Genomic DNA, 118,916 nt, shown 5'->3' on the forward strand with positions numbered 1-118,916 from the left:
TATTTTATTATTATATACTATCCTATATATATTTTTTTAATCCTATAATACCTATTCGCGCTCTTCCTCTTAATTTCTAATTTAGCGTCCTTTCTTTTTCCTTCCATTCTTTTCGGCGATTCGTTTTCCCCGGGTAATCGGACCTCCTCTTTTGGCGCGCTTCGTCTTTTCGGCTGGACATCGCGTATTTTCATTTGATCGGACCTTTTTCTTTTTATTCCATCCTCCACTTTCCCCCCTTTCGTCACCTCTTTTCGATTGTTCCTCCGTACGATTACGTTCAATCCGATTCTCTTGAATTTTTCTTCCGTGCAATTACTTTCAATCTCTCTTCGATTTTTCTTCTCCCCGTTTATGTTTGTTCTGATTTTCTCTTTTGACTATATCCTTCTCTTCGGTTTGTTCTCCCTCCCCGTCATCCGGTCCCCACGTCACCTTTCTTCCGTCGATTTAGCCTGGAATTTCTTTCTCCGCCGGTCATCTTGCCTCTCCTTCTCTCTTCCTTCGAACTCTCCCCTCTCTCGCTTTCGCGACCTCGTTCCGCGGAACTCCTATCCCCGGGACATTTGGGTTGCGCGCGCAAGGTCAGGCCGAGGAGGAATGCAGCGTGCGAGGTCGCACGGAGCCCTCTCTCTCACCCTCGGAGCATTCCTCCGGTATCGCCGTACGAGCTAACGGAGCTGCGCACCTCCAATGCGCATGCGCGCGACGGAGGAGAAGAGAGAAAAACGGAACGGGGAGAAAATCGTAAGAGAAGACCTTTTTAATAGAAAATTGCGACTTCAAGAAAGACACTAGAAAGTAAACTTGTTTTCATCCCCCGGGATTTGTTAGCTTCCCTCTCGTTTCCACTACCGGGACTTGTTGTCCTCTCTCTCGCTCCCACCCCCAGGGCTCGTTATCCTCCTTCTCGCTCTTTTTCTCGAGACTTGCTATCCTCCCTCTCGCTTTCATCCCCCGGGATTTGTTATCCTCCCTCTCGCTTTCACCTCCGGGACTCGCTATCCACCCTCTCGCTCCCACCCCCGGGACTCGCTATCCTCCCTCTCGCTTTCTCCCCCGAATTTCATTATCCACCCTCTCGCTTTCACCTCCGGGACTCGCTATCCTCCCTCTCGCTCTCTACCCTGGGACTCGCTATCCTCCCTCTCGCTTTCACCCCCCGGGATTTGTTATCCTCCCTCTCGCTCCCACCTCTGGGACTTATCCTTCCTCTCGCTCCCACCTCCCGGAACTCGCTATCCTCCCTCTCGCTCCTACCCCCAGGACTCGCTATCCGCCCTCTTGCTTTCTCCCCCGAATTTCGTTATCCACCCTCTCGCTTCCACCCCCGGGACCCACAATCCACCCTCTCGCTCCCCCCCCCCGGAACTCGCTATCCTTCCTCTCGCTCTTACTCCCTGGACTCGCTATCCGCCCTCTCGCTCCCACCGCCGGGGACTTATTATCCTCCCTTTCGCTCACACCCCCAAGACTTGCTATCCTCCCTCTCGCTCCCATCCCAGGGACTCGCGGTCCTCCCTCTCAGTCATCTGCGGGCCGTGCGAGCGCCAGGTGTTAGGTTCGCTGCGGTCGTGGGAGAAGCGGGAGACGCGTGGGAACTTCCGGATGGGCCTCGGGCCCCCTTCCGGCCCCGCCATTATCCCGCCGGCTCTATTATATTTATACGATATGTATGTATATATATTTTTATATACGCATATGTATATACATTTGAGCTGTTCCATAAATTCACGGATAAATGTTCTTTTGCCCTGCACTTTCTTTGGAGGTAATTGAATTGTTAAGGTGTCACGAGAGGGGCGTTCTGTCAATCTATTTGACATATCTATCATACGATATCTATATGCTATATATAATCTCTTATATACGTACATGTACGTACATTTAGGGCTTCCATAATCGCGGGTTATTATTAATATAATCCGATCGATTATATTCTATAATTCGATAATTCGGTGCACACAATTTGAAGTTATATAAATATTTTGACATTATATATAAATTTTTTTTTCAAGGTTTTATCGTACCATTTTTCTCAGACGAGAAATCGAATCGGCTAGGGTTTAACTTGTTAAGATAAATGATTTTATTGATTAGGAGCTATGGGTAAATATTTAAATTATGTACATGCATTTGTATATATATATATATTTTTTCTTCTTTTCGCGTGTATAATACGAAGGTGCCTCTCCGCCGCCATCTTGGAGTCGCGCCTCTTCCTTCTCTCTTTTCGACGCTTTCTCCACTCGGAGCTTCATACTCTCTCTTCCTCTCTCTCGTTTCTTCGCGGCCTCTCCCTCTCCCCCTCGTTGGTTTATTCGGTGTCCTCCGCGTTCATTCATTCGCACGGCCAGGCCATCCGTTCCTTCATTCATTCGCGTCGTGTTTGTAAAAGTCATTCATGCCCGGATCTGGGTCAGCTGCGCATGCGCGCCGCCCGAGTTTACGCTGTCTTTACGCGCGGCGTACGAAAGCTCGCGCGCGCGCAAAAAAAAAAAATGAATTCATAGTTCTAGAAAGAAGTGTCACAATGCAAGGAGAGTGAATGCTTGAAAATGGGCCAGAAACATTTTTCGGTAAAATGGCAACGAAGAAAGGAACAATTGCTTAAGGCGATATGAAAGTGTGATATATATATATACGTACCAAAGAGAAAATATTTATAAAATGGCAACGAAAAAGAAACAATTGCTTAAGGCGATATGAAAGTGTGATATATATATACGTACCAAAAAGTGGAAATATTTATAAAACTTTTCGCCAAACTGGGTGCACCGAATTATCTAAAACTTTAACACGTGGTTATGGGAGGCTCTAGGGAAGAACGCGCTGCCCGTGAAATTTCGTTTTTCGAGAAAAAAAAATATGAGAAATATAAAAAAAAACAGTTTTTGTCGAGAAAAGAAATTTCATGTGCACCGCGCTGTTCCTGAAGGACTCCATAATCACGGGTTAAAGGTTAGGATAATTCGGTGCACCCAGTTTGGAGAAAAGTTTTAAAGATATTTTCACCTTTTCTTATGTATATATCACACTTTCAAATCACCTTAAGGTGATGTGAAACACGTCGAGGAACTTGATCGACGTCGATAAAGAAGATTCTTCTAAGTATCTACGCTGCCGACGTTCGTTTTTATATTGACAGCTGTGTCGAATTAGATTGGGTATTGTACTAAATGACATACTCCACCTGTCGTTTTCGTACAATAATTATAAATAAATTGAAGTAAAACTCCGGAAATCCTCAAGGTTCATGGTTTTTGATGCCCTAATTGACTGCAGACTGCCACCCTGCGCCATGTGTGATTTCAGTGTTAACTAAATGTTCTCTCCGAGACCTCGTCTTACTTTTGTTTTTCTATCAATTTTTGTTCGAGAATACAAATTATGAAAGTGTCGGGATAATTCTTAGTTGATCACGAGTCATGTGTCAACGCTTTGGACAGTTCGGTTCCAATGCCCTTAAAAAAAAAAATAAAAAAAAATGAAAAGCGTCTTATTTGAGTGGACTGATTTGAGGGGGGATTTCACTTCGCCTTAAATCGCGTAATTAACATAACTCGTGCGTCATTTCTCCAGGGTCCGAGCCAAATATGGCCCCCGTACGTTCTCGACCTAACCCAAACACACGGCCGGATTTACATACTGGTGTAAACACACGTGTACGGGCCGGTTACACGTCCGTCCGTCTTCCAACGAGTTTAATCTTCGTCCCTTCCTTTTCTAACCTCTTTCTCGTCGTCGAGTCCCTTCCGCGGCTCCGAAATCTCGTGGGTACTTTTCCAAAAATAAAAAACGAGGAAAATACTTTTTTCTTTCAATCAACTCATATATTGTATATCGAGATCAAAGTTCTTTACGAACGTTCAGGATGAAAGCTGAATATGAACTGTCGACGTGAAGGCTCGCGAGGGAAGCTCAATATGAATGTTCAGGATGAAAGCTCAGTATGAACTCTCAAGATGAATGCTCGATATGAATTTTCAATGTGAAAGCTTGAGATGAATTTTCGGGGTGAAAGTTCGATATGAACTGTCGATATGAACTCTCGAAATGAAAGCTTTATATGAACTCTCGAAACGAAAGCTCGGTATGAACTCTCGAAGTTAATGCTTGGTATGAACTCTCGACGTGAAAGTTCAAGATGAACTTTCGATGTGAAAGCTCGAGATGAACTTTCGATGTGAAGGCTGGAGATGAATTTTCGAGATGAACGCTCGATACGAACTCTCGAAATAAATTCTCGAAATGAAAGTTCAATATGAACTCTTGAAATGAAAGCTTTATATGAACTCTTGAAATGAAAGCTCGATATGAATCTTCGAAATGAAGGCTTTATATGAACTCTCGAAACGAAAGCTCGATATGAACTCTCGGAATGAATGCTTGCTATGAAATCTCGAGGTGAAAGCTTGATATGAACTCTCGAAGTAAAAGTTCAAGATGAACTCTCGATGTGAAAGCTCGAGATGAACTCTCGATGTGAAGGCTGGAGACGAATTTTCGTGATGAACTGTCGAGATGAACGCTCGATACGAACTCTCGAAATGAATTCTCGAAATGAAAGCTTAATATAAACTCTTGAAATGAAAGCTTTATATGAACTCTCGAAACGAAGGCTCGATATGAACTCTCGAGATGAATGCTTGGTATGAACTCTCGAAGTGAAAGCTCAAGATGAACTCTCGATGTGAAAGCTCGAGATGAACTCTCAATGTGAAAGCTCGAGATGATCTCTCGATGTGGAAGCTCGGGGTGAAAGCTCGAGATAAACTCACGGGATGAACTCTCTCGATGAAAGCTCAAGAGGGAAGATCGAGGGCTTGTTGTCTTGGGTCGGACGCATTAGGTAGCCGGAGCGCAGCCTAGCTGGACAGGACGTGCGTGATTGCCTCATTGACCGGATGACTACCTCTGAATGGAGCTGTCACGAGGTGGGGACTGTTCTTTTGCTCGGAGGCTCTCCTCGAGAGCTCTCGAAGCCGTCCTTAATTGCGAAACATCTCCTGCCTCTTCCTTCCTCCCTTCCTCCCTCCATTTTCCACCGACCATGGATCCGTAAAAGTCGTCCTCACCTTTCCCTACCTTCCTTCAACGCGTACATACGTAAAATAAGAAATTTGTGCTTCCAGCAAGGTACAACATTGCTCATCAATTTTTTCCTCTCACTGTAGGAATCAATCGCATCGATTGCAAAAGCTTTTGCAATTATTTCGAACGTAGATGCAACTGTAGAAAAATGCTTTCTAAATTAGCCTTTGAATTTGCAGCTAGGGCCGAAAAAAATATTGTCGTCCCTCCTCGAACAAATAACGATTTACGATTTTTGTTGTCGCTGCTAGGAAAGGAAATTGCGACCGTGAAGAAAATTGGTCTTGCCCCTGTAAAATAATCGTCTTTTTTCTTTTTTTTTTATTCTCGATGTAACAAAAATGTTTATGAATAACCATTCGGCTGGTTCGTTTTCGAGGGTTCACGTTTCGTCGAAGAGGGTAATATTTCTTGAAATTTCTTGAAATTATCGTGAATTCTTTATTTCAAATAACGGATATAAGTAGCAGGAATCGGGAGCTCTCTCTTTCTCTTTTTCTAAGCTCTTGCAAATGCGGAGAAATCGGAATAAGGCCCAAAGTTCTGCAAGGGTGTCGCGGAAGTCGGACCGGAAACGCCGTTTCCTGCATTTCCGGCGTCCCTTTCCTCCCCTGTGGGAGGAAAAAGTCCCTTTCCCGGATTTGGGCCCCCACGAGCCATAAGTCCCAGGTCTTAGAAAGCCATAAAAAGGCCCTCGGGCGAATTAGTCCCCGCCGTCGGTGAAATAATGCCTGAATGGGCCTGCTCCCTTAAGAAATGCCGGAAGTCTCCCTTAGAATTAACCGGAAGGCCCCACTCCATTCACCACAATAACCGCCACCACGTGGTCCGGGTCTGGTGCCTTCGAATCAAAACATCCTTCGCCCTCCTCCTCCTCCTTCTTCTCCTTCTTCTCCTCCTTTTTCTTTCATCGCGAGACTCGGACCTTCTCTTTTACCTGTGCCCAGTGCTTTGCCAATTCCTACGTTTAAAGTCTCTCAGGCTGGTGGGGATTTTTCCTTCGGCTTCTACGAAACGGCCATTTTTTTTCCCCCTATTTTCCATCCGTCTGTCTTTCGACGATCTTTCGCCGTTTTCGTTGAATTTCATTTTTCTTGGCGATATGACCATTTTTGCATTTCTTCCCTTTCATGGGCGCCGATGATTTCTCATCATTTCCGTCGAAATGATTCCTTTTTTGGCGAATCTTTTTTGGCGAATTCGTCGATAGAAATTTATTTTTCGGGGCGAAAGGACCATTTTCTTGTCCTATTTCCCACGCATACGTGTTCTGACGATTTTTCATTGTTATTGTAGACATTTCATTTTTATGAGTGATACGGCCATTTTTGGTTTTCCCCCCTATTTTCCATCCGTATGTCTTTCGACGATCTTTCGCCGTTTTCGTTGAATTTCATTTTTCTTGGTGATATGACCATTTTTGCTTTTCTTCCCTTTCATGGGCGCCGATGATTTCTCATCATTTCCGTCGAAATGATTCCTCTTTTGCCGAATTCGTCGATATAAAAGGTTGTAATACAATTATAAATTTGTTCTCTTAAATGTGAATTAGCATACATTCGTTACAAAATTATTATCTTTTTTTTTGACAATTTTTCTATATACGAATGTCCTGAAATTATGATACATAAATCATAAAATTACTAATATCCTTCATAATTTGATTCCACGCGTGTGTGCTAAATTAATAATACGTGTTACATACTTCATTTGAAACTGTTAAAAAATTCACACCATTTTTTTATTAACAATGTAGGGCTGTCTTTAATATCGTCCTCGAACGTGCCTGGAACAAGTGCAAATTTGTTTGTTCGTAGAAAAACATGACATATTCAATTTACAAGCACTGACCGACACCAATTCATAACATATATTATTAATTTACCACACATATGTACTCAATTTATAATATACGTTATACATTTATATTAGAAAATGTTTTTTAAAATTAGTATGAATGTCTGAACGAGACTTCTAACAAAAATGTTATAAAATTATGATATATTTTTTTTGTTTTTTAAGTGTATTTTTATCTCCTTTCTCACCGGCTCTCTCGCTCTTTCTCTCTCTCTCTCTCCATCGGGGGCGAGCGAATGTCGGTTTCGCAATTCGCGCCCACCGCGAAATTCTCCAGGAGAGAATTACACGTACTCGAGTTTCGAAAGTGCGCGCTCGTTATCGAGGCGACCCGCTCGCACGCGATACCTCGCAATTGTGCTCGGAATCGATTAAATCGCCCCCCCCCTTCCCCCCAGCGGTGCAGTAATTTAACAATTACTAATTTTGTTTAATTCGTCGTCGGTTAAGGAGCAGTGGATGGGGAACTACGTAATCATTATCTTTTCTTCTTCTTCTTTGAAACCGTCTCTCTCGTTCTGCAACCTTTTTTAACAGGAAAAGTTAATCTTTCGTAATCTGAGATTAGTTAACATTTTTTAACTTGTTCCTTCATCCTGTAATTTCTTTTTTTTTCCCCTCTCATGAGAAAAATTAATATTTCATAATTTGAGGTTAGGTCGAAATGGTTTAATTCGTTTTCTCGCCCTGTGATTTTCTTTTTAACACTAACCGTACCGACACTTCACATATACCTAACCATACCGTAACCGGTCAAATGACGATATGGTTAGGTACGGTACGGATGGACGGATAGGACCCAAAAGGATGGATAATATCCAAAAGGAAGGGTAGGGCCCAAATGGACGGATAGGACCCAAAAGGATGGATAGGGCCCACAAGGGAGGATAGGACCAAACGGATGGATAAGGCCCAAAAGGACGAATAAGACCCAAAAGGACGAATAGGACCCAAAAGGACGAATAGGACCCAAAAGGGACGAATAGGACCCAAAAGGATGCATAGGGCCCAGGTATCTCGAGATACCGCGGAACAGATCCGGCATTTCCGGGGATGCCCCGTAGAATGCCCATTTGGGTGAGCCGTGACTTTCGGATATCTGGCCACTTCCGGTTTACATGGCGAATCCCGAGGGACCCCTAAGAAAAGATTAAAATCGTTTCCCGGTACAAACCCCGATAATGTTCCCTCCACAATCGTTTCCTGGCGAGATTGTTCTCGTCTCCCCTTCGAAACATCGGAAGAACGAAATCATGAGAATGCCCCATTACAAAAAAAAAAAAAAATAAATAAAAATGTCTGATGTCCATTTCGTCTCGTCGGAAAACATCCGTGAACTTGTCCGAGACGCCATTGTTTCTTGATCGACGGGAGAGAAAGACGAGCATTGGATCATCTATTAGCTCATCACCGAGCGTTACGATTCGTCATCTCGATCGAGTCATCGAGGTCACTCGGATCGCTCTCCGGATCGATAGGGATCTACACCGGCCGCGAGATCGATCCCACCAGCAATGTCGAGCGATTCGAAGGGAAGGCCGCCGCGCGCCCCGCGTGGGCTCTTTGCCTCTCTCTCGCGCCCACTGGTCGGACACTCGCCTCCTCTCTTTCTTTCTCCACTCGCGCGGGCACCTATGCGGGCGCTCGGCGGGGAGTGCGCGCGCACCCTGCGCCGCGAGTGAGCGCGCCTGCATATATACGGGAGCGCAGGCCGCGGGTGTTCACTTTCCCGCGGGGCGGAGTACGGGTAAGTCGTGCGTAAGTATGCGCTGGCCTTTACGTGGGTACCCTACGTTGGCCAACGAGCTATCCGACGGCATTCTGTGCATTCCTCCGTGCTCTCGCGAACGAAGAAAGAGGAGGACAAGGGAAAGAGGGAAAAAAATGAACAAAGAGGAAAGGCACCTCGTATCCGGGACTGGGCAAACCTGGGGAAAGTAAGGCGAATGACTCGTTTCAGTCGTTTACTTTTCTCTTCTTTTCTGGCTTTCTTTCTTTTTCTTTTCTTCGACGGTTTACTTATGTTTCTGGATTGATGATATAACCTAATTTTAGGTTATGTTCGTCATTTTTGAGCCACGGTGGTATTAAATGTGTTCCACCTTTTAATGCGTGAATACGCACGGTGGGACTATTTGAGTCCCACACTATAAGAACACACTTAATTGAATTATTATTATTTTCCTATGTCTTTATTTTCTGCTATTTCTTTATTAACAAGAATAAACCTACCGTGTTCAATTTAAAAAGGAATAAAATTTCTGTGCAACGTCGGCCTTTCTATTTTTTTATAATTCCGTGCCTCAAAGGGTTAAACCGAGCCTGAAAAATGCCAGCAATGTCGGTTGTTGGGTTTCACCGTGGGACAGGACGAGCTCGGGAAGTGTGGGTGACACCTTGAAAAAAAAAAATTAATAAAGAAAATCCTGAGGGATTTCTGGGGCTTCGAGGTCGATCGAGGGTCCTGGGACCCGATTATCGAGTTCATACGGATTTTTTCGCAGACGAATAGATTCACATGAAAAATTTCGCACGCGAATAGATTTACTATTGTTTCTTTTTCTCAATATGGACCTTTCGAAGACTTAAATTTACATTGAATTTTTAGGAAGACTTCAGTTAGTCATCTTTAACATAATGAAATATAGATAAATAAATAAATATACATATATACTATTATAGTAAACATGATTGTTTACTGCTGATGAGGTTAAGAAACACGGCAAAGTTTCGCGCCAAGTACACGTGGACGGCTTACATATATTTATATACTTGTCAAATCCCATTTATGTCTAATAGTGCTCCTTTTAAATAGCCATGGAAAAAGCGGATCTTGGGGATGATCATCTGGGGGAAAGGAGCTAGGAATCGCGGCAATTTCAATTAAATTTCCTGGTTCAATTTGCGTTAATCACTAAAGTGATAAAAAAAGGTAAACATTGACTTTCGCTTTGGACTAATAAAATTAAAATGTCCGGTAGAGATCCGCGCCAAATACATAGACGGCTTACGCGTATTTCTCTATTTGTTAAATCCCGTTTACGCGAAAAGAAATCCGGTAGGGTTTTGCGCCAAGTACACGTGGACAGCTTACGTATATCTATATATTTGTCAAATCCCGTTTGCGTCTAATAGTGCCCCTTTTAAATAGCCATGGAATAAGCGAATCTGGGGGAAAGGAACTAGGAATCGCGGCAATTTCAATTAGTCAGACGGATGTTGGGCCCCCGAGGTTAGCTTGCTTGAAATACGGATCCTCCCGTTGCGGATTGAAAAGCCGCCGTGAGATACTTCCCATTTCCCCGTCCGAAGTGGCACTTACCTCGGCAGTGCTCTTATTTACCTCCCTGTAAATCCTCTAAAGAGACGTCGCGCCGTGTTACGATATCCTCGCGTTTAAGTGCGGTAAAGTCGGGCGCTTAAGGCGAGCGTAACGATCGTTCCGGAGGATCGTAAATCCCTTGATGGGGTTACCGGGACGTTTTAATGCCGGACATTGCCGGACTTTACGTCGACGGGAGTGTGTCCGGACACGGTGCCAGGCCCTCGAAATTCCCCCATAAAAGTCCGGCCCAAGAGAGAACGAGAGAGGGGGGAAGAGGCGCGAGAAAAAATGCACTCCCTTCTCGACCGCGATGCACTTCGCATTACTTTTTCTCTCTGTCTCTCTCTTTTTTTTCCTTTTATCCATTTAAACGGAAATATCGCCGCTCGGAGGGTGGAACGAATTTTAGGAGTATTATTTATTAGACGGGGTTGTTAGATAATTATGTTAAGTCATTCTTGAACTCGATACGTGTTTTAAATATTCATGTTAAATAAGGATGATTTGAAGAAAACGTGTTATGCATTTCGCATTAATTTTTCTGTCTTTTTTTTTTTAAATAAAAATATCGCCGCATGGAGAATGGAACGAATTTTAGGAGTATTATTTATTAGATGGTGTTGTTAGAAAATTATGTTAAATCATTCCTGAACTCGATAGGTGTTTTAAATATTCATGTTAAATAGGGATGATTTAAGGAAAACGTGTTATGCACTTCGCATTACTTTTTCTCTCTCCTTTTTTTTTTTTTTTTTAATAAAAATATCACCGCATGGAGAATGGACAGAATTTTAAGAGTATTATTTATTAGACGGTGTTGTTAGATAATTATGTTAAGTCATTCTTGAACTCGATAGTTGTTTTAAATATTCATGTTAAATAGGGATGATTTGAGGGAAACGTGTTATGCACTTCGCATTACTTTTTTTCTCCTTCTTTTTTCTTCTTATCCACTTAACTCTTTGAGGCATGGAATTTTAGAAAATAAATAGAGCCATGTTGCGCAGAAATTTTTTTTTCTTTTTAAATTGAACAAAGTTGGTTTATTTTTATTANTTTTGAAAAAAATGAAGAAAAAAAAATGTAAGTTTGTAGTTTCTTTATTCTGAAGTAATAATAAAAAGTGTTTCTTTTCTTCTTTCAGGACAGCGAGGAGGAACTGCCGGAGTGCTCCGACAGGAGCGAAGTGTGCAGCAAGGTGGACCTTTACGGAGCGCCCTGGGTCGAGAGGCAGTGCCGGTGTCCTGGGGGTCGCACTTGCCCCAGCAGCCTCCACGCTGATGACGGGCACACGATCGTCGACAAGACGCGCCAGTACAAACTCTGCGAGCCCGTTAAACGACTACCGATCTGCCGGTACTTCAAGTGAGTTTACGATTTTTTGCCTCAATTCAAAACCCGTAGAATCTGAATTCTGGCGGCACGATCTAATATCCTTAAGGTGATATGAAAGCGTGATATGTACATCACCTTAAGGTGATATGAAAGCGTGATATGTACATCACCTTAAGGTGATATGAAAGCGTGATATATACATCACCTTAACGTGATATGAAAGCGTGATATATACATCACCTTAAGGTAATATGAAATTTATATATACATCACCTTAAGGTGATATGAAATTGATATATACATCACCTTAAGGTGATATGAAACTGATATATACATCACCTTAAGGCGATATGAAAGCGTGATATATACATCACCTTAAGGTGATATGAAAGCGTGATATATACATCACCTTAAGGTGATATGAAATTGATATATACATCATCTTAACGTGATATGAAAGCGCGATACATACATCACCTTAAGGTGATATGAAAGTGTGATATATACAATACCATAAAGTCCAAATATTTATTAAACTTTCCTTCAAATAGGGTGCATCGAATTATCTAAAACTTTAACACGTGATTATGGAGGCGCTAAGAAGGAACGTGCTGCTTGTGAAATTTCATTTTTCCACAAAAATGTTGCATTTATCTCGGACGAAAGCCAAAGAATTGATATTTTTTTTCGAAAAATGAAATTCCACGGGCAGCGCGTTATTCCTTAGGGCCTCCATAATCACGTGTATGTATATATCACACTTTCATATCACCTTAAGAGGATATGAAAGTGTGATATATACATAACAAAAAGTCCAAATATTGATAAAACTTTCCTTCAAATTGGGTGCACCGAATTATCTGAAACTTTAACACGTGATTATGGAGGCGCTAAGAAAGAACGTGCTGCTTGTGAAATTTCATTTTTCCACAAAAATGTTGCATTTATCTCGCACGAGAGTAAAAAAATTGATATTTTTGTTCGAGATATGAAATTGTGTGTGTGCATGTATATATCACACTTTCATATCACCTTAATTCCACCTATCGAAGAAATAATGTCTAATTGGCGCGTTTTCAGGGACGTCACGTGGACGCTGGCGCCCGGAGGTGGGCCGGCCAATGCAACTGTGCAGCGGGTGCACTGCAGGTGCAGGCCAGGTAGCGTGCCGTACCTGGTGCGCAGACAACCCCATCGTTCGCCCGAGGGGAATCCCGGTTTCGTTTATGCTTTCGCCTGTTCACCCCAGAGCGTAAGTGTCCATTGTTAATGTAGCGATATCCTTCCTGTTGGCGAGGGTGACAATAGACTTTCCAGAAGGTCCCCCAGGGAATCCCTAATGCCCTAATTGTACTTACCGTTTATTACTTTACATCCTCGAGCCTTAAGAGGATATGAAAGAGTCAGCCTATATATATATCTGAGAAGTCAAATCGTTGGGGAAAGTATTCCCCGAATTGGGTGTACCGATTCGTTTGAAATTTTCCCACGGAAATATGGAGGCCCTAAAGTAGGTCCTGAAACACATGAAATTTCGTTTTTCATCAAAATTTTCATTTAATTTTATCGGACTTATTTCTTTTTCTCTTGACCTCGTCGCCCTGGTTTCACTTATTCTTTTCTTTCGTCGAATTTCATTATTTTATTTCCTTCCGTTGCGTCGCATTTCAATATTTCATTTTTTTTTCATTTGATCGCATTTCTTTATTTTATTTACTTCCAATTCATCGCATTTCTTCATTTTATTTACTTCCATTTGATCGCATTTCTTTATTTTATTTTCTTTCGTTTCGTCGCATTTCTTTATTTTATTTTCTTCCATTCCGTCGCATTTCAATATTTCATTTTTTTTTTCATTTAATCGCATTTCTTAATTTTATTCTCTTCCATTTCGTCGCATTTCAATATTTCATTTTTTTTCTTTCATTTGATCGCATTTCTTTATTTTATTCTCTTCCATTTCGTCGAATTTTTTTCTTCTATTTACATCCATTCCGTCGCATTTCTTTATATTATTTTCTTCCATTTCGTCGCATTTGTAACATTCATTTAATTAATATATGGAATTATCAAATTAACAGAGGCTACGGTGTCAGCACAAGGAGCCCTGCCGACTGTTCACGGTGCGGAAGAGGCGCAGCTCGCAGCTGGAGGAGGTGAACGCCTCGCCGCTTTGCCAGTGCCCGAAGGGCCACCGATGCCCCAGGAGGCACACGGACCCCGGCTCCTTGCCGGCGAGGTCCTACTCCGGGGTCCTGGAGATCAAGACCTACAGCGGCTACTGCGTGCCCGCCCACCACCCCGAGCCCGTCTACACGCTCTGAGGCTCTGTGTGCTGCGAAGGGGCGACAAAGTTGCGCCGACCACGAGGAGGTGAAGTTGCACCGACCACGAAGAGGCGATGTTGCACCGACCACGAAGAGACAACGAAATTTCGCCGACCACGAGAAGACTATAAAGTTGCGCCTACCGCGAAAAGCCGACAAAGTTGCGCCGACCACGAAAAGGTGGAAAATTGCGCCGACCACGAAAAGGTGGAAAATTGCGCCGACCGCGAAAAGGTAGAAAATTGCGCCGACCACAAAGAGGCGACAAAGTTGCGCCGACCACGAAGAGGCGATGATGCACCCACCACGAAGAGGCGATGTTGCACCGACCACGAAGAGACAACGAAATTTCGCCGACCACGAGAAGACTATAAAGTTGCGCCGACCACGAAAAGCCAATAAAGTTGCGCCGACCACAAAGAGGCGACAAAGTTGCGCCGACCAGGAAGAGGCGATGTTGTACCGACCATGAAGAGACAACGAAATTTCGCCGACCACGAGAAGACTATAAAGTTGGGCCGACCACGAAAAGCCGACAAAGTTGCGCTGACCACGAAAAGGTGGAAAATTGCGCCGACCGCGAAAAGGTAGAACATTGCGCCGACCACGAAGAGGCGATAAAGTTGCGCCGACTAAGAAGAGGCAATGTTGCACCGACCAAGAAGAGGCGACAAAGTTGCGCCGACAACGAAAAGGCGACAAAGTTGCGTCGACCACGAAGAGGCGATAAAGTTGCACCGACCACGAAGAGACGACGAAGTTGCGTCGACCACGAAGAGGCGATAAAGTTGCGCCGATCAGGAAGAAGCGACAAAGTTGCGCCGACCACGAGAAGGCGAAAAAATTGCGCGGATCACGAAAAGACAACGAAATTGCACCGACCATAAAGAGGTGAAGAAATTGCGTCGACCACGAAAAGGCGGAAAAGATGTGCCGACCAAAAAGAATGGCTGAAGTTGCACCGACCACAAAGAAGCGGAGAAGTTGCACCAACCACAAACAGGCGAAGAAGTTGCACCGACCACGAGGAGTCGAAGAAGTTGCGCAAACCCCTAGAGGGCGTAAAAATTGCGCCGACCAAGAACTCTTCGGACCGGAAGTGTTTCCACCTTGCGACCCCTTAAAAACTCAACGTGTAACTCCCAAAGGACCTTTGTGACGACCGAAAAATCCCTCCCTAGGTGTACGACCACCTTCTAGGACCTTGCAATCCCATTATTCCTCCGAAACTGCAAAAAAGTACACAGTAATTTGTGCGGTTAGGACGCCGATCGTCGATTTACGACGAGAGGTTAGGACGCGAGTCGCAGTCGTTGCGACCTCGAGTAACTCTATCCATCGCCACGTGGAGGCGCTGAGATCGAGCTCTAGAGATAGGTTAACGTGTCTTCTAACTTTTCTCCATTTTTCTATTAACGAGGACGGAAGTTTTAGCGAGGTTGCGTCAACCTCCCGATAGATGGCGTCGGGGTGGACGAACCTTAAGGGGGCGCATTCGCGTTTTTTATGGACTAGAGTCATTTTAGACTCGCCTTGTTAATAAATTCCCATCGAAGGGCCTTATAACGTTGTAATTCCTGATTTCTGGAAGAACTCTGTCTGATCGACCTCGAGCAGGACGAACTGGGTATACCTTGAAGAGCTCTATGTTACCGACCTCGCTGGTCTGTACGGTAGAGGTCTCCACCTTCCCTCGATGCGCGTTCAGACATTTACCGACATTAACGATTCGTTATTTTTTCCTTCGGTCCTCAGTTCATGTCTCGGGTTTATTAAATAACCTTAAAATTGTGTTAATCAGATCAATTTGTGCCGAAATATTGACCGAACCTTCTAGGTTAGGGAACATCTCCTTGGAAGAGGAAAACAGATTTAAATAATTATTTAAACGAATTAAAGTTAAATGAATCTCTGGCGATATTGGATCTTGGTCGAAGACGAAAGACCCACCGACATGAGTTGAGGGTTAAGGCGATGTGAAAAAGTCTTTGAGATAATTTAAGGTCCTTTAAGGTGATATGAAAGTGTCATATCATACCAAAAAATTGTAATATTAATAAAACTTTTCTTCAAACTGGATGCACCGAATCATGTGAAACTTCATCACGAGATTATGGAGGCCCTAAGGAAGAACACAATGCTCGTGAAGTTTCATTTTTCGAAAAGAAAAAAATGTGTATTTATCAAACAAGAACCAAAAAAGGCTTTATTTTTCTAAAAATGAAATTTCACGAAAATCGCGTTCTTCTTTAGGGCCTCCATAATCACGTGTTAAAGTTTCAGACAATTCAATGCACCCACGTGGAAGAAAAGTTTCGTAAACGAGACATCTTTGAGGCAACTTTAAGGTGATATGAAAGTGTCATATCATACCAAAAATTGTAATATTAATAAAACTTTTCTTCAAACTGGATGCACCGAATCATTTGAAACTTCATCACGAGATTATGGCGACCCTAAGGAAGAATGCGATGCTCGTGAAGTTTCATTTTTCGAAAAAAAAAAAAATGTGTATTTATCAAACAAAAACCAAAAAAGGCTTTATTTGTCTAAAAATGAAATTTTACGAAAATCGCGTTCTTCCTTAGGGCCTCCATAACGACGTGTTAAAGTTTCAGACAATTCAATGCACCCAGTTTGGAGAAAAGTTTAATAAATATTTTCATTTACATATATATATATATATATATACGTGCCCATAATTATGAAAGTGGTCTAAGTCAAAATTAAAAAAGAAAAGAGTTTATCAGTTATTTCACGCCATATTATTTCAAACGAAATTAATTCAATGTAATTTCGAAAGAAAAAATATATGACTTAGACCACTTTCATAATTATGGGCACATATATATATATTCATATCACCTTAACATCATCTTAATGTACGGAAAAATTTTCCTGAAACCCTTTCCCACTCGCTAAGGAAACGGGATTCCGGAAGTTGCGCTAATGGCGACGCGTGGATATTCTTTTCCGTGGGGCCGAAGAGGTCTGGCCCAAAATCGGGGTCCGCACAGGTGGCAGGGGTGGCTTTCCGTTTTCGACAGGTGAAAGGGCCCCGGGGGATGAAAAGTGGGAGGAAAGCCCTCCCAGACGCACCGCGGACCGGATGTGCCCATTGTCGGGGCCTCATCCTTCCGTTCCGGGGCCTTCCTTTGAATGGGCCCCACGGGATCGTTATACTTGCGAGAAAGGCCCACGGGATCGTTATACTTGCGAGAAAGGCCCACGGGATCGTTATACTTGCGAGAAAGAAAAGGGGGTTGGGGGGGGGGGTGTCCCTTAAGCCGAGGATGGAAGCCAGCAGGAAGAAACGCCTTACCTCGCCAGCAGGACACACAAAAGCTTTAAACGATGAGGAACGCCCTTAAGGCGATATGAAAGTGTGATATATATGCAATACCACAACGTGTAAATATTTATAAAACTTTTCGACAAATAGGGTGCACCGAATTATCTAAAACATTAACACGTGATTATGGAGACAACGAGGAAGAACGCGCTGCCAGTGAAATTTAATTTTTCGAGAAGAAAAATATGATTTTGTGGTTCTTGTCTGAGAATAAGTTTTATAAACAAAACCTCTTTGACGCCACTTTCACATCACCTTAAGCGTGTATGAAAGTGGCATCCGAAAGCTCAATCGTTCATTAAACTTTTCTACGGACTGAATGTCTCAAATCGTTTCATACTTTAAAACGTGAATGTGGAGGTCCTAAGGTAGGTCCTGAACCTCGAGAAATTACATTTTTTATTACCTATTTTTAAAAAACCAATAAACAAATTTGAAAAGAATTGAAATTCCATGAGTTTCAGGACCTTCCTTATAGTCTCCCCATTCACGTTGCAAAGTTTCAAACTATTCGGTAAACCGAGTTGGGAGAAAAGTTTTATAAACAAAACCTCTTCGACGCCACTTTCACATCACCTTAATTGCATAAATTTTACTGTAGATATTTATTTTAAGAAGCGCGCCGTGTAAACAGCATTCCTTCAGGCTATATTTATAAATATATGTATATGAACATGTAGGTAGAGATTGATACATGTATCGATTATCGATGAAATCCGCGTGCGCTATCGATGTTAGGTTTTTTTTTTAAGATTATTTTTTTTAACACTACGGCGCCGGAAGTAGTGCTTTTTTTTTTTTTTTTAATCGTCGGGACGTCTTTTTCCGAGTCTATTGTCTTGTCTTCGAAAGACGGGCCTCCCTGTAAAATACGGAATAGAAATTCTTGTCCTCTCGTTTACGTAAAAATTCGACGTTAATAATTACCGTCTACTGACTGCTATTAAGGTGAAGTGAATCCCCTTTTATTTCGCCCGACGAAAATTGATTTTAGTGAAATAATTCTTCTGCGGATTTGCGAAATATTTCTTTGGTTCAATGACATTGGTTTTTATTCTCGGTGTAGATTTGACGTCTTGCCATGTTATTATTTTTTACATTATTATTAATCACGATTATTACTGGGTTACCGAGTTACGCGCCACTGTTCTCTCTGTACATATTTACGCGATTTAGTTATCTGTACGCGCGATTAGTCTCTATCATTACAGCGTCAGTATCACTGTTATATTATTATAATATATCGACATTATTATTAATAATGTAATACGGTGGTTTGCGGCCTCACGTCGGTGACCGCGTCGGTTTGACGGCGACACGTCGCCTGTGTTTTGTATAATTTTTCTTCCTTAATTTAAATAAAGTATATCAAGATACTGTTGATAAAAAAAGACCCACGAGCTGTCTGATCTTCCGTTCTCGCTTTTGCATGCGTTTACCCACCTGGGGTCGATAAGGAAGATCGCTTCGAGGCGGGTCAATGAAGTTACAGGCGAACGCCGCGAGATGACGCCACGCGAACTCTAAGCCAACTCAATTTTACGGAACCCTGTAATATCTGTCATTACCGGCTTTTCGGTTACTGAGAGGGAAATTCATGAAGATTTCAAACAATTTTAAATGTTATTTAATGAAATCATTCGTGATTGATGAATTTGAAAATTCAGTCAATGAATTTTCATTGTCTAAATCATTATCACGTGATTATGGAGGCTCTAAGCAAGAACGCGCAGTCCGTGAAATTTCATTTTTCGAGAATAAAAAATCTTTTTTTCGTTCTTGTTCGCGACAAGTAGATTTTTTTTCAAAAAATGAAATTTCATGGGCAGCGCGTTCTTCCTTAGAGCCTACATAATCACGTGTTAATGTTTTGGATAATTTGGTGCACCCAGTTTGGAGAAAAGTTTTATAAATATTTTGACTTTTTAGTATGTATATATCATACTTCAATATCACCATAAGTACGGACGTGAGAGGGAGGAAATAATCCTTTTCTCGTTTTTTCACGATTGGAAAAAGTGAAAGAGGGACGAGGAAAAGAGAGAGGAGGGTACAAAGTCAGGAGGAATAAATGTGGAAATGAAAATCTCGCCGGGAAATGGAAAGGTCGGGGAAGAAATGGAAATTGTCGGGCGGCTTCTCCTGCCGACCTGTCGAGCCTCATAAAAAGTGCTCCGGCTTCTTAGCTTGCATCGAGGTACTTGCACCTCAGGTTGCACCCGTACTTGCAAGCGAGCTTTCGTAGAGTCTCTTTACGGCTCGCGTTGCCCGATCGCGAATTCCTGCGGGGTCGGGAAACAATTATCGCCTCGTTCAACCGAGTCAACCGAAGGATCTGGAACACGAGCAAAAGACGTACTCGAAGAGGCTCAGCAAGGAGAAATGCAGCCTGACCTCTAAATCGCGAATCTTCACTTTGAATATTGATCTCCAAATATCGAAACCGAACTTTGGATTCTCAAATCCTGACTTTGAATATTCACCTCTATATTTTATATCATGACTTTGAATATTGACCTCCTAATATAGAATACTAACTTTTAAATCCCAAATCATAACTTTGAATACTGACTTCTAAATTTTGAATCCTGACTTTCAATGCTGACCTCTAAACCGCAAATCTTGACTTCGAATATTGACCTCTAAATATCGAATCCTAACTTTTAAATCTCAAATCCTGACTTTGAATATTCACCTATAAATTTTAAATCATGACTTTGAATACTGACCTCTAAATTTTCAATCCTGACTTTGAATATTCACTTCTAAATTTGAAATCATGACTTTGAATACTGACCTCTAAATCTCGAATTTTTACTTTGAATATTGACCTGCAAAATATCGAATTCTGACTTTTTAATCTCAGTCAAAGTACACCAAAAAAAGAAAGGATTCTTTGAGACAAAGAAATATTTCTTTGGTTTAATGAGCGTTTTTTCTCAGTACAGTAACATGTTGAGTTTTACGATTAATATTTTTTAGTTCGTATCAAAACTCTTCCGGGTTTGAAATTTTGACAAAGTACAAAAAAAAAAAATAGTATTCATTGAGGCGAAGAAATATTTCTCTGGTTTAATGAGTCATTTTTCTCAGTTGAGTTTCACGATTAAGATTTTTTAGTTCGTATCAAAACGCTTCTTGGTTTGAAATTTTGACAAAGTACACCAGAAAAAAAATAGTATTCATTGAGGCAAAGAAATATTTCTCTGGTGTAATGAGTCATTTTTCTCAGTTGAGTTTCACGATTAAGATTTTTTACTTCGTATCAAAACTCTTCCGGGTTTGAAATTTTGATAAAGTAGGAAGTGACGTTTGTCGGATTGACGCGAGCAATACCGCCGGGAGAAAAATGTCCAGCTGAGCGAACTTTTTTTTCCCCCTTTCCCGGTTTTTTTTTGTCCGGTTATTAACTATCGGGGGAATCGCGGACTAATATCCTGCTATCCAATGCAGCGGCGGGGTATAAAGTGACAGAGGGATAATGAGTTATCGGATACATGACGAAGGAGGATAGCGGCAAGGATCGCGAAGGTGATGGACCGCGACGTTCCCATAGACAACTCTATACCATCCCGCGTAGCTTCCTTCCTTACCGACCCAAGAGGAGACCGCATATACGGGGTGTTCCGAAAAGTCTGCATAAATGGTCCGAAATTGCAGAATAATTTACAAACACTATATACAATTTAATTTATACATACGAAGGGTGTCCGAAAATGCACGCAAGATTTGAATTTTGCGCCATTTGTGCGGTAGTGTTACCAATGAAAAAGAGACGAAAGATTTTTAGGGAATACTTTTTTTGTTCCGGAATTTTTCACGGGTGAAAAGGAGGGAAATATGTTTTTTAAAAATTTCTTAATAATTTGCAAGCTCACTGCGATGTTGAATTGGCGTTTATCTATAAAAAGGTACAGGTGTAAAAGCCAAAAAACCAATTTCAGGATCTCGCCCTAATCATTTCGGGAGTGAAAAATGGGTAAAATGTGTTTTCACAAATTTCTTAATATCTCTTAGGGAATACTTTTTTTTTACCCGAATTTTTCACGGGTGAAAAGGCGTGAAATATGTTTTTTAAAAATTTCTTAATAATTTCCAAGCCCACTGCGATATTGATTTGGCTTTTATCTATAAAAAGATACAAGTGTAAAAGCCAAAAAACCAATTTCAGGATTTCGCCCTAATCATTCCGGGAGTGAAAAAGGGGTAAAACGTGTTTTCACAAATTTCCTAACATCTCTTAGGAAAAACTTTCTTCGTTTCCGAATTTTTTCGGATCATTATTTAGCGAGGGAATTTTCTAAAGTGAAATAAGAGTCTCGAATTTTTAAGTTTTCCAGTTTTTAAGAGGGGTGGTTTTCGGGTTAGGATCATTTATCAATTAAGGACACTCTTATTTTCCATCCGAATTTTTCACGGTTCTCCGGAAGATCGGATCATCATTCCCCGACGGAACTCTGTTGAGTAAGGTCAGAAAGTGACATATTTAATTTTTTTTAGAGAAATGGGGGAAAGGAATGAAGCCTGTTACCGGAGTTAAAAGTCTTACGCGGATTTCATCCTGACCGCTTCGAGGGCGATCTATAGATCGATCGATCCGAGCGATCCATTGGCCCGTCCGTCGAGGCTGGATCCAGTGATTTAAGGAAGACAGGAAATCACGTCCCTACAAATTGTGTAATGCATTTCCTCCTCGAGCTGGGGTCAACTTGCACGCGTGGGAGTCCATTCCTCCCACGTGGGCAACCATTGATCTTACTCGGTGATAATTCCGGCTTACCTCCTTTTCAGATAAAGGAGAGCCTAATTTTCTCTTCGACACTGACTTTCACAGAATTTCTTTTTTCGATAAATTTGGATTTGTTATCCATATCTATTTTACCTAACCTAACCTAACCTAACCTAACCTAACCTAACCTAACCTAACCTAACCTAACCTAACCTAACCTAACCTAACCTAACCTAACCTACTTTTTTCTTCGGCACTGACTTTAATACAATTTCTTTTCGAGAAATTAGATTTTTTTTATCTATATCCGTTTCATTGATACTTAATCGATAGCGGTAAGCATTGATCTTCCTCGGTGATGATACCGACTTATCTCATTTTCCGGTTTATTGATACATAATCGATAATTGTAAGTATTGATCTTACTCGGTGATAATCCCGGCTTACCTCCTTTCCAAATAAAGGAGAGCCTAATTTTCTCTTCGACACTGACTTTCACAGAATTTCTTTTTTCGATAAATTTGGATTTGTTATCCATACCTATTTGACCTGACCTAACCTAACCTACCCTACTTTTCTCTTCGACACTGAGTAGCATAGAATTTCTTATCGAAAAATTAGATTTTTTATCCATATCCGTTTATCCGTTTCATTGATACAGAATCGATAATTGTAAGTATTGATCTTCCTCGGTGATAATTCCGGCTTACCTCCTTTTCAGATAAATGGGAAAAGTATTTCTCTTCGACACTGAGTTTCAGACAATTTTTTTTCGATAAACTTGGATTTATTTATCCAGTCGAAATTGGGGGTAATCGTAGTTAAGCGGTCAAAATTTTCAACCATTTTGGAAAAGCTTTGCAATTAGGGACCTCGGTCGAGGGCACTTCAGGTCGACCTCCTGAAGCACAATCGACATGTCTAATAGTAACGAGCCCTTGAGTCCTCTTCGAGATCTCGACTCGATCGCGTCGAGATTTGATCGATGGACGTTCGATGACCGACTTCGTTACCTTCATTGAGCAACGCGATGCCATTCAATTTTTATTCAATTCACTATTACAGAGTCTGTGTATACCGAAATTTCCCATTCAAAATTTCATTTTATAGTTCGATCTATGTTTCAGATTGCACTGGATGCACCTGGTCTACCTGGTTCAGAGGAATCCTCTGACTCCGTTCCGATACATCCAAATTTTCCATTCATAATTTTATTTTTTGGTTCGATCGATGTTCCAGATTGCACTGGATGCACCTGATGCACCTGGTCTACCTGGTTCAGAGGAATCATCTGTCTTCGTACCGATGTACCCAAATTTTCCACTGAAAAATTCATTTTCCAGTTTCATCGATGCTCCAGATTGCACTGGATGCACCTGATGCACCTGGTCTAGAGGAATACCCCGACTTTCTATCGGTATACCCAAATTTTCCATTAAGAATTTCATTTTTTTTATTCGATCGATGTTTCAGATTGCACTGGATGCACCTGATGCACCCGGTCTACCTGATTCAGAGGAATCATCCGACTTCGTACCGATGTACCCAAATTTTCCACTGAAAAATTCATTTTCCAGTTTCATCGATGTTCCAGATTGCACTGGATGCACCTGATGCACCTGGTCTAGAGGAATCCCTCGATTCCGTTCCGATATACCAAAATTTTCCATTAAAAATTTCATTTTCCAGTTCCATCGATGTTCCAGATTGCACTGGATGCACCTGATGAACCGGGTCTAAAAAATTCCCCGACTTCGTTTCGATGTACAACAATTTTCTATTAAAAATTCCATTTTTTTTGGTTCGATCGATGTTTCAGGTTGTATTGGATGAGCCTGATGCATCTGATGCACCTGATGCACCGGGTCCAGAGGAATCCCTCGACTCCGTTCCGCGGTCATCGTCGTCGGGTGCATTCGAAGCAGCTGCTCGCGCCGAGAGGGATAGAGAGGTCAGGATAGGCTGCGGAGGCTTGCGAGCAAGAAAAACGGAAGGATGTTTTGCAGTTTGTCAATCAGCGTTTTTATATGCCGAGAGAATTCCTCGCGTTCGCCACGCGTTCCCTGCTGAGGTCGAGGCGAGAGCGCTGCAGATCCGCAAAGTGCATCTTCGAGTCCTTCCAAGGACGTGATCTTCGTCTTTTTATTTCCATTTTCCTGCATTGTTATTCGTGGTTATTTCATAATTTAAGGTTAGTTTTTAGAAGGGGTATTGAATATTTTTTAGGAGGTCGAGGAGTTGCAGATCCGCAAAGTGCATCTTCGAGTCCTTTCAAGGACGTGATCTTCGTCTTTTTATTTCCATTTTCCTGCATTGTTTTCCGCGATCATTTGTTAATTTAAGATTAGATTTTAAAAGGGTATTGAATATTTTTTAGAAGGTCGAGAGACCGCAAATCCGCAAAGTGCATCTTCGAGTCCTTCCAAGGACTCTTCGTCTTTTTATTTCCAATTTTCTGCATTGTTATTCGCGGTTATTTCATAATTTAAGGTTAGTTTTTAGAAGGGGTATTTTATATTGTTTAGAAGATCCAGAGACCGCAAATCCGCAAACTGAATCTTCGAGTCCTTCAAAGGACTCTTCGTCTTTTTATTTCAATTTTCCTGCACTGTTATTCCCGGTTATTTCATAATTTAAGGTTAGTTTTTAGAAGCGGAATTGAATATTGTTTAGGAGGTCGCGAGACCGCCGACATTTGTCGATCAATAGTGGATATATAATTTTTATCTACAATAGACATAGATATTTATATACATCCTTTAGATTTTTTTTAGGCGGATAGACGATATACAGTTGCTATACCTATAGACCTAATTTGGACGATTAATTTACGTATATTCCACTTCATGGGTTGCCTGGGTATCTACGGTTAAGGGAAGCACGAGTTTTTACATTTTCCCGAGATCGTTCCACGGGTGGAAAAGGGAAGAAAAACGGTTCCGGAGAGAGGCGGAAAACTAACCGTCGAGGCAAATTCTTGGCGGCGTAAGTAGGTGCGCTCCTAGGAGGCTCTCGGTGCACCGGCAGGCTTGCAATTTCACATGCAGTTTCTCTCCCGGGGGATTTTTTTTGCACCTGCGCATAGACGACCGGCGAGAAAGCAATCTTCGGTTCTTTTCGTCCTGGCCGGTTAAGTCTTCCGTGGAAAGCATCCTCGTAAGGATCCTTGCCGGCTGCGAGCCCATTAAGGCCCGGAAAAAAAAAAAATAAATAAAAAAAACTTTAGGAAGAAGAGCGAGCGCGTTTCGCTCGGCGGAAAGAGAGAGACGGAAACCGCCCGGGACTCCGAAAGGAATCCACGATTTGGAGGATTTTGCATTTGGATATAAATACTTCTTTTTTTTTTCTTCTTTTTACTATTTTATCCCATCTGCCTGAATGTTTTCATTCGCTCTATTATTCCCTTTCTTGTATTTTTTTTTAATTATTTTTATTATGATAATTTCCAACGGAAATTTTTCGTTGGAAATATAAATAAAGAAGCAAAATCATTTAGATCTCCATAGAAATCCGCGATTTGAGAGACTGCATTTCGATCTCCTCTTTTTTTTTTTTATATGATTTCATCCCACCTGTCTGAATAATATTTTTATTCACTCAATTATTCCCTTTGTCTTTTTTTATTGTAATAATTTTCAATGGAAATTTTCCGAGGAATTTGTGCATACTTTTACAGGAGCAGAATCCTTCAAATTCTTTATTATAATAATTTTCAGTGGAAATATTCCAAGGAATTTATGCATACTTTTACAGGAGCAGAATCCTTCAAATTCTTTATTATAATAATTTTCAGTGGAAATATTCCAAGGAATTTATGCATACTTTTGCAAGGAGCAGAATCCTTCAGATCTTCTGAAGAATCCGCAATTTGGGAACTCCGCATTTCGGTCTTCTCTTCTTTTCCAAAACGCTCTTCTCTCGCTTGTTTAAACACATGTTTATATCGACCTAATTATCTCTTTTCTCGTTTTTTAATATCACAATATTTTATGGAAATTCTCGGAGTTATTTATGGAAACTTTTGCAGGGGCAAAATTGCCCGGAACTATTCTGGAATTCGCGATTTTTGACTTTTGCATTTTTATCTCTTATTTTCCAAATGTTCTTCTCCCATATCCTTGATTTACACTTTTATTGACTGAATTACTTCTTTTCTCGTCCTTTGTTGTACTACAATTTTCGATGGAAATTTACCAGTGAATTTATACATACTTTCGCAGGTGCAGGACTTCCGGGAGGCTGCGGTCCAGGACTCCTCAGGAATCCGCGATTTGTCGATCTCCTCTTTTTTCCAAAACGCACTTCTCCCATCTGCCTGATTCATACTTTTATTGGCTCAATTATGTCTTTTCTTATCTTTTATTAGAATAGTTATCAATGGAAATTTGCGGAGGAATTTATCCATATTTTGCAGGAGCGAAACCGCTTTAAAGATCCTTTGAAGTCCATATTTGATGAATTTTGCATTTTGATCTCTTCTTTTTTCCAAAGCGTTTCCCTCGTCCCAGCCCAAGTAATATTTTTATTTACTCAATTATTTGTTTATCCATTTTGTATTATAATAACTTTCGATGGAAATTTGTTGAAGAATTTATACAATTCTTTTGCAGGAACAAAACCGCCTTGAAGAAACTTTGAAGTGAACTATTTGATGAATTTTGCATTTTGATTTCCTCCTTTTTCCAAAATGTTTTTCTCTTTTCAGTCTGATTAATATTTTTATTGACTCAATTACTTGTTTATCCATTTTTTTATTATAACAACATTCGATGGAAATTTACCATGAATTTATACACTACTTTTGCAAATGCAGGATCGGCTGCGGTGAATATTAATTTCATGATCGGATGAATAAATAATATCGAGTCCGGAAGGGAGATTACGGAGATTAATAACGTTAAAATATTCAGGAAATTGATGGCTGTCCTGTTAAATGAAAATAGGGATTTTAATCCACCAGGGATTTATGGAGATCGGTTGAGAATGATATTGCACCGAACCAGATTGTTTGTAAAAATTACGAGTAACGTTATATATAACGGAGTTAAAAAACGAAGGGCCGGAATTTGAGAGGAAAAATGAATAAATTTATAAAAAGAGAGAGAGAGAGAAGAGTTNTAGGGATCATGATTCATCTGGATCAATATTTTTTACTATAAATACAGGTTAAAGATAATTTCCTGGGAAAAATGAGGAAGGCTGTGGCTGGAAATTTTTCGGAAGAAAATAAATCAATTTAGAGAGAGGGTAGAGTCATCGAGGGTATCGATAGCTCATCGATGGTATCGGCATCGATCGATCGACGATGAAAAAGCGAGTCTATCGAGGAGGATAACGGTTAGAGCTCGCTTTCGATCAGAGCATCGAAGAAATTGATTGATTTCGAGTGACTTTTATTGACAGATTCCATTTCATAACACCTTAATAGTGATTTTAATCTAATCGTTTAAATAAATTGAATCTTGATTGATGCACTGATAATGTTTAACAAAAATTGGAATTCCATCCAATGATCGCATAATTCACGGGTTAAGATATCTGAGGAGGGCGTTTCATATATATAGAATGATCATTTCATATCACCTTAATAGTGATTTTAATCTAATCGATTAATTAAACTGAATCCTGATTGGCGCATTGATAGTGTTTAAAAAAAAAAGTAAATTCCATCCAATCGATCGCATAATTCACGGGGTAAGACATTTGAGGAGGGCGTTTCATATATATATAGAATGACTATTTCATATCACCTTAATAATGATTTTAAACGAATTGTTGAAATTACCTGCATTATAATTGGCGCAATGATGCTACTTGACAAAAATGTAAATTCCATCCAATGATCGCATAATTCACGGGGTAAGACATTTGAGGAGGACGTTTCATATATATATAGAATGACTATTTCATATCACCTTAATAATGATTTTAAACGAATTGTTGAAATCAGCTACATTATGATTGGCGCAATGATGCTACTTGACAAAAATGTAAATTCGATCCAATGATCGCATAATTCACGGGGTAAGACATTTGAGGAGGACGTTTCATATATATAGAATGACTATTTCATATCACCATAATAATGATTTTAAACGAATTGTTGAAATCAGCTGGATTATGATTGGCGCAATGATGCTACTTGACAAAAATGTAAATTCCATCCAATGATCGCATAATTCACGGCATAAGACATCTGTTTTATATATACAAAACGACCATTTCATATCACCTTAATAGTGATTTTAATCTAATCGATTAATTAAACTGAATCCTGATTGGCGCAGTGATAGTGTTTAAAAAAAAAAAAAAGTAAATTCCATCCATTGATCGCATAATTCACGAGTTAAGATATCTGAGGTGGACGTTTCATATATATAGAATGACTATTTCATATCACCTTAATAATGGTTTTAAACTAATTGTTAAAATCAGCTGGATTATGATTGGCGCAGTGATGCTACTTGAAAAAAAATTGCAATTCCATCCAATGCTCGCATAATTCACTAGTTGAGACATCTGAAGAAGACACGCCGAGATTCGCGCTTTTACTTTAGTTCTTCCTTTGCGGGCAAAATTTCTCTCGTGGAGAGAAATTCTCCTGGGAATATTATGGACGCCCACAGGACAATTTGGGTCACTAGGAAAGTGCGTTGCAGCCGGACGGTCGCGGTTCATAAGTCAATTGGTGGGCTCGATAAATCGTGCGAGATCGGATGGGACCTAGGGTGACACTTTCTTCGGGATAGAAACTTCCACTTTGGGAATTTTTTCATTTTTTTCAGCCAGCGCGTGATGGATAGGGTTAATTGGAGAATGCTCGCTGGTGGACGTTCAAGGTTCACAAGTCAAGGTTCACATCAATGTGCTCGATTGGGGGCTAATTGGAAAGTACAAACACCGGGATGTACAGAAATTACAAGCAATTATTAGGGTCTAATGACGCGAGCTTAAGTTGGTGTTCTTAAAAAAACCTCGAAACCCTGTCTCGATTGTTTCGATCACCTAAAAAATGAACGTAATTATGTCGACAAGGTGAATAAACGCCAATTAATCGATACGCTGGAATTGATTATCCGTAGAAAATCAAAGGAGTGTTTCAACAAATACATTAGTCAAAAAATGTTTCGCGTATAAAGAAATTCGTTAAAAAACATTATAAATACCGACACGGCGTCTAAATCGATAGAAAGTCCTTCAGCTGGACATTACGGGTCAATTGACAAGTTGAATAAATTACCCGAGTAAACGTGATGCATGTTCCCCCGAGTGGCATGTCAATATGGACATCGTGACAATAGACCCGAGACACGTCCTTTAAGTAATATTTATTAACAATTACGTGACACTTAATACGTCCTTTTCAAATATGGCTCCTGTGCTTCCTCGTTAATTTTATAATATACTGCCTTGACATGCCTCTCGTGACATTAATTGACGTTGACTTTTATCGGCATAAACGAAACATCAATCTCGACATGCCATTAGAAAGTCAAGATCGAGATGCATCGTTGATCCTATTAGGCGGGTTGTGGTGACTTAATGTATCGTAGGTTGTGTTAGGTTAAGTGAAACTTGACATAACGATAACATTAATTAACGTAATTTAAGATATCCTGAGGTCGAGGAAGTACTTAAATGTACCTTAACGTACCCTAGGATTTCCTAGGCGGGTTATGGTAACTTAGTGTATCCTAGGTTATGTTAGGTTAAGTGAATCTCGGCATAACGTTAAAATTCATTAACGTACCTTAAGATATCCTGAGGTCGAGGAAGTACTTAAGTGTGCCTTAATGTACCCTAGGATTCCCTAGGCGGGTTATGGTAACTTAATGTATCGTAGGTTATGTTAGGTTATGTTAGGTTAAATGGACCTTGGCATAACGTTACCATACCTTAACGTACTTTAAGATATCCTCAAGTCGAGGAAGTACTTAAATGTGCCTTAAAAAGTACCCTAGGATTCCCTAAAAGTGAGAATGAAAAGGTTATGATAATATATATGTTATGATACCTTAAGGTGATATGAAAGTGACATCACTTCCACCAAACACACTCTGTTACAGTTACATAACACTGGAATAACATGACATATAACGTTATGTTATATTTCAAACTTTCGATTCTCGAAACGAATTCTTTTGACTTAGCTCAGACCAGAAGCAAAATGGCATCGAGCTCTTGTGTTTCGATCGATATACAATAATTGAAGTTTCTGATGTCAACGTGTCAGGACAATTGTACAACAATTTAGAACACTCCAGTAATGAAGAAACTCGCATTTTAACGGGATAAAGGCAAAAAAAAGTGTCTTATGCGCTTCTGTGCCAAAACGATGGTAATACGGGGTCTCGGAGTGAAAGTTTAGTTGACCTGGAAATCACAGATGGCGCAGGGCGTCCCTCTGCAGTCAATTAGGGCCTCAGAAATCATGAATCCAGAGGATTTCTGAAGTTTAACTTGGATTTCTTTATAATTATTGTAGGGAAACGACTGGTGGAGAATGCCATTTGGTACAATACCCAATATAATTCGACACAGCTGTCAATATAAAAACCAACGTCGGCAACGTAGGTATTTAGAAAAATCATTTTTATCAACGTCGACCATGTTCCTCGACGTGTTTCACTTCACCTTAAAGGACCTTAAATTATCTCAAAGTCCGGAACAAAAAAGTCCTTCGGGACGAGTCGAGGATGCTCTTCGTGGAAGTCGAACCGGATGACTTATTTACTTAATTGGGTCTTGCGGGCTAATTAGGATACGAAGAGTAGGTGGGCGGCAGATAATAGCAGATAGTCGCTAATAGTGGTTAATAGTAATGTATACCGACGTATAATGGCGGATAGTAATGGCGGTCATCTTGGACCGGATGCTGGACTTTACTTTCTTGTTCTTACACCCTACTGATACATATTTATTGCATATGAGTTCTATATATTCCCACGTAATGTCGCTCACAAAATTAACCATGGCGTGTTAAACTACATACGAAGCCGTTATACGACTACTTTTCGAGTTGACCTATAATCTGGGAATTTTTTTTTAATCACCCTCTGACGTCAAGAAAAGGAAATCCAAGCTATTACGACTTCCGGTCTGACTCGATCTCGAGACTGGAAGGTTGAATTTAGAAACTTGGTAGAGTTTCGAGCCAAGTACATTTGTGCGAGGAACTTGTAGCGGAGAGAGATCTGGGTTAATTTCCGGTATTTGATACGAGAAGATATCAGAATTAATTATTAATAAATAATATTTTTCACGGATTATATTATCCCATGGCACGTCTAATTTCAGTCGAAGTCGTTATACGACTATTTTTCGAGACGACATAAAATCTCCAATTTTTCTTTGACAAACCTCTGACGTCAGAGAAAGAAATCGAAATATTTCCAGCTTCCAGTCTGGCTGAACAGGATCTCAACCCTGGAATGCGGAATCTAGGTTAATCTCTGGAATTTCATATGCGAAGCTTTCGAGGGATTCACTTTTGAAAAATTTTCATACGGGAAATGTTCCTAGAATATAGGTAAAGAATTCCTGTGGAGCTTTCATTTCGCTGACAAATATTTCCAACTACACCAAGACTAAATAAATGTCAACATTGAGATAAGACCGATATCTTACTTATTAAGTTAATGTAAAAATAAATTTTTTCCAGATAAATTCCTGACGTCAAGGAGTGGAAATCGAAGAGTTCCCAACTTCCCGTCTGACTCGATCTCGAGACTGGAATGTAAAATCTGGGTTAATATCTGGAATTTAATACAAGATACGGCAATTGTTTTTTTAAATTTGTCTCAAGTGGTTCATACACTGATACGGGATTTTCCAGCGCTTTTCTCGTTAATAAAACGGCTGAATCGAAGGTGATAAATATTTCAAAATGGCCGACGATCGTAAGAGGTCTTGATCCTCCACCAAACTTTCGTGGTGGAGGCGATCGAGAATTGCAGACACTAAGGTACATATTCATATCTTACTTTTAGCGTTGAAAGACGGGAATTGTTTTTTAAAATTTGTCTCAAGTAGTTCATACACTGATACGGGATTTTCCAGCGCTTTTCTCGTTAATAAAACGGCTGAATAAAAATTTCAAAATGGCCGGCGATCGTAAGAGGTCTTGAAACTCCACCAAACTTCCGTAGTGGAGGCAATCGAGAATTGCAGACACTAGTTGTAAGGCCCTAACTCATATCTCACTTTTAGCATTAAAAGATTAGGTATTTAGAAAAATCTTTATCGACGTCGATCAAGTTCCTCGACGTGTTTCACTTCACCTTAAAAACGGAACGACTGTGCGCGATCAGTGATAGAAGTGCGTGTGCGATCAGACATTACGCGGTCTGAAAGAATCAGGCGGAAGACAGACGCTTTGATCTAACAGAGATTATTTATTTAATTTAATAGATATTTTGAAAAATGAGAAATATCGAAGAAGTTCGATTAACCACGGCCGATATGTAGATCATTGTTTCCACCGTGGTTTAATTTAATAAATACCTTCAATTTACTTTAATTTAATGGAGACTCTTGATTTAATTAAATAGGGATCTTTCGATTCGATAGTAATTCTTGGTTTAATTTAATACATACTTTTTATTTACTTTGATCTAACAGAGATTCTTGATTTAGTTTAATAGATATTTCGAAAAATGAGAAATATCGAGGAAGTTCGATTAACCACGGTGGGTCGATAAAACAGGGCGAACGTAATGTCGAGTCGCGGCGTTACCGACATTCTCTGCGTGCTCCTTATTACCGACGAAGAACAGTGTTACCGATTCGACGGCGATCGCGTTTCTTGTTGGGGAAATTCCTCTCGCCTTTCAAGAATCCCCGACGAGTAATTTCGATCGGTCGATTACGGAGTCCATCACGAGTCGCGTGTACTCGTTACGGATTCAATTACGCTGAGCCGAGATGCCGATCGAAGGCGATCGGTTAAAGATCGAAACGACTCCCTTAGGCCAAGCGATCTTTCAGGATCGGGATCGGGATCGCGATCGCGTCTTGTAGCGAGGGCGGCTCTAAAGGCCTAATCGACGATCGATTTTGAGATTGCCGATCGATTTTGAAATCGGCGATCGATATCGATCGGCAGCCCTTAACAGGACGCCCCCTTCTATAACCCTTTCAGTGCAGGACAACGATATATCGTCGACGTATAATCGCTAACGATTTCAATCGGCACTAAAAGGGTTAAGGTACTATAGATACCTGCACTACCGATTTCTTGGGTGAATAAATTAATCAGTGCGGTTAATAAATTAATTCTCTGGATAGTATGGATACTGGACAATTGTGAGGTAGAGTTTTGAACATTCATTGGTAGTCGCCTTGTTTTTCCCGACATAATAAACACACTATGGATTTTTGGATAAGTTAATCGGTGCAGTTGATAAATTAATTCTCTTGGCATGACATATAGTTGAAACTTAGGGAGTTGAAAAAATTGCAACATTTCTCTTTCTTTCGGTAAGTGCAGCAGGTTTGGCAGGATGCACTTATGACAACAAACACAAATTAACCAGCGTGGTTAATAAATTAATTCTCTTGTCATGATACATACTTGAAACTTAGTGAGCTAAAAAAATTGCAACATGTCTGCCTGGTTTAGTAAGTGCAGCAGGTTTCACAGGATGCACTTATGACAAAAAACACAAATTAATCGGGGTGATTAATAAATTAATTCTCTTGACATGATGCATAGTTGAAACTTAGTGAGCTAAAAAAATTGCAACATGTCTGCCTGGTTTAGTAAGTGCAGCAGGTTTCACAGGATGCACTTATGACAACAAACACAAAGTAACCAGCGTGGTTAATAAATTAATTCTCTTGTCATGATACATACTTGAAACTTAGTGAGCTAAAAAAATTGCAACATGTCTGCCTGGTTTAGTAAGTGCAGCAGGTTTCACAGGATGCACTTATGACAACAAACACAAATTAACCGGGGTGATTAATAAATTAATTCTCTTGGCATGACATATACTTGAAATATAGTGAGTGGAATAAATTTCAACATGTCTCCCAGGTGCAGTAAGTGCAGCAGGTTTCGCAGGATCGGCAGGTTTGGCGGGATGCACTTATGACAACAAACACGTATCCAGGAGGAAAAAATCGGGCATCCGTTCGGTGGCCGAGATTTCCTCCGCGAGAAAGTGCATTTATTGGAATTAATGAGACTCCGGAAGAAAGGAAGGAAAAAAGGAAATAGCGGTCGCCTTGAATTTATGATAACCGGCAAAGGTCGCGCGTGCCGCGATCGGCGGCAACCATGGTATAGTTGTAACGGTGGTATGGCGACAGTCATGGTGTACCGGTTGCAATTAGGACTCTCCTCCCAGTCGAGTCTCGGTGCAATCCTTTCCTCACAAGGAGGGGGCATTACTGGAGCGCGACAAAAGCGCATCTCGAATGTCGGGACCCAGAGGTCAAAGGAAAAGATTGGGCCTTGGAGTTTATATGTAGAAAATTTGGATCAAGGAGTTTGAGGGAAATTGGGACCATGGATAGCGAAAAAAATTGGAGTTATAGAATTGAAGGAAAATTGGGCCCGGAGAGTACAAATGAAATTGGGCCCATAGAGTGTCGAAAAAATCGGGATTATAGAATTGAAGGAAAATTGGGTCCATAGTACGCAAATAAAAGTAGGTTCATGGAGTGCGAATAAAATTGGGTCCTTGGAACGAGAAAAAAAAAATGGGCCCGGAGGCAATAAGAAGCAGCGATGAAGTTTGAGTCCACAGGGCCCAAAGAACATCCATACCGCATCGGAAAAATTGGGTCCACGGAGCATTGAGAAAAAAATCGGGGTTATAGAATCGAAAGAAAATTGGGTCCATAGTCCGCAAATAAAAGTAGGTTCATGGAGTGCGAATAAAATTGGGTCCTCGGAATGAGAAAAAAAATGGGTCCGGAGACAACCACGAAAATTGGGACTGTGGAGATCAGAGATCAGGTGGACCCAAAAGATCGAAAGAAAATCCAGCACCTACAGAAGAAGAAGCGATGAAGTTTGAGTCCACAGGGCCCAAAGAACATCCACCCTGCATCGTAAAAATTGGGCCCACGGAGCACTGAGAAAATCGAGCCGGTAAATTGAAAGAAAATTGTATCCACAGAGAATGAAGAAAATCGGGCCCCTAGAACGCGAAGGAAAATGAGCTGACAGAGAACCGTGAAAATTGGGCCCAGAAGAAAGGAAAGAAAGCAGGGCTCGTACGGCAGGAAGAAAACCAGGGCCCGTGTCGAACTTTCCTGCCGGTTTTATCCGGGACTTTTTTCAACCTTTTCCCTTCGCCGAGGAGAGAAACGCGACGGAGGATCGAGATCGAGGAGGCCACGTAGGATCCAACGATCGCGGGTAAAATTTCATCAACGGACACAGGTGGGATGATCAAGGAGCGCGGAGGAAAGTAAAGGCCAGGGCCTTAGTGGAACTCTCGTCGGGAAGAGGCGCCGACGTTTCCCTTTTTTCCGTCCGGCCCCGCGGCGGCGCTGCAGCGCCGCGCAGGAAGAGAAGGGAGGGGAGGGCAAGGGAAAGGTAAGGAAGAGAGAGGGAGGATTGGCGAGATGCTGACTAGGATTCCACGGTAGTCGCGGTTTCTGGTTGGTCGGTAAGTGGGACTAGCGGGGACTCATAGGCAGGACCCCTCCTACGAGAGCTCGCAGTCGCACGAGAGACCCGGGCCCATCGCGAGTTTACTCGAGCTTACTCGTGCTTACTCGCGCCAACTCGCGTCTACTCGCGTCTACTCGCGTCTACTCGCGTCAACTCGCGCCAACTCGCGCCAACTCGCGCCAACTCGCTTCTACTCGCGCCAACTAGCGCCAACTCGCGCCAACTCGCGTCTACTCGCGTCTACTCGCGTCTACTCGCGTCTACTCGCGTCTACTCGCGTCCACTCTCGTCCTCGCGCGCGACCGAGACCTCGGCCGACGAGAGCGAATCGCTCGAGGATAAAAAGCGAGATAACAGTTCGGTCGCAACTATATCGCGACTGGTAGATCGCAATTCAACCAGCCGGTCGATATAAGTGGTGAACGAGTCATCGAGGGAGGCGCGAGCTGCGAGCACAGGTACGTGAACAACGATTATTAACGCAGTTATTACCGCAATTATACTTGCGACCATACGCGTTAATGTATAGTTGTATGCTTCGTTATCAGTACGAGGGTACGGGCTATTAAATTCGCTGTACCGGAAAAAAAGTGTCATTAAACAAAGGAAATATTGGTAATGATGTATGAAAAGGTGATCCTTTTCGATTTTCATATAACTTTTATATATTATAGACGAACAGCGATTATTAACGCGATTATTAACGCAGTTATTACCGCAATTATATTTGCGATCGTAGGCGTTGATGTATAGTTGTATGCCCCGTTATCAGTACGAGAGTATGCGGTATTAAATTCACTACATTGAAGAAAAAAAGTGTCAGTAAACTGAGAAATATTGGTAATAATGAATAATGAGGTAATCCTCTCTGATTTTCGAATTACTTTTATATATTATAGATGAACAATGCTTATTAATACAGTTATTACCGCAATTATACTTGCGATCATACGCGTTAATGTATAGTTCTATGCTTCGTTGTCAGTATGAGGGTACGGGCTATTAAATTCGCTGTACCGGAAAAAAAGTGTCATTAAACAAAGGAAATATTGGTAATGATGTATGAAAAGGTGATCCTCTCCGATTTTCATATAACTTTTATATATTATAGACGAACAACGATTATTAACGCGATTATTAACGTAGTTATTACCGCAATTATATTTGCGATCATACGCCTTGATGTATAGTTGTATGCTTCATTATCAATACGAAGGTACGCGCTATTAAATTCGCAATACCGAAAAAAAAAGTGTCATTAAACAAAGGAAATATTGGTAATGATGTATAATAAGGTGATCCTCTCCGATTTTCATATTACTTTTATATATTATAGACGTATTTTATATTTTATAGACGAACAATGATTATTAACGCAGTTATTATCGCAATTATACTTGCGGCCATACGCGTTAATGTATAGTTGTATATTTCGTTATCGGTGCGAGGGTACGCGCTATTAAATTCGCTATATTGAAAAAAAAAGTGTCATTAAACAAAGGAAATATTGGTAATGATGTATAATAAGGTGATCCTCTCCGATTTTCATATTACTTTTATATATTATAGACGTATTTTATATTTTATAGACGAACAATGATTATTAACGCAGTTATTATCGCAATTATACTTGCGGCCATACGCGTTAATGTATAGTTGTATATTTCGTTATCGGTGCGAGGGTACGCGCTATTAAATTCGCTATATTGAAAAAATAATGTTATTAAACAAAAGAAATATTGGTAATGATGCATGAAAAGGTGATCCTTTCCGATTTTCGTATAAATTTTATATATTACAGACGTCGTCCCGAGTATATATGTATATTTAATGGTCGGACATGAATATTTTCGGAGCGACAATGAAAAGAAGAAAACAAAAGGTGCTACGTACTCGGCTACTTTAATAGTTCCATCGCTTTGTTTACATTCGGACCTCACATTCTTTCTTATCTTTCTGAATGTTTATTATCACGTAGTCTACTGTTCATTGCTCGGAGGACATCGAAAATCGAAAATGAAATTATGGGAATTTCTTATCAATTGTCGGAATCTGGATCTACTTCTTGGCTTTTTAATCTAACCTAAGCTATTATTGAAATTGAATAGATTAGGTTAGGTTAGGTTGTATTTTAGGGTTATATTTAGGTTATATATGTTACATTTGTTTAATAACTCCGAAAATACTCATGTCCGACCCTTAAATATATATGCAATTATGCGTAAAGGGTGATCCTCTCGTAATTATACCACGCGATTATTAACGCAGTTATTACCGCGATCATACACGCTAATAGTTGTATACACCATTATCAGTACGAGTGTACGCGCTATTAAATTCGCTACACTGAATAAAAAAGTGTCATTAAATAAAAGATATATTTTGTTAATTCAAAGAGTTATTCGACTCAAATGAAATTCGAATAAATTGAATGGAACGTTTCCTCGGAATTATAACAATTTATTTGAGTTTATTTGAGTCTAATTACTCTTTGAATTAACAATGTGTTTCTTTGATTCAATGAATTTTCTTTTTTTTTTGTCACTGTATTATTAGCGAATTAGCCCGATTATACGCGTTATTGCCCGCGCCATTGTTCGTGAGTCTATTGTGTGATTCCACGGTAATTATACGTGCCATTGTTGGCCTACTATACACGCTACTGTTTACCTTATTGTTTAAATCTCTATTGGTTCGAGTTTATACGTTACTATCCTGTGATAAAAATTTCATTGAAACGAAGAAATATTTCTTTGAGTAACATTAAGAAGATAATTTCTTCATTAGAAGAATAATTGTTTAACATTCGGAATCGTGACAATTTGTTTTTTTTTTCAGTTTATTCCAGTCAAAGAATTATTCTTTGAATTCGGTTTTTCAATTTGAATTATTCGTTAGTCCAATGAACTTTTTTCTCAGTGTATATGTGCCAGTATTAAATTAAATTCATAGTTATACTATAAGGTTATAGTCAAAGGAGCACGATGTTTATACTTTTAACAGTGTAGTTCAACTATACGCGTTGCCGCACCCTCCGCTATTCATGTGATTTTATTGTTCGTTATTATACGAACCACTATTAGCACGATTATATGCGTTACTATATGCGGCACTAATAGTGCGACGCGCCCGGGAATGAGAACGCCATACTCTTACCATTAAAGCGATTCGCTGCGAAATGGGAATGCTACTGTACGCGCGATTACGACAGACGTGACGAGGAAGAGAGGCCACGACTACATTCGACGTTGCAGGAGAAAAATTAGTTCAACTATCCCGGAAACACGTGAGAAACTAATTTACCGGTGTTTTAACAATCGGCGCGAAGCTCCCGGAGAAATGCTCTCGGAAGGACGTGCGTGACGAGAAATTAAGTCCCGAAGGATTCGTAACTATACGTGACAGTGTTCACGGGAGTTTTAAAATGACAAATCCTGGGAAAAGTTAAAAAAAAGTTACGTGTGCATTGAAAAATGATTAACATTCGGACAAGTGTACAAAAGCGAGGGAAGAAAATCGCGGGAAAGAAGGAAACGGCGACGTGACATTCTGTTTATAGGAATATTGACATCGAACGAAAATACGAAAATATGAAAATTCGAAAATACGAAAATACGAAAATGCGAAAATACGAAAATACGAAAATGCGAAAATACGAAAATACGAAAAGTCGAAAATGCGAAAATGCGAAAATACGAAAATTCGGAAAGGTGAAAATACGAAAATGCGAAGAAGTGAAAATTCGAAAATATGAAAAACGAAAAATGTTGAAACGGTAGAACCGCAAACGCTTTACAGCGACGTCAAAATGAATTTCCCGGGAAATGGTAGCCGGAGCGCGTTAAACCCACGTTCCGCGCCGTAAACGACCGCGAAAGTCTCCGGACGGCGAGGAGTCCGCGTTGGGAGATAATTTCCACTTTTTACGCTTCTCTCGGAGTTCACGCTCGACTGGCCGGGCGTTCGCACGATAGACATCAGGGTTCAAGAGCACTACGTAATAGCGCGGCTGAACGCGAGTCCGTAATACCACGGGTGCTGCGCGCCCGCCGGATTTAGGTGACCTCCTTGGGAAACTGTCTCTCTTGCGGCAACCAACGTGGAAATCCTCCCATGGCCTCGAGGAGGCCTCCGGACGCGGCCCTCTTCGCTCTAGGAAAACGGGAAATGCGACCTCCCCGGGAGAAAAATCGGAAATGGTAAGGGGGGGATATGGGCTAGGGGCCGCCATTTTGTTATCCATTAACGCGTTAACACGAAGGAGCTCCCAAGGAACTTGCAGAGATCCTCGGTGTAAACGTAATGGCGTCCGCCATGTTGGATTTCGCGCCCTCATATTTCTTCGTTTATCGTCGCGTTTTTCTTATTTCTATTTCTTTTTTTTCTTTTTCCCACGCCTTTCGTGTTTCTCCCTTCGCTAATCTTCGCGTGAGTTCCTTTCGTCTTTGTTGGGGTTTCTTTCGAAGCCTTTTGCGCTTCTCTTTTCAGCAATCTCGGAGTTATTTGCTTCGTTTCTTATCGCGTTTGTTTCTTTTTTTTTCCCAACTATTTGCGTTTCTTCCTTCGTTAATCCTCGCGTGATTTCCTTTCCTCTTTGTTGCGTTTTCTTACATACTCATTTGCGCTTCTTTTTTACATGTATCTTCGCGCGATTTTTCTTATTAATCTTCGCGTGATTTCCTTTGCTCTTTATTGCGTTTTCTTACAAGCCCATTTGCGCTTCTTTTTTTCACGTATCTTCGCGCAATTTTCCTTATTAGTCTTCGCTCGACTTTTCTTCGTTCCTTATCGCATTTTTGTACCACCTTTTCGTTTATTCTTCATCAATCTTCGCGTTATGTTCTTCGTTCCTTATTGCCTTATTTCATCCCTTGCGCGTTTCTTTCTTTAATAATCTTCACGTGATTTTCTTCGTTCATTCATGTATCACTTCGTTCTACAATATATTCCATTTTTTATTTCGTTTTCCATCTCTCTCTTCGCCCCTCTTCGCGGTTCTCTCGCTCTTCACGTTTGTACTTCGGCATTAACAGTAGATTACAATTAGCACATTCGAGTTCGCTGGGATCCCCAGAATTCCCCAGAATCCCCCCGAATTTCCTCGAATTCCCCAGAATTTTCCCGAAATCCCTAGGATCTTCCTGAAACCCCCAGGATTTTTTTTAACTCCCCTAGACGTGCCGCGGCGGATAATCTTCCAATTCCGCCGGCGGAAATCGCGCCGGCACAGGAGTGGAAATTTTACGGGGATTCCCAGGAAGGAACGCGAATTCCTTGGTTATGGTGGAGGGAATGAGTGGAACTATGAAGGAGGAAGAAGGAAAGCAGGAGAGGGGATGAGGCACCGTTTATACAGAACCCAGGCAAACCATGAAGTAGAATATACGTAAATTAGTCGTCCAAATTAGGTCTATAGGTATAGCAAATGTATATCGTCTATCATCCACCTAAAACAATATCTAAAGGATATATATAAATATCCATGGGTTGTATTCGAATCGACTGATTCGGGGGGGGGGGGGGGGACTTCACTTCACCTTAACGATCTAGCGTATGCTCGTCATAACGATGAGGCATGCGCGGCCAATTAGCGATTAAGCGAAAGAATAATTTATGCCCTATCTATCGCGGCGAACCGGAAGGGTGTCGGGCCAGAAGAAATTTGCATACGCAAGATTGCGCGGTTAGGTGATTGACTGTGGGAAAATCGGGTCGTTAAAATTGCTGGATAGGTACACTGGGAGACATCAATGCCCTCCCATCCTGCACAGGCGATGCCGTATCTGCAGGGGAGGCATTTATGTCCGCCATTGTACACTGGGAGACATCAATGCCCTCCCATCCTGCACAGGCGATGCCGTATCTGCAGGGGAGGCATTCATGCCCGCCATTGTACTTTTCTTTTTCTTTCCCTTTTTTTTTTGCAATTACGGCGGATATGGAGTCCTGGGAAAAATTTGGAGGTTAGAACGCGGATGGGAAAAGTACTTGCTCTCGCGGGCATAAAAGCATTTGCATCGATAACAGGATTGTTGGTTCATATATAGAATTATTTATGGCTATATATGAACAACCACGTGTTTGGATGATATTAATACACATCTCCCTCAATTTATGCGGAAGTATCCGTTCCGCGCCGATTTGTTTAATGCGAATGGAAATTTTTGTAAATACAGTATGGCGGTATAAAGGAGAGAATATTGGTAATTAATGCTAGGACGTATATATTTTAGACATACGTGTTTATTTCACTGATCAGTTAATATTATTAAAATTGCTGGATAGGTACACTGGGAGACATCAATGCCCTCCCATCCTGCACAGGCGATGCCGTATCTGTAGGGGAGGCATTCATGTCCGCCATTGTACTTTTCTTTCCCTTTTTTTTTCCAATTACGGCGGATATGGAGTCCTGGGAAAAATTTGGAGGTTAGAACGCGGATGGGAAGAGTCCTTGCCCTCGCGTGCATAAAAATATTTGCATCGATAATAGGTTTGTTGGTTCATGTATAGAATTACTGATGGCAGTATATTAACAACCACGTGTTTGGATGATATTAATACACATCTCCCTCAATTTATGCGGAAGTATCCATTCTACGCGGATTTGTTTAATGCGAATGGAAATTTTTGTAAATACAGTATGGCGGTATAAAGGAGAGAATATTGGTAATTAATGCTAGGACGTATATATTTTAGACATACGTGTTTATTTCACTGGTCAGTTAAGAGGATATGAAAGGCGCTGAAGAATTTAATCGACGTCTATAAAGTAATATTCATCGGTGCCCTTTTTGGTGGTAATGACGTTTTGAATGCTCAAGTGGTAACATAAGCTGCCGCGTCCCGTTACCGACATTTATGTTTATGTCGAAGTCTTTTACAGTCTACGTTGAGAATTATACGAAATGCAGCGTTTCATATGTCATTTCGGTAAAGTAATGATAAAGAGATCGATGTAAAACTGCCGAAATCCCGTGAATTCATTATTCTAACTTGCAATTAATGGTGAATATATTTCTCATATTTTCCCATATGACTGTAATATTCCATTTCTACGGTATTCCAAATTGTTCGAGCTAGGTCCTGAAACTCTTCATTTTCGATTCTAAGCCTCCAGGAAGCGTAAAACATCGAAAGCGTGCCCGGACCCCGCCATGTTGGTTCTAGTCCACGATAAGTAAATAATTTTTTTTTTATGAGAAATGTAATTTCGCGAGTTTCAGGACTTACCTTAGGGTCTCCATATTCACGTTTTAAAGTATGAAACGATTTGACACACCCAGTTCTATGAAAAGTTTTATGAACGATCGAGCTTTCGGATGCCACTTTCACATCCCCTTAATTTGATGTAATTATATTATATTTTACTCACTGGTCTTCCCTGAGGGGCGTCTGCGACTTACCTGGAACAGAAGGAGAAATTCATGAGAAACTCGAGGGGGGATAAAAATCGGTATCTTTTAACGATCGATAAGTAATGAGAACGATAAGGGGAAGGATAAAGAGCGGCTCCGCCGGGGAATTCCTGCAGATCCCTGGCAGGCTTCGCATCGGCCTGAAATCGGTAAAGTCGGGATCGTTAGTGGTCGGTAATAGAGGGGTGCGCACAGGGGAGAGAAAACCGTCCAGGACCGCGCAGGACTTAATGGCTCCTCGGCCAGAAAGTAATAAATCCGGGAACGATGCACTATTTGAACACCCCTTAGGCCCATCCATTATACGAACACCTCGCTCGTTTGTCCAGTTTTCCCACGGGGATGTTTTATTCACGGAAAAAGTGGGGATAATGAAACGAAAAAGGATTTAATGTGCGACCATGGATCGGCCTAATTATCGTTCCACGTTGCATAAATATTTATTTCTTCCGGAGTTGACAGTCCCGTTAGGCGTTTCTTTTAAGTTACTGCACGGCCAACGTGGAATATACGTATATTAATCGTATATTAATGTTTATTGAACGTATGGAAGATATGTATAGATATCTATAAACTCTATTTTTGATATACTCAAAGGCTAGATGGTATGGATATGGTACGTAGTATATACATATATCGTAGATATCTACAATAGATGGTCTATAGATATTCGTATGCATTTGTAAAAAAATTTAATTCGTAACACTTTTTGAACAGAGTCTGCTTGAAAACTTGTTCGGTACAGCTGTGCAGACAAATCCTGCTGGTTTTGACACGGGAAATGTACATTTTGTATGCGTCATTAAAAAAGGAGATATTTGTAGAGCAATGGTGGATATATCATTTTCATCTACAATATATATCCTTTAAATATTTTTTTATGCGGATGATGGATGATGTACATTTGCTATATCTATAGACCTAATTTGGACAATTAATTTACGTACATTCCATTTCATGAGCTGCATGGGCTGTGATGTCACTGCAAAATCCATCCACCCATAAAATCTAACACTTTTCATTTGAAAAACTCAATTTTTAAAAAATAAGTCCATCCTGACGTCACTTCAAAATCCATCCACAAAAATGAACAAAATTTTTCGGAGCAGCTTAAGGTACAACCGAAGTCATTCGATTCGGAGATTTCGATGCGCGAAGGTGGATCTTCCAAGTAATACTCAGGGAGCCTAAAATCTAATAACACTTTTCATTCGAAAAAATTAACTTTTTCAAAAATAAGGTCCATCGTGACGTCACTTCAAATCTATAAAAAAAAAATTGAATAAAAATTTTTCGGAGCATCCTAAGGTCCAACCGCAGTCATTCGAGTCGGAGATTTCGATGCGCGAACGAAGGCGAAACTTCCAAGCAATACTCAAGGAGCCTAAAATCTAATAACACTTTTCATTCGAAAAAAAATGAACATTTTAATAATAAGGTCCATCGTGACGTCATTTGAAAATCCACCCATAAAAATGAATGAAGTTTTTCGGAGCATCCTAAGGCTCAACCGCAGTCATTCGAGTCGGAGAATTCGATGCGCGAACGAAGGTGAAACTTCCAAGCAATACTCAGGGAGCATAAAATCGGTTCGACTCGGTGATCCCCTTAAACCCCTCGGGGAAGGTCTCCGGCAGTTTCTCGAGCTCGGGGCGCGAAAAGTAAGAAATCGCCAGAGCTTGAGGGAAAATCTCGCCGCGGCGATCGCGCGGAAAGATGGCGGCCAAGGAATCGGTGAACGAGCCAGGGTTCGACGAACGAACCACCTCGAGAGCCCATCTTTGCCGGGTTCCAGAGGTTCGCCGTTCTTTCGCTTACTCTAATAACAGACGATTGCACCTACCGCCACGCTTCTTGCCTCCCTTGCCTTCCTGGAGCCTCCGACGCCATTTTCTTCCCCGCCATCTTTTATTTCCTCTCGGGAACGCGGATCGATTTTGCGAAGCCGCTCCATTTCGGCCAATTCTGAACTTTCAACGTCTCTCTCTCTCTCCTTCTTTCTCACATTTAAGGTGATATGAAAGGCGCTGAGAAATTTAATCGACCTCGGTAGATTTATATTCATCTATACCCTTTTTGGGGTTACGCCATTTTGTCACGTTACCGAGATTTATGTTTATGTTCAAGTCTTTTACAGTCTACGTTGAGAATTATGCGAACTGAAGCATTCCATTACGTCATTTCGATAAAGTATTGATAAAGAGATCGACGTAAAACTGTGGAAAATCCCGTGAATTCAGGACTTTTGATCCTCTAATGTACCGACAGCGCCATCTGTGACGTTTAGCTGCAACTAAATTTTTTCTCTAAAAACAAACGTTGCCCACAGAACGAGCCAGCATTCTCTTGCAATTGTTTGCGAAAGTATTTTCCATATTTTCCCATATGACTCTGTAATATTCCATTTCTACGGTATTCTATATTGTTCGAGCTAGGTCCTGAAACTCTTCATTTTCGATTCTCACCCTCCAAGAAGCGTAAAACATCGAAAACGTGCCCAGACCACGCCATGTTGGTTCTGGTCCGTCATAAATAAATAAATTTTTGATGAAAAATGAAATTTCATGAGTCTCAGGATTTACTTTAGGGCCTTTATATCCACGTGGTCCAATCTGAAACGAATCGGTACACCCAATTCGGAGAATACTTATATGAACGATTTGACATATATATATANTATATGTGCCCATAATTATGAAAGTGGTCTAAGTCAAAATTAAAAAAAAATGAATTTATCAGTTATTTCACGCCATATTATTTCAAACGAGATTAATTCAATGTAATTTCGAAACAAAAAATATATGACTTAGACCACTTTCATAATTATGAGCACATATCACCTTAATATGATATAAAAGGCGCAGAGAAATTCAATCGACGTCGATAAAATAAAATTCATCTAATACTTTCCCGAACGATTTGACCTCTCAAATGCATCTAGGCTGATTCTTTCATATCACAGAGAGAAAAAGTGCATTTCCAATTAATCCGTTTGCTGTATTTATTTAATTTATTTTATCGCTGGAATTCTCCACTTTTTCCGACCTCGAGGTATATCTTGAACTCGGACTTAATTACAAGTACCGAGGATTCCCGTCACGTATCGTTTGCACTTGCTACTTCTCGTACGTTTCTCTGACAAGTGGATAATGAGTTTCACCGACCCGCCCCTTATTATTATTATCGGTATGTATATATACGTGTACGCATATGGAGCGCTCCTCGACTTGAGAAGATTCCGAGACGAGGGAAAAAAGAAAAAGAAAAAGGAAAAGACTTCCGCGGATTGTGAACGCCGGGATTTATAATTGCCTGTTAAAAATTACAAATTATGGGGAGAATTTTTTTATCGCTAATTAATAAATGGGAGGTAATAAGTAAGGAATATGTAGAGGTCCTCGGGGTACAGTTACCTCTCCCATGTTGGTGCACGTAACTGTTGTTACAGTGCCGATTACATATCAATGTCGCTGTTAATTAATATAGGTGTGAAGATTGTATGTTCGTTCCCTGTTAAAAGTGTTCATTAAATTTGGGGACTCTTAGAACTTATGACTATAGCAAAAGAATAAATTTCATATCAGGGTTGATGAATATTATTTCTTTGAAAAAAATTAAATATCACGATTAAAATCACGATTTTTTGTTTGTAATCACGTATAAAAGTTTGTTAAAATCACGATTAAAATAACGAATTTGTTTAAATTGTAATAAAAATTACGATCAAAATAACGAATTTTGTTAAATATCTTAATTATTTAAATAAACTTCTCATTTATGAGATCAGGGTAAAATCGACATTAATCAAAACTTGTCATAATTTGTTAGGTTAAATAAATTGTAATAATTGTGAAGGAATGTTGCATCCAATTATAATCGAGTTTATTTGCGTTAAATAATTATCCTTTTGAGTCAACAAAATATTCCTTCAGTACTATTAAAGAAATGTTTAATTTGTTTAAATCGTGATTAAAATCACAAATTTGTTTAAATCGTGATTAAAATCACAAATTTGTTTAAATCGTGATTAAAATCTCGAACTTGTTTAAATCGTGATCAAAATCACGAATTTGTATAAATCGTGATTAAAATTACGAATAAAATCGCGAATTTCGTAAAATATCTTAATTATTTAAATAAACTCATTTATGAGATCGGGGTAAAATCGACACTACTCGAAACTTGTCATAATTTGTTTCCTCAAATAAATTGTAACAATTATTAAGGAATGTTGCCTCCAAATTGAATCGAGTGCATTTGCGTTAAATAATTATCCTTGAAGCAAGTACTATTAAAATGCATCCTTCGAGTCAGTACCATTAAAGAAATGTTATTCTGGTTCGATGAGATCTCTTTCTCGATGTAGGGTATCGAGAAGTATTAACCTAAAAATATGTCGCCATAAAGTATTGTTTACAACCGGTGCAATTGAAATCAGAGAAATAAACGGGGAGGGAAAATAAGGTCGTAAACGGATGTTTACAAGTACATCAATTTAAGTGCTCACCAAATGGCCATGACCCTGAAATTAAATTTTTTTTTCACCGCGGATGTGGAGCGCCAAAGAGCCGTTTTGGAGTGAGCCCGTTACTTCCGCTTATTAATGCCCTCACACACCGGGTGTACGTCAAGATCTGCATCATAATGCTCGACCGGAATCCCGAAAAGAGAGTGACTAAGTCGCCCGTTGACATAACCTCTAGAACGGAAGAGGGACGCCATGGGAGCGTCATTATCCCATTCCGTTATGGTAAAGGGGAGGAATGGAAAGAAAAAAAAAATTGCCCAAGAGATTAGCCACGGTTGTATATACCTACTATGTATATGGGCATGTCTATGTACTACATATACATGCCCTAAAAAAAGTTAAGAAAAATACAAATGCGTTAAAAACAATTGCACGGTTTCGTCCTAACCATCCCTTCAGGGAGTAAAAAGGGGTAAAATGTGTTTTTCCAAATTTTATTACCTAATAATATATAATTTTATTATCAAAGAAAAATAACGTATCCTTATTTTTTTACCTGAATACGGACACAGAAGTACGGATGCCTAAAAACCAATTGTTTCCAATTGTGAGTTGGTTCTTGGCGATACCAAAATGGCGGCTGCTGCGTCGCCATATCCGTCCTGAAAAGGGGGGAGGGAAAGAAAGGAAAAATTACCCGTGAAACTTAATCCAACTAGATCTTTACTTATAGATTTTAGTAGATTTCAGTTAAAATGTCTTCGATAGTGTCACGGAGTCGGTTTCTCACGGTACCAAAATGGCGGCCGTTGCGTCGCCATATGCGTCCCGAAAAAATCGGAGGAAAAGAAAGAATTATCCGTGAAACTGAATACAACTAGATCTTGACTTATAGATTTAAGTAGATTTCAGTTAAAATGTCTTCGCTAGTGTCACGGAGTCGGTTTCTCGCGGTACCAAAATGGCGGCCGTTGCGTCGCCATATGCGTCCCGAAAAAATCGGAGGAAAAGAAAGAATTACCCGTGAAACTGAATACAACGAACTTTATTCATAGATTTTAGTAGATTTCAGTTAAGATGTCTTCGCTAGTGTCGCGGAGTCGGTTTCTCGCGGTACCAAAATGGCGGCCGTTGCGCCCATTTCGCGCTCGTCTAGAGACGCTTTGTAGGACGTCATGTAACATCGGCCAATTACCGGCGGCGACGAATCGCGAGCGGGTTTCTCCTCGTACCTTTGAAGAAAGGAGAAAAGGGAGCGAGTAAGACGAAAAAGTAGGAAAAAAATGGAGAAGCATTGTACGCCGCGAGAAGACTCCCACGCACGGAAACCGTGTCGAGGGAGATACTATGTAGATTACTTCGTGTCACAGTTTCCGAGGGCGATCTCTCGCATCAGGGAAAGTATCGGCTCGTTACGAGTTTCCATCCGGATGTGCGCGATTTGTAGATACATGTATGCTAAGAGACATGAACGTAAGAATGTATGTACGGAGCCCAGAGTCCCATCTTACAAGGAAGGTGTCCAGGTCGATCTCTCCGACTCGATTTCTTTCATAATACGTTTCAGTAGATTTTGGTTATGGTCTAGACTAAGTTAAAAAATCTTCTTCCAAAATCCAAACTTTGAGATGTGTCAGGACAATTCTTAGATGATCACGAGGGATGTGTCAAAGTTTCAAACAGTTTGGTCCAATACCCTTAAAAAAAAGTGTTTTATTCAAATCGACTGATTTGGGAGGGGTTTCACCTCACCATAACATTAAACGTACCGAGATTTAGTATATACACTACATCAGTATGTTTAGTATACATACATACATTTAGTATGTATACTACAGGTATATATAACCTATTTGTACCGCAACCGATCAAATGACCGGTCTTTAGATATGGACTTTATTTTTTCTGATTGAACGGGGAAACATTGATCCTAGGTAGGAAATGTTAAAGAAAGTAACTTTAAAGTAATTATTAAGGAAAAATAAATTTTTTTCCATTACTATAAAAGAAAAAAGAAGAACTTAAGGAATCCGGAGCGGGACGGAAGGCGTCCCGGGTGTCCGGACGGTCCGCGGCGGACGTCTTGGCGTAATTGGCTGGGATCCCGGGGAAACGGTACTAACGGGCACGCACCATGAATTACATCCTAACGCGGTTTAATATCCGATGTCAGGTGCGTGCAGTCTGCGGCCTTGCGGAGATATAACGGCCCGCGAGTATGCATACGAGTACGTAGACTGGGAGACATCAATGCCCTCCCATCCTGCACAGGCGATGCCGTATCTGCAGGGGAGGCATTCATGTCCGCCATTGTACACTGAGAGACATCGATGCCCTCTCATCCTGCACAGGCGATGCCGTATCTGCAGGGGAGGCATTCATGTCCGCCACTGTGCACCAGGTGACCCAATTGTGTCCTCTTTTTATTCCTCCTCCATTTCTCTTCCTGGATATCCTCCTTTTGCATAGATGCGCCGATAAAGCCGCTCGCAGGGGAAAATAAGAGGAAAACGCGAAACTNTGGGGGGGGGGGGAATGTAGGCAGGGAAAAGTACACCGAGAAAAATGTGGTAATTGAAATCAAATAAATGTGCCTATTTAGAAATCGGATAGTTGACTAAAGTGAAATTCTCAATGGTTGACAGTAATTATTTCTTTACGGGAATTAAATTTGAAGTACTTTAGACTAAAGGAAAAATTTTTAAAATAAGTGAAATTCTACCGGGTTCATATGTGACTGAAATTTATTCGCCTTCAGTTGTACATTTTTCTCAGGGTATCCGGAATTATTATCGAGGGATTTTATTTACGTTTATTTTGAGATCGATGCTCAGGAAACCCATGAAGTGGAATATACGTACATTAATCGTATAGATTAGGTCTATAGGTATAGCAAATGTATATCGTCTATCAGCCACCTGAAAAAAAATCTAATGGATATATATAAATATCTGTGTCTATTGTAGATGAAAATTATGTATCCACTATTGCCCTACAAATGTCTACTTATTTCTTGAGGCATACGAAATGTACATTTTCTGTGTCAGAAACAACAGGATTTGTCTGCATAGCTGTACTAAACAAGTTCTCAAACAGACTCTGCTCAAAAAGTGTTATGAATTTAATTTTTTTTATAAATACATATGAATATCTACAGACCATCTATTGTAGATATCTGCGATGTATTTATTATGTATCATGTCCGGACATCAAGCCTTTGAGCGTATCTAAAATAATGTTCATAGATATCCATATATATCTTACATACGTTCAATAAACATTTATATTGGAAGGATTTATTAATTAAAAAATATTTAAACATTTATATTGGAACATTTATAAGGATATATATTTATTTTCGCCTCGATTGTTTATCTACATATTTATAGAAATGAAAAATTGGAATTTCATAAAAAAGGGTCATTTTAACATCCAAAAAATATTGATTAGGTCCTTACAGAATTCGCCTCGATTGTTTATCTATATCATGACCGCAGGGGAGGAAAAATCGCGATTCGTGTGAAAAGTTGGACGTTAGTGGAAAAAACAAAAAAGTAGGAAAATAATGACAAAAAGCGAAGGTCGCGCTCTGGGAAATCGGCGGGTTGTGAAATCGCAAGGTTTACCGAGACGGCAATTGGTTTATCAAAGATGAACCATTCCGTAAGAAAGTGCACTCGCGTCCTCTCTTCGGTTGCGTTTGTGGTCAAAGGTTGACCACAAAACGCGGCGGGAACAGACGTAACGCTTTAGCCACGCAATTGCGTGAGACTTTCGCGCGCACTTTCTTCTTCACTTGCGGCTGCATTTCATCTGTTCCGCTTCCCTCCCTTTTTTGTCCCAACGTCAACAAATTTCCTCGGCACGGTGCAAAAAAGGATCCTCGCCATTCCGCGAAATTGATTCTTAAAATTACCCGCAAGAAATCGCTCTTCTTATCTAAATTAGATGACCAAGACAAAGAAGGGGTAAGTTGGGTTACAAGTACAGATTTTTGCTGCATCGAATTCTCTCCACCATCTTAAAGCCAAATTTTCTCCATTATTCAATTTTTCTTAGCGAATTTTTATTTCCCTCTTTGCAACTGCATTTCATCTGTTCCGTTTCCTTCTCTCTTCTGTCCCGTCGACAAATTTCCTCTGAATTGTGCAAAAAAGGAAACCTTCACCGTTTCGCAAAATTGATTCTTGAAATTACCCGCAAGAAATCGCTCTTCCTCTCGAAATTAGACGACTAACAAGTAGACTAACTAACTAAGAAGAAGACTAACAAATTTCCTCTGAATTGTGCAAAGAAAGAAACCTTCACCGTTCCGCAAAATTGATTCTTGAAATTACCCGTAAGAAATCGCTCTTCGCTAAATTAGATGATCAGAAAAAAAAAATAGAAATTCGAATTTGGTTTTTTTTTCGCTCCAGCGAATTCTCTCACTTTTCTCCGAAAATCGAATTTTCTCCATTACCTAACATTCTGCCGCGATTTTTATTCCTCTCCTCGCAATAATGCGGCCTTTTGTTATTCTTTTCCCGACGAGCGATTGACTATTTTTACGACGCGGCGGAAGTGCTTCCGGAAAAACCGCTCGCGGTAACGCTTCCGTCCGATGTTTTCCGCCGAATCGATCGCAATTTCCCGGGGCATGCGTGTTTTCGTTCCTTCTTTTTTTGCCTTTTAATTCCTCTTTCCCCTTTCCCTGCAACAATGGTCGGTCGGAAGCAACGGACCGAGGAGAGATCTGTGCGTTTGCGTGAGTGCATCCGCGCGGAATGCACCGCACGGTGGAAAAGAAAAGAAAACTGCAAGCTCACTTTTATTGAGCAGGGTGGTAGGGAAAATCCCCTGGGAAATGCCTCTCAAGCAATGAAAAATTTCACTTTTTCGATTTTTCAATGAGTCGTTTTATCTCGACATTCCATTCCTACAGTGTTAAAATAAAAATACAATAGTTTTGTTATAAATTTTCTTATAAATTTAAGACTCATCTCTCCACGTCATTTTACAAAATTATAACAAATCGAATTATAAGTTTGTTTAGAAATTTGTAATAAATATATATTAGTAGAAAGTGGGGAAAGTCCCCTGGAAAATGCCTCTCAAGCAATGAAAAATTTTACTTTTTCGATTTTTCAATGAGTCGTTGTTTCTTCTTTCTTTCTTCAACGACATATCGTTGTCTCGCACTAAAAGGATTAAATTTTGTTAACATCAAAACATAAATTAGTTCCAGAATTATCTGTAAAAACGTTGCAAAACTTATTTAAAGTGCCCATAGATCCCCTGGTCGCGTCGAACAAGATGGCGGCGCAGATTCTCTATACGACGCTAAAACGACGATATATCGTCGTCCGGCACTAAGAGGATTAAATTTTGTTAACATCAAAACATAAATTAGTTCCAGAATTATCTCTAAAAACGTTGCAAAACTTATTTAAAGTGCCCATAGATCCCCTGGTCGCGTCGAACAAGATGGCGGCGCAGATTCTCTATACGACGCTAAAACGACGATATATCGTCGTCCGGCACTAAGAGGATTAAATTTCGTTAACATCAAAACATAAATTAGTTCCAGAATTCTTTAAAAAGGAAGCAAAACTTATTTAAAGTGCCCATAGATCCCCTGGTTGTCTCGAACAAGATGGCGGCGCAGATTCTCCAGACTCCCATGCGCCATCTTTCGGCCGGGGGCGAAATTAACGCCAGGTCGACTGTCTTGCGCGCGCATATTCCGCAGTATTACGAGTTCTGCCAAGTGGGACAGTCGCAGCCTCGGCGGGGAGGGTCGGGGCGAAAAGAAGAAGAAAAAGGAGGCGGGGGTCCTTTAACCGGGACACCCGGGCGCGAACGCGATGCAAGGTGATGCAACGCAACGGTCTCATTGTCAGCGCGGCGCATCGGGAAGCTCCAGGCCTGTGTGCCACTAGGCATAAGAAACGGTACCTCTCCCATAAACGCGGCCTTTCGGTCTCTGCGCATGCCCGAACGACGGCGGTGCGCGCGCATCCGCGAAGTCGCGCTCCGATTGGTGCGTCCCTGTTTGCATATAGTCATCTGAATCCCACACTAAAACCATCGATGGTGGGTGGATCGTCCTAGATCGATCCAATACCTTAGCGTTAATTTAGAATTAGATTTAGATTAATTAATAAATCCCATCCCCTTAAGGTGATATGAAAGTGTGACGTATACATACCAAAAAGTGAAAATATTTATAAAACTTTTCTCCAAACTGGGTGCACCTAATAATCTACAAACTTTAGGCCGTGATTATGGATGTTCTAAGAAAGAACGCGCTGCCCGTAAAACTTCATTTTTCGAAAAAAAAAAAAAAAGGATCTTTCGGTTCTTGTCCGAGATAAATACAACATTTTTTATTCGAAAAAATGACATTTTACGAGCAGCGCGTTATTCCTTAAGAGCCTCCATAATCACGTGTTAGAGTTTCAGATAATTCCGTGCACCCAGTTTGGAGAAAAGTTTTATAAATATTTCGACTATTTGTGTGTATATATCACTTTCATATCACCTTAATCACCGCACCAACGAGAAACGAGGATAGGAACCCACATATATATACCGAGGCTGTAAATGTCCTTTCCACCCTATGTACGTATTTGGCGCGAAACTCACCCTAGTTGGTGCGTCTCGGTGGCGCGCCGCGAGATGGCGGTAGCGGCGCCGCGATGCGCGCGCACCGCTAATTCGAAGCCCATTCGCGAGCTCCTTATAAAGTGAATCGGAAAAAAGGGGCCCCGGCGTTGAGGATGACCCTTAGTTTCTTGTCTAACATTATTGTGCCCGATAAACTCGGGGCCCATTACCGAGGCTAACAGGGCAGATTCGTATCTCGCGAGTGCGTACTCCGGCCATTATGGGTACGCCATGGGTTCTTGAACCGGGCGATATCGATACCCGGTGGACGGTACCCCATGTATCCATAAAGGCGACAGCCCGTGCACCGCCATTCACGTTTATTATATACCGAGTGTACCGTAATTCTGGCTAGAGGAGAGGAAAATTGTAAAACCGGCATTGAGACGCTGACGGGACGACAGCGTTTATTGCTCATTACCGTCACACATCCCCATTCGCGTTATTACTCCCGCCGCGTTCCCCCGTCCAACATCCCTCTTAATCGGCTTTATTACGCCATTCAGTTTCCCGGGATTAATCGCTACCGTCCTCTGAGTAAAAATGTTCATTCTACGCGAAATTAAGGTTAGGTGAAACATGAGAAGAGATTTTATCCACATCGGCGAAAAAGGTTCTTCGGAATATCTGCGTTATCCAGGCAACCCATGATGTGGAATATACGTAAATTAATCGTCTAAATTAGGTCTATAGGTATAGCAAATGTATATCGTCTATGATCCACCTAAAAAAAGATCTGATGTATATAAATAAATATCTGTGTCTATTGCAGATGAAAATTATATATCCACTATTGCTCTACAAATATCTACTTATTTCTTGACGCATACAAAGTGTACATTTTCTGTGTCAAAAACGGCAGGATTTGTCTGCATAGCTGTACTGAACAAGTTCTCAAGCAGACTCTGCTCAAAAAGTGTTATGAATTTAATTTTTTTTACAAATACATATAAATATCTACAAACCATCTATTGTAGATATTTAAGATATAATTATTACGTACCATGTCCGGACATCAAGCCTTTGAGTGTATCTAAAATAAAGTTCATAGATATCCATACATGTCTTACATACGTTCAATAAACATTTATATACGATTAATTTACGGATATTCCACGTTCAGCGGCGCCTGCGTACCCACGTTCGTATTTATATTATACCAACACCCCTTCGGTAGCCTAAAATAAAAAATTGTAAATAAAAAATATGTTGTAAAACATGAAGTTTTAAGAGTGTCAGGACCTTCCTTATAGTCCCTATATTCACCTTGAAAAGTTTGAAACGATTCCGGTACGCCCTGTTCGAAGAAAAGTTTCATGAACAAAATTGACCTTTCGGATTAGGACAAATGAAAAGAATCATGAAAATCGGTTTACCCGGGGGCAAGTCATGCGTAAAGATACATAAAAAGAAATATACAGGTCGAGGAGATAACCCCCTTTTCTTCAGTCGGTTAAAAAAAGTGATCCTTCTGAATTCCAGGTGCCAAGCGGCGCCACAGAGGGGTCGGGGGTCACCGCGAGTGCGGCGAGGGGTGACAGGGCGCGGCGAGCGGCCCTCGGCAAGATGGCGCCCAGCCGCGTGTGGAGCTTGGGGCTGCTGCTGACCCTCTCAGGGAGCCTGGCGCTGCCGGCGAGCCAGCAGGCCGCGAGCCGCGGGCCGGCGGCGCGGCCGAAGCAGACCAGCCCGGCGCCGCCGGGACTGGCCGCCACTACGGCCGCGACCCTCGCAGGCGCCCTCCCTAGCGCCCTCGCTAGCGCCGCGGCCGGCGCGAGAGTGAAGCCCGCCGCCTCGGCTCCGGCCAAGAACGCGACTAAGCCCGCCGAGCCGCCTGGCTCGCTCAAGGAGACCCGCGAGTCGCCCAGCAAGATTCGCCCGCAGATCAAGCTGACCACCAACTACACCAGCGCCAGCGAGGTGAGTGGCGACTCTCGTAAACTTACAAGCGGAAATAAAAAACTGGATTTCCTTAACACTGGAACTACCAAGGCTAGTCAAAATTAGAGTTCTAAATCCAGTAAGTTACGTCAGAAACGAAGAGAAATTCCCGGTAATTTATCGGTAATTTCTCCGAAGCCTTTTTTATCGAGAAATTATGAGAATTTGAATTTTTCAACAGAGCGAACGAGAGGTTTCGATTAGCTATAGAGAAACATCGTAGAGGGGAATTTCCGTTGTACGTTCTCCGTAGCCAATCAAAACCTCCCATTCGCTTCGTCGCAGAATGAAATATCAGTTCGTTTGAAACAAATCGCATGGAATTTTCCGTGAAGTTGTACATACGTGAATATTTTTAGCTGGAGGTAAATACGACCCTATAATCAATATTTTCTAATAGTAATTATTACTCTTTAGCTTGAACTTTGAAGTTGATTGAAAAAAAAAGGTATTTAAACGGAGAAACCTAAAGTATATATAACAAAATTAACGTTCTCTTAAATTCTCAATGTTCCCGGTAACTTACGGTATGTTTCACAGTTACCTTCTCCAATTTAATGTTACCGAGAATCTTCGAACTCTAGTCAAAATGACTGGTTTCAAATGGCCCATCCTATACAAAAAAAAATCTGCCGGTAATTCTAGTGTTAAGGCGAAGTGAAATACGTAGAGGAACTTGATCGACGTCAATAAAGAGGATTTTTCTAAATGCATACGTTGCCGACGTTGGTTTTTATATCGATAGCTGTGTCGAATTATATTGGATATGTACCAAATGGCATACTCCACCTGTCGTTTTCATACAATAATTATAAAGAAATCCAAGTGAAACTCCAGAAATCCTCTGGATTCGTGCTTTCTGGGGCCCTAATTGACGGCAGAGGGACCCCCTGCGCCATCTGTGATTTCCAGGTCAATTGAATCTTCACTCCGAGACCTCGTATTTTCATCGTTTTGGAATAGAAGCGTATTTCCATCGTTTTGAAATAGAACTCCCTATTCCGTCGTGGGACTCAGGTGCGATTTTTTCGCGAGAACGCCCCCCGCCGGCTCGGCCGGGAGTTACGAGCATCCGCCGCGAGAGAGCGCGCGGGGTCGCTCGAGCCACATAAATCCCGCGGCCGACCTAATGGAAACCGGCGGAGGGGAATTTCACTAGGAAACCGAGCAGGGCATTGTATGGTAACGCACGTGTACGATCCCGTAGGAACCCTATTAATCTCGCCGGCTCGTCACGACGGGTATATATCGTCGGCCCGTCATTTTGCCCAAGCACGGGCCCGAATAGGAAACCACGACTTTAGACCGGAACCAGTAAATGACGCCCACTGAAAGAAACGCGATAAACCACGATCCGCCATTACTGGGGGAATGGGTGGAACTGTGGAAACGAACTCGGTTAGGTTATCTGGGAATATTCCAAGGGGGAGGGTTTGTTTATGAATAAGAAGCTTGAAAAATGTTAAAAATACCAGTGAGATGAATTATTGATCCTGTGAATGACACCTATTGAAAGAAATACGGCAAATGAGGTTTTGGATCCCTAGGGGAAAAATTGGAACTGTGGAAACGAACTCGGTTAGGGGAATATCCCAAGGGTGAGGGTTTGTTTATGAATGACAGGCTTGAAAAATGGTAAAAATACCAGTATCATGAATTATTGATCCCGTGAATGACGCCTACTGAAAGAAATACCATAAATATCGTTCTGATATTCCTAGGGAATAAATTGGAACTCTGGAATCGAGCTCAGTTTTAGGTTATCTTCGGAATATCTCAAGTGGGAGGGTATATGGACAAGAGATTAAAAAAATGAGTAAATTTGAATAAATAAAAAACACGATCATAAATCAGTGACGTCGCCCTCAATTTTAGGTTATCTTCTGAACACCCTACGCGAGAGTACTTCATTAAGAACTACAGGCTTGAAAAATGTCAAAAAATAGATAAATAAACACCAGGACCATAAATTAGTGGAACACCCCAGAAATGGTAATTCTCGAGTTGCGCTTCGGCGTTAAAAATGACGCTTTCGAAATCTTTAAGGACCGAAGCGGTGGGGAAAGTCAGCCGGTATAAATCTAACCTCAAACCTGCCGTAAATGTCCCTGCGTGTGAAGGAAACATTAATCGAGTGATTTCCTCTTGATTCACAAATTGGAAGGCAATGTCGCGTCCCATTCTTTAACATTATTCCATACTTTAACATCGTCTCATTCTTTTACAACTTCCCGAGCATGAAATAGTACAAGGAGACATAACCTATGGCCGGTTTCCAGTGTAGGGTAATTCCCCATTTTTCGATTTTAAATCAAGTTTTCTAATTTTACCACGTGAATTTGGAGGCCCTACAGTAGGTCCTAAAACTCATGAAATTTCATTTTTCATCAAAAATNTTAGAGCAGTTTGCAAGAAAATAAAGGAATTGTTGAAAGCTTATTAACAATTTTAGAGGAGACTTGTCCCGTTGCGAAATTCGTTGCAATCCACGTTTCGTTGCATCGCCGTGACTTGAGGTTAGATTCCCTTTTCATGCCTTTTTACGTAAGCATTCAGGTATTTCCAATTTATTGCAAAAAATAAATAAATATTACTATGGTAATGAGAAAAATAAGGAATATTATTTAAATGGCACATAAGCCTAATATTTTTTTTTATTACAAGGGTATATTTTTTATTAAAATTTGAGTTAAGGTCATCGGAGGTGGGTCCCATAAATCCCTGATATACCATTTTTTTTTTAACCAATCCTGATGGTTTTCTTTGAACAGTACCAAAGATATATTTTGGTAATTCCAAGAATAATTATTTGACTGAAGTAAATTCCTAGGAATTGAATGCAACATTTCCTCGGAATAACGATAATTCATATGACTTTATTACAGTCTAATAATTGTTCTTTGAATTAAGGAAATATTTCATCGGTCTAGTGAATTTCTTTTCGGTGCAAGACTAGTCAATGTGAAAGCAGTTCATTTAATTTCTTAAAATATATGATCTTTTCCCAAGACTTCGCGGTTAAAAGATTTTTATTTAATTGCTACAATAACACTAGGGTATAACGATCATGTAAAACGTTGACCGTCCTTTCTCTTATATTTTTGCGTAAGATTTTACCCGCGAAATGCGGCCGCGCTTGCCGGAAACCCCCATGAAAAAAAAGTCCCTAGGCTTGAGGAGAAACCGGGGAAACTTGGAAATAACGAGACGAGCGCATCTCCCTGATGACGGGTTAATCTCCGGTAAAGTGCACATCTCGATGGATCGCAATCGATAGTTGGGTGGAAAGAGTAGGTTATCAGGCCGATTATAGCTGAACAACTAGCCCAGGCAACTCATGAAGTGGAATATACGTAAATTAATCGTCTAAAGTAGGTCTACAGGTATAGCAAATGTATATCGTCTATCAGCCACCTTAAAAAAGATCTAATGTATATATATAAATATGTGTGTCTATTGTAGATGAAAATTATGTATCCACTATTGATCTACTAATATCTACTTATTTCTTTCCGCATGACCATGAAGTGGAATATACGTAAATTAATCGTCTAAATTAGGTCTATAGGTATAGCAAATGTATATCGTCTATCAGCCACCTAAAAAAAGATCTAATGTATATATATAAATATCTATGTCTATTGTAGATGAAAATGATGTATCCACTATTGATCTACTAATATCTACTTATTTCTTTCCGCATGACCATGAAGTGGAATATACGTAAATTAATCGTCTAAAGTAGGTCTACAGGTATAGCAAATGCATATCGTCTATGATCCACCTAAAAAATATCTAAAGGATATGTATAAATATCTATGTGTATTGTAGATGAAAATTATACATCCACTATTACTCTACAAATATCTACTTATTTCTTTCCGTATGACCATGAAGCGAAATATACGTAAATTAATCGTCTAAAGTAGCTCTACAGGTATAGCAAATGTATATCGTCTATGATCCATCTAAAAAAATATCTAAAGGATATATATAAATATCTATATCTATTGTAGATGAAAATTATATATCCACTATTGCTCTACAAATATCTACTTATTTGTTAACGCATACAAAATATATAATAGCTCTAGTAGAGATCTACCAAAGGTTAATCGACATCGTTGAAAATATGTTTAGAAAGATAGAAACGTTACAATTTTTCAAGTGACTTAATTTTACAATCACTTACGAGTTGTCTTTCAAGAATAAGTATACAACAAGATGCAATAAGTATCTTTAGCACCGATCAAGAAGTACCGATCTACATAGCTGTACTGAACAAGTTCTCAAACAGACTCTGCTGAAAAAGTGTTATGAATTAAATTTTTTTTACAAATGCATATGAATATCTATAGACCATCTATTGTAGATATCTACGATATATGTATATACTACGTACCATGTCCGGACATCTAGCCTCTGAGTGTATCTAAAATACAGTTCATAATATCTATACATATCTTCCATACGTTCAATAAACATTTATATACGATTAATTTACGGATATTCTACGTTGAGCGGTGCCTGAGTAGACGGGGAAGAACCGCGAATGGCTGGGGCAACGGGGCACTAAAACTCCGGGATTTCTCCGTTTTGTCCCCGTGAAAGCAAAACAGCTGCGAGGAAACCGAATCACTATGAAAACCCGATACGGGGTTGCAGTTTCTCGGGGCTTCGCGTTCTCCAAGATGGCGGCGCCCCGCGTCCTCCAAGATGGCGGCGCGCGTCCCGGTTTCTCTTTTCCCGGCGGCGCATAACCCTTTCCCGGTCCCGGGAGCCCGCTTCCGCGACAAAAGTGCGTTATATATCTCCCGCGAGTCATTAGGCTGCGGTCCTAACGACCCGAGGTGCATTCGTTTCTTCGTGTCATCGTTATTACGGGCACGCGTCTTCTGGCGGCCGATTAATGGCCGCCGCGGCTTTCCCCTGTATCGCGGCGCTCGGCGACCCGACGGAACGCGGCCGACCCGCCGCGAATTAAGGCCAGCTGGTTTCCTTATACCTTACACGCGTGTAATTATACATTCTAAGTGCTATTATACTCCGTTATTGTGTAACGTCATTAATTAACATCTTGTGTTGGTGTAGGGACTTTTGCAGCCTCGAGAAATTCGTTCCGATCCGCGTTTCCTTTGTATCGCCGTGATTTGAGGTTAGGTCCTCATTTTTTGCCCTTTTAGCCGTGAGCATTCGGATTAGAGCAGTTTGCAAGAAAATAAAGGAATTGTTGAAAGCTTATTAACAATTTTAGAGGAGACTTGTCCCGTTGCGAAATTCGTTGCAATCCACGTTTCGTTGCATCGCCGTGACTTGAGGTTAGATTCCCTTTTCATGCCTTTTTACGTAAGCATTCAGGTATTTCCAATTTATTGCAAAAAATAAGGGAATTGTTGAAAGCTTATTAACAATTTTAGAGGAGACTTGTCCCGGTGCGAAGTTTGTTGCAGTCCACGTTTCGTTGTATCGCCGTGATTTGAGGTTAAGTCCTTCTTTCTTACCCTTTTAGCCGTGAGCATTCGGATTAGAGCAGTTTGCAAGAAAATGAGGGAATTGTTGAAAGCTTATTAACATTCTTAGGGGATACTTGTCCTAGGGTCGGTGGGGCTTTCTGGTTGCACAGTTGGCAAGCCGCTCTCGTTTAGAGCGGCAGTAAGAAATGCAGGGATGCCAACAGGCCGCGGAGATACCTCAGGAGGAAAGGCGCCGGAATCGTCTGGTTTATGCATAACCTTAGACGAACCGAGAGAAGAGATCCTCGCTCGTAATCCGAGCCAAAGAACGCTCCCCGTGAGACCGAGAAGAGTTCCAGGTGAGACCAAGAAGCACTCAAAGGGAAACCGAGAAACGCTTGAAAGGAAATCAAGTCCTGCCCTGAGGTGTCAAGGAATTGGTCAGGTGAGACCAGAAATACAGAGAAACCAACCAGCGAATTCAAGTGAGATCAAGAAAGCTCAAGAGGACGCCAAGAAGTTTATAAAAAAAGTCAAGAACGGTTCAAGAAAAATCCAAAAAGCGCTTCAGGTGAGATCAAAAATGGCTCAAGAGAACGCCAAGAAGCTTATAAAAGAAAGTCAAGAATAGTTCAAGAAAAACCCAAGAAGCGCTTCAGGTGAGATCAAGAACGGCTCAAGAGGACGCCAAGAAGTTTGTAGAAGAATGGAAAGAAACATTCACAAAGAACCAGAAAGGCGTTTCAGATGATACCAAGAATCACTGAAAAGGATCATCAAATCAAGAATTACTGAAAAGAAAACCAAAAAGTGCTCAAGAGAAGCCAACATAACCTTTCGTTCCATAAACCTCGCAGAAATTTCTGAGTAAAAGTCTATATTTTCTTCATAAATTCCAATAAACAAGTTTAAACCGAAACAAAAGCAAGATTACGCGGCTATTTTTTGAGATCATTTGTGCCCATAATTATGAAAGTGGTCCAAGTCAAAATTAAAAAAAAAAATGAGTTTATCAGTTATTTCACGCCATATTATTTCAAACGAAATTAATTCAATGTATTTTCGAAACAAAAAATATATGACTTAGACCACTTTCATAATTATGGGCACATTTCAAGCCAGATTGTGTCCAAACTCGGCACTCTCGAGGCTGAGAGTTCAGAGATGGTAAACGGGTCCAGGACGATAAACGGGACCAAGATGGAGGAAAGATCCGGCGAATCGTAGCGGTAAAGTGACACAACGCGTAAGCACGATGTCAAATGTCGAGCGAAGACCTCGAAAAAGCGTCGCATGGCCTCGGGATGAGTAGAAGAAGCGTAACCGAGAAGCGCCATTGAGCGAGTCCGGCTAAAGGAGTCCATTAACGGCGACCCTTTTCTTAAAGAGTTCCACATTGTCCCGGGAACCGTCTCCCTCTCCCTCGTCAATTTGTTTTCGCATTTCCTTTAAGAAAAGAGGGAACAAATAGGATTTAATAATGGCACTCTTCCTTCGGAAACAACAAAGTTCTTCTGGGATAGAAAAGATGGAGAAATGCCGTAGCGCCATTTTCTCGGGAATCACTGAAAAGGATTTCCTTCTTTGGGGACCGATTGTCTTTGACTTTGTAGGATAAACAATGTAATTCGGTAACAAGGGACGTTCGGCCTTAAAATTTCGACAATGTTTCGGGGATTTCCAACGATTTACAGTCATTTTTGCTTGCGACTTTCTTGAATTAAGGTGAAGTGCACGTCGAGAAATTTCATCGACGTCGGTACAAAGGAGTCTTCTAAATACCTACATTACTGACGTTCGTATTTGTATCATGTGTAATTCTAATTTTCATATCATATTTGTACCTTTGGAATAACTTTGTACAATAAGGATGAAATTTAGAGATACATATTTCACATCGAATTTGTACTTTTAAAAGTACCTTGTACAATGAAGATGCATGAAATCTGCAGACACAACATACCAAATTTGTACTTTTAGAATAGCCTTGTACAATAAAAGCTCATGAAATTTACAGACACGTACAACACACCAAATTTGTACTTTTAGAATAGCCTTGTACAACAAAAGAGCATGAAATTAAATACCCTTACATTGCATCAAATTTGTACTTTTAAAATAACTTTGTACAATGAAAGCTCATGAAATTTACAGACACTTACAAAACACCAAATATGCACTTTTAAAATATCCTTGTACAATAAAAGAGCATGAAATTTACACACCCTTATATTGCATGAAATTTGTACTTTTATAATGACTGTACAATAAAAGCTCATGAGATTTACAGACACTTACGCTTTATTCGTGATTTTTAACAGAGACCGCAATGTCTCGTTTGCGAGGTCCCCGCCGTAAGTGCGATACTGGGAAAAGCGTCCATTAACTGATACGCGTTTACGGAATGCGTAAAAGTGGCTGCATTACGATTACGAGTATTACCTCGAGCCCAAGCTGCGCGACGTCGCCCGAGCAAGCGAGGCTTACTCGTATTGTACGTACGCGTAATGCAGTAATCACGAGTGCTCCGAGAAAAGTGAAACGTAACAGTTAGGCACGGTGCAGTAACCGCATATAAGAGTGCACTATGCGGTGCGCTCATCTAGGAACAAATGTCACTGCTTTATGTCCACAACAAAAAATCCCAACAATAAATCAAAATCATGCAAATGATAGATTAGCATATATCGGTTAGGATAATGTAGACATTTTTATTCAATTTTGGTTTGAAGACAATGTATACATTTTTACTCAATTTTGGTTTAAAGATAATGTAGACGTTTTAATTCAATTTTGGTTTAAAGATAATATAGACATTTTTATACAATTTTGGTTTGAAGATAATGTAGACATTTTTATTCAATTTTGGTTTGAAGACAATGTGTACATTTTTATTTAATTTTGGTTTAAAGATAATGTANCATTTATGCGCGTATCGAGGAAGCTGGAGAAGCTTTATCGCCGTTTCCAGAGCCAGAAGCGGATTTTTATTATCCTTACAAAAAAATCGGTAGAGTTGCGCGCCAAGTAGACACACGTATTTATTACGAAGAAACACTCAGGGCGAGTCGAATCGCGTCGTTTTTCACGATTTATTTCCCTTTTCCCCTTTTTCCAATTCCGCCATTTAATTTCCATTCTCCTCCCCGCGAATTATTTCCCTCATCATTTATGCGCGTATCGAGGAAGCTGGAGAAGCTTTATCGCCGTTTCCAGAGCCAGATGCGGATTTTTAGTATCCTTACAATAAATCGGTAGAGTTGCGCACCAAGTATACACTTGCATATCTTTATTTTCTTTCACTTCACTTTTCTTATTTTTTGGGTCCAATAGCCTTAAATCGGTTTCTACGGCCCAATAGCCTTAATGAAAAGTGTCTCACTTGAGTCGACTGGTTTGAGGGGGTTTCACTTCACCTTAATTTTTTCTTATTTTTTGGGTCCAATAGCCTTAAATCGGTTTCTACGGTCTAATATCCTTAAGGGGATCTGAAAGTGGCATCCTAAACCTCAATCGTTCATAAAACTTTTCTACAGACTGGATGTCCCAAATCGTTTCATATTTTAAAACATGAATATGGAAACCCTAAGGTAGGTCCTGAACCTCGGGAAATTTCATGTTTTATTAACTATTTATAAAATACCTATAAACAAATTTGAAAAGAATTGAAATTTCAGGAGTTTCAGGACCTTCCTTATAGTCTTCCTGTTCACGTTGTAAAGTTTCAAACTATTCGGTAAATCGAGGAGGGAGAAAAGTTTTATAAACAAAACCTCTTCGACGCCACTTTCACATCACCTTAAAGAAAAGTGTCTCATTCGAGTCGACTGATTTGAGGGGGACTTGACTTAACCTTAATCTTTTCTTTTTTTTTTTTTCACGAAGAAACATTGTTCAGCCCCGACCGCGTTTGATCATCATTTCTGTTGGATCGTTACTCTTAAGGTTGGCGGCCTGGCAAAGAAGGTTCTCCGGGTTCTCGTAATGGCGGACGCGCGGCATATGCGCGGCCGTGTAACAAGTTTAACGAGCAGGCCGCGCAATGTCAGGTCGTTACACGAGAGTCCTTGTAATTCCTGCATCGCGTGTCGCTTGCGACCACTTCCGCTCGCGAAGGATTACGTTTGCGTTCGCGGTTACGTCTACGTCATAGCGTGCGCGTTTAACCTAACCTCAAAGCGATCCGGGCGGATGGAAAAGAGACCGGGTCGTCCTAGGGTGCCGCGGGCGCCATCTTGTGGTGCGTCGCTTTCACGGAGCTCATAGAAATGGAGGAGACATCGCTATAATATATGTATCGATAAATAGTACGTGATTTTATAACATTTTTGCCGAAAGTTTTATTCAGACAGGGTATAGTAATTTTATAACACGTTTTCAAATCTGTAACACGTGTTATGCCATTTAGTACGTAAGTGTAAGAAATGTTGTATGTTGTAAAACCGAGTGAAAACGAGTATAACCGAGTAAAACCGGGTAGAACCGTGTAAAACCGAGTAAAAACCTAGTAAAACCGAGTAAAATCGAGTAAAACCGAGTAAAATCGAGTAAAACTGAGTAAAAAATCTAGTAAAACCGAGTAAAAACCGAGTAAAAACCGAGTAAGAATCTTGTAAAATGGAGTAAAACCGAGTAGAACTAAACAAAACCAAGTAAAATCGAGTAAAATCTAGTAAAACAGAGAAAGAACCAAGTAAGAACCGAGAAAGAACCGAGTAAGAACCGAGTAAAAACTGAGTAAGAATCTTGTAAAATGGAGTAAAACCGAGTAGAACGGAGCAAAACCAAGAAAAATCGAGTAAAATCAAGTAAAACTGAGTAAAAACCGAGTAAAAATCTAATAAAACCGAGAAAGAACCAAGTAAGAATCGAATAAGAACCGAGAAAGAACCCAGTAAGAACCGAGTAAAACTGAGTATGAACCGAACAACACCGAGCAAACCGAGTTAAATCGAGTAAAATCGAATAAAACTGAGTAAGAACTGAGAAAAAACCGAGTAAAATCGAGTAAAACCGAGTAAAACCGAGTAAAACCGAGTAAAACCGAGTAAAATCGTGTAACATCGAGTAAAATCGAGTAAAATCGAGTAAGAACCGAGTAAAATCGAGTAAAATCGAGTAACATCGAGTAAAATCGAGTAACATCGAGTAAAATCGAGTAAAATCGAGTAAAATCGAGTAAAATCGAGCAAAATCGAGTGAAGCCAACCTCTGGGAGCTCAGAGGGCCGCAAGAAAAGGAGGCGACCCCACGAGGAGGAAGAGAAGGTCTCTCTCTCGGGATCGCAGGAATAACGGGACGACCGAAGTCCGAATCTACAAGCTACTCCTCCGCTCGTTAACTGCCACTGTCAACCCCACCGGAAGTGAGAAAAATATATCCGTAGGAATTACAACACTCGCTGTTAAATGGCGAAGGTAATGATTAAGATAACGACAGACGTCGCGCAAAGGAAGGGACACTGAATGGATATTTTTACACTTCCGTAAAGGAAAGAACTAAAGCTTTCAGAATTCCGTTGAACAGGGTTTAGGCAACAAAGATAACGGCAAAAATAACAACGAAGAACGAAAGGTTAAGATATGTGCACCGAGAAATGGCGAATTGCTAACGGAAAATATCTTAACGGCGATTCTAGCCGCCATCTTGTTTCTTTTTCCTTTCAAATGAATAATTAAATTTCCTATCGAGACGACGATTAATAAAATACGTGGAATTTTATTGCTCGCCGTTAACTGGTGAAAATGAGTAAATAACGAGGAAAAATAGTAAATGGTAAATTCGATTAGTTATTAACGACGACAAACGCTTAAAAAAAATATCCGTAGAATTTGATCACCGGCCGTTAACTGGTGAAAATGAGGAAATAACGACGAAAAATAGTAAACGGGGAATCTGATAAATTACATAATTGTGACGGCGACTCTTACCATCGAATCTGTATAGTTTTCTTTTTTCCATCATAAAGAGAACTGGAATTTCGATCGAAAGGTTGATTAACGACGACAGACGCTCATAAAAAGATCCGTAGAATTTAATTGCTCGCCGTTAACTGGTGGAAACGAAGAAATAACGACGAAAAATAGTAAATGGTAAATTCGATTAGTTAGAAAATTGTAACGACGATTCCTTTCGTCGACTTTTCTTTCTGTCAAAAGAAAAACTGGAATTCAGATCAAAAGGGTGATCGACGATAAACACTTAAAAAAAAAATATCCATAGAATTTGATCACCGGCCGTTAACTGGTGAAAATGAGGAAATAACGACGAAAAATAGTATACAGGGAATCTGATAAATTACATAATTGTGACGGCGACTCTTACCATCGAGTTGGTATTGTTTTTCATTTTTTCCATCATAAAGAGAACTGGAATTTCGATCGAAAGGTTGATTAACGACGACAGACGCTCATAAAAAGATCCGTAGAATTTAATTGCTCGCCGTTAACTGGTGGAAACGAAGAAATAACGACGAAAAATAGTGAATGGCGAATCTGATAAGTTAGAAAATTGTAACGGCGATTCCTTTCGTCGACTTTTTCTTTCTATCAAAAGAAAAACTGGAATTCCGATCGAAAGGGTGATTAACGGCGTTGCGCAGAGAAAGTAACGGAGGACACCGCAAACGGAAGGATTTCCAACGCGCGATCGCGCTTGACCTCATAAATGGCGCGGTAGGTCGGGGACGCTTTTTGCGGTTTCTCCGCGGCGGAACGTCCGCGGAGAACCCGTCGAGGCGGTCCCTGCACACGCAACTCGGATGGTAAAAAACGAATGAAGGAAAGTCACGGGCCGCACAACGTCCGTAGACGTGCCTACTCGTGTTCGAACCTCGCTTCCGAAAATGGCCGCCAGGCGCCGCTTATACAAAGTCGTGAAATTGAAGGAAAAAAAAAATCCGACAAACCTCACTCCACCTTAAGGGGATGTGAAAGTGGCATCCGAAAGCTCGATCGTTCATAAAACTTTTCTACGGACTGGATGTCTCAAATCGTTTCATACTTTAAAACGTGAATATGGAGACCCTAAGGTAGGTTCTGAACCTCGAGAAATTTCATTTTTTATTACCTATTTTTAAAATACCAATAAACAAATTTGAAAAGAATTGAAATTTCATGAGTTTCAGGACCTTCCTTATAGTCTCCTTGTTCACGTTGTAAAGTTTCAAGCTATTCGGTAAATCGAGGTGGGAGAAAAGTTTTATAAACAAAACCTCTTCGACGCCACTCTCACATCACCTTAAGGGGATGTGAAAATGTAATATACACATAACAAAACATCAAAATATTGATATAACTTTTTTCCAAACTGGGTGCACCGAATTATCTGAAACTTTAACACGTGATTATGGAGGCCCTAAGGAATAACGCGTTGCTCATGAAATTCCTTTTTTTTTCGAAGAAAACGTTCTACTTATCTCGGACAAGAACCAAAGAAATTATATTTTTTTTCCTTTCGGAAAATGAAATCTCACGGTCAGCGCGTTCTTTCTTAGAGCCTCCATAATCACGTGTTAAAGTTTTAGTTAATTTGGTGCACCCAGTTTGTCGACAAGTTTTATAAGTATTTTCACATTTTGGTATGTATATATCACAGTTTCATATCACCTTAAGGGGATGTGAAAGTGGCACCTCAGGGGTCAGTTCTTCCTGAAAGTATTCTCCGAACTGGGTGTACCAATTTGTTTCTAATTTTACCACGTGAATAAGGAGGCCCTGAGATAGGTCCTGAAACTCGGGAAATTTCATTGTTAATAAAAAAAATGTGAAAATATCTATAAAGAAGTAATCTTAAATTTGAAATTTCATGGGTGTCAGGACTTTCCTTATAGTCGCTATATTCCCATTGTAAGAACTCCAAACGGCAATATCTAACAAACGAAGAAAATACTTATTACCGAGCGTCAGGCTTTGGGTGTATACTCACTGTTAGTAGCGAAAGGGTTAATCAGGAAGAGAGAGAGGTCCACGATCGACTCTCGGGAGGCTCGGAAGGAAAGAAAATGGCGGGAGGCGGCGGATTCGGAGGTCGTCCCAGCATCCGGGATTACGACGTGATCCTTCATATTGCAGGAGGCGTCGCTGTATCCGGGAATCGCGGCGTTTCGACCGCAGGACTCTCGCCATCGCGAAGAACCGTTCCTCGGGCGTGACGGACGTTGCGCCAGGTCGGTCGACTTCGGTCAACTTCGGCCAACTTCGGTCGACTTCGGTCCCGCCCGATGGTCCCGGAACGCGGATTCGTCACGAGTCGCGATCTCGCGTAATTGGGGGGCGGGAGTGATCGAAAAACCGCGGAACGACGATTGGCGGTTGCCAATCGCGATTCCACTCGCCCAGGTAAATGGGAAACTGAAGAGGAAGTGCATAGTTGGTAACTCCGACTGCCGAAAAGGCGGATTAGTTAAAGGCGGTTTTCTTGAAAACATGTTTCGTTCCCTGCAACATAACCTAACCTTAAAATAACTTGTAAGAAACCAAGGTAAATGAAACTGAAGAGGAACTGCATTATTAATAACTCCGACTGCCGAAAAGGCGGTTTACTAAAAAGCATATTCCATTTCCTACGACATAACCTAACCTTAAAATAACTTGTAAGAAACCAAGGTAAATGAAACTGAAGAGGAACTGCATCGTTAATAACTCCGATTGCCGAAAAGGCGGTTTTCTAAAAAGCATATTCCATTCTCTACGACATAACCTAACCTTAAAATAACTTGTAAGAAACCAAGGTAAATGGGAAACTGGAGAGGAACTGCACTGTTGATAACTCCGACTGTCGAAAAGGCGGATTACTTAAAGGCGGTTTTCTTGAAAACATGTTTCGTTCCCTGCAACATAACCCAACCTTAAAATAACTTGTAATAAATCAAGGTAAATGGGAAATGAGAGGTACTGCATTGTTAATAACTCCGACTGCCGAAAAGGCGGTTTTCTTAAAAGCATATTCCATTCTCTACGACATAACCTAACCTTAAAATAACTTGTAAGAAACCAAGGCAAATGGGAAACTAGAGAGGAACTGCATTGTTAACAACTCCGATTGCTGAAAAGGCGGTTTACTAAAATGCATATTCCATTCCCTAGGACATAACCTAACCTTAAAATAACTTGTAAGAAACCAAGGTAAATGGGAAACTAGAGAGGAACTGCATTGTTAATAACTCCGACTGCTGAAAAGGCGGTTTACTAAAAAGCATATTCCATTCCCTAGGACATAACCTAACCTTAAAATAACTTGTAAGAAACCAAGGTAAATGGGAAACTAGAGAGGAACTGCATTGTTAATAACTCCGACTGCTGAAAAGGCGGTTTACTAAAAAGCATATTCCATTCCCTAGGACATAACCTAACCTTAAAATAACTTGTATGAAATCAAGGTAAATTGGAAACGAGAGGAACTGCATCGTTAATAACTCCGACTACCGAAAAGTCGGTTTACTAAAAAGCATATTCCATTCCCTACGACATAACCTAACCTTAAAAATCTTGTAATAAACCAAGGTAAATGGGAAACGAGAGGAACTACATCGTTAATAACTTCAACTGCCGAGAATGATAGTAAGGATATCTAGAATTAGTTAATAAGGGAATTAATTAAAGGCGGTTTTCTAATATAAAAACCAAGGTATTTAGACAAACCTGTTTTACCGACGTCGATGAAATTTCTCGAGCCTAACCGAGGTTAGTGGAACTGGGCATCAGGCTCTTATATTTCTCCGTGCAGGATCCTAACCTAATTCCAGCCACGTAACCTCGCATCGAGCTTCCCTAAAACTGCACCCGTTTGTCTAGAGTCACGTCCCGGGAGTTAGAATTCTCAGGACGGGGATGCAGCGGCCGATCCTCGTTCCGGAACTCTAGGAACCCGCGGAACGAGAACGGGAACGGCAAATGAACCGTGTCCGGACTCGATATTTCCATTATGACGGGCAAGCGCCGTGGAAACAACGCGGTCTCGTTCCCCTCGGTCCGCCGGGTCGGTAACTCTTCGAAGAGGTACCCGTTCGCCCGGGAATACCTAACTAGCCGGTCTTCGTGTAATTACACTCGAGGCTCGAATGGCTCGAATGGCGAAAGCCGCGAGCGGTGTGCCCGATCGGAGGAACGCGGTCGGTAACGGAGGGTTCTGCATCCCGGGCTATTGGTCTACATTTTCAGCAAAATTAAATAAAAAGGACTCGACTACGTCAACTTTCCCATGGAACCCATACAAGGAATACGGAAATTGGATTAAGGTGGCATGAAAGGGTCATTCTATATATCAAAGCGTGGAAATATATTAATTAAATAAAAAGGACATGACTGCATCAACTTTCCCATGGAACCCATATAAAGAATATAGAAACGCGATTAAGGTGGTACGAAAGGGTCATTCTATATATCAAAGTGTCAAAATATATTAATTAAATAAAAAGGAATAGACTGCATCAACTTTCCCATGGAACCCATACAAGGAATATAGAAACGCGATTAAGGTCTTATGAAAAGGTCATTCTATATATCAAAGCGTGGAAATATATTAATTAAATAAAAAGGAATAGACTGCATCAACTTTCCCATGGAACCCATATAAGGAATACCGAAATGGATTAAGGTGGCATGAAAGGGTCATTCTATATATCAAAGCGTGGAAATATATTAATTAAATAAAAAGAGCTCGACTGCATCAACTTTCCTTAGGGCCTCCATAATCACGTGTTAAAGTTTCAGATAATTCGGTGCACCCAGTGTGGAGAACGGTATTATAAATATTTTGGCTATTGTTATGTATATATCACAGTTTCATATCACCTTAAACTCAGGAATCTTTCTTTCTAAGGAATTCTTTGTAAGGAAAATGAAAATTTTTGTTTAAACGTTCCAACAAACTTTCACACAATTTCAATTTCACGAGGGTTAAGACCTTATTTATAGTTTCCATATTCACGTAGTGAAGTTTGAAAAGTTCAGAGATAAGTTTCATGAACAATGGCGGACATGAATGCCTCCCCTGCAGGTACATCGCCTGTGCAGGATGGGAGGGCATTGATGTCTCCCAGTGAGCATGACTTCTTTGATGCCACTTTCACCATTTTTTGGAGACATCATGTATACATTGTATTATGTATTATGTATATGTATACATTGTATGATGTATTATGTATATGTAGACATCATGTATATGTATGTATTATGTACACATGTCTCCAAAAAATGTTGATGTGAAATTCTTACAGAGAATGAACTCCCGGGTTTAGTAGAGAATCCGAGTCCTCTTTATCTGGATATTGAGTTCGGCGTGTGCTTGGGCTACTTTTCCGAGTTTTCCGCGGAGAACGAAAGCAGCCTCACTGATGGAGTCACCCCTCCACCTGGAGTTGCCAAACCTGTATACGAGCCTGTGGTAGGTCGGTATCGCCGGTACCATCGATACCTAACTAGCGAGTTTTAATAAACTGGCCGACTCTCTCTCCCTCCCTCTAATAGAGTACATAGGCTTGCTGCAACTTTAATGAACCCTGGTTCTGTAACGGACTGTATCCGAGCTCGTTTAACTGCAGATCCTCGATCGAGGTGATGAGGAACGCGATGTGCTGCCCCGCGGGGATGCTCGAGGTCGACTTTTCAGGTCTAACTTTTTAGGTTAGGTTAGGAGTAATCCGATGCAAGTATTGGCCTGTTACAAGATCGATAAGTACTTTCGCATGCGCGAAGTCTACGTGTCCATCAAAAATTTTCAGGTTAGGTTAGAAGTAATTCAATGCAAGTATTCGCTGTTGATATAAATACGAACGTCGGCAACGTAGGTATTTGGAGGAATCTTTTCTACCGACGTCGATCTAATTTTGTCGTCGTGTTTCACTTCACTTTAAGGTGAGGACACGTCGAGGAACTTGATCAACGTCGATAAAGAAGATTTTTCTAAATGCCTACGTTGACGACGTTCGTTTTTATATTGACAGCTGGGTAGAATTATATTGGGTATTGTACCAAATGGCATACTCCACCTGTCGTTTTCGTACAATAAGTATAAAGAAATCGAAGTAAAACTCCAGAAATCCTCTGGATTTATGCTTTCTGGGGCTCTAATTGACTGCAGAGGGACCCCCTGCGCCATCTGTGATTTCTAGGTCAATTAAATTTTCACTCCGAGACCTCGTATTACCATCGTTTTAGCAAAGAAGCGCATACAACACTTTTTTTTGCCTTTATCCCGTTCAAATGCGAGTTTATCGATTACCAGAGTGTTCTAAATTGCCGTAAAATTGTCCTGACCCTTTCGTTTCTCATATCAGAGCCTTCGATAATTGTATACTGATAGAAATATGAGAGATCGACGCCATTTTGGTTCTGGCCTGGGCTGAGTTAAAAAATTCTTTTGAAAAATCCAAATTTTCAATGTGTCAGGACAATTCTTAGATGATCAGGAGTGATGTGTCGAAGTTTCGGACAGTTTGGACTAATACCCTTAAAAAAAAGTGTTGTATTCGAATCGACTGATTTGAAGGATGTTTCACTTCACCTTAAAAACGTGAAGTAAAAGTATCGAAAGGTTGGCGGTACCGGCGCATCCCTAAGCGCGCCCTCGGGCGCTGAAGCGGCCTCACTAGCGAAGACACGGTTTGGTTGTGAGTTTCCCTAGGTGGTAAAATGAAAAAAAAAGAAAAAAAAACCACTGCCCCTGCAATTATGCCTGAAACTTTAATGACTCGTGGCTTGGGAACGACTCTTGTACACGACTGTATCTCCAGGCTCGTTTGACTCGCGATGCTCGATTAAGACCTCGCATGATGCGTTCCGAGCCGGCTGCTCGCCAGGCCTCGCAGCGTTTCAACTTCCGACGCACCTCGGCCTTTATCCCTTCGCGATTGAGTCTCGTTAAAAACTACGAAGACGGAAATTAAAGACGCGCCACCGATTATTCGCCCTTCTTGCGCTGAAGAAGACCACTTAAACCCGTGGCGCCGCGGTGCGGAGCGCTAACTAAGCGGCCTCGCTTGCAGAGTCACCGCGGCATCGGGAGTTTCCACTCGCGAATTTTCGATACTAAAACCATGATGCGATATAGGACGTGGAAAAATTGTAGAAATCCTGGGAATGATACAACATGTGTGGACATGGTAGAGAGTTGTACAAGTTCTGGGAAATAATAGAAAAACAAGTAGTATTGAACTTGTGGGAATATTAGAAAATCGTACAAATCCTGGGAAATGATACAACATGTGTGAACATGGTACAACGTTGTACAAGTTTTGGGAAATAATAGAAAAATAAGTAGTACTTATCGTGTGGAAGTAATACAATATTTTAGAAATCCTGGGAAGTGATACAACATGTGTGAACATGGTACAACGTTGTACAAGTATTGGGAAATAATAGCAAAACAAGTAGTACTAATCGTGTGGAAATAATACGAAATTGTAGAAATCCTGGGAAATGATACAAAATGCGTGAACATGGTACAACGTTGTACAAGTATTGGGAAATAATAGAAAAATAAGTAGTACTAATCGTGTGGAAATAATACGAAATTGTAGAAATCCTGGGAAATGATACAACATGTGTGAACATGGTACAAAGTCGTACAAGTTTTGGGAAATAATAGCAAAACAAGTAGTACTAAATGTGTGGAAATAATACAACATTTTAGAAATCCTGGGAAGTGATACAACATGTGTGAACATGGTACAACGTTGTACAAGTTTTGCAAAATAATAGAAAAACAAGTAGTATTGAACTTGTGGGAATATTAGAAAATCGTACAAATCCTGGGAAGTGGTACAACACGTGTGAACATGGTACAAAGTTGTACAAGTTTTGGGAAATAATAGAGGAATAAATCGTACAAAACGCGTAAAAATAATACAAAATTGTACAAATTCTGGGAAGTGATACGAAAATAAATACAAAATGTGTTTAATAGCAGATAAAAAGAAATACGTGTCGCTTAGTTTTTAGTCTACTATAACATATTATAAAAGAAATGAAATCGGAGAGATCTTCCTTATAAGAGAAGGGTGATATTTAGTACAGTAGCGCCGTTTCGAACTACCAAAGCAGCCTCACTAGCGAAGTCGCCTCTTCGTCGAGAGTTTCCGAACTCGCACGCGAACTGCCAAGAACAATATCAAATATCACAAATGACTGGTATGCTTTCGGTGCAATTAGGAGCATTTACGTACTCGCAATATGATCTAGAGCATGTTATACTCGGGATAGAAACCTCGCATGACGCATCTCGAATCCACATCCAGAGAAGAGTTTGTCTATTTTCCAATTCTGCAATAATTGGAGTCTATCGTCTAATAAATATCCAATTGTTTAAAATCAAGACTACAAAATGATATGGAATAATTAAGGTGATATGAAAGGGTCACTCTATACATATATGTAACGTCAAAATATTTACAAGACATTTCTCCAAGCTGGAAGCACCGAATCATTTTAAACTTCACACGTGATTGTAGAGGCCCTAAGGAAGAACGTGGTGCTCGTCAAATTTCATTTCTAAACAAAGAATATGTATTCTTGGTTCTTAGATAAATGAAAAATCCTTTTTTGCTTTACTAAAAATAAAATTTCACGTGCACCACTTTCTTCCTTAGGGCCTCTATAATCACGTGCTGAGGTTTCAAATGATTCGGTACACCCGGTTTGGAGAAAAGATTTATAATTATTTCTCATTTCTCTTTCATACCTCCTTAAATCGGTGGCGCCCTCTACGAACTACCGAAGCGACCTCACTAACCGAGTCAACGCTCCGCCGGGAGTTTCCTCAGCCGCACGCAAGCCTCGATGAATGATACCAAACAACTCGAGTAAATACCACCGCCGACATCCGACACACCACCGTTCAATTACACCGGAGTATTTAATGACTCGGTACTCGAGTATTTTGCTCGAGACTGTATCCGGGCACGATTAAGACCTCGCATGATGCATCTCATGCAGCGCAGCAAGCGAGGCCCTTGCGCGCGTCCCGAAGAGTCTCTACCAGGGTTGATAAAAATGATGAATTCTTTAATAATTTTTTTTTAAATAGCTAATTACTTTAAAATCACAATAAAAACCACGATTTTGAAAAATATCTTAATTATTTATATTATATATCATTATTATTGTTGTTGTTGTTGGCGCAGCAAGCGAGGTCCTTGCGCGCGTCCTGAAGAGTCTCGACCAGGGTTGATAAAAATGATGAATTCTTTAATAATATTTTTTTAAATAGCTAATTACTTTAAAATCACAATAAAAACCACGATTTTGAAAAATATCTTAATTATTTATATTATATATCATTATTATTGTTGTTGTTGTTGGCACAGCAAGCGAGGTCCTTGCGCGCGTCCTGAAGAGTCTCGACCAGGGTTGATAAAAATGATGAATTCTTTAATAATATTTTTTTAAATAGCTACTTACTTTAAAATCACAATAAAAACCAGGATTTTGAAAAATATCTTAATTATTTATATTATGTATTATTATTGTTAGTGCAGCAAGCGAGGCCCTTGCGCGCGTCTTGAAGAGTCTCGACCAGAGTTGATAAAAATCAGGAATTCTTTAATAATTTTTTTAAAATAGCTAATTACTTTAAAATCACAATAAAAACCACGATTTTGAAAAATATCTTAATTATTTACATTATTATATATTATGATCACGAGTCATGTGTCAAAGTTTCGGACAGTTTGGTTCAATGCCCTTAAAAATAAGTGTTGTATTCGAATCGACTGATTTGAGGGGGGTTTCAATTCAACCCAAGTGGAAATAGAAACGGGTACGTAGAAATCAAATGGATGACTAATTAGTCTCGTTGCGCACTCGCGTCCTCCTTCCGCATCGCGATCGGCCGCCATTGACGCGAGTCGCTCTCGTCATTACGAGCGTTGCGTGCTAATTAATTTGCATAGGGTCCGATCTGCTTTCGCGAAACGACGTTCCGTTCGGATTTAATGTCCCACGTTTAACAGGGCAAAGAGAGCCAACGACGAGGTTCCGTTGTGCCCCGTTTCGATTTATTCGGCCTGCGTCCGCGACGCCGACGCATCCGCGCGTTTACGACGCACCCACGCAGTGCGTAATTAAATGTTGATGTATGTTCCCTTGCAATAATGTATGCGAAAGATAAGGGTATCAACTGGTCGCACGCACATTTTCTCGGGTTTGACTTTGGTTTATGTTAATCTTATTGACAAAACTTCGATTTTTTTCTGGGAGCGGTTACGATAGTCGTAATTCGGATAATTAAATGTTGATATATGTTGCCTTGCGATAATGTATGCCAAAGATAAGGGTATCAACTAGTCGCACGCACATTTTCTCGGTTTTGTTTTTGATTTATATTAACCTTATTATTGATAAGATTTTGATTTTTTTCGGGAAGCGTTTACGACAGTCGTAATTCGGATAATTAAATGTTGATATATGTTACCTTGCGATAATGTATGCGAAAGATAAGGGTATCAACTAGTCGCACGCACATTTTCTCGGTTATGTTTTTGATTTATATTAACCTTATTATTGATAAGATTTTCATTTTCTTCGGGGAGCGTTTACGACACTCGTAATTCCGATAATTAAATGTTGATATATGTTACCTTGCGATAATGTATGCGAAAGATAAGGGTATCAACCAGTCGCACACACTTTTTTCCGTGTTTGTCTTTGATTTATATTAACAACTTCATCATTGATAAAATTTAAATTTTTTTCGTGGAGCGTTTACGACAGTCGTAATTCGGATAATTAAATGTTGATATATGTTACCTTGCGATAATGTATGCGAAAGATAAGGGTATCAACTAGTCGCACGCACATTTTCTCGGGTTTGACTTTGGTTTATGTTAATCTTATTGACAAAACTTCGATTTTTTTCTGGGAGCGTTTACGACAGTCGTAATTCGGATAATTAAATGTTGATATATGTTACCTTGCGATAATGTATGCGAAAGATAAGGGTATCAACTAGTCGCACGCACATTTTCCCGGGTTTGTTTTTGATTTATATTAACCTTATTATTGATAAGATTCCAATTTTTATCACGAGAGCGTTTATGACATTCGTAATTCGGATAATTAAATGTTGATATATGTTACCTTGCAATAATGTATGCGAAAGATAAGGGTATCAACTAGTCGCACGCACATTTTCCCGTGTTTGTCTTTGATTTATATTAACAACCTCATTATTGATAAAATTTCAATTTTTTTCGTGGAGCCTTTACGACACTCGTAAATCGGATAATTAAATGTTGATATATGTTACCTTGCGATAATGTATGCGAAAGATAAGGGTATCAACCAGTCACCTGCACATTTTCCCGATTTCGCCTTTGTAAAAGTTTCTGTCGGTTCGTTCCAATATTCTAAATAAAAAGTGTCTTATTTGAATCGACTGATTTCAGAGGCGTTTATCACTCCACCTTAAGGGTGCAGTTTAGAGGTTAGGTTACGATCCAAAATTTTAAAGATTACTAAATCCAAATCCAAATATAAAATTGTCCTGACCCTGTCGATTCTCTTATCAGAGCCTTCGATAATTGTATATCGATCGAAATATGAGAGCTCGACGCCATTTTGGTTCTGACCTGGGCTAGTTGATAAGTATTTTTGAAAAATCCAAATTTTGAATGTGTCAGGACAATTCTTAAATGATCAGAAGTGATGTGTCAAAGTTGCAGACAGTTTGGTCCAATACCCTTAAAAAAAAGTGTATTCGACTGATTTGAGGGGGGTTTCACTTCACCTTAAGGGTGCACCTTAGAGGTTAGGTTACGAAGAAGCGAGATTACTTAGAGCGGCGGAAGAGAAGACGCAGGGAAGATTTACTGCATGTGTGCAGGCATAGTAATTGTTAAAATCGATCTTATCGATCGACTACACGAGTCTGGGAAAACAAAAGGATCATCGGGCGAAAAAAAAAATGGCTAACGATGACGAGGCGGAGTTAATGGTCTTCGGTCTTAAGTCATCGTACACGAGTGGAGTTAATTAATGAGAAGAAAGTTATTATCCGTGGCTTGTACACATTAAGCGTAATAATCGTTTAAATCGAGACCGGCGAATTGCACAAGTAACCTTCAGACCAAACGAGCCGAGGCAGTATTAATAACCTAAAATATTAATTTAACCTATCAGCGGCGGGAAAATTAGCGGGGATCAATTTGCATGTAACGATACACCATACGTGCCGTAAATGTTTTAATCTAGACGCTCATGAACTAAGGATATACTTTGGAGGATAATTGAATTTAATATTGGATATTTTATAATATTTTAATATTATTAAGGATATTTAAAATATATGATAAAATAGAATTCATTGAACAAAAGACATTATTCTTTAAATGGAACCAAAGGGATATGTTTTGTTTACCCGAAGAATAATTATTTGACACAAACTCGGATAAATTGTCGTAATTCCGGAGAAAGGTTGCAACCCATTTATTCTAATTTCTTAGAGTAAAATAATTATTCTTTAAATATTTCTTTGAATGGCACGAAAGAAATATTCTGTTCGTTAAAAGAATAATAATTTGACTGAAATAAATTCGAATGAATTGTCATAACGCCGAAGAAAAATTGTATCCAATTTAATCGAGTTTCTGAGAGTCAAGTAATTATTCGTTAAATATTTCTTTAAATGGCACGAAAGAAATATTCTGTTAATTCAAAGAATAATAATTTGATTGAAATAAATTCGAATGAATCGTCACGATGCCGAATAAAAGTTGCATCCGATTTATTTTAATATATCTGAGTGAAATAATAATTCATTGAATCGACAAGACATTACCTTGGTACTATTCAAAGAAATATTTCTCTGGTCGAGAGAAATTAATTCTCGCAAATAAAAATTCTTTGAATCGACAAAACATTATTTTGGTGCTATTCATTGAAATATTTCTCTGGTTGAGTGACATTTCTTCCTCGCAAATAATAATTCTTTAAATCGAGAAAAGATTACCTTGCTACTATTCAAAGAAATATTTTTCTGGTCGAGTGAAATTTTTTCTCGCAAATAATAATTCTTTAAATCGACAAAACATTATCTTGGTACTATTCAAAGAAATATTTCTCTGATTGAGTGAAATTTCTTCCTCGCAAATAATAATTCATTGAAATATTTCTCTGGTCGAGTGTAATTTCTCTCTCGGAAATAACAATTCTTTAAATCGACAAAACACTACCTTGGTACTATTCAAAGAAATATTTCTCTGATCGAGTGAAATATCTCTCTCGCAAATAATAATTCTTTGTATCGACAAAACATCACCTTGGTACTATTCAAAGAAATATTTCTCCGGTCTCTGGAAATTTCTTTCTCAGTGGAGTGATGGGTCGATAACGGAGGGCAAAACCGAACAAGGCTGGACAAAACCGAACAAGGCTGAACAAAGTTGGACGAGTCGGAAGCCGAGTTTCTCGGCCGATCCCCGCAAAAAGGTGAAACCGAGTCGGATCGGTGTACTTTTATCCATTTTTTCTATTTTTTCCTGCCTAACCCGGCTTCGCTCTGCATACTCCTCCCATCATCGGAGGCCGATCGAGCGGAAGTCGGCGATCGGCGATCGGCCGCGAATCGAGGACCTTTTCCATCTGGGGAGAAAAGAAATTAATGGCGACACGATAGCCACAATTGTGGCAAATTCGAAAGGCGTTTCTCGCCGCTACTTTGAGAGGTAATAACGTCGGATGGGAGGGTCTCGATAGGCTCGAGAATCGACTAGAAGTAGGCGACCCGATTGCCAAGGCGATTACTCGACGTCGTAGTAAAATCACTAATTTCTAGGCCGTCGTTGGCACGGTTAACGCGCTAATAAATTTATGGAAAAATCGAGACACGCCGATTTACAGCCAGCACTTACTGTCTGCCCCACCCTCGATGAAGTTGTGGAGTTGCAAAAATTAGGAAAGAAAAAAAAGAAAAGAGTTTCTGGAAAAATTCAGATACGCCGATTTTTAATCGGCAACTCCACTGTCTACTTCTCTCTTGATGAAGTGGGGGAGTTGCAAGAATTAGGAAAGAAAAAAGAGGAAAGAGTTTCAGGAAAAGTTCAGATACGTCGATTTTTAATCGGCAACTCCACTGTCTATTTCTCTCTTGATGAAGTGGTGGAGCTGTAAGAATTAAGAGAGAAAAAAGAGAAAAGAGTTTCTGGAAAAATTCAGATACGTCGATTTTTTATCAGCAACTCCACTGTTTACTTCTCTCTTGATGAAGTGGTGGAGTTGCAAGAATTAGGAGAAAAAAAGGAGAAAAAAATTTCTGGAAAAATTCAGATACGCCGATTTTTTATCGGCAACTCCACTGTCTACTTCTCCCTTGATGAAGTGGTAGAGTTGCAAGAAATAGGAGAGAAAAAAAAAAGAAAAGTTTCAGGAAAAATTCAGATAAGTAGATTTTTTATCGGCAACTCCACTATCTACTTCTCTCTTGATGAAGTGGGGGAGTTGCAAGAATTAGGAGAAAAAAAGGAGAAAAAAGTTTCTGGAAAAATTCAGATACGCCGATTTTTTATCGGCAACTCCACTGTCTACTTCTCCCTTGATGAAGTGGTAGAGTTGCAAGAATTAGGAGAGAAAAAGGAGAAAATCCTTTCATGAAAAATTGAGATGCGCCTATTCTGAATCTGCAACTCCATTGTCTCTTTATTCCTCGATGAAGTGGAAGAGTAAGAAGAAAAGGAGATAATGAAGTACAGGAAAAATCGAGACGGGCCAATTTTTTGTCTGCAATTCCACTGTCTGTCCCTTCCTCAATGAAAAGGTAGAGTTGCAAGAAATAGGGGAGAAAAAGGAGAAAATCCTTTCTCAAAATATTGAGATACGCTTATCTTGAAATTATCCCCTATTAAAGCGGAAAATTATAAAAGATAAATAATAAATTTCTTGCAAAAATCGAGACACGCCGATTTTCAGTCTGCAGCTTCCCTACCCACCCCTTGGCGAAGGGTGTAAGATGAAATAAGAAGAAATAAGAAAAAGAGGGAAAAAGGAGAATACGGAGCCATATCTCCGTTTCCTATCTCCGAACTGCAGTTCCGTCGAGCGGGATCGACTTCTATCCGGCCTCCGAGCCGGCAGAATAAAAAGCGACGAAAAAGAGAAGGAAGAGCAAAGAACAGCCGGTCGGGGTGGTGTCGGTTCCGCGAGGAGACCCTCGTCGGGCGACTCGCTCGCGACAAGTAGCGCGTGTCGGTGGTCGCTCGAAACCAGAACGCGCGAGTGCAATGGTTGGAATGGTCCCTCCCTAGGATCCAGGAATGCAGATCCGAGATGGGTCTCATTTCGAACCTTCCTTCCCCTTCCGCATTTTCAACATTTTTCTTTCTCTAAATTGTCTTCAACATCCTGACAATTAAAATTTAGGACCAAGCTCGAACAATGTAGATACAATAGTAATAGACTCTTTTCACAATTTCAACATTTTTCTTTCCTACATTTTCTTCAACATCCCGACGATTAAAATTTAGGACCAAGCTCGAACAATGTAGACACAATAGTAATAGAATCCTTTCATATTTTCAACATTTTTCTTTCTCTACATTTTCTTCAACATCCCGACAATTAAAATTTAGGACCAAGCTCGAACAATGTAGATACAATAGTAATAGAATCCTTTCACATTTTCAACATTTTTCCTTTCAACATTTTCTTCAACATCCTGACAATTAAAATTTAGGACCAAACTCGAACAATTTAGAATACCATAGTAACGGAATCCTTCCGCATTTTCAACATTTTTCTTTCTGTACATTTTCTTCAACATCCCAACAATTAAAATTTAGGACTAAGCTCGAACAATGTAGGTAAATGTAGATTTTGAATGTGTCAGGACAATTCTTAGATGATCAGGAGTGATGTGTCAAAGTTTCGGACAGTTTGGTCTAATACCCTTAAAAAAAAGTGTTGTACTCGAATCGACTGATTTGAAGGGTGTTTCACTTCACCTTAAGATGGTGGATCGACAAAATTTGGGCAATTCGAGGATCTTGTAATCGGCAATCGCGAGCAGTCGCGGACTCTTCGAGGTCGCGGCCGAGTCGCGGCGTTTCCTGGTCTCGGGCCACGCGAGGCGAGTATTTATGATCCCTGGCGTCATTAAAATCCCGAAGATCCCTTACCTCGGCAGAACGTCGGCTCAGTGGGAACGTTAATCGTTAAGCGGCGCTGCCCGAGTCCCCCTAGGAGGGGAGCGGTTAAAGTCCCTATCCAGCTCTGCCGTCTGGCAACGACTCAGGTAACCCACGAAGATACGTAAATTAATCCTCTAAATTAAAGTTTTTCCAGGTGGATTGGGTAAAAAATACTATTAGGACCTTATTAAAAAAATATGTTCTTGTGGGTGAAACTGCGAAATCACCCCTTGACACGCCTTACTTTGGATGGTGGTTTCACCCCCTTAAGGTGTTTAATGGCGGATAAAAAAAAATACGTGTCGCTTAGTTTTTAGTCTACCATAACATATTATAAAAGAAATGAAATCCGAGAGATCGACCTGGGATACCTTCCTTGTAAGAGGATTCCAGGATCTTCCTAGGAAGTATCCACCAGGGGACAACCCTTTTTCATCCAACCGTGCGACCGTAATCCCAGATCCCGTTCCCTGGACTCAGGGAGTCCCCTGGAGTCCGGAACAAAGGAACGGAACGACGCCCGGCGCTATCACGTCCAGGTGGAATTTCATTTGGAGCAATCGGATCGATTCCGCTCGGCTCGGCCAAGGTGAGCTCTCAGGGAAGAGAGCTCGATTCCCCTGCATAGACTCACGTTCCAGGAAGTCGGACCGGTGGAGGGTCGTCCCTTTTCTCGCGTTCCCTCTCTTGGTCCATGCCCTCGTGATGTCAATCGCTCCTTTTCCCTCGATAAATCGAAAAGAGACCTACTACCTTCCCAACAAATCGTCCCTCGGTACCCATCTGCAAAGCGGAAAGTCTGCAGAGGCGCTTGGACCTAGGTAGGATGCAAGGATATTAATGTAGGGTTTGCGTTGGAACGTCACATTACATTTTTCTTTTTAGTGTAGGGTCTAGTTGGGGTATCAGTGCTCGTGAAGAAAATCTGCAAGTGTGCAATGGCGGACATGAATGCCTCCCCTGCAGATGCGACATCGTCTGTGCAGGATGGGAGGGCATTGATGTCTCCCAGTGTACTAGGTCCTAGTTAGGATGCGAATCTATCAATGTAGGGCCTACATTGGAACGTCACATTTTTTTGTGCAGGGCCTAACTGGGATATAAGGCCTACATTGGAATGTCACATTCTTTTTCGTAGGGTCTAACTGGGATATCCGTGCTCATGAAGAAAATCTGCAAGTGTGCTAGGACCTAGCTAGGATGCGAATCTATCAATGTAGGGCCTACATTGGAACGTCATATTTTTTTCGTAGGGCCTAACTTGATATAAGGCCTACAATGAAACGTCACATTTTTGTTTTGTGTAAGACCTAGCTAAAACATCCATACCCATGTAACAAATTTGCAAATATGCTAGGACCAAGCAAGAAAGGGAACCTATCAATATAGGGCCTTCATTGAAACGTCAAACACTGTCATGTACAGCCTAACTAGGCTATCCTAAGTTGGTCCTATCAAAGAAAAGTCGGTCAAAACTGAATTAAAGTGTAAGTTGCACATATGCCCTGGCTAGGTACTATCAGAAATCCTGGACGAAAATAGTTTTGGATGCCAAATTTAATCCGAACGAGTATTTAGCTTTTGACTAACCACGAAAGATTGTCTTCGATGGAGGCTCACATCCTGGAAATCCCGGCTAAGGCTTAACTACTATCCAGAAGTTCCTCATCACTTTTCGACGTGAGACATTAATCGGCACCCTAGCTAGGTCCTAGCCACCGTGCTGGCAAATTTTCTACATGGGTTCCTTCCCATCAAATCATCAAAGCCATGGACCAGATCAAGGAGACCTGGAGATCCTTCGAGGAAGCAGCTGGAGTTGTCTCAATTGATACCACTAGTTGGGATCCTCCGGAAAGGATCACTGATCGCGCAAATCACAGCCGCGAGGTGGAATCGCCGGCCAGGATCGCGGGGCAGGATACATCCCGGAGATCGCCAACTTATAAATCGATCCTAAGAGCGGCCATACCTTGCACTTAAGTTACCCCCAAGAGTCGAGGACGTGCGTGGCCCGAGTCCCGTTCGGACCAACCCGGCCTCACCGGTCCAGGACCGGTCCTGGAGGAACCTTAGACGTGTCCTGACGACTTCCTCGTCGTGGAAATCAGCAGGAAATGTCATATTTCACGTCAATCGTGGCCTGACGTCTCTTTGGAACTTCCAAACCTTACTTGTCGCGTAATCCCACAAATATGTGGACATGACACAAAAGTACAAATGGTAGCTTATCGATTTTTGATTCACCCTCTATAGGCACTATGGGAATTTATTTAAATTAATAATTGTCATATAAAACCGCGATGCCATATAAACACGTTGTAATCCCTGAATTAACTAAATTATCTCCCAATTCGTAATTGCATATAAATGCAAGGCCGCCCCAATTCGCGGCGTACGATTTAATCTCCGGAAATCAGGTTGCAAATAATTGCAATAAAATTGACAATTGCCCTACTTCCTTTATATCTCGTTTACACGGATTCTGGCGCGTAAATCGAGAGTTCGAAAGGTTCCATTTTTGTGAGAACTTTGGGAGAGATTGTCGGGTCGCTTTAAAAGGGCTTTACAGCGAGGCGAAAATATCGACGCCCATGAAAGTACCCCCAAAAATAAAGGTGTACAAAGTTAGGGCGATTCGATGGCTCGAAAAGTGCGAGCGATTTGATGCCCGGCGATATTCGATCGCAAGGAACTTCGTGGATTAGGAATTTCCAGGTTCGGGTTTCGATATTCGGTTACGGCCCGGCGCGACGCCAGTTCCCTCTTGCGGGCGGTCCGATTCCGCGTTCCCCATCCATCCGGGTAAATGCCTAGGGGAATGCTCTAGGGGAATCGGTGCAATGGCCTTCGAAGGTAACGCACTGCTGCCCGTCCCCGATGCGGATCCGATGCGCTCGGTATTTTTCCTTCCCCGTCGGCGTTTTTCTCCCTTTCTTCTTTCCACACGGGCCACGCTCGATCGGGTCTGGTGACTTTTACCGCGGCCCGGAGACTGCTAGGTGAAAATCCCCTAGATCGCCCGCCGGAAACGGGACCGTCGCGCCTCGCGCCGAGTCGCGCTCTGGTGACTTTCCGTTGGACCGCTTCCGCGAGACGCCGCGACACGTGAGCCTTCACTTTTCCGCTAGGGACCCTAGACTCCGGTGCACCAACCAGAAACCCAAGGACTCGGGTGCATCCCGGAGCGCACTAAACGAGATAAAAAGATACTAGCGAGATCGATGCAAGCGATTCCTTAAGGTGAAATGAAACACGTCGAGGAACTTGATCGACGTCGGTAAAACAGGTTTTTCTAAATACCTCCATTCGAATTATATTAACTATTGTACTAAATGGCATACTCCATCTTTGTTGTTTTCGAGCTATAATTATTTAAAAAATCCAAGTGAAATTCCATAAATCCCCTGGATTTATGGTTTCTGAGGCCCTAATTGACTGCAGAGAGACCCCTTGCGCCATCTGTGATTTCGGTAACAACTAAATTTTCACTCCGAGGCCTCGATATAACGCATGAAAAGTATAAAGCAGCAATAAATATCGAGATCCATTGTAATTAATTGTCGAAGCGTTTCATTGCTCCGCTTGAAAAGTAAAAGCGATAAATATAAGGAAAGTATAAGCAATAAATAAGCGATCTTAACACCCGATATCTTTGGAAAAATTCCCTATTTCGCATGATATAACGCATAAAATGTGTACAGCAGCAATAAATATCGAAATTCGTCGTAATAAATTGTCGAAGCGTTTCGTTGCTCCGCTTGAAAAGTAAAAACAATAAATATTGATATCCGCTTCCTTATGAGCAAAAAAACGATGATCCCCGACGAAGCGATCCCAACACCCGATACCTCTAAGAACTCCCACTCGATCGGCGCCTCCACAGTCATTGCTGGTCGTCACCTAGCACGAAGAGTGCCGCGTAATGCCGGACCCGTGATAAGGTACCGAGAGGGGGTAAAGAGGTAACTACCTTACGAGTGACAACGAAACATACGACCTGTAGATAGGCCAGGTGTAAGCGAGTTTCGCGAGACTCCGAGTTAGTTATTAACGACTAGGGCCCCCTGGGAATTAATAACGAGCGCATAGCACGATGCTATCAGCCCTATTCCCTTTCTTCTCCATGAAGGCGGCTAATTGCACATCCGTAGGAGCGCGCGGCGAACGGGGCCGAAAGGAGCAACAAATTGCGTAAAAACGCAGTTGCACCCGGGAAGCATCTCAAATGGAAGAAAAGAACTTGCGGAGGCATTGAAACGAAACGTTTATGGTGATTTCAGACCGGGGTGCGACTGCCGGAGGGAGCCAGCGTGGCCCTGGCCAAGCCCACCAAGTACCACTATTACCCCCACAACCAGCACATCTACTTACTTCCGGAATGCGCGGTGCAGCAAGTCTGCAACGCCGTTTACGTCAGGCTCAACTTCACTCAGCCCCTCTGCGCGTGTCCTGGTAGATACAGGGACCCCTGCAGCGCGTCGCTGGACAGCGATGACCTGCACACCACGGAGCTGGTCACGGACCCGAGGACTAAGGTCAGTACATCATCCTTGTCTCGGTATCGAGGGAACGGGACTCTTCCTTTCACCCTTTGGGGACGATTTTACATGATATTGGGCGTGAAACGAGATTCTTGGGGATTTTGGGTGCGGATTTGGCTCCGCAGTTGACGATAAGGGTGACTGCCCACGAACCCGAGGACTAAGGTCGGTAAATCATCTTTGTCTCGGTATCGAGGGAACGGGACTCTTCCTTTCACCATTTGGGAACGATTTCACATGATATTGGGCGTGAAAGGAGTTTCTTGGGGATTTTGGGTGCGGATTTGGCTCCGCAGTTGACGATAAGGGTGACTGCCCACGAACCCGAGGACTAAGGTCATCCTTGTTTAGGTATCGAGGGAACGAGACTCTTCCTTTCACCCTTTGGGAACGATTTCACATGATATTGGGCGTGAGATGAGTTTCTTGGGGATTTTGGGTGCGGATTTGGCTCCGCAGTTGACGATAAGGGTGACTGCCCACGAACCCGAGGACTAAGGTCGGTAAATCATCTTTGTCTCGGTATCGAGGGAACGGGACTCTTCCTTTCACCATTTGGGAACGATTTCACATGATATTGGGCGTGAAAGGAGTTTCTTGGGGATTTTGGGTGCGGATTTGGCTCCGCAGTTGACGATAAGGGTGACTACCCAAGGACCCGAGGACTAAGGTCATCCTTGTTTCGGTATCGAGGGAACGAGATTCTTCCTTTCATCCATTGTGAACGATTTCATTTGATATTGGGCGTAAAACGAGATTTTTGGGGATTTTGGGGGCGGATTTGGCTCCGCAGTTGACGATAAGGGTGACTCTTCCTTTCACCCTTTGGAACACCCATGAAGTTCCAATCTATAGGCATTTGTTTACAAACCTTCTTGAAATATGTTATAAAATATGAAATTTCATGGGTGTTAGGATCTTCCTCGCAGCTTCCATATCCACGTTGTAAAATTTGAAACGATTCCGTGCACTCAGTTTGGAGAAAAGTACCACGAACGCTTGATCCCTCGGATGCCACTTTCACATCCCCTTAAACCGATAAGCGATGATCGATTAATGATTAACATCAGGATTCCACTTGTCCGATGGAAGTAGAGGTAGAATGTGCGTCAGGTGGCGAAATGATCAGAGATCTCCTAGGGGTCCAGAGGAATGAGGAGTCGATCTATTGAACCGGTCAAATGGTCTGGGAGATTGGAAACCCAGCTAGAGGGACTTCATCGGCGGATCAACGATTTCTACCTCTAGGGTCCAGAGTTTCCCTCGTCCCTGGTGTACATCTAGATTCCTGACTGGCTTCGGCTGGCTGCAGAAGACGTCGACCAAATAATGATTCCTGCCTTCCGCACGTCAGTCGAGTACCACTTGAGTACCAGTTGGGCAAGGCAGGGCAACGTCGGCTCCCTGGTGGTTAACGTCAGGATTCTGCTTGTTTAACAAGAAATCTGGTCTGCGGCGGGCGTTTGGTCAACCGGAGTTCCTCGCGATCTAGAAACGCGAGTTCCCAGGACTGCATCGTGCAAACCGGTCGGGTGTCCCGGAAGATTGGAAACCCGCGAGCACGTCCATCGGTCGAATAACGATTTCTACTACTCGGGTTCGGAGTTTCCCTCATCCCGCCTGCAGAACTAGATTCCGAGCTGCCAGGATGCAGATTAAGTCAGCCATGGATTCTTTTTTCTTCTACCTACCGCCTCGCCACCAGGAGACGAATCCATCAAACGGGTCAAGGCGACGCTCTGTCCTACCTAAGACATTAACCTGAAATCCTGAGAATTCTGACCCACTCCAGGATGTGAAGCTCCTGGAAGGTCATTAACTCCGAAACTCGTCCATCATGAAGCTTGCCGAGTCCAACTTTGGGAAACTACATTATCTGAAGACTCACACTGACTATCACCTTGGGGCATATCTACCCAGGAATGAATGATTTCAACCCCAGAATCTGGAGCTCAACATCTGAAAGCCCTGAAAATCTCCAGTCTTCTAAGTTCAACCCAAAAGACCCAAATCGCCCCCATAAGACTTAAAATAACGATTACTAAACCCCTCAAGTGATCTGACCTCGAGCGTTCCAGTCCACTAACCCAAAATCTGAAGTCCCCGAAGAACCAGAAACCTCCAAAGCCTCCGAAGTCCAGCCCAGAATAACCAGATCGCCCCAAATCCGACAGCGCTGATGATGATGATCACCCCTAAGACCCCTGGAGCTCTTTGTCCCAGAATCCGGCGCCCTCTGACCCAGGATCTGGAGCAGCTGCAAACCTGCGGAAGTGTTGCAAACCTGCAGAACTGTTGCAAACCTGCGGAGCTGTTGCAAACCTGCAGAACAGTTGCAAACCCGAAGAGCCCAAAAATCTCGCATCTTCATAGCCGACCCTAGAGAACTAGATCGCTCCGCGAGCGGTGATAACCCCCTACCATCAATGCGGAGCTGCACTCGATCCGAGGAGCGACTCGATCCTCGAAACCGGTCGGGTATCCCCGGAAGATTGGAAACCCTGAACTACGTGGGAGTACCCCGTTGCGTCCAACACGCGTGCTCTACATACCGGGCGCAAACTAAGCCGGTTCCCGAGGCAAGTGGGCGAGATGGTCGCATTGTGTGGGTCGGCCTTTTGCCAGCTCGTATCTGCGGTCGGCCGATCGATCGAGCCAATATACTTACACGGGCCATTTGCGTCGAGTTTATAGGAGGCCGTCGCGACAGGAACCCGGCCGAGGGTCCGCTCCCCAAGGAAATCGCGTAATCCGATCTCGGATCGGTCGACATAGATGCGGTATCGTTAAAATCACTCCTCGGGACCGCGTCGTCCAGCGTCTGTACACGATACAGCTTCCCGTTGGGTCCGACGATGCAACTGAACGTCGCCGTCCAACTGATATGAAGTAAATTGGATACGGCAATGGGTTCTTGGCAAGCGCCGAACTGAACCTCCGCCATAATTGGGAAAACCTTCAAACCCCGTGAAAATGGCGTGAATTTCTGATGATCATTCGTCATGGTCTATAAAAGACTAAAAAGTGACGTGTTTTACACGTGGCCCAAACACGGACGTCGACGTATCACGTGCTATACGCGTAGAATAAACAAATCGTCAATAAAAATTCCATGGTTCTTCAATCTTGGGTTTCTTGTAACGTGCACATTAGTCGGCATAACTTTTACGCGGACGAATACTGATCTACTATTCCCTGCAGGGCTTTCAACCGGTGCTTGAAGGCTTTTCTAAATATCGCGGTGGTTGAATTCGTCGCACTCTTGTTCCTTGGTAAGCAAAACAATCCGGTATCAAGTTAACTTCATATCAATGCCGTCCTAATCTGTTCGCTGATGGTGAGGGCGGAACATGACAACAGAATCTGGACAAGATGGCAAGGACCTCATGGAAACAACACCATACCCAAAATAGAAGACCCCCGGGTGATCCCTTCAAAGTAATAGGGTTGGAGCATGACCAAATCCACGGGGATCAGTCTTTCGCAGAGATTCATCTCCACCGGAGAAAGGAGCAGCATCCAGGACTGCTGGAGAGGAGAGAGGAACTCGTTGAGAGACTGCAGGGAGCGGATCCAGTTGGGAGGCAAGAGAGACCAGGATGAAGAAGGAGCGCACTCGGGCCAGCATCAATTAGCCGGTCCGCGATATATATACGTGTATATGTACGTACGTGTATGTATGTACATGTCTAAGAGAGGTGGAGAACGAGGCTAGGTACATCGTACACGCGTAGGTACCCGGTGGAACCAGGTAGACACGAAGTAAGTGCGTTAACGCCGCCACAAAATATGTGGAACGAACGGCCCTCCCTTTTTCCTGGCTCCAAGACTGAGGCTGGTGTCACGTCCTTTTGCTCGGGTTAAGACTCGCAACCGGCGCCGATGCATCGGCATTAAATCGGGATCTGGTGCGTATCGGGGACCGACAAAAGAATGCGACCACGATGACAAGGACGGCGAAACGGGGACACCGGAGTCCATCACGATCCTGGGATCAGCAACGACCGTGACCGAAATTTTCGGTTGTTTAAGGCGTTCAGTCGTGACACCTTAAAGTTAGGAGATGTGAGTTGGGGTAGAGTCATTCTCGAGTTTATATGGATTTTTTCACGTTTCCATTCGCACTGTTGCAAAGTCACATTTGGATAACAGTGGTCAACATTTGAAAGTCGTAGACGAAGCTGTCCATTTCGGATACGAATGTTGGTCGTATGAACTGGAGAATGGAGTCCCAGAAAGCCTGCCGATCATCGAATTACTTCTACTCGAAAGTACTCGGACTGGTAAAGAAGGCAAAAGTTCAGTCAGTGTTTGATAGTTCATCAAGGGTTTCGATCATTCAACGGTTTACCTAACGATGGGTCCAGTCGCCACAACCCAAAGTTATGAGGTGTGAGTTAGGCTAGACACCCTGTCGATCATAGGATGACTTCTTTAAAGTGTCGAACCTCAGCCTAACTCGTCAGGACTTCGTTCAGCTGTATCGTCTTATGGTTTTCTTTCTTTTTTAACCCCTTCTAATTTTGGGACCTAATTACTGGAACGATGTTGGCTCCTCCGAGGTGTCCGTAGTTGATGGGTCATGTTCAACTGAGTGAGAGATAAGATGACAGTACGTGTCCAAGGCATTCAGGGCGAGTCCACGTGGCGTTAACTGGCGCTTGAAACCGTAACCGACAGCCAGGACCAAAACGACTACCACTACTTGTGGTTGGCCCGAGAAGGCCGTAGCAACCGCAGGTTCTGAAGACCCAGACCGATTCATATGCTCCTTTTAACTGTTGGGCTTATCGGCGCACGCTGCAATTTGCCGAACGGGTTATGTAGGTGAGACTCTTGCCGAGGAATCCTGCGCGATCATCCGCGGACGGGATCGGTGCCGAGATGCCTCTGGTGACGAATGGATCCTTAGAGATGTTCAGACCAGTGGGGGAAGAGTTATCGGTTCATCGGACGATGTTCGGGATCATGGACACGTGTTTGCTGAACCATCCCATGCTGTTGCTGCTCACGTTCTGCAACGATGTTAGGGAATGGATCGGAGAGTCTTGAAGGGAATCACTTGAAGGCGGATCCAAACTCTGGATGATTCCATTTTTCACCTCCATTGTTCTATTGCTCATCTTCCAGCGAGTGCAAAAAGTAGATATAAGGCAGATGTAAATGGCTGACGCCATTCTCCATCCGTGCTTTTAGACTCCCTACGTTCTTACAAAGACAGAATATAAACGAGGAAGTTTTGAAGGGAGCCAACTGAATGCAGGTACCCATATTAGATGACTTCATTCACGTATATCCTGCCATTCCTTTAACGAAGATCGGAAATTCTTGAAGTTTCCATTTTTTACTTGCATTCTCCCATTCTTGTAACTAAGACAGAGAATGGATCAGGAAATCTTCGAGAGACTTGGAGGCAGGTCAAATTGTGATGATTCCATTTTTCTCTTGCATTCTCCCATTCCTCCCATTCTTGCAACAAAGTCAGGGAATGGATCAGGACGTCTTATTGTTGGAGACTTCGCGGCATGTCCAAATCTTGATGATTCCATTTCTCTCTAGCAATCTCCCATTCCTCCCATTCTTGCGACGAAGACAAAGAATGGATCAGGACGTCTTATTATTGGAGACTTGGCGGCATGTCCAAATCTTGATGATTCCATTTCTTTCTAGCAATTTCCCATTCCTCCCATTTTTGCGACGAAGACAGAGAATGGATCAGGGCGTCTTATTATTGGAGACTTGGCGGCATGTCCAAATCTTGATGATTCCATTTCTTTCTAGCAATTTCCCATTCCTCCCATTCTTGCGACGAAGACAAAGAATGGATCAGGACGTCTTATTGTTAGAGAGACTTGGCGGCATGTCCAAATCTTGATGATTCTATTTTTCTCTGGCATTCTCCAATTCCTCCCATTTTTGCGACGAAGACAGAGAATGGATCAGGGCGTCTTAGAGAGACTTGGGGGCAGGTCCCAATCGAACCATTTCTCTCTTGCCTTCTCCAGTTCCTCCCATTCTCGTAACGAAGATAAAGAATGAATGAGGAAGTCTCAAGCGAGCCACTTGGAGGCAGGTCCTGGGCGACTTCCGCTTCGCATCCCGGTTCATTGGTGCAAGATACGTTCTTCTGCCGTGGACAAACGTCGTGGGGAATCGTGCGGATCTGGCGACCGGTTAGCCGAACGTTGGTGGGAGAATGGAAGAGGCGGAAGGCACGCATCGCCTCCACCGGGACACATCATTGCTAGTGGAGTCCGAAGTATTCCGGACTGGTTAACCGGATTTCGAGGTTACTCCCCGACACGCTCGGTCGTTACGCGTCCTTCCACCGCCCGAGGAAATCCCAGTCTTCTTGGTCTCCTCTTCCTGATCCCGCGGAGGCTTCATCGACGTGGAAAGGAGACTCCCGTTGCAGACTCCGCGATGCAACGGGAGATCGGGAGCTGATGCACATCTGGGCTGGGGACTTTTACCCGGTACCGGAGATCGGATTCTCGGAAACGAACTCTCGGCTTGGCCGAATCCCGAGGTCGAGATGCATCTTGCGAAAGTTACGACCTACCTAGGAACCCTCGTTTGTAGGTTTCGGCAGGTTTCTGACTCACTCGTATCTCTAAAATCGTCCATCGGTCTTGCTGGCATAAAGTTGCATCGATGGATTTGGACAAACATCGCCATCGACATTGATCCAATTTTTTTCCGACCATCTTGGTCAAACATCGCCCTCGAGGCGTTTAATCAGAAATCGTCCCCTACGCATTCATCAACAAAAAATCGACATCGACATATTTGGTCCAATATTGTAATCATTCCCTTGGTCAAATGTTTCCATCGACCATTTTGTTCATAAATTATCATTAACATATCTGGACAAAGAACGCTATTACCTGAACACTGATATCTCAACAAAAATCGTCATTGACATATCTGGCCAAAAATCGTGATGAACCATTCGGTCGCAAGTGTCCAACGACTACTTTTGTCAGAAATCTCTATAGGTCCTTTTGGCATTAAAAAATCACATCATCGTCTGAACAAAAATCGCCATTAACATATCTGGCTAAAAATCCCGACCAACCATTCGGTCCCAACTGCCCAACTTTTGTCAGAAATCTCTATCAGTCCTTTTAGCGTTAAAAAATCACGTCATCATCTGAACAAAAATCGCCATTAACATATCTGGCCAAAAATCCCGACCAACCATTCGGTCCCAACTGCCCAACGACCACTCTTATCAGGAATCTCTCTGTCCTTTTAGCGTTAAAAAATCACGTCATCATCTGAACAAAAATCGCCATTAACATATGTGGCCAAAAATCCCGACCAGCCATTCGGTCCCAACTGCCCAACGACCACTTTTGTCAGTAATCTCTATCGACATTGGCATTGGCAGTGGCAGTCCCCTTGGCATTAAAAAATCACCACGACCAACTTGGCCAAACCTCGTTACCTCATCCTAACCTTGAGCGCGCGAAAAGAAGTCCGTTGGAAAACGCAGCGGCGCATTCCCACGTACCTCGGGGCAAAAGAGTCCGGTCAGACCACTGGACAAGGCCGAGGTTGCATGTCGGCGGGAGGGAAAAAAAAGAGAGGTGCCCGCGCCTCACTCACTTTCAGCCGGTGTGACAACCTCGGCGAGTAGTCCCCGCGTGCGCGCGCACCACTCGGCACCATGCGCGCGCACCACTCGGCACCATGCGCGCGCACCACCCAGCGACTTGCGCGCGCACCACCCAGCGACTTGCGCGCGCACCACCCAACGACTTGCGCGCGCACCACCCAGCGACTTGCGCGCGCACCACCCAGCGGCGTCCTAGCAGCTGCGCAGTCGTCGAAGCGCGCGATAAAACCTCCCCATGCACTTTTTGCCGCCCTTCTCTCATTGAGACATTTTAATCGCGGCCAAGTCGACCAACCTCCACCGCTCGTTACGCGCGAAACAATCGCCCGAGGAATGCCTGCGAGCGCCACTTCTTCCCTCCTTCCTTTACTCCGTGACATTAAACCAGGATCGCGGTTCCAATTCTAGGTTAAGTGGTGCCGGTAGTAGCGGACTTGAAGTATCCATTCGGAACACCTTAGCCAATTTCAGAGTCTTTGTTGTAGTTGTGGTTATGTTTGCAGTTTTGTTCTTTACTTATCATTCCCAGGCGGTCACCCATCCGGATACTTCCGAGCCCAATGTAATTTAACTTCGTATATGGGGAGAATAAAAATTTTTCAATAAGGATTAAGTGTTGAGTTTTAGGTTAGGTTGTGGTGGTACAACGCTATTCAGAGTCTAAAATGGGTTGGCTCTGATATTTCTATCGATATACAATTATTGAAGGCTCTGATATGAGAAACGAAAGAGTCGGGACAATTTTACGACAATTTAGAACACTCTGGTAATCGGGAAACTCGCATTTGAACGGGATAAAGGCAAAAAAGTGTCTTACGCGCTTCTATGCCAAAACGATGGGAATACGAGGACTCGGAGTGAAAATTAAATTGACCTGGAACTCACAGATGGCGCAGGGTGTCCCTCTGCAGTCAATTAAGGCCTCAGAAATCAGAAATCCAGAGGATTTCCGGAGTTTTACTTTGATTTCTTTATAATTATTGTAGGAAAACGACAGGTGGAGTATGCCATTTAGTACAATACCCAATACAATTCGACACAGCTGTCGATATAAAACCGAACGTCGGGAACATAGGTACTTAGAAAAACCTGTTTTACCGACGTCGATCAAGTTCCTCGAGGTGTTTCACCTCACCTTAAGCCTCCGTTTAAGGAACAAGTGTCCCCGGGTACTTAGAAAAACCTGTTTTACCGACGTCGATCAAGTTCCTCGACAGGTGTTTCACCTCACCTTAAGCCTCCGTTTAAGGAACAAGTGTCCCCGGGTACTTAGAAAAACCTGTTTTACCGACGTCGATCAAGTTCCTCGACGTGTTTCACCTCACCTTAAGGCTCCGATCAAGGAACAAGTGTCCCCATCTACCGGCGTGAACTTCGCCCTGGGAGCGCATCTTTCCGTCGCTTCTCGCCATGGATAGCCAAATAACCAAAGAAATAAATCGAGGGTCCAGCAGAGGGAAGAGCGGGCGAAGAAGTCATGCTACGCTTGACCGGTGGAATCCAGCTCGAGATATTTATAAACCGTGCCACGGACTTAGCGGAGATAGAAGTCCGAGTCTAACTGTAACCGAACCGTCGCGTCGGCTCCCTCGGCAGAGGGCGTCCTCGTCGCTCGCGCGGCGCGCGCATCGCTCCGTCTCTCTCGCGCTTGCGCTTCCCCCGCTGGCTCCCTCTCTCTCCCGACCTCTCTTTGCCGGCCCGCGAGCGTGATCCGCTGCTACCATCTTCCGGCGGAGTCGGGAAGACACGCGGATCAGGGAGTCTATTACGTAAACCAGATCGAGCGAGAATGTGAAAAATGAGGAGCTCACGGTATTACGGAACGCTTTTGGGGGGTGAAAATGCGAGACCATTCACATGAACCGGCTAGGCAGGAATTTTTAAGTGAAATGGTGAAGCATACAAGAAAAGATAGAAAAATAAACGCCGTGAACGCCATCTTCCACGGATTGTGACACCGAGATTCAAAATGGAAAACCCCTGGGTGTTTTGACTTTTGGCAACAATCGTATTCGGGGATGTAATGATAACCTTATTAGAAGAAGAAGGGAATTACGTGGTGCCTCAGACCCATTTTCGTCAGAAGAAAGAGAATTTACTTTCATCCCCTTAAGGCAAAATCAGTAAACCTCCCATCCGTTCTCTTCAGGCCCTGACCCTGGTCAATGTGTGTGTGTATATATTTTGCGCGAAACTCTACCGAGTTTCTTAATACTTATCCACGCAATGTCAATCGTTCTTTCATCCCCTTAAGGCAAAGTCAGTAAAGCTCCCTTCCGTTTCTCTTCAGGCCCTGACCCTGGTCAATGTGTGTGTGTATATATATTTGGCGCGAAACTCTACCGAGTTTCTTAATACTTATCCACGTAATGTCAATCGTTCTTTCATCCCCTTAAGGCAAAGTCAGTAAAGCTCCCTTTCGTTCTCTTCAGGCCCTGACCCTGGTCAATGTGTGTGTGTGTATATATATTTGGCGCGAAACTCTACTGAGTTTCTTAATACTTATCCACACAATTTCAATCGTTGTTTCCACCTCTTAAGGCAAAGTCAGTAAAGCTCCCTTCCGTTCTCTTCAGGCCCTGACCCTGGTCAATGTGTGTGTGTGTGTGTGTGTGTGTTTGGCGCGAATCTGTACCAAGTTTCTTAATACTTTTCCACACAATTTCAATCGTTCTTTCATCCCCTTAAGGCAAAGTCAGTAAAGCTCCCTTCCATTCTCTTCAGGCCCTGACTCTGGTCAATGTGTGTATGTGTGTGTAATATATATTTGGCGCGAAACTCTACCGAGTTTCTTAATACTTATCCACGTAATATCAATCGTCCTTTCATCCCCTTAAGGCAAAGTCAGTAAAGCACCCTTCCGTTTCTCTTCAGGCCCTGACCCTGGTCAATGCGTGTGTGTGTGTGTATTTGGCGCGAAACTCTACCGAGTTTGTTAATACTTATCCACACAATTTCAATCCTTGTTTTCACCCCTTAAGGCAAAATGAGTAAACCTCCCTTCCGTTCTCTTCAGGCCCTGACCCTGGTCAAGACCTGCGAGCCGGTGGCGGAGATGCGCGAGTGTCGGGCCCCCAGAGACTGGTCCCTCCTGGCCCTGCAGAACGTTCGGACGGGGAAGTCTCATTACCTCGTCATCTGTCGATGCCCCGACTCCAACATACTCGGTAAGTCCAATCCTCGAAAGACACCTTACACCAGGATAACGCTGCTCCAAATACCGGTAATCATCGCACGGGGAAAAAAAAAAGAAAAAGAAAGACAATCGCACATTCAGCAAAGGGCATTGCCGATAGTCTTCCTCTTACTGTAGGAATGAGTACTATAGGAATGAAAAAACTAGTACAAACAAACGATAAGTGTTTGCAATTATATCGAATCGAAGATGTAATCATTGGAGTGCTTTCATTAGAAGAAGAGGTCCTTGCCAAATTGGCTGATGGAATTGTTGCGCTGCGACGGCCGGGAAATTTCGCGCACTTTTCTTGACACCTTCTACGCTCTTTTTTTTTTGTTCTTCATAAATAATTACGTCTCACGGGTATGTAGAGAGTAATGCCAGGGACTTTTATCACGACTACCGTGTTCGCAGAAGGCCCCATGAGCCACGACCAGCCCACCTACGCCAGCGTACCTGGCATCCGAGTCTACGGGATGATGTGTGTTCAGGGGAACAGGAGAGGTCGACCATTGCGGCACTTGCGCAGCCTTCTAGGTACGTATGTACATTAGGGTACCTTCGTTACTACGTTTCCACTGGCACCTTAAGGTGATATGAAAGTGTGATATATACATAAGAAAGAGTCAAAATTTAAGTAGGCCTTAGATTGCACTACAAATGTCATATTATTCATAGATAAATTAGTATAGCGAATAAACCTGTATATTTGATTTCAAAGCTTAATAATAATAATTAAAAAAAAAAAAGAAGAGTCAAAATATGAAATTTCATTTTTCGAGAAGAAAAAATCTTTTGGTTCTTATCCGAGATAAATGCAAAATTTCTTTCGAAAAATGAAATTTCACAAGCAGCGCGTTCTTCCTTAGAGCCTCCATAATCGCGTGTTAAAATTTCAGACAATTTGGCGCACCCAGTTTGGAGAAAAGTTTTATAAATATTATGACATGTATATATTACACTTTGATATCACCTTAACCTAATCCAGTTAAGATAACCGGAATTCTGAATTTTTTACTCTCTTTTAACCGAACCTCCACTTTGGAGTTGAGCAGGAGAGACTTATCTCTGCGCTTTTCCTTCGCTTATCAAACAAACGTGCGCTTCTAATCCCACCTCCTCCTGGTAACTTCTCAAGCCTGCGAGTTACCAATAAGTCCCTAGAAGCCCTAAGATCCTCAGATCCGACCAGGGACTGGATTACTGATCCCTTCCCTGGCATTAACCCCGAGGAGAGACGCGGAAACGGCACGCATCGAGGATCAAAGGATGCCGAAGGGCGTCGGGAGGATCCCAGCTTAGAACAGATCCGATCGGTCGGTAACAGCGATTCCGCCTTTTCGTGGTCCGGCGAGGCTCCTTTCAAGCCCTTTCAGTCCAAAGCCGCGAGTAAGTCGGCTAGCAAACCCGCTAATTGGCGCTAATTAACGCGACCGCTCGGCCCTGTTCGCGGCCGAGCCGCTAGGGGATCCTCGATCCAAGATCCTCGATCTTCGATCCCCCTGGGAGCGAGGAAGTCCGAGGATAAGAGCATCGATTAGATCCCTAAGTCGATATCGAAGTGGAACTCGGCGAGTCGGGGACTTATATAATACATGGACTCTGAAATACATGGAAGAACTGGGAGGATAGAAAATTCCATGGATCTAACAAGGCTAGGGCCCAGTTGTAGTGCAACAATTTTGTTGGTTCCGATGTATGTTGTTGCGCATAGAAAAATAAGGGACACGTATCTTTTTATACGCGATAATCCGCGAGTTTAAGGGATGGGAACGAGGATCAAATACATGGACTGAGCAGTGCCCTCTGAAATACATGGGAGAACTGGGAGGATAGAAAATTCCATGGATCTAACAAGGCTAGGGCCCAGATGTAGTGCAACGATTTTGTTGGTTCCGATGTATGTTGTTGCGCATAGAAAAATAAGGGACACGTATTTTTTTATAGACGCTAATCCGTGAGTTTAAGGGGTAGAAACAACAATCGAAGAGGATCTAACAAGGCTAGGGCACAGATGGACTGCAACGATTTTGTTGGTTCCGATGTATGTTGTTGCGCATAGAAAAATAAGGGACACGTATTTTTTTATACGCGCTAATCCACGAGTTTAAGGGGTGGAAACAACAATCGAAGAGGATCTAATACATGGACTAAGCACTGCCCTCTGGAATGTACGGGAGAACTGGGGGGGGTACAAAATCCCATGGATCTAACAAGGATAGGGCCCAGATGTAGTGCAACAATTTTGTTGGTTCCGATGTATGTTGTTGCGCATCGAAAAATAAGGGACACGTATCTTTTTATACGCGATAATCCGCGAGTTNAATATACAATTATCGAAGGCTCTGATATGAGAATCGAAAGGGTCAGGACAATTTTACGACAATTTAGAACACTCTAGTAATCGATAAACTCTCATTTGAACGGGATAAAGGCAAAAAAAGTGTTGTATGCGCTTCTATGCCAAAACGATGGTAATACGAGGTCTCGGAGTGAAAATTAAATTGACCTGGAAATCACAGATGGCGCAGGGGGTCCCTCCGCAGTCAATTAGGGCCCCAGAAGGCACGAATCCCGAGGATTTCTGGAGTTTTACTTCGATTTCTTTATAATTATTGTACGAAAACGACAGGTGGAGTATGCCATTTGGTACAATACCCAATATAATTCGACCCAGCTGTCGATATAAAAACCAACGTCGGCAACGTAGGCATTTAGAAAAATCTTCTCTATCGACCTTGATCAAGTTCCTCGACGTGTTTCACTTCACCTTAAATCTGGATACTTTTCCCCAGGTCTGGAAGGAACTAGCGAGATCGAGGAGGTAAGGGCCATGGAGGAGCACGAGGCGGCGACGTTTCCCTGGCACAAGGTGCCCCAGCTCCTGGCGACCGCCGTCTGGGACTAAATCCGAGAGATGTCGCTACGCGGCGGCCGCGCATGCGCGCAGCCGAGCCCGGAGATTGACGTCGACGTCCTATCTACAGCAATAAGGATCATACCCCCTTCGCCCGTCCGCTTCGAGGAGCTCCCCTTTATTTATGATATTTATTATAATTTAGCACTACGCAAACTGACCCCGCGACCCCTGCGACGAGGAGCGTCTCGACGTTCCCATGAACGCCGCGAAACGACGCGCGACCTAACCTCCCGTTTTGCTCCGACTTTGGCGACTTTTCCCCTAGAGAGCGCAACAAAGAAGAAGAGTATCGGTTGGACGATGGACGTTGGATATACGGACCCTGAACATAGAATCACTCCCTTGGTATTCCTGTGACCATGGTGAGAATAAGAAAAAACGGTGTCGAATAAAGAGAAGAGAATATTAAGGATAGGTGGAAATCACGCAAAACGGGGAAAACAGCGCGCGTCGGGTCCAATGCGCGCGCATCATCGGGTGCGCGCGCAGCGCCTAATCTGGAAGCACAGGTTGTTCGACATGAAGTCGCAGATATGACCGGCATGTCTGCCGATAAAATCCTCAACTTTGAAGGAACATCCCCTTTACACGGACTAGCAAGGTTCAATAATTAGGAATCTAATTCGAGTCGTAATTTAAGGGGATGTGAAAGTGGCATCCGAAAGCTCAATCGTTCATAAAACTTTTCTACGGACTGGGTGTTTCAAATCGTTTCATACTTTAAAACGTGAATATAGAGACCCTAAGGTAGGTCCTGAAACTCTTTAAATTTCATTTCTTATAAACTATTTTTAAAATACCAATAAACAAATTTGAAAAGAATTGAAATTCCATGAGTTTCAGGACCTTCCTTATAGTCTCCCTATTCATGTTGTAAAGTTCCGAACTATTCGGTAAACCGAGTTGGGAGAAAAGTTTTATAAACGAAACCTCTTCGACGCCATTTTCATATCACCTTAAGGGGATGTGAAAGTGGCATCCTAAAACTCAATCGTTCATAAAACTTTTCTACGGACTGGGTGTTTCAAATCGTTTCATACTTTAAAACGTGAATATAGAGACCCTAAGGTAGGTCCTGAAACTCTTTAAATTTCATTTCTTATAAACTATTTTTAAAATACCAATAAACAAATTTGAAAAGAATTGAAATTCCATGAGTTTCAGGACCTTCCTTATAGTCTCCCCATTCATGTTGTAAAGTTCCAAACTATTCGGTAAACCGAGTTGGGAGAAAAATTTTATAAACGAAACCTCTTCAAAGTTGGCCATGCAAGGGGGTGAGTTGGCTGTTTCATATAGAAGCACTCGACCGATTTTCATGAAACAACCGTCAAATTTAGGGAATGAAGAATTATGAAACATGCATTTGGAATTTTTCGAAAAAATTCAGTTTTAAGGGGTGAGCCACCCCTTTGAATACTTCTTTTCCCCCTTACGCGAGCGGTAATTGCTCTATCCAAATGAAATCTTGGTTAATTTCTAGTCCAGAACAATACAAAAAAAGTTTCATTTGGATAGAACAATTACTGCTCGCGTAAGGGGTAAAAGAAGTATTCAAAGGGGTGGCTCACCCCTTAAGAATGAATTTTTTCAAAAAATTCCAAATGCATGTCTCATAATTCTTCATTCCCTACATTTTGACGGTTGTTTCATGAAAATCGGTCGAGTGCTTCTATATGAAACAGCCAACCCACCCCCTTGCACGGCCAACATTGAAGCCTGATTTCACCCCCTAAAAGTGTTTATCCGCCGATGAGAAAAAAAAAAAACACGAGTCCCTTAGATTTTAGTCCTCTATAACATATTTAAAAATGAAGAAAATCGGAGGAGGACACCACAGGTACCTTCCTTGTGACACACTACGTCTCTCGATGAGCGTTAATAATTAGGGGTACCCATAAGTTAATTATATTCCGAAAGAGGTGATTTAGACGTAAAAAAGAAGGTTCATTACTCATAGGTACCCCTAAAGTACAGATCAGTGACTCCGTGGTTCGAACAACCTCCCGGAACCTCCCGAGGGCGCCGCGCGCGGCGCCACCGTCGGGCGACCAGACCGATTTCTCACGGGCTTTCTACGACTTCCGCGAAGGAATCGATCGTACGGCGGTAAACGAGGCGAACTCCACGGAACGACGAAGTTACGGTTCGGATCGCCGAACCGAAACGGCTCGAACCAAGAGGAGAGGTTTAGTAAATCCGTGAAAACCGTACGCCGTCCGGGCAGCATTCGAGAAAACCGTAAACCGGACGGTTACTCTATACGTCCCGCTAGGCTCCCACGGGCAAAATGCCGGGGGATTTCCGCGGATTTCGCAGGAGACGCCTCGGCCGAGAATTAAGAAACACTTCGCGCCTCGTTACCGTCCATTATCCCGCTTTTTACGGGGCCAATGTGGCGCAATTCGTAGAGTAAACAGTGCTTTCGGGCCGCGCCGAGATGGGGCACTTGCGTCGGCACTCCGGCACCGATTCGATACGGCTACTCTCCCGGCCGAAGATGTGCTATCTCGGGAATTCAATTACTGCTATTTGTTACCACGAGAGGGAGAACACGTAGCTGCTGCAACTGCGATATATCGGCAACCGTTGCGAAAGTAGTGCGCCGAGGTGCGATCGCTATCAATAAGGGATAAGGAAACTCGGCAGAGTCTCGCGCCAAATCGCTAATGGGTTTAAGGTTAAGTGAAACCCCCCTCGAATCAGTAGACTCGCGTAAGGCACTTTTTTTAAGGGTACTGGATAGAACCGTCCGAAACGAAAAGAGATCCTTTAGCCCAGACCAGAACCAAAATGGCGTCGAGGTCTCGTATTTCGATCGATATACAATTATTGAAGGCTCTAATATGAGGAACGAAAGGGTCAGGACAATTGTACGACAATTTAGAACACTCTGGTAATCGAGAAACTCGCATTTCAACGGGATAGAGATAAAAAAAAGTGTCTTATGCGGTTCTATGCTAAAATGATGGTAACACGAGGTCTCGGAGAGAAAATTTAGTTGGAACTAAAGTCACAGATGGCGCAGGGCGGCACTCTGCAGTCAATTACGGCGTCGAAAACCATGAATCCAGAGGATTTTCTGGAGTTTTACATCGATTTCTTTATAATTATTGTACGAAAATGATATATGGATTATGCAACTTTGTACAATACCCAATATAATTCGACACGGCTATCGATATAACAACGAACGTCGACGACGCAGGGATTTAGAGAAAGCTTTTTTACCGACGTCGATCGAGTTCCTCGACGTGTTTCACTTCACCTTAAGGTGACCACCTTTAAAATGGGTACACACATAACGATAAATCGTAGCGACTTACAATCTGCGCAGTTAAACCGAGTTCTTTTAACCCTTTCGCTACGACTTATGCTTTTGTTGCGGCGCCCCTTCTACGGGAGGGATTCCACCGCGAGGGCCGCCGTAGCGAAAAGGTTAATGAAGAAACTCGCAGTTAGTGTCTACACATCAGTCATAACATCCACGAGTCGGTTAAATCAATACAAATCGGTGTAAACTGATTTGTCGCGACGCTAGATCGTCACTTGTGCGGCCACCTTAAGCCAAAACCGCAGAAGCGTTTCCACGTGCGCGAAAGTAATGCAGGAGCGAGTTGCCCCGGGAATTCCGCCCATTTCCCCGAACCCATCGCCTGGAACACCCCCTCCTCGCCCCTTTCTCTGTCGCTACCATTAACTCGCCTAACAATTAATTTATATTTCTAATAATTAAGCTAGACTGTTGTCCATAGCGGCGCGAGAGGTATTAACAAAACGCGACGTCTCGGCGACGCGAGACGGTAGGGACAGGCCCAAGTAAGATTCGCCTCCAAAATATACATATTTACCCGCAGGTTAATTATTAATATTGTGCGCTAATTATACACACGAGATAGATATGCATGCGACGTTACGTCTCTGCGAGGGCGGAAAGTAGATCCGTAGTCTGACTAACCGAATCAAATGTCTCGTCGCTTCGGGTCGACTTAATTCGATGCGAAGCTAAGCTTAATACCCTCTACGGAGACTAATCCCCAGTTCCACAAACCTCGGTTAAATCATCGATCACCTAACCGTAAGTTAAAGTTAACATCTAACGCCGGATTTTTTCATACTCGCGGAGAGCTATCCTCCGGTTATTTTCACTGAACTGTAGGGTTTGCTATCTCGACGGAGACTAATCCCCAGTTCCACAAACCTCGGTTAAATCACCGATCACCTAACCGTAGGTTAAACTTAACATCTAATTTAATGATGGGTTGAAAACCTAAACGTTCCCCACATTTATTTAGGGCGCGGTTAAATCATCGATTACCTAACCATAGGTTAACGTAACCTAACCGTAGGTTAAAGTTAACATCTAACGCCGGATTTTTTCATACTCGCGGAGAGCTATCCTCCGGTTATTTTCACTGAACTGTAGGGCTTGCTATCTCGACGGAGACTAATCCCCGGTTCCACAAACCTCGGTTAAATCATCGATCACCTAACCGTAAGTTAAAGTTAACATCTAACGCCGGATTTTTTCATTCTCGCGGATAGATATCCTCCAGATAAAGATATCTGCCAGATAAGTAAAGGTTTGGTTATTTTCACTGAACTGTAAAGTTTACTATCTCGACGGCGACTAATCCCCGGTTCCACAAACCTCGATTAAATAATCGATCACCTAACCGTAGGTTAAAGTTAACATCTAATTTAATGATGGGTTGAAAACCTAAACGTTCCCCACATTTATTTAGAGCGCGGTTAAATCATCGATTACCTAACCATAGGTTAACGTTAACATCTAATTTAATCTTCCTCCCGTTTGCGCAGTTTCTAGGTTAAAGTTCGATTAACTGAAGCTAAGCGATCGAATATGGCTGGTTATTCTAAACGACGGTTAGTGGAAATTAATCCGCTGTTAAAATGTGGCGGAACGTGCAACTCGCTGTAACCGAGGATTAGCTTTTTAACCGAGGTTGATGGAACAGGGCAAAATCCTCTTTCTTCGAACGGAATGTCGATTTACGGATAATTAAGTCGCGTGAGAACGAAACCGCGGAAACGCGTTACACTTATTTGGCTTACGGCGAGAAGGTGAATGGCCATCGGTTCTCCGTTGTACATAATTAACGATGTCAGTAAAGAAGACAATAAAGGACAATTACAACCATAGAAAAGATACCTATAGACTGGCGACTCCCCTACCCCATCCCCGAAATTATTCGCAGTAGTTCCAGAGCAAACCACCGTGTCGCTACTGAGCCTACGTTATTTTTCGCGGGGTATTCAAAACATTTTATCTTTCTAAATTACGTAATTTCTTTACACAAATGTAACGTACGTAAAGGAAAATGATCATTTATCTAATAAACTTTACGTTTTATGACACATACGGCAATTTGTCCGCAACTTTCAGCAAGAATTTCCGAATTGATTTGAAATTAATTTGCGTAACTTCAACATCCATAACCAGGCAGGTTTTATAATTGCACGTTGACATGAACCGTGAATGTTTCATTCAAACGACATCATGGCAACGTTTTTTTCTTTTTTGCGCATGCGCATTTGTGCTAAACTGTCAGCTGTGCCTCTCGTGGCTTACTTTGAAGTTATACGGTAAGGGGGGTAAAAATTCGCGAGATTCGATGAGTGTAAACAGGCCCTAATTACTAGACTTTGCGTTTTATAGTGGCAGCAACCGAATAGGTTACTTCGGTTTTAGTTGTATTAATTTAGAGAAACTCACCGAGGGCATCTGAGGTTACCAGAACGCTGCAGGAGTACATCGGAGTGACAAGTCGAGGTCTTCGCAGACTGAATGCACGACGACAAGCTTCCTTGCACGCTGACATAAGTTGACCACCGAAGTGACTCTGGGTTTGGATTGTTCCTTCGCTGCAATAGAAATAACGTTATAAAGGATAATTGAATAAAATATAATTCAAGCAACCCATGCGAAGTGAAATATTTTAAATTGCATATCTCTGTATTGAATGTACCAATCGGTTTCATAGCTTAAAAAACGCAGAAAAATAGTCGAATCGCGATGCCCTGGTTAAAATTGACATTACTCACTCAAGAGGTTCGAAAAGCGACATTCTTTGTCCAATTCGACGCGCCAGGCTAAACATCGCAGATAATGACTAGGTAGTTTCTTAATATCTACAATAAATGGTGTTGCGATGGAGGTGACATTACGTACCTATTAGGGTCTTCGATGATTTTCCAAGACTTCACTAGGAAACAGACTCCCATCATCGGCTCCTCACACAATGGACCAGCTAGCGTAGCCAATTGGAAACCATTGATCATGTTGTTGTCATATCTAATTTAAAAAAAATAGGGTATATTTAAAACATTGTATGTGAGGTTTAGGATTTAAATATCTGACAGAGTACATACAAAAGAAATTAAAATCCGAATGGAAAATACTCCTCGATGAAAAAGAGACTGTATCTGCTTCGATCTAGTTTCAGTAGATATAAAATGGATTTAACTTAAGTAACTTACAACAATCGAGGATCCGAAGACTTTGTAGGCCTTTCCCAGAAAAGATTTCGCTTGTAGTCGGTCTCGTTGAGCAGAATGTTGGGTCCACACTTACGAGGTCCGAAGGACCAGATTTTCTCCAGCACGTTTCCCCAGCCTGCCTCTTCGAAGGCATTCTTCAGGTCCGTCTTCAAACTCTCGATTGCTTTTTGCTTTTTATCCGTCAATGCCGCTTCTTCCAGGGATAATTTGGAAATGTCTGGTGCTCCTTGACTCGATTCCTCCTTGTGCTTATAAGATTGATCCAACAATTTAATCAACTCAGAACTCTTATCCAGGATCTTTGTAACACTCTCTGGAAGAGGCTTCGCATCGATTACAAAAACGCACAGGCCATTGGTGGTCCAAGTCTCGAGGTTGGCCTCCTCTGCCTTCTTTTCAATAGCCTCGTTGACCATATCGGTCTTTGGTTGAGAAACTATAGTCTCTCTAAACGAGACGATTGGCTCCGAGACATTGATGTCGATCTTGGCATACCTCAATCGAAGGTCCTCGAGACACCTTTCCAAGTGTACTTCGCCAGCAGTGTCGAGCACAATCTCTCCGGTCTCTTGAATGTGAACCACTGCACAAGCATCCGCTTGGTTGAGTAATCGGAGGCCTGCGATGAGTCTTTGAAGATCGGTGGGATGCTTCGGTTCCAGAGCCACCCGCAGAATGGGCACAGCGAGAGCTGTCAACTCCGAGAAGGATGGACAAGCTATCGTCGAGGAGAGAGTAGCAGTTTTTAAGACATGTTCTTCCAAACCACCAATTCCAACTATATTACCCGCTGTCATTTGGCTTACCGGTTCCAGCTCTCTCCCCATTAGGAGATATAGTTTCTCTATGGTAACCTTAGTGATGTACCAACCAGGCTTCAAATCCTTCAACAGAGTTCCATGTTGTACAGTTTCGCCTGCCCTCTGACGCTCCAAAGCCAATCTCGGATTATGCTTCGGTCCTAACACATAAACTTCGCTACCATTTCTCAAAGTCCCCGAATACACTCTAGCAAACGCTATCAACACATTCTCCGAATCCTCTTCAGCTTCGCGCTTCTCTTCGCACATTTCCAACTCTCCGTCTGTCTCTTCACTAGACCGTGATTCCTGAGAGCGATCCCTCAGCTTCGAAGTATGCATCTGACGAGCTATCACTTTCCGCAGGGCCAATTCCTCCGGAGTCAAAGGCTTCAATTTATTTTCTGGTAGTAACTTCCTCTCTATTGGAAACATCTTCGATATGAACACTATAAGTGGTGCTTCCGAGTCGGAGCTGCAGGCCAAGAAAGCATCTTTTAGAGACTGAGTCTCCGAAGGAAGTGCTGCGAAGTCGCTGTTCCCACTCATGAGACGCTCGATTTTTTCTTCAGTCAAATCATTCGGAGCAGGAATCCTTTCGCACACCATGTCGAGACCAGCTCGAGCTAGTGGCAACCACTGAGTGAAAATAGCCTGCAGCTGGGCTTTAGGATCGGTGTGTCTCAAATCTCTCGTAGTTAATTTAACGTTAAGCTTCTCTATCATCGACAGCATTCGCTCCTTATCCCTCCTGATCGCTACAGTCTCGTAGAGTGTCCAGACATTATCCAGAATCAACTGCACAAACAATGGCTTCTTGGCTTTAGCCTGAGCTCCTTTCATGATCCTTTTAGTCTTGCCGTTGAAGTAAAAGTCGCCCCACAGAGTCTTCAGCAGAACCTTCTCGCTAAACCCCAACTTCTGCGAGAACATTTTGGCAAATTCCTTCACACCGAAGCCCCAACCATCCACAGCGCTAGTGAACAGGACATTCCCTCGTTCTGGCGAGAAGTATAACTTAGAGTCGTCTGCCTCTTCGAGCACAGACTGCCAGTCGGATAAACCTCTCTCGGTGATATCCTCCGGCTCTCTTTCGATCCGCTGTTCCTTCTCCTCCCGTTCCATGACGTCCGTAGCAAACAACTCGCCCATGACTGCATTGACTTGCTCCAGGACTTGCGTCAAGTGTATGTAAGCATCTAAAGGTGAGAGCTTGGTCTCTGTAATAAGCCTGTCGATTTTATTCAATACTAAAATGGGCTTCAAGTCTTCGACGTATGACATCGCTAAGGCACTCCGTGTCTGTGGACAGACTCCTTCGACGACGTCGACAACAATGATCGCGCCGTCGCAGAGTCTGACAGCAGTAGACACCTCGGAGGCAAAATCAACATGGCCAGGAGAATCTATAAGATTCACTACAAACTCTGAATCTTCATACTGATGATAGAGAGTGACGGAGCTCGACTTCATGGTGATCCCACGTAGCTGTTCGTCCGGCCTACTGTCTAAGTAACGCAGCTTGCCAGCAAGCTTCCCAGAGATGATCCCATTGCTCGCAACCAGTGAGTCTGCCAGTGTTGTCTTGCCATGGTCCACATGGGCGAGAATGCAGATATTACGGATGCGGCTGGAGTCGTTCTGAAGCTCGCTAAGCTTCTCTAAATCGACGAGTCTCATCCTCCTCTTCTAGGCGATCAACGCCACGCTCAAAAACCTAACCTATCACTAGATACTCCGACCATAACTTAATTTACATTGCCCAATATCACACTAACATCTCCGCTGTAAACATAAACTGAGAAGAAACACAGAATCCAGATTCTTGATCTCGTCGCACCTGAATTCAAAACCAAATCTCAGACCAACGTAAACTTAATCGGCAGCGGAGACCCACCACTTATTATGACCTTTATATGTTTATAGATACCTGAACCAATCTTCAATTCCCTTCTTCAATTTTAATTCGAAGTAGGGTTAGCTTCCCACACGGAATGCAAAATAAATCCCAGCCTCAATATTTGATTTTGCAGTCCAGACACAAATTACGAGAGAATGTCAGAATTCTAACACAAATCACATACACGTGTTGGCATCACCGGCATAAACACCATTAAAAAACAGCCGCTAAGTGTCGGAGTGAGGTTAGGTTCGCTGATCTGTTAGTTTAGCGCAGTCAGCGCTTACTTTGGCCCGCAGTTTTGCCAGCACCGTATCCAATTTTCAAAGTATTGCGATAATTCGGAATTTATATCTGCAATTCGTCGTTTCACGGATATACGAATTCGAGGTTAGGTCTCTAGAAACGTCAACCCGCGTGACTGGAATCTTAGGTTATCGCCGCGGCGGAGAGCGCGGTGAGAGGGCTCGCGAAAGCGCCGGAGAAAGTGGCCTTATGATTGGTGAAATAAAGGTCCCACGATCGGCAAAAACGAGCCGAACTCGGGCCGCATACGGAGAGAGCGACGAGGACCGAGCGATGGAACGAAGAGACGGAAATGGCATGATCGGCGTAAGCGAGAGAAAACCCGAAAACGGCCCTCGAGGCCGAGAAGTGAGGTTATGTCGGGCGCGGCGCGGCGCACGTAGCAGACGACTGCGGCCGAAACGCGGAGAATCCACCTCGATGCACCTCGGGAAGTTATTTAGTCGATTTAGCCGGTTGCCGAAGAGGGCGAAGCTTTTCTCCGCGTATATTCTTCTTAATGAATCCCTTGACACAGGCACAGACTTGCGCGAACTTGCACGGACTGAGAGAATGAATGCTTCTTATCGATTTATCAAGGGAGACTCATCCACGGGTGAGGGGCAGGCAGGGCCGGGGGAGGCGGGAGACCGCGGTCTTCTCGTGTATCGGAGCGTCCTTCTCACACTCATTGAGCGCATGGGAGAGAGAGACGCACTGGTCTCCAAGAGGGCTGAGGAGGGGAGAGCGTTAGATAGGTAGTTGGTTAAGTTCGCGCATACGGGGAGAGATACGCGGATATTGAAGTACGTTATAAAATAAAATGCTCATCACGTTTAAGGCGGTATAAAAGGGGTAAGGCAGTAAAAAATATACATTCTGTATATATAAAACGTCAAAATATTTATAAAACTTTTCTCTTAGGAGGTGCATCGAGTCATTTGACATTTCAGCACGTGATTATGAAGGCTCTAAGGAAGAACGCGACGCTCATGAAATTTCTTAATATATTATATAATTATAAATACACATAAAATTGTATATTTATCGTATTAGCGCATTTTTACTTCAATTAAATGCGACATTACGTTATAATTTTCATTAACTTATACACTGAATTTAATATTACAGAGACAATGTAATTTTACTGTAATTTATTGTGAAAATAACTAATGATTATGTAAATTTACATGGGCATTTTTATCAGTGTACACTGGGAGACATCAATGCCCTCCCATCCTGCACAGGCGATGTCGTATCTGCAGGGGAGGCATTCATGTCCACATTGTACATTGGGAGACATCAATGCCCTCCCATCCTGCACAGGCGATGTCGTATCTGCAGGGGAGGCATTCGTGTCCGCCATTGTACATGACCAAATTAATGCCGAGTATATTTTTTTGTCGTTTTTATTGTCAATGTTTGTCTCGATGGAACGCAAAAGTAATACGCAAAACCGCGCATTAATCATGCAAGCTCATTATTCGCAATTTTGATAATCGTCGCATGTCGGGAGTTAATTATGGTTGAAATAATACCGACTACTGGGATAATGACGAGACAATTTGACACATCTCGTGTCATTATTACATAATCGGGCCGATCAACATTCGCGATCGTGCAACTTCCTGTCTGACAATGATCTCTCATTGTAGATAGGATTCATGTTGGCCCATCATGGCGATTTTTAATGTCCTCTCGAGTATAAAAGGAGCTGAATTTTTGCGGAGCCGAAAGAAGGAAAAAGACGCCGACGCCATGTTGAAGGCCTCCGTTTTCTTTGTGCTCTGCGTGGCGGTGGTAAGAATTTTTTTAATTTATGCATGCACTGTTAAAAATATTCATGAAATTCGTACACTTTTAATATAAAAGTGTAACGATGGTAAACATTTTTTAATTTATGCATGCACTGTTAAAAATGTTCATAAAATTCATACACTTTTAGTACTAAGGTGTGGAAGTACAAAGAAATCCCTAATTTACACGTTTCATCCCTAATTTTTGCAAAATATTCGTTCCACTATTTCCTCATATCAACAAAACATGTGATTTTGATTTGAAATATTTTGAAAGCGTATATAATAAATCCGACGGACAATATTTAAAAAAAAAATACTTATATTAAAGTGGCACGAAATGTTTCATACATCCACAGAAAAAATATGAAAACACACGAAGCTAATATTATACAAATAGGAAAACAATATTCTAAAGTAAATGTTTTGCAAATATTTCAAACGCCTGATAAATATATGAAAAATGTAGGATATTAATTAAATATGAGACAATATTAAAAAAAATATTGTGTGCTACTAGGGAAGTATTATTATGTGGAAAAGAATTGGAAATATGAGAATTCTCGTTTTCCTCGTCCAACGAGGATTCATCTCAATGCAAATGAGCTTAGTACTGATGGTGGAGGTTTATTAAAAGGCATTTTCTCTCTTCTTTTAGCTCACTCTCGGTGAACCTTCATCCCAAAAAACCAACGTGCACTCACGTGTAAGTGGATAAAGATTATTTATTTCTCCTCTAAATGCAACGAAAAGGGAAGTAAATGGAGCTCTGTCAAATGAAGTTTTCGAAGCACTCATGTAAAAACGCGGGTAAAGAAATAATAACTGCAGATGTTAAATATTTACCATATCTCCGACAAGACTTTAAAAGTCTTTCAGAATATTCCAGTGAAAGGAAATAACAAATATTTATGCATATTATGATAGAGTTTAGAGCAAATATGTAAAAATTTCCTCGTGGGGATTATTATCTATGATTACGGAATTTCACTTTCTCAGTTTTTAGAACGCTTTTGAAATGTCCCCCATAAATTATAAATTCGGAGATAAATATTGAAAAATCTGAAGTGCCGAACTGTGACGTTAAGGTGATATTAAAGGGTCATCAGGGAACTCGGTAGAGTTTCGCGCCAAATACATAAGAAAGCATGCGCAATTCTATATACCAAAACGTCGAAATATTTGTAAAACTCTCCATCAAGCTGGGTGCACGGAATAATTTAAAACTTTAACACGTATTTACGGAAGTCTTAATGAAAGTCCTGAAACTCACAAAATTCCATTTTTCGAAAGAAACACTTTTTTTTTAGTTCCTCTCTGGGATACACATTTTTTTCTCGAAAAATGAAATTTCTCGAGTTTTAAGACCTTCATCAGGACATCCATAATTACGTATTAAAGTATTAATTTTACTCCCAGTTTAAAGAAAAGTTCTATAAATATTTAGATTTTTTTATGTATGTATGTGTGACACTTTCATAACACCTTAAATATTCGATGCCGTTTGGGAATTAATTTTTAATGTATTTGGCGCGAAACTACCGAGCTTCCAGATTTGAAATAGTTTTAAAATGTTTGAAAATTGTATTCTAAATGTTATGTAAAAATTAAATGTAAAATGTAATCGTGTTAACAGTACGCTCGGGATAGCCCCATGGGTAATCCCATGGGTAATCCCATGGAAATGGCTGCAGGACAAGGAGGTAATTATAAGGAGATAGCTGCGCAGATTCCCAATGCTGGAATAGAAATGGCAAAGCAATTCGTAGGACAAATGGAACATGGAATGGGAAGTAAGTATATTTAGACAACACGCCGATGTACAAAAGATGTATAAAAGATGTATAAAAGATGTATAAAAGATGTATAAAAGATGTATAAAAGATGTATAAAAGATGTACAAAAGATGTACAAAAGATGTATAAAAGATGTCCAAAAGATGTATAAAAAATGTCCAAATTTTGTCATAAGTCAACTATGAACCTTACACTGATAAAAACTGTCCATGTAAATTTATAATACATAAAAACTACGAACCTTACACTGATAAAAACTGCCCATGTAAATTTACATATTCAATCATTGGTTATTTTTATGTCACGATAAATTGCAGTAAAATTACATAATCTCTGTAATATCATATTCAGTACTTGAGTTAAGTGATAGAAAATCATAATGTAATATTACATCAAATTCAAGTCAAAATTCACGAATACGGTAAATATACAATGTTAGGTGTATTAATACATTTTCAAAGTTGCAATACTGAGATTTTACGGTTTTTCTATGTGAAACTTAAGATATGAAGGGTGTCAAAATGTATGCTAATTTCTATCGATTCTTATCAGTGTATCGAAAAGTTGACTAATAGTCTCCTTATGAACCATTTTATGTCGTCTCCCTCGGTAAACAAATAAACGTCTGAATTTATTCGTCTTTCGTACAGCTGGCTAAAAAATGTCAGATATTAGACGTATTTTAGACATCTAATTAATATACCTAAGAGATATCTATTGAAATGTATTTTGAAATATATTTTTTTATTCTACACCTTGAGTTACTATAAATTAGCACTAAAATCATCAGAGCAAAGCACTGACCCGTTAATTTATAGTAATTCACCTTGAATTAAAAAAAAAAAAAAATTGGAAGCATAAATAATACCTTCAATCGATGAATTTTTAATTTTGTAGGAGAAAGAAAGGAAACATGAAAAAGTAAAAATTGTGAAAATCCTGATTTCGAGTCAAGTAATCTCAAAAACAATAATTTGGCGAATCAAGTAACGAATTCTTATTTTTTTTTTTCGAAATATTGATTCTTATTTCATCCACAGAGAGCGGATCGATGCTTAACAAGTGAAGTTCAATTAATCAGGAATGGAATCCAAGGACCTGGATGACGACGAAGTAATTGCTTTGATTTTGCCATTTAATAATATTCAGCAACATTTACCTCCCAGATTGCACGAGCCCTTCTGAAAAGCATGGGAAAGAGAACGAGGAAGAGGATTTCAAAGCCCTTTCAGGGAATCCCGGGAAGAAATCACTTTATGAAAAATTCTTCCTTATCAAGAGCGATTCCCTCCTACCAATCGCACCGAAGCCTGATACGTGGAAATCGGAACAAACGTGTCAATTGAATATATTTAAATAAATGTCGCACCGCACAGGAAAACTTTCCGCCCAACTCTCATTACCACCCTTTTAAGATGAAGTAAAACACGTCGAAGAGCTTGATCAACGTCAGTAAAAAAGATTTTCCTATTAATATTTCTATTGGATTTAATATTGACATCTGCGTCGAATTATATTGGGTATTGTACTAAATGGCATACTCCACCTGTCGTTTTCCTACAATAATTATTAAGAAATCGAAGTAAAACTCCCGAAATCTTCTGGATTCATGATTTCTGAGGCCCTGATTGACTGCAGAGGGACACCCTGCGCCATCTGTGAGTTCCAGGTCAATTTAATTTTCACTCCGAGTCCTCGTATTCCCATCGTTTTGGCATAGAAGCGCATAAGACACTTTTTTTTCCTTTATCCCGTTCAAATGAGAGTTTATCGATTACCAGAGTGTTCTAAATTGTTGTAAAATTGTCCTGACCCTTTCGTTTCTCATATCAGAGCCTTCAATAATTAATATTGCAACGTGACGCGCTAGCTTATGTTACCACTCGAGCATCTAAAATGGCGTTACCGTCAAAAAGGGTATATGTATATATTTATTTTATCGACGTCAATTAAATTTCTCAGCGTCTTTCATATCATCTTAAGGGGATATGAAAGTGGCATCCAAAAGCTCAATCGTTCATAAAACTTTTCTACAGACTGGGTGTCTCAAATCGTTTCATACTTTAAAACGTGAATATGGAGACCCTAAGGTAGGTCCTAAAACTCGGGAAATTTCATTTTTTATGAACTATTTTTAAAATACCTATAAACAAATTTGAAAAGAATTGAAATTCCATGAGTTTCAGGACCTTCCTTATAGTCTCCCTATTCACGTTGTAAAGTTTCAAACTATTCGGTAAATCGAGTTGGGAGAAAAGTTTTATAAACAAAACCTCTTCGACGCCACTTTCACATCACCTTAAGGAAAGTTGTGATGGGCATTTAATATTCAATCCTCACTGAACATTGTTCCACGAATGACGAGGCTTTCATTATCCTTCGCGGAAGCTCTTCAATGTATTTACCTCGTTGTGATAAAACCCGATTGTGATAAAACACGATATAGTTCGATATCATCGATAAGCACGCGTTGATATCTTGCAGTCTGTCAAGTGCGATCGAACAGTTCATTTATTGTTCATTTCCGTGCTACACTTTAACCATCAACTTCGTTTAAATATCTTCTCTGTTCACGAATTTTAATAAAAAAAAAAAATGTTTAAAACAATATGAGAACGTTGATTTCTCTCTCTGATGTCTGGAGTGCAAAAGAGTGACGTGAAGGAAGGTAATTGAATTTTATAAAATGAATTGTTTTTGTAAACAAATAATTCATGGTCGTCACGTGCGTTGGAAGTGAAGCTTCTTATTCGTCGGGAATTATTATTTATTATTTCTTTAGGAAATACTCTCATATGTTCCATATTAATTATTTTCGGCAAGACGATACTAAGACACGAAAATAAATATAACTAACAGGTAATTAAATATAATAAAAAAAATCGATCAAATCAATCGAACAGTTCATTTATTGTTAATTTCCGTGCTACACTTTGAACACCTAATTCGAATCGACTGATTTGAGGGGGGTGTCACTTCACCTTAACAGTTCATACAGTTGGATAGGTCAGGCAGATTGTGATAGTCCGACCCAATACCCTTAACCCTTTGAACACGGAGCCAGTTCGACATATGGGCGAAATTCCTCTGACCGTGCAGGCAATATTGGACCAAACGTCGAGCGCCTTTAGGCGCTCTTAGTAGCCAAAGGGTTAAAAAAAGTGTCTTATTCGAATCGACTGATTTGAGGGGGGTGTCACTTCACCTTAACAGTTCATACAGTTGGATAGGTCAGGCAGATTGTAATAGTTCGACCCAATACCCTTAACTCTTTGAACACGGAGCCATTTCGACATATGGGCGAAATTCGTCTGACCGTGCAGGCAATATTGGACCAAACGTCGGGCGCCTTTAGGCGCTCTTAATAGTCAAAGGGTTGAAAATCGACAGAGGAAGATTGATAGATATTTACAGTGTCCTGTCGATAGAGAAAAACCGTAATATTCGAGAGAGTGATCTCCGAGTCGAGTCTGGAAAAGAGTAAAAGTCAAAGCCTCGTCAAAGTTATATTGCAAATATCGGAGATCGCCTCGGCGGGATTCGAGCCGTCGCAATTTCCAGGATACGTTCCCAGGATTCGAGAAGTCGAACGAGGCCAGTTTGTCGGGGATTTAAATCTCAGAGTGGATTAGGACGATTCGTCTTCCAGGACGGAAGCCAAGCGTGAATAGCGCGCTATCAGTGGCGAACTAACGAAGCGTGGCTCATAAAGAATAAGGAAAAAGTAGAGGAAAATAAAGAGAAATTGAGAAATGCGGAGGAAAGTCAATCTGTTTGACGTTCATCCCCTGGAAGTGGTCGTAAAGAGTCACTCATCCGAGTGGACTGCGATCCCTATTAGAAACGAAAAGGATATTAATTTAATA

General features: G+C 41.7%; 3 protein-coding genes across 3 annotated transcripts in view; 2 read left to right on the forward strand and 1 right to left on the reverse strand.

Moving 5' to 3' along the window:
- LOC105695390 (protein giant-lens) overlaps positions 1-16,019 on the forward strand; it is a 20,484-nt gene extending 4,465 nt beyond the window's left edge. Inside the window, exons 2-4 of the mRNA XM_012416920.2 lie at positions 11,421-11,641; positions 12,692-12,863; positions 13,693-16,019. Coding sequence (XP_012272343.1) covers positions 11,421-11,641; positions 12,692-12,863; positions 13,693-13,935 — 636 coding nt within the window. The 3' untranslated portion in view covers positions 13,936-16,019. The remainder of the gene's footprint in view (positions 1-11,420; positions 11,642-12,691; positions 12,864-13,692) is intronic.
- A 26,941-nt stretch (positions 16,020-42,960) lies between these two features.
- On the reverse strand, positions 42,961-112,027 carry LOC105695379 (elongation factor-like GTPase 1). The gene is made up of 4 exons (XM_012416906.2): positions 108,453-112,027; positions 108,145-108,267; positions 107,689-107,837; positions 42,961-43,052 (listed from the first exon to the last, which is right to left on the reverse strand). Exons 1-4 carry the CDS (start codon positions 110,951-110,953, stop codon positions 43,018-43,020), a joined length of 2,808 nt encoding a protein of 935 aa, XP_012272329.1. The 5' UTR covers positions 110,954-112,027; the 3' UTR covers positions 42,961-43,017.
- Positions 112,028-113,113: 1,086 nt separating this feature from the next.
- On the forward strand, positions 113,114-116,431 carry LOC105695399. The gene is made up of 4 exons (XM_023432444.1): positions 113,114-113,258; positions 113,913-113,960; positions 114,891-115,047; positions 116,091-116,431. The coding sequence occupies exons 1-4, from the start codon at positions 113,136-113,138 to the stop codon at positions 116,114-116,116; spliced, it is 354 nt and encodes a 117-aa protein (XP_023288212.1). The 5' UTR covers positions 113,114-113,135; the 3' UTR covers positions 116,117-116,431.
- The last annotated feature ends 2,485 nt before the right edge of the window (positions 116,432-118,916 follow it).

This window comes from Orussus abietinus, unplaced genomic scaffold (assembly GCF_000612105.2).
Source record: "Orussus abietinus isolate OABI.00-Male unplaced genomic scaffold, Oabi_2.0 scaffold271, whole genome shotgun sequence".
Classification (NCBI taxonomy): Eukaryota; Metazoa; Arthropoda; class Insecta; order Hymenoptera; family Orussidae; genus Orussus; species Orussus abietinus.

Coding starts and splice junctions, on each gene's coding strand:
- LOC105695399 (XM_023432444.1), top strand. CDS start 113,136: ATGGCGATTTTTAATGTCCTCTCGAGTATAAAAGGAGCTGAATTTTTG. Junction 113,961..114,890: donor AAACCAACGTGCACTCACGT/GTAAGTGGATAA, acceptor TCGTGTTAACAG/TACGCTCGGGATAGCCCCAT. Junction 115,048..116,090: donor AATGGAACATGGAATGGGAA/GTAAGTATATTT, acceptor TTTCATCCACAG/AGAGCGGATCGATGCTTAAC.
- LOC105695379 (XM_012416906.2), bottom strand. CDS start 110,953: ATGAGACTCGTCGATTTAGAGAAGCTTAGCGAGCTTCAGAACGACTCC. Junction 107,838..108,144: donor ATCATCGAAGACCCTAATAG/GTACGTAATGTC, acceptor TTTCTATTGCAG/CGAAGGAACAATCCAAACCC. Junction 43,053..107,688: donor GGTAACCTCAGATGCCCTCG/GTGAGTTTCTCT, acceptor CTTCTGTTCCAG/GTAAGTCGCAGACGCCCCTC.